At 39.3% G+C, this 132,133-nt stretch overlaps 3 protein-coding genes and 1 pseudogene across 7 annotated transcripts; 1 reads left to right on the forward strand and 3 right to left on the reverse strand.

The window, feature by feature from the left end:
• Nucleotides 1–33,476: 33,476 nt before the first annotated feature.
• On the reverse strand, nucleotides 33,477–58,653 carry F11 (coagulation factor XI). 3 transcript variants are annotated; one of them, XM_070499997.1, is made up of 15 exons: nucleotides 58,341–58,653; nucleotides 57,459–57,514; nucleotides 50,876–51,038; nucleotides 49,319–49,425; nucleotides 48,516–48,675; nucleotides 47,155–47,264; nucleotides 46,288–46,447; nucleotides 43,817–43,926; nucleotides 43,551–43,713; nucleotides 43,358–43,464; nucleotides 39,465–39,633; nucleotides 38,252–38,427; nucleotides 37,557–37,652; nucleotides 36,857–36,996; nucleotides 33,477–36,630 (listed from the first exon to the last, which is right to left on the reverse strand). In XM_070499997.1, exons 2-15 carry the CDS (start codon nucleotides 57,511–57,513, stop codon nucleotides 36,469–36,471), a joined length of 1,878 nt encoding a protein of 625 aa, XP_070356098.1. In that variant the 5' UTR covers nucleotide 57,514; nucleotides 58,341–58,653; the 3' UTR covers nucleotides 33,477–36,468. The 3 variants fall into 3 exon arrangements, with proteins under 3 accessions (XP_070356098.1, XP_070356099.1, XP_014711250.3); XM_070499998.1 differs by having other exon boundaries at nucleotides 50,876–50,999; nucleotides 58,341–58,478; XM_014855764.3 differs by lacking the exon at nucleotides 57,459–57,514.
• Nucleotides 58,654–63,514: 4,861 nt separating this feature from the next.
• Nucleotides 63,515–86,450, reverse strand: KLKB1 (kallikrein B1). 3 transcript variants are annotated; one of them, XM_014855767.3, is made up of 15 exons: nucleotides 86,354–86,450; nucleotides 85,695–85,753; nucleotides 80,961–81,123; nucleotides 79,245–79,351; nucleotides 76,512–76,671; nucleotides 75,966–76,075; nucleotides 72,674–72,833; nucleotides 71,784–71,893; nucleotides 71,464–71,626; nucleotides 71,252–71,364; nucleotides 70,919–71,087; nucleotides 67,514–67,689; nucleotides 66,292–66,387; nucleotides 64,491–64,630; nucleotides 63,515–63,989 (listed from the first exon to the last, which is right to left on the reverse strand). In XM_014855767.3, exons 2-15 carry the CDS (start codon nucleotides 85,750–85,752, stop codon nucleotides 63,801–63,803), a joined length of 1,914 nt encoding a protein of 637 aa, XP_014711253.2. In that variant the 5' UTR covers nucleotide 85,753; nucleotides 86,354–86,450; the 3' UTR covers nucleotides 63,515–63,800. The 3 variants fall into 3 exon arrangements, with proteins under 3 accessions (XP_014711253.2, XP_070356096.1, XP_070356097.1); XM_070499995.1 differs by lacking the exon at nucleotides 85,695–85,753 and having other exon boundaries at nucleotides 86,354–86,431; XM_070499996.1 differs by lacking the exons at nucleotides 79,245–79,351; nucleotides 80,961–81,123 and having other exon boundaries at nucleotides 86,354–86,422.
• A 3,569-nt stretch (nucleotides 86,451–90,019) lies between these two features.
• Nucleotides 90,020–119,384, reverse strand: CYP4V2 (cytochrome P450 family 4 subfamily V member 2). Its single transcript, XM_014855765.3, has 11 exons — nucleotides 118,406–119,384; nucleotides 108,636–108,748; nucleotides 107,164–107,249; nucleotides 106,169–106,359; nucleotides 105,704–105,773; nucleotides 104,073–104,199; nucleotides 101,876–102,064; nucleotides 98,217–98,319; nucleotides 93,706–93,840; nucleotides 93,424–93,603; nucleotides 90,020–92,038 (listed from the first exon to the last, which is right to left on the reverse strand). Exons 1-11 carry the CDS (start codon nucleotides 118,617–118,619, stop codon nucleotides 91,866–91,868), a joined length of 1,581 nt encoding a protein of 526 aa, XP_014711251.1. The 5' UTR covers nucleotides 118,620–119,384; the 3' UTR covers nucleotides 90,020–91,865.
• LOC106840367 (protein SET-like) lies at nucleotides 94,188–95,317 on the forward strand (annotated as a pseudogene).
• Nucleotides 119,385–132,133: the final 12,749 nt, after the last annotated feature.

Genomic DNA, 132,133 nt, shown 5'->3' on the forward strand with positions numbered 1-132,133 from the left:
GACAAAGGATGAAAAGGACCCACACCAAGACATATCAATTTTAGAACACTAAGGACAATTAGAAGACCTGACAAGCTTCCAGAGGCAAAATATAGGTCACATCAAAAATCCAGATGGCTTCTCTTACCTCAATTGCAATACTACAAGGTAGGATACAATAAAACAATACCTTAAAAATTCTGGAAGAAAATTATGTTAAATATAAAATTTTATATTTAGTCAAATATCAATCAAGTGTGTAAAGAGTTAAAGGAGAAGTAAAAATTTTCAGACATGCAAGGTATGACTAAAAGTATTGCAAGGAGATTGAAAAATACAAGTGGAAAGTGTGGGATTAAATCAGGGCAACTACACAGAAAAATAAGTAAAAGAAAAACAAAATTCCTAATTCCAAGAAAACAAACAAAAAATAGTACAGAAAATAAAATGTTATCATGATTTACTCCATAGCTCAATTGTAAATTTCAGTTACATAGTTGTTATTAGGTAAATATTGAATATCAATGTAACCAAAATTACAAAATAACTAAATAACTGTTGGCAAGAACAGGGCATAGAAAGTATACATGCAGATAAGCAGGGTGTAGAAAATACTAAGTTCTCATTTCCTCTAGTGGGAAATTAACATACAACTTCTAGAACTGAAAAAATTAAATATCAACCAGTCAAGTAATTGACTTAGAAATACAAATGTAACTTGAAAGCTATAATTCTGAGGAAGAAGAAATAACAGTTGGGGTGGGTGAAACACAGAGAAAGCAGGAGGTGGGTTTTCTCTCTTTGATTTAACAAAACTTATACAACCATCTTGTTCTTTAAACAAAGTCCATGTATAATTTTGATAAAGATTAAAAATATTTTAAGAGAAAAATAACGATTTTTTTTAAAATTAGAAGAGAAGGCTGCTAATAGTTGTTCTTAACTTTGGGAACATAGAATTAACTGGGGCCACCTAAAATTAGAGAAATATTCAAAAACATATGTATCTGCACCTGCTCCTTGCCAAGATTTAATATGCAGCCAGGTTTAGGGTCTAACATTATATTTCCAAGGGAGACGTCAAGTGGGCAGTTAAAATGAAGGCGAAAGGACAAAGATAACAATATATGTTTTAGACTCATCAATATACAGATAGTATTTAAATTCATGTGATTGGATGCAATCATCTAGAGCTGTACTATCCAATATGGTAGCCAGTGGCCACATGATACTGTTTAAATGTAAATTCATTAAAATTTAATATAATTAGAAATTTAGTCACATCAACTGCATTTCAAGTGCTCAATAGCATTACCAAATTGAATAGCATAGATGTAGAACATTTCTATCATTGTAGAAAGTTCTATTGGACAGCACTGATCAAGAGAGTGGGTATAGAGAAGAAAAGAAGACCAAGATTTGAATAGTGGGCCATTTAAACACTTAGAAGTCTAGAAGGAAGTAAAGATTAAACAGAGGATAAGAGAAGTAGCCAGTGAGGTAGAAAGAAAACCAGGAGAGTGTGGGTTCCCAGAAGCTAAGTGAAAAGAGTGTTTCAAGAAATGGACACTGATCACCTTTGTCAACTACTGCCTAAGAATCAAGTAAGACAAAAACAGAGAACTGACATAGCGGTGAGTTCCCTGGGTTTTCTTTTTGCCTCACATATCCCAGAACTGGAGTAGAAGAAGCTGGCACCCTGGAAATGCACAAACAAACAAAGCCCCAACAAAAACTTGCTGTCACTAGCTGAAGAACCAAAAAAGGAGCAATCTAGCAAGACAAAACTTGTAGACAATAAACCATGGCTGAAGCTAACATCACAGAAAAAATTTGGATCCACCACCACCCATGCCAGCAAAAGCAGAGTGGGGAAATCTAGACGTCCCCTGCTATGAGGCTGTAAGAAGGTGCTCCACCACACCAGGGTGGTATTAGAGAAGGCCAATAGGGAGCTGGGACTTCATGCCCACTGGCCAGTAACAAGAGTGTTATCCTCACTTTATCCCTAGTGTCAGTGGAAATGATGCAAAGAAACTGACTTCACCCATTCTCAACAGTCATGAGGTGCCTCACCCCTTTCCAGTGGGTGGTGTCAGAGGAGGCCTAGTGGACAGTCAGGATTTTCACTATCACTCAGTGATAATGTTTATTGTGGAGAGCATGTGGGGCTCAGCACCCCCACCCCTACTCAGCAGTAACAAGGAGCTCCTTCTCATGTACAAATGGAGGCCAAGTAGGGAACTAGGATTTACATCTCTACCTGGCAGTAACAGGACAGCGCTGTTCCCTCTTCCTCTGCCAGAACAGTGTCAGGAAAAGCCAGTTAAAATAGAAGGTTTAAATAAGATTCAGAGTCTCATAACATGAAACAAAAATGTCCATGTGTCAATTTAAAAATTACCTGTCGTAGAAAGGACTAGGAAGACCTTAAACTGGATGAAAAAAGATAATTGATAGATCCAACGCCAAGATGACAAGCTAACAAAGATTTTAAAGCAGCATGATAGAAATGCTTCAGTAAGAATTAAATACATGTTTGTAACAAATGAAAAAAATAGAATATTCAGTTAAGAAATAGAGCACCTTAGCTGATAAATAAAAGATGTGAAGAAGAATCTAATGGAAATATTAAAACTGAAAAGTACAATAACCAGAATATAAAGGTCAGTGGATGAACTCAACAATAGAATGGAGGGGACAGAGGAAATAATCAGTAAACTGGAAGATAGAGCAATACACATTGCCCAATCTGAACAACAGAGAGAAAGTTGGCTGAAAAGAAATGCACAGAGCCTCAGGGACCCGTGTAACAATAATGAAAGAACTAACATTAGCGTTATTCAGGTCCTGGAAGGAGAGGATAAAGAGAGCAGAGCTGCAAAATGCTTGAAGAATCATGGTTTGAAACTTTCCAAATTTGGCAAAAGACATAAATATGCAGATTTAAGAATGTGAGCCAACCTCCAGACAAATCCACATGAAGTCACATTATAATTAAACTTTGAAAACTAAAGACAAAGAAAAAAAATCTAGAAAGCAGTGAGAGAAAAACAGTATCTTATTTACAGGGGGAAAGTCACATTACAAAGGATTTCTCATCAAAACCCATGAAATCCAGAAGGAAGTGGCACACTGTTTTTCAAATTCTGAAAGAATAAAGCTGTCAACCCAGAATCTTGTATCCAGTGAAAATATCCTTCAGGAATGAACTGGAAATCAAGACATTTTCGGATTAATGAAAATCAAGAGAATTTATTGCCAGGAGACCTACTCTAAAAGAATGGCTAAAGGAAGTTCTCTAAACAGAAAAGAAATGACACAAGAAGGAACTTTAGAACATCCGGAAGAAAGAAGAACAATGGAAGCAAATATATGAGGAAATACGATAGGTTTTCCATGTAATTGATGATAAAATTTTCTGGAAATCATTTCTTTGAAAATGACCATACCGCTAGAGTCTAATGTTATGTATACATAATGTAATACCTAGAGCAACCACTAAATAGGCAATACGATAAAAAACATAATAGACAATCAAAATGGAATTCTAAAAAATCTTTGAGTAATCCCCTGAAATACATTTTTAAAAAAAACAGAAAGAACAAAGAGAAAGCAAAAAATAAAGTGGCAGACCTAAACCCTAACATATCAATTACTATATTAAATATAAATGGTCTAAATCCACCAACTGAAAGAGATTGGCAGTGTGGATTAAAAACATGGTCCAGCTATATGTTTTCTACAAGAAACTCACTTCAAATATAATAGTATAAGCTGGTTGGAAGTGAAAGGATGGAGAAAGGTATATCATTCAAACACTAATCAAAGAAAAAAATAATTTGGAGGATTAATATCAGATGAAGTAGACTTCAGAGCAGAGAAAATTATCAGACACAGAGAGGGACATCTTATAATGATAAATTTTTGTATAATATCTTCCAGCAAGAAGACGGCAATATTAAATGTGTATGCAGCAAACAATAGAGCTGCAAAATACATGATCAAAAACTGATAGAACTGAAAGGAGAAAAGTAGAAATTTACAATTATAGTTGGAGATTTCAACTCCCTTCTCATAACAATTGATAGAACAACTAGACAGAAAATCAGCAGGAATATGGAGGAACTCAACAATACCATCAACTAACAGGATCTAATTGACATTTATAGAGCATCCTACCCAACAATGACAGAATACACATTCTTTTCAAGTGATCATTTACCATATGCCAAGATAGATTGCATCATAGATCATAGGACGAACTAACACATTTAAAATAATTCAAATCATACAGAGAATGTTTTCTGACCATAATGCAATCAAACTAGAAATTAATAACAGAAAGATAACAGGAATTCTCCAAACACTTGAAAATTAAATGACACACTTCTAAATAATCCACAGGTTAAAAAGAAAGTCTCAAATGAAATAAAAAAAATAAATGAATGGAACTGACTGAACTGTAATCTTTTAGGAAAAGAGAAACACAAAAGGAAATCTTCAGAATTTAGGACTAAGCAAAAAGTTCTTAGACTTCACACCGAAAACACAACCCGTAAAAGAAAAAATTGACAAACTAGACTTCATCCAAATTGGACACTTTTGCTTTGCAAAAGACACTATTAAGAGGATAAAATAATTAGTTACAGGATGGGAGAAAATGTTTGCAAATCAATATGTAACAAAGGAATGGCATCTAGAACAAATTAAGAACTCTCAAAACTTAGAAGTGAAAAACCAAAAATCCAATTGGAAAATGGGCAAAAAACGTGAAGAGATATTTTACTGAAGAGAATATTCAGATGGCAAATAGGCTTATGAAAAGAGGCTCCAAAAATTAGGCTTTAGGGAAATGCAAATTAAAATCACAAGGAGATATCAATATAAACATATGGAATGAAAGAAAAAAAAAGATTACCACCAAATGCTAGCAAGGAAATAGAGAAACTGGACCACTCATACATTGCTGTTGGGAATGTAAAGTGATATAGTCACTCTGGAAAACAGTCTGGTAATTTCATTACACACGCACACACATCCCCCTATCCTACAACTAAGCAGCTGTATCCTTAGGTATTCATCCTAGAGAAATGAAGACTCATGTTCACACATTAACCTGTACATGAATGTTTATAGAAACTTTATGTATAACAACCCCAAAATGGAAACTACCCAGATGTCCTTCAATAGGTGAATAGTTAAACAAACTGTGGGACATCCGTATCATAGACTACTACTCAGCAATAAAAAGGAATGAACTATGGAAACACACAACAACCTGGATGAATCTCGAGAGAATTACCATGGATGAAAAAAGCCATCCCAAAAGGTTACATAGAGTATGATTCCATTGTATAACATTGAAATGACAAAATGATAGAAATGGAGAATAGATTGCTGGTTGCGAGCGGTTAATTAGCAGGTGGGGACAGGTGGGCAGTGGGTTGGGCTCTAAAAGGGCAACATGAGGGATCCTTGGGATGGTGGAATGTTCTGTATCTTAACTGTACAATGGCAATATTCAGGTTGTAATATTTGTAGCCGCCCCTGACACAGGAAGGGTTAATAATCACTGGAAAAAGCTTGCCAACTGTGACCCGGAGGTGAGAAGGCCGGTTAGCCAATGACGGGTAAGACCCCCTGGGGGGGCAACCTAAGCCAGGCGGCGGCTGCCCAGGGGCACAGATGGAGAAACAATATCGATATCGGGAGCAAGAGGGACCGTTGCCTAAGAGACCTTGCCTGCTCTGAGATAAAAATATAGGAGCACAGCAACAACATGATAATATCAAAACAGAGGCCAAGGGAGGGCTCCTTGAGAAATCACTAAGAATTCTTGGCATTCGCTAATTACTTCATCCAGAACACCTGTGTATGTTTAACAGATGTAAGCTATGTATATATTGAAACGCTGGTTATAATAAACTCAGAGTGGCCATCAGCCCTCTCCGCATCTATCCTGATGTGTACATTGGATTGCGACACCGACAATATTGTATTACAATTTTGCAAGATGTTACCATTGGAAGAAACTGGGTAAAGAGTACATAGGATCTCTTTGCATCATTTCTTAAAACTGTATGTGAATCTACCACTATCTCAAAGCAAAAAGTTGCATCGAAACAAAACAAAACAAAAAGTAAATTTATGCTGAACATTTTTTCTCTTCACCATTTTCAAAGTCTTCAGTTTATTCAGAGATCTTTTGAGTCACATCAAATAGCAATAGTAAATAAACAATGAGAGGTCTCTGAACACTTTGGACTTCATTGGAAAATATTAAAAAAAAAACTATTGACCTACTCTTCATTTCTTGATCATGATTTATCATGACTTATTTACCTTCGCAAGTTAATGTTACCACTTTTTGACTGATTTTTATGAGCCAATTTGCTGTGCTAAGCACTTTTTAATTTATATCAATCAAACTTAGAACAGCCCTCTGAGATAGATAATTATGCTTAATTTGCAAAGAAGAAATGATTCTTTCTGAGGAAAGTAATTGTCAACCCAAACCCAAGAAGTGATGGGCCAGAATGTGAACTCACGCTTTTCTCATTGCAATATGCTTTACTCATAGCCACTACATCATGATGTTCCCTTTACCTGAAATGCTCCGGTTGTGCTCCTCTTGGAAAACTCCTATGCATTTTTTTTGCCATCTAACACAATATAATTTCTTCTGGGTCTTTCTTGACTGTCAGGCAGAATTCATGGATATTTTGTATATACATCTTTCAAAATACTTTTTGCACTCCTACAATTGCCTATCTGTCTCCTCTTGGAGACTCTGAGATTCTGTAGGACAGGTACCTGGTCTCTTTCATTTCATTGTATTCCTAATATCCAGAATAAATCAGATAGGGATTTTATAATATATAATATTTATAATTCAAATAAATCCAGAATACACTCAATAAAATCACAATAAATATTTGTTATTTAAAAAAGTAGGGGCCAGCCTCATGGCTGAGTGGTTAAGTTCGCAAGCTCCACTTCGGAGGCCCAGGGTTTCGCTGGTTTGGATCCTGGGTGCAGACAAGGTACTGCTCATCAAGCCATGCTGAGGCGGCATCCCACATGCCGCAACTAGAAGGACCCACAACTAAAAATATACAACTATGTACCGGGGGCTTTGGGGAGAAAAAGGAAAAATAAAAATCTTTAAATAAATAAATAAATAAAAATTAAAAAATAAAAATAAAAAGTAAATGGTGAAAACTATTTTACAAACTAGATAGGACTGTATATGCATGAGGTATAAAATCAGAAGCATATGCATAAAGTATAAAATCAGAGAGAACACAGAATCAGTGTTAATTGGGCTGCATTGTTAAAGCAGAGTTCACCTCTCTAATGAAGCTGATGAGTAATTTCTAGCTATGTTTCCAGCATTTAGAATGAAATGCAATTAAATATCTACTTGCCAACTCTATGTATCCTTGTGGGTGATGTTCCCAAAAATATTTCTTGGACACTTCAACTTGGGTGTATTTAGTATGATGGTTTTGAGTGTATATATATATACATATATTAACATAAACCAAATTACTGATTAGTAGATAGAATCATATTATATCTGTATTCAAACATCATTTATAACCAAGACCATGAAGAAAGGGGACAAGTTGTACTCTTTAGTCTCACCTCCTTTGATGAGTCTAATGCAGCAAATGTTTACCAGCCTAGGTGGCTGACATAATAATGAATAGGGCACAGCTCTTCATTTCAAGGGTAGTGGGTGATAGAAACTCTTAGGAAAAAAGTTTGAGAGCAATGCTGAAGTGCTCACATCCACATAAACAAAGGAGAACAGATGACTTGGAAAGGCTGCAGTATGATCACAAATAATATCATAGCTGGTCATTCCAAGGTCATGCCTGTCACATGCAGACCTCTCTGGAATTCAACAACCATTTTCAAGGTTATTCTTTCAGCAAAAGTAAGCATATAAATAAATAAATAAGAAAATATAAGCATCACATGACTTTATATGGTGCTCGCATGTGGTAAGCACTCCCAAAAGGGTTGCTGTTGAATTAAAATATCCTCATTTCACCACTCTCTGACTGGTAGATGTGTGGAAAACTAGAAGGGTAGTGGCAGCCTCAAGAGATGGCTTAATCACTGCTACCTCAAAGAAACATACTCTCTTGATAAAAAAGAATGCTTCCCAGCCACCTTCCATCAGGATCAGCATCCCTAATTTTATTTTTTTTTGGTAGAAATTTGGAGCCATGAATAATGCTAAGTGGCTTCTTAAGAGTGGACCTTGAAACATTTATTTTTGGCAGAATGTCAGACTAGATATTCTGAGGGACCCTTTCACTAGTAAACAAACACCTACATCCTGCATAAAACATCTTTCAGAGCCATAAATTTTACTCATATAAAACCAAAATTTCTCTTAGGACCAGATGCCAGTACAGCAGTCCAGAGCCAGCAGAGCTCACAGAAAGGTGAGTGGGACCCCTAGGACTACAATTCACCACAAAAGAACTGAAGTGGTTCTAGGCCAGAAGTGCTCCCTGGCTCCAAGCAGAACAAAATGCATTTCTACTCTAAAGAAAAACATTTGAACCACTCAGGCTCTTCAACTGTTAAATTAAACCAGATATTTTTCCCATTAAAATGGTTGAATCTATAATCAAAATTCTTTGCACACAGAGATGCTCAGAAATGCATCTAGTGAGAGATATCTAAAAATAATATGGAGAAAACTAAAAAACTGTATTGAAAGACAAGAAACAACACAAAGGAAATGAAGGCATACTATGTTCATGGATAGGAAAACTCAATATCTTAAGCTCCAAGCAGTACACTCAACAGTAGTCACTCTCCAAACTAATCTGGATTCAATCCAATCCAACCCAAATCCTACAGGTTCTATTTTTTCTTTTTTTGAGACACTTGACAATATGATTCTAAAATTAACATGGAGAAGCAAAATGAAAATAGACAAGACGCTGATGAAGGAGAATTAGAGAATCATTCCCTACCAGAGATGAAGATGTATCATAAAGCAATGGTTAATTAAGACAGTGTGGTACTGGCACTAGAATCAACAAACTGAGAAGAGGAACTGACTAAAGAGCCAGAAATAGACTAAGACATATACAAAAATTGAAATAAGAAAGTGATGATGCCATTGCAGATCACTGAGAAAAGAATCAAGTTTTCAAAAGATAATGCTGGGACAATTCACTATCCATGTGGGGAAAAATTTTAACGCTTTTATCTACCTTAAACCAAAATAACAGCCTGATGGATGAAAGACTTAAATGTGAAACGAAAAACAGGTATTTTTGGAAGAAAAATTAGGAAAATCATTTTATAAACAATAGAGAAGGAGGGTTTTCAATATGACCTAAAAATACTAATCATAAAAGAAGAGATTGCTAACTATAATTATATCAAATTACTTACTTAAGTACATCAAAAGAACATTATAAAGAACATGAAAAGACAACACGTTAGCTGAGAGAAGATCCATACAATACATATAACCAACAGAAGACTGATATTCAAAATGGCTACCCATCAAAAAAAAAAGAAAGAAAGAAAAGGAAGGAAAAACCCGATCAAATAGAATAATGGGCAAAAGACATGCAGTTATTTCAAAGAGAAGGAAGCCAAATTGCAAATAACCACAAAAGATTTACCCTTATTTGATTTCAAGGAAATACATCCTGAGATCTCAATGAAGTACCACTTTATAAACATTAGGTTGGAAAAAATAAAGGTCTGATCATTCAAATTATTATAATAACTTTGGAAACCCATCAGGCAATATCTCATAAATTTGAATACTTGCCTAGGAGACAAGCCTAAGAATGCCATGGCATCATCGTTCACAACAGAAAAAAAGTTGTCTACAACATGAATATCACCAATAGAAAAATCATAAATACATTGAGGTATTTTGCATAGTAGAATATGATTTAGCATAAAACGAATTAACTCCTGTTACATGAAATAATTTGAAAGAATCTTGGAAATATAATATTGAATGAAAAGAGCAATTTTCTGAAGACAGCATACAGCCTAGAAAAAAATTTTATGTAACTTAAAACAAAACTAAATGTAATGTTAGACAAACTCATAATTTTGTGACAAATTTTTTTTTAAGTTTCTATAAGAGATAATGGTAAGCATTAAAAAAGAGAAAGTAACACAATGAAAAAAACTCACACAGGTGGATTCAAAGTATTTTGGGGGATATAGTTGACAGGTGCTCATTTTATTATTATACTTCATAATAGGTAACATATAGCTTCTATGTTCTTTTGTCTGTATCGAATATTACACATCTTTAAAGAGGGAGTATTAAGACATTATTTCTTTAGCTAAACAAAGACTTTGAAGCAAGTGTTTTTAATAAGCATTTACTGTAACACATTGTTCCCGATACCGAACCTGAAGTGAGTTTGCTCACCCGTTGCGCAGCAAGCCGATCTCTGATACCGGGAGTGGTGGAAGAAAGTAGGAATTTTATTTTTGCACAGTGCTAAGCAAGGAGAGAGGGCAGCTAACACTGAAATCCAAACTCCCCAAAAAGCTAAAAGGAAGGATTTTTATTTGGCGTTTTAGGTAGGGGAGGGGGAGCATATGGCCTTGCTGGTCGGGGCTTTTGCACCAGCCTGTCTTTGGCCTTGCAGAGAGGAGGGAGCCCATGACCTTGCTGATCAGCAGCTTCCCCACCAGCCTGTATCTCTTTGTGGGGAGGAGATAATCCAGGTGCTTGTCCTTGGCGGTGTCTGTCTTCATGGAGGATAGTGGATTCTGGAACCAGGAAGCCAGAGAGTAAGCAGGGAATGAGTGTTTTGGTTTTAACCCCATATATGCTGAGTTTAATGTGGGGAAACTGACATCAGGGTCAGTATCATTCCCAAGTAACAACAGCAGGTAGAAAAATACCGAGATTAGGAGTCAGGAGGTATGTGTTAAAATCCATTTCATCCACAGACTAGCTCTGTGAATTTGAATGAGTCATAAAATTTCTCTGGGTCCCTGTTTCCTATCTATCTAAAGATTAAAATCCTGTTCTGCCAATTTCATAAGCCTATTAAGAAAAGGTAATATGATAGTGACTTGAAAATTGTTTAGTGTGAGGGAGCTATTATGATGTTAGTAAGTAAATGTCATTGCCCACATATTAGAGTAAAATTTTGATTTACAGTATTGTAAACATAGAGGGAACAGCAAATGGGAGCGACTCCTGCACAGAGGAGCAGCTGGAAATGCTCACCCATAAAAAGATGAGGATTATGGATCTTTGAGGAGACACTTCAAAAAGAAACAAATAATGTGTATAATTTCACGATTCATCAATGACCTCTGTTGATTTCATTAGAGTCAACCTATAATTTCATTTTTATTAAAATGGATCTGAAATAGATATACATATATAGGCATCTATTTTACTAGAATATTTATGAGTTAGTAAAATTTTACCTCTATCACTATGACAATAGTTGTTGAATGACAGCCCACTCAAACTCAGCACAGGAATTCAACAGATAACATTAAACTTCTATCCTTACCAATAAATCCGTTAATAAGACATAATTGGTATTATAGCTTAAAACCCCGCTGCCTCAAAATGAGGTTAAAAAAATAAGCTAAATATCACCAGTTTTGTTGCAGTGAATAAGCTCAAATAACACTTTCCTCTTTCCCATTTTCAGTATTGAAGAAAAGTAAGTAAGAATTACTTCTAAAGTGCCCAGAAACACTTGAGCTTCAGCCCAAGTGCTCAATAACCAGAGGTGACAGAATCCATTTCCAGACTCTTCACTGTGGTAGGCGCAGCATGAAAACCTGACTCCTCCACATTAGATGAAATGAGAAGTGAAAAGAACACCTTGAAAAATGATAGTGGTGCTTACTTTTCAACTTCTAGACTGAAAGCAATGACACCAGCCTTTCCAAATAAATCTGAAGTATTTTTAAAAACAATCTAAGATAAATTGTCAGCGTGGGTGATAAGAGAGAACATGCAATTAGTAGTGTGGCTTGTCTCTTAAAGGCCACCAGCCAGGATAGGCTAGGTGACGCCACATTAACAATCAACCCTCACATCTCCATGGCTTACAACGAAGAGTGAGTACAACATCCCCAGTGAGTCTGGGCAACACTGCAGCCCACTGTCTCCCATGTAATTTCCAGTGTGATTACCAACCCAAGCTTCCATATTTAAACTATCCCAAGTACCCCTCAATGTCCTTTATGACTCATTTTAATCTTCATAGGAACTGAAGCAATTATTATCATCACCATTTCCATTTCATGGAAACTGAGTCACAAAGTGGTTCAGTACCTTGACCAAAATAAGATTAGTAAGTGGTAGAGCTGGGAGCTGAATTCAGCCAGGCTCCCGAGCCCTCACGCTTTATATCCTCTCACACTGATTCTCCAGCAAAATGACTGGCAGTAAGGATTCGAGGAGTGTTTCATGCACTGTGTTTCTTTATTCCAACATAATAATGCCACCTGTGCTTTCCTTCCTTGGCAAATGTCTTCCCAACACTCACCACCTACCCCAGGTTCTCAGAGGGTGCTCCCTCACCCAGCAGCACCAGCAGCACCTGGGAAGCTGTTAGAAATGCAAATTCTTCAACCCCACCCCGGACCTGCCCAGTCAGAAACTCCAGGCACAGGCCCAGTAATCTGGGTTTAACAAACCTTCCAGGAGAGTCTGACCACCGCTGGCATACCCAAGGACAACTCACTTGATCTGTCTGAGACTTGGTGTCTGTGTTAGCAGCACATGTTAAATTAGATATCTCTAAATTCTTTCCACTGCTAACCATTGATTCTATGGCTGGAGTCTATTATTATACGTCTGACAAACAACAGGAATGTATGATGTTGACTATGGTAGATACTGTGTTGCAGGGCTCACATCCTCCTTCAAAACTGAGGCAGTTATGTCCCCCAGCCACTGTGATGACTGAGGATGGCTCAGAGCTAAGTTTCTCTTTGGGAATTGTCCTCAGCAGAGGGATCAGGCCAAGTTGATGCCTCCTTCTTTGGACAGGAGTGGGCAATAGTTTAGATCTGTTGTTTTAATCTGGGACAACTCCGCTGTCCCCAGAGCGCATGACGGGACTGGCTGAGTCTCTGTTGCAAATGCATTCATTGCAGCCTGACTTCTCGTTCATGAGTGTTGATCCCCAAATCTCCCACATGCCAATCTCTATATTAGAATGTTGTACCTAGGGAAACTAGCCCTGTGTCTAAAATTAAATATTATTTTTGTGTAGAACTGATACACTGGGAACTGGGGTGAGATGGGGAACTGGAGCCCATGAAACAGAAGCTTTGTCAAGTCAATCTTCTCCTATAACTATGATAAATAGGATTTGTTTATGAATGGTTTCAATATTTTAACTTCAGATAGATGCACAGTTTCGGATAGTTGCACAGAACATAGCTAAATTATGTACCAAAGTTTTTCTTCCTAGTCTCATCTCTACTCTTTGTCTGTCCCCCGCTCCCAGCCCCCACAGGCTCACACTGTTGAAGCATGATGCTCTGATCCCTGACTCACTTTACCCAGACTTGAAGCTGTGGTTTACGTTGGACAGTGGCCCCCCCAGAAAACTTTTCTTTCCTTCCTCCCAACATCCTAAACTGACTTCTCTGGGGTGCGTTCCTCAGGGTCCTGCTGGGGACTCTCCAGGTTGATCTCAGGGCTGGACCACTGCAATGCTAGAGCCTTGGGTACAGTGGGACGACAGCCACTAGCTGACTCTGAGACCTTCCTAGGTTTGTGTTATTATAAGTATTGAACATTCTTGGTTTGAAACGTATTTCCTAAGTGCCCCAGGGGGGGCTCAGAGGGCCTCTGTTCCAAAGAACATGCACGGGGCTGGAGCTTCCCTCCCTGCCTAACGGTTCCATCTTCATCTCATTTTGATGGCGGGCTTCCATGTGGAATTTTTCTAAAAGAGAGTTTTTGCTGACAAAAGAAATAAATTTGAGAGAATAGCTATGGTTCCAAGAGTTCTGTGATTCTGAGAGATGATAAATGGACGTCTATGCTATCCTTTCTAGAAATAACTTACATTTTAATCAGAAGTTTTGCATCCTCTAACTCCACCTCACCCCACGGAGGTTTTAGATGGGAGTCTTTCCCTATTTCTCCAATCTCACCCCTCAGCTCTACCAGTGTCAGCTTAGCTAGCAGGCCCAAGATCTTTGAGCACTAGCAAAGCAGGGACATTTTTCTTTTTAAAGAATTTTGTATTTGCTGATTTTAAAATGCATTGAAATAGTGACCATGGGAAAAAACTAGAAAATTATAGGACTTTGTTACACTCATAGGACGCTATTAAACTTACTTTACGTTTGTGAGTGTATTACTATGGAATGAATTGTGTCCCCCTAAAATTCATATGCTGAAGCCCTAATGAGGTGGCATTTGGTGATGGGGCCTTTGGGAGATAATTAGGTTTAGATGAGGTCATGAGAGCGGGGTCCCCGTGATGGGACTAGCGTCCTTATAAGGAGAGAAAGAGAGACCAGAGCTTGCTCTCTCTCTGCCACGTGAGGATGCAGCAAGAATGTGGCTGCCTGCAAACCTGGAAGGGAGCGCTCGTCAGAAACCAACCATATTGGCACCTTGATCTTGGCATTCCCAACCTCCAGAACTCCAAGAAATAAATTTCTGTTGTTTTAGCCACTCAGTCTATGGTATTTGGTTATGGTGGCCTGAGCTGACATACACACATATGTGTGTGTGTGTGTGTGTGTGTGTGTGTGTGTGTGTATCTCAAAATTACATACCTATAATTTAATTATATACATTTAATGTATAATTATATACATATAACGTATATTATAGCCCTGGCTACCATGAATGCACTTAATCACATGCTCTCGCTAGGTCAAAAATAGCTTTACTTTGCAAGGCCCAGTTCATTACATTGCAAACATCTGCAGTCAAGGAAGACTAGTGCACATAGATAAGATGGCATAACATTCATTAAGTCTCTAGAGCTGTGCTGTTCAGTACAGTAGCCACTGGACACATGGGGTTTTTTCAACTTAAATTTTAGTTAAACTTTATTAAAATTCAGTTCCTCACTTGCATTAGTCACATTTCAAGTGCTCAATAGCCACATGAGGCCAACAACTGCTGCATCAGACAGCACAGCTAAACACTGTGCTGGAAATATGTCCATCACTGCTGAAAGTTCTATTGACAATGCCACTCTATGATAATTAAAGCGATATTGTCTGAGATAAGAATGGGAGGATAGTCCTGAGAAAGCTTTGGAGGGCATCATGGAGGAGGGGTTAGGTGAGCCAGGCATAAAAGATAAACAGGTGGATATGGCTGTAAGAAAGATTAGAGGTGGAAGGAATGGTAAATGTTGTGTCACAGAGATTGAAGCATTGTGACACTTAAGGAACAAAAGGTTTGACTTGGCTGGGGCATAAACTGGATAAGAGTGGTGAGAGTGGGCACCCTTGTCTGATTCCTGTTCTCAGAGGGATCGCTTTCAGTTTTTCCCTGTTGAGAATGATGTTGGCTGTGGGTTTGTCATATGTGGTCTTTATTATGTTGAGGTACTTTATTTCTCTACCCATTTTATTGAGAGTTTTTTTTAATCATAAATAGATGTTGGATTTTATCAAATGCTTTCTCTGCATCTATTGAGATAATCGTGTGATTTTTATTCCTCATTTCGTGAATGTGGTGTATCATGTCAATTGACCTGTGGATATTGAACCATCCCTGCATCCTTGGAATAAACCCCACTCAATCATGGTGTATGATCTTTTTAATGTACTGTTGTATTTAATTTGCTAATATTTTGTTGAGGATTTTTGCATCTAAGATCATCAGCAATATTGGCCTGTGGTTTTCCTTTTTTGTGTTGTCCTTGTCTAGTTTTGGTATCAGGATAATGTTGGCCTCATAGAATGAGTTAGGAAGCGTCCCATCTTCTTCCATATTTTGGAATACTTTAAGAAGGATAAGTGCTACATCTTCTTTTAATGTTTGGTAGAATTCACCAGAGAAGCCTCTGGTCATGGACTTTTATTTTTTTGGAGGTTTTTGATTATAGTTTCAATGTCTTATTTGAGTCTTCTCTCTTTTTTCCTAGTGAGTCTGACTAAGGGCTTGTCAATTTTGTTTATATTGCCAAAGAATCAGCTCTTAGTTTCATCGAACCTTTCTACTGTTTTTTTAGTCTCTATTTCATTTATTCCTCCTCTGATTTTTATGATTTCCCTCCCTATACTAACTTCAAGCTTTGTTTGTTCTTACTTTTCTAGTTCTTTTAGGTGTAGTTTAAGATTACTTATTTGAGATTTTTCTTGTTTGTTGAGGTGGGCCTGTATTGCTATACATTTCCTTTTTAGTACCACTTTTGCTGAATCCCCTAAGAGTTGGTATGCTGTGTTTTCATTTTCATTTGTCTCCAGGTATTTTTTCATTTCTCCCTAGATTTCTTCATTGATCCAATGGTTTTTCAGTAGCGTGTGATTTAACTCCACATATTTGTGACTTTCACAGTTTTTTTCTTGTAGTTGATTTCTAGTTTCAGAGCATTGTGGTCAGAAAAGTTGCTTGATATGATTTCAATCTTCTTAAATTTATTGAGACTTGCCTTGTTTCCCAACATATGGTGTATCTTTCAGAATATTCCATGTGCACTTGAGAAGAATGTGTATTCTGCTGTTTTAGGATGGAATATTCTATTTATATCTATTAAGTTCATCACGAGACTGGAGGTTTTGACCAGAACAATTAGGCAAGAAAAAGAAATAAAAGGTATCCAAACTGGAAAGGAAGAGGTAAAACTCTCACTGTTTGTGGATGACATGATTCTATATATGGAAAACCTTAGAGAATCCACCAGAAAACTATTAGAAATAATCAACAACTACAGCAAAATTTCAGGGTACAAAAATCAACATACAAAAGTGAGTTGCATTTCTATACTCTAATATGGAACTGGCAGACAGAGAAGTCAAGAATACAATCCCACTTACAATTGCAACAAAAGGAATAAAATATCTAGGAATAAATTTAACCAAGGAAGCGAAAGACTTATACACTGAAAACTATAAGATATTATTGAAAGAAATCAAAGAAGATATAAAAAAATGGAAAGATATTCCATGCTCATGGATTGGAAAAATAAGCATAGTTAAAATGTCCATATTACCTAAAGCAATCTACAGATTCAATGCAAACCCAATCAGAATCCCAATGACATTCTTCACAGAAATAGAACAAGGAATCTTATAATTTATATGGAAAAACAAAAGACTTTGAATAGCCAAAGCAATCTTGATGGAAAAAAAACAAAGCTAGAGATATCACAATCCCCGTCTTCAAAATATACCACAAAGCTATAGTAATCAAAACAGCATGGTATTGGCAAAAAACAGACGTACACGTCAATGGAACAGAAGTAAAAGCCCAGAAATAAAACCACACATCTATGGGGAGCTAATCTTCAACAAAGGTGCCAAAAACATACAATAGAGAAAGGAAAGCCTCTTCAATAAATGTTGTTGGGAAAACTGGACAGTCACATGCAAAAGAATGAAAGCAGACCGTCATCTTACACCATACACAAAAATTAACTCAAAATAGATTAAAGACTTGAATGTGAGACCTGAAACCACAAAAATTCTAGAAGAAAATAGAGGCAGTACATTCTTTGACATTGATATTAGCAGCATCTTTTCAAATACCATGTCTACTCAGGCCAGGGAAACAAAAGAAAAAATAAACAAATGGCAGTACATCAGACAAAAGAGCTTCTGCAAGGCAAAGGAAACCATGAACAAGATGAAAAGACAACCCACCAACTGGGAAAAAATATTTACAAATCATATATCTGACATGGGGTTAATTTCCAAAATATGTAAAGAATTCATACAACTCAACAACAACAACAAAAACCTGATCAAAAAATGAGCAGAAGATACGAACAGACATTTTTCCAAAGATATACAGATGGCCAACAAGTACATTGAAATATCTTCAACATCGCTAATTATTAGGGAAATGCAAATCAAAACTACAGTGAAAGGTCACCTTACACCCATTAGAACGGCAAAAATAACCAAATTAACAAATGTTGGAAAGGTTGAGGAGAAAAAGGAACACTCATCCACTGCTGGTGGGAATGCCAAGTGGTGCAGCCACTATGGAAAACAGTATGGAGATTTCTCAAAAAATTAAAAATAGAAATATCAGGGGCTGGTCTTGTAGCTGAGCGATTCAAGTTCTGCATGCTCTGCTTCAGTAGCCCAGGTTTGTAGGCTCAGATCACAGGCGCAGACATACTCCAATCATCAGCCATGCTGTGGAGACATCCCACATACAAAGTGGAGGAAGACTGGCACAGATGTTAGCTCAGGGCTAATCTTCCTCAAGCCAAAAACAAACAAACAAAAAAAGGAGGAGGATTAGCAATCGATGTTAGCCCAGGGCAAATCTTCCTCACCAAAAAAAGAAAAGAAAAGAAAAGAAATACCATATCATCTAGCTATCCCACTACTCGGTATTTATCTAAAAGACATGAAATCAACAATTCAGAAATTTATGCACCCCTTATGTTCATCACAGCATTATTCATAACAGCCAAGACATGGAAGCAGCCCAAGTACTCATCAACTGATGAATGGATAAAGAAGATATGGTATATATATGCAATGAAATACTACTCAGGTGTAAAAAAGACAAAACTGTGCCATTTGCGACAACCTGGATGGACATTGAGGGCATTAGCTAAGTGAAATAAGCCAGACAAAGACAAACATGATATGATTTCACTCATATGTGGAAGATAAACAAACACATGGATAAAGAGAACATATTAGCGGTTGCCAGAGCGGGGGAACGGTGAGGGCAAAAGGGATAAAGGGACACATATGTATGGTGATGGATAAAAAACAGGCTATTGGTGGTAAAGATGATACAGTCTATATAGAAACTGATATATAGTAACATACACCTGAAATTTACACAATGTTATAAGCCAATATGACCTCAATAAAATAATTTTTAAAAAAGAAAATTCTAAATCTGTAGTTCAAGATCAGTGCATAAAGTTGCTTTTCTGATTTAAGGGGAAAAAAGATGTTACTGGAGGGGATAGTGGGAGCAGGGGCTAAAGAGATGAGCAGAGAAGGAACTGTGAACACCTTATATGCCATGCCAAGATATTTGGAAATGATCCTGAAGACCCATGGAGAATTATAATAAGAGGAAAAATAAATCTGCATTTTGATGACAAAGGCAAAATGTGAAAAATGTGATAGAGACATGGTATTAGAAACCCAGAAACCGGTTGTGAGGCTGTTGCAATTTTCTAGGAGGGAGATAACAGTCCTTGTGTGATGGCTGGAGCAGTATTTAAGAAGATGGGGAAATGATTTGAAGAGATTTAGGGACACAGAAGTAATAAAAATTTATAAAGAATAAGATGTAAGGTTGAGGGAGAGAGAGGAGTTTTACTGACTGAGAACATATTTTCTCATTTCTCATTATGCTAATGGTGCTCAAAAGGCCTGATTATTTTCTGGACGCCATAAACAGACTGTAAAAGATCTTTGCATTTAATACTAAGGAGTTTGGAAATTATCCTGAAAGTCCATGAGGGTTTGCATTTTAAGTGATTTCTTTTTTTTTTTTAAGATTTTAATTTTTCTTTTTGAAAGATTGGCCCTGAGCTAACATCTATTGCCAATCTTCCTCTTTTTTTTTTCGTCCCCAAAGCCCTGCAGTACCTAGTTGTATATTCTAGTTGTAGGTCCTTCTAGTTGTACTCTGTGGGATGCCGCCTCAGCCTGGTCTGATGAGCAGAGTGTAGGTCCGTGCCCAGGACCCAAACTGGGGAAACCCTGGCCCACCGAAGTGGAACGCATGAACTTAACCACTTGGCCATGGGGCTGGCCCCTATTAAATGATTTCCACAGAAAATCTAAAATATCTGTTGACACAGCTTCCTAGTTGATGTTATAAACTCATCTAAAGAAAACAGGCAAGAAACTCATAAAACAGAAACTAGAATGGGGGTCCCCAGGAACTGGGGTGTGGGGGATTTGGGGAGATGTTGGTCAAAGGGTACAAACCTGTAGTTAGAAGATGAATAAGTTCTGGGGATCTAATGCACAGCATTGTGATTATAGTCAGCAATACTGTATTATAAACTTCAAAGTTGCTAAGAAACTAGATCTTAAATGTTCTCAGCACAAACAAGAAGTGATAATTGTGGTACATGATGGAGGTGTTAGCTAGTGCTTTGGTAATAAGCACGTCACAATATATATCAAATCAACTTGTTGTACACCTTAAACTTACACAACGATGTATGTCAATTATATCTAGATAAAAAGAAAAAGAAAAAAATAAAGGAGGCAAGTATTTACTGAAAAGTACACCAATGTTTACAACAGTTAGTATAAAATACGCACTGATGTAGTCCAGGTACCTAGAACAGCCACACTAGAGGGGATCAATAAATATTTGTTGAATGAGTGATGAGAGAATGAATGGCGCACCTATATTCTAGTATCATCCTACAACCAAGCTAGATGCCCCTGGAAACACCAGGTAAACTTTCAGCGGATGCGGAGGGAAGCAACGTGATTCCACTTCGTCTTATAATTATTTGTGATTTTTTTCATTCTCTTAGCCACTTTCTTACTAGATAATAATCTTTCTTAGGAATGGGAATTGTGCTTTCCTTCATTATCGTTTTCCTCCCAGAACTCAGCATTATGCTTTGCACATAATAGGTATCATGTACGAGGAAAAATACATTGAAAATGAAAGAACAGACTAACAAATAGGGTAATTAAATATTGAAATACTTTATTTTTACTTCTGCATTGGACCAGTTATGGAGAAGAGGATGTGACTGATGACCCCCAAGGACTCCAGGCCATCTGGAGAGAGACCTGTGTGATTGCAGCCCCTGCCGGACCCACCAGCAACACTGGAGCATGAAAGGCACTGCCCCATACAGGGCAGGGCAGGGTGGGACAGGAGTGGCTAAATGGGAGAACCTGGAGAATACTCCATGAAGGAAATCAAATGGGAAGGTATTACCCGTGCAAAGAAAGTCCCTCCTGTGCTCCTCCTACAGATCATAAACAGTATTGATAATGTTCTGTTTTGATGAATCAAAAATGAGGGAGTGGGAAGAGGATCTTTGCCTCCACAGATCAGCTCCTCTGCACCAGCAGGTGAGCTCGGGGGGTGGGGGGTGGGGGGAGATCCGCGAGGGCTGGCAGTTTCCTGGGGTGGCCAGGTGGAGGCTGGAAGCAAGGAGAGTGTAAGCAGCTGAGATCACCAGGCTCTTGCCAGCCCAGAGTGAATGTCCCACACATTCCCTCCAGCTCTGAATAAAAGTTTGAATTATTTAGCTCAATATCATGTTGTATTTTGCAGCAAAATCTAGTCAACACTGGCTTTAAATTGGATTTTCTCACTCCTTTGTTGGGATGGGAATTCACAGCACAATCTCATCCTGATCGGGTCACTGGCACTGCCAAAAAACAGAGTCCCAGTCTCTGGAAATTGGCCTCTCCTTTCATCTCCTCGAGGTGTGGGTCATTATATCATCCTGTGCAAGCAAAGGAATACAGCCTCTTTTCTATGATAAACATCCATTTCTGCTACAGACATTTATCGTAAGTTAGAGTGATGGAAAAGAGGTGAATGGTACTCAAATGAGGCCCAAAATGAGAAAGGAAAGCAGACTAATGGGTATGACCTAATCTCTAAAATCAAAGTAAAGAAATAATTGAGGATACAATTAATTAGTGGTAGACTGCTAAGAAAAAGAACTTATTTTTAGTTTATGATGTCACTCTGCAAAATAATAATACTTGTAACCATTTATTTTAATCATTTAGGTTATTTACTTTTCATGGTAGCCACAAGGTGAGTATTATTAGGAGGAGAGTCAGTATAGTATAGTGTAGGGATCAGCAAACTTTTCCAGTGAAGCTCTAGATCTAAATATTTTAGGCCTTGTGAGCCATAGCGCTCATAGGTCAACTCTGCCATTGTAGTGAAAGCAGCCATAGGCAATATGTAAATGAACGGTATGGTTGTATTCCAATAAAACTTTATTTACAAAACAGGAGGCAGGTGAGAACTGGCCCAGAAGACATCACATGATGACTCCTTGTGTAGTGGGAAAAAAAGCACAGATTCATGGGGCAGAGACTATAGATTTGATTTTTCTAGTCTACCTTTTACTAACTCTTCTCATTCTTAACCTCTATTTGCCTCAGTTTTCTCATTTATAAAATTAATATAATAATAGTACTTACCTCATACAGTAAGTGCCTAGTATATTGTTAGTACCATATCAGTACTTGATATTCTATTTTCAATTAGAAATGGACATACTGAGATTCAGAGAAGTTAATACAAATCTAATGAAATCTCTTTGTAATGTTGCTCCAGAATCTTAATTATCATATAGAACAGAATTTCCCCTAAAGATAATAAGTATATTGAAAGGAAAATAAACACACCATTTTTAAAACACTAGATGGTAACGTGTTGGAAATCCTTCTTCATATGCCATTGGAATTGGTAGCTGGGTAGTCAAAAGGTCTATTAAAATGGAAACCAACTGAAATGTTCCTTGCACATCACAAACATTTTAGAGAACAAACTAAACAAAAGAAGCAACTTTATTATTATTACTAAAAATTATTAAATAAAAACTAGAGCAGAAATAAATGAAAGAGAGAATACAGAAACAAAAATAATCAATGGAAACATACATCATTTCTTTGAAAATATTAATAAAATCAACAAAACTTTAGTGAGACTCAGAAGAAAAAAAAGAAAAAGAGGACTCAAATTACTAAAGTCACATGAAAGAGGGGCCATCACTACTGACTTAAAGACAAAGAAAAGATTGTAATGGAACACTATGAACAATTGTACACCAACAGACCGAGTAACTTAGAAGAAAAGGACGAACTCCTGGAAAGATTTAAAGTACTGAAATTGACTCGAGAAATGGATAATCTAAATAGACCTATCACAAATTAAGACATTGAATTAGTAGTTTTAAAACTTTGACAAAACCCAAAGCAATCTACATATTTAACGCAATCCTTTTCAAAATCCCAATGGCACTTTTCACAGAAATACAATAAACAAACAAAATTCATTTGGAACCACAGAAGACCGCGAATAGACAAAGCAACCTTGAGAAAGAAGAACAAAGCTGGAGGCGTCACACTTCCTAATTCAAACTATATTACAAAGCTATAATCAAAACAGTATGGTATTGGCATAAAAACAGACACATAGATCAGTGGAACAGAATAGAGAGCCCAGAAATAAACTCACATATATGGTTAATTAATTTTTGACAAAGGAGTCAAGAATATACAATGGAGATAGGACACAGTCTTCAATAAATGATGTTGGGAAAACTGGACAACCACATGCAAAAGAATGAAACTGGACACCTATCTTACACCATACAAAAAAAAACTCAACATGGGTTAAAGACTTAAACATGAAACCTAAACCCATAAAACAGGGGCGATAAGCTCTTTGACAACAATCTTGACAATGATCTTTTGGATTTGACATCAAAAGCAAAGGCAACAAAAGCAAAAATAAACAAATGGAACCATGTCAAACTAAAAAGCTCGGCACAGCAAAGGAAACCATCCACAAAATGAAAAGACAATCTACTGAATGGAAGAAAATATTTTCAAATCGTATACCTGATAAAGGGGGGGTTAATATCCAAAACATAAAGAACTCATACAACTCAATAGAAAAAAAACAAGTAATCCAATTAGAAAATGGACAAAGGATCGGAATAGACATTTTTCCACAGAAAACATACAAATGGCCAACAGGTACAAGAAAAGCTGCTCAATATCACTAATAATCAGGGAAACACAAATGAAAACCATAATGAGATATCACCTCACACCTGTTAGAATGGCTATTATCAAAAAGACAAGAAAGAACAAGTTGGTGAGGATGTGGAGAAAAGGGAACACTTATGCATTGTTGGCAGGAATGTAAATTGGTGCAGCCATTATGGCAAACATTATGGTGGTTCCTCAAGAAATTAAAAATAGGACTACTTTATAATCCAGCAATTCCACTTATGGATATTTATCCACAGGAATGAAGACACTAATTGAAAAAGATACCTGCACCCACATATTCATTGCAGCATTATTTACGGTAGCCAAGACATGGAAACAACCTAAATGTTCATTGATAAATGAATAGATAAAGAAAATGTGGAATTTTATTCAGCCATAAAAAAAGAAGATAATCCTGCCATTTGCGACAACATGGATTGACTTCAAGGGCATTACACTAAATAAAATATCAGACAGAGAAAGATAAATATTATATGATCTCACTTATATGTGGATTCTAAAAAAAGACCAAAAACACCCAAGAAAACCCCACTAAACTCATATAGAGAACAGACTGGTGGTTGCCAGAGGCAGGGGTGGGAGCATGGGTCAAATGGGTGAAGGTGATCAAAAGGTACACACTTCCAGTTATAAAATAAATAGATCGTAGGGGTGTAATGTACAGCATGGAGACCGTAGTTCATAACACTGTATTGTATATTTGAAAGTTGCTAAGAGAATAGATCTTAAAAATTCTCATTACAAGAAAAAACTTGTAACTATAAGTAGTAATGGATGTTAACTAGACCCATTGTGGTGATCATTTCACAATACATACATTTATCAAATCACTATGTTGTACACCTGAAACTAATATAATATTATATGTCAATTTTGTCTCAATTAAAAACTACCAGTTTGATGGTTCCTCAAAATTTCAAACATAGTGTTACCATATGATCCATCAATTTCACTACCAGCTATACACCCAAGAGAAAGAAAAACATATGTCCACACAAAAACTTGTACATGAATATTCATAGCAGCATTTTTCATAATAGCCAGAAAGTGGAAATAATCCAAAAGTCCACCTACTGATGAATGGATAAATCAAATGTATATCTATGTATTGAAATACTATTTAGCCATAAAAAAAGAATGAAGTGCTGATACGTACCACAACACGGATAAAACTTGAAAACATTATGCTAAGTGCATGAAGCCAGACACAAAAGATTACATATTGCATGATTCTATTTATATGAAATGTACAGAATAAACAAACCTCTAGGCATTAAAAGCAGGTTAGTGATTTAGCAATAGACGAGGAGGAGGGCAGAGGCGGGATGGTAGATGATTGCTAATAGGTATGAGCTTTCTTTTTGGGAATGATGAAAATGTTCTAAAATTAGATTGACGGTTGCACTACTCTGTGAATATACAAATATACTGAACTGTACATTTTGATTGAGTGTATTTTGGAGCATATGAATTATATCTCAATAAGTGTGCTCTTTTTTTTAAAGGAGTGCATACTAGCACCGATGATTTATCAACATGTCTGTCCACTGATGTTAACTTGCATCACCTTGCTGGTTCTGACACAGTACAATTACCTTTCCATGAGAGGACGAATATCTCCATAAGTTACCTGGAATTCCTCTGTAAGGGAGATTTTTGTATTCACTCAATAATTTATCAGTCTGAACTCATGGATATTCATATTTTTTACTTTAGGATGTAATCCAATACTACATTATTCATTTTGTTGCTCAAATTGTTCCAGCTTTAGTCATGAGAATTCTTTCAGATTGAGGCACACATAATTGTGAGTAAATTACTTCTTTATAATAACAGGTGAAACTGACCTGAAGATGGAAAAAAACAGAGCCTATTTCAGAAGCTTCCATTCAACTGAAGAGGACAGAACCTCATGTGTGCACTAGAAAGTGGCCTTTAAGCCATGAGCATTTTGTGGGTGGCGGAATCAGCCAGCGTGTTTTTGTAGTAGCTGTAGATTTCACCAGTCATGGACCTTAACCCACTTCTCTTGTCCTGCCTAAACTCTAACCTTTGTGTTTGACCTAATTCTCTTGTTTTCTCGAAAGGTGCAGGTGTTCCTTTGTCTAACACCTTGGGGCCTTGAGCTTACATGGTTTTCAGCTATGTTCCAGGAATAAGCTCTAAGCAACAACTGCCTTGGACCCAGTAGCTCTGACATGGACCTGACCGGTCCAGATCACAACCACAAGACACACTTGCATAGGTAGGCAGAGAGCTATACCAAAGTAACCTGCCCTCATAAACATCATAAATCCCCCTTCTCTGGGAGGGGAGAGGCAGCCATTTTTAGGTCATGTGATGTATGTAGAAGCATGATTTCAAACCACACAAGTGCAAGCTTATGCTCACCTCTACCTGCAATGATGGAACTTCCCCTTTGAACATTCATCCCCTACCCCAAATAAAGATACCCACCTCCCTGTGCTCGGGGGGCCATAGCTTTGTGAAATTGTTCCCTATGGTCTCCATTTTTCTATGCTGCATGCTGCAAATAAAAATTCTACTTTGTGAAACAACTACTTCTGGTGCAGTTTGATTTAACTCCCAAGAAGGGACCCACATTTGCTCCGGTAACATGGGGAGTGTGGGCAGTGAATCTGAACTTCAGTTAAGAGCTTCAACTCAAATGTTAGCTCATACAGCTAAGTCTACCATGTATATGACAGGTGTGAATGGCCCCAAATGCAATTGTCTGATTTTTCCAGAGCCATTTTGTTAACACCCAGGCACAGAATCTTATGCTTTCAGACACCTACCCGCCTCCCTTTTTTTCTCTCTCTACTCTACAGGAGATGACTCAGCACTAAAATAATCTAAAAAATCTAATGAGGGATCCAAACTGGGTCAAACCTCTTTCTAGAGCTATAGAGACTGTTGCAGATGATGAGCACAGCCTGGGCTGCTCGGAGGGCATTGTTCCATTCTACTTTGTTTCAAAGTACATTTCAGACCCACCCCAAGCTTTACAGCAACTTTTTAAAGAACTAACTAAATGTCAACCTTTGGTTGACCTTTAATAGAATCTCTTTTGGAGACTAGAAGAATCTGTTCAGCTGTTTGTTTACCATATTAACAGCAGTGCTTTCATTTATGACAGATGTCTGTTCCCAGGGAGATGTTTCAGGGCAATTATCTTCTATTGCGGAAAATTACACAGAAACTTGAATTTTCAGTAACAAGCATGGGAAAACAGAAAAACATTGTGAATTAAAACGTTATGTTGCTCTGGTTTTATAAATAGATGTTTATGATAAATCAATAAGAAGCAATGGGCTTTCTGCTGATTCATTTGCCCATTCATGTTTGCATTCATTCAACAAATAGATATTGAAAATCAACTATATTTTACAAGCAGGAGAATATGATAGAGATGGCTGACAGCAGGGTTTAACTTAGTGAGGATGGACGAGAAAGGCCTCTCAATAGACACAGCATTTGAGCTGAGACTTATGAAAATGAGAAAGATCTATTCAGTGAAGAGCTGAGAATGGCACCATCTAGGCAGAGAAAAAAGTGTAAAATGCCTAAGAAACTTGCATTGGTGGAGAATGTTGAATGAGTGTGATTAGTAATGAGGTTAGTGAGAGACACGGGAGCAGATAACTTACGGCGTGAAGAGTCTGAGGGTTAAGAGTCTGAATTTAGATAAAAATCAGAGACCTAGAAGGGTTTAATCTAGAAGTCTATAATCTGCTTTCCGTATTGAAAAGTTTGGCTTACTTGCAGAAAATGAATTGTAAGAAAGCAAAAAGAGACAGCAAGGACATCTTCGAGGAGACGCTCACGTTAGTTCAGTCAGGATGGAGGTGATGGCGGCTTGGCATTACTTGGCAGCAGCGAGGACGAGAAGTGGGCATATGTAATGTGTATTGAGTAAATCGGCAGTTAGGGCCTCATTTTGCCCCCAAAGTATGTGGCACTTAAATGACTGCCCAACAGGCACCTCTTACCAGAAGGGCATCATCTGGCCTCACTTTCTCAAGGCACCTATTTTTTTTATTCCATAGAAGGTGATTCTAGCTTAACGGTGTACTGGCTGAACTGGAAAGGCATTTCAAGCCCATTCTCGCAATGTTCAGGCAGAGCAGAGGTCTCTAAGCAGGCTTTATGGGAGCCAGACAAAGACGGATAGTATCTGCAGATTTTCGGGGGCTCTGCACAGCTTGATCTCCCACAACACCTGTATCTCTCTGGTTAGCAGGGTTGAATTATAATTTTGTTGTGGGGTGCTCAAACTAAGACTGGACTCCAGTAACTTCTGAAAACTTGAGGGGTACACCTTGAAAACAGGCTACGGGGAGGCTGAGAAGGGAATGACATTTCAAGACTTCAAGAATTTCTCTTCTCTAGAGTTAGTCTTCAGTTCACAGAATGACTGCGCCCTCTGATGGGCACATGTGGGAGCCATGACGATTCATACTGAGCCCTTTCAAGAGTGGCACCTAGACCTCTCTTCCCCAGACTTTCTTTCCACCAGTTTTACTTCGTTTTTTTCAAGTCCCTAGCCAGCCGGCCAACTTATTAGACACTATCCACAGGTCAAGGCAGATTTGTACCTCAGGGCTTTCGTCTGTCCACAAGAAGTGGACAAACCAAATACTGATGGAAGTTCTGCCCCTAAGAGGCTTTCTATGTCATAGTCACAAAATAGCATAAGCTTCAGACCCCCAAAACATGGTTGCCCCTGTGATTGGAAAATGCTTCAGCCGGTACCTGCACAATAGGGGCCAGGGAAACACTCAGCCAGCAGGGAAATTTCTACGGAGGAACTTGATCCATGGAGTCTTGGAGTGTTTGTATCTATATTCACCTGCCTCTGTGTGTGTGTGTGTATGTGTGTGTTTTGGGATAGGTGTATTTTTCTTTCCTTTTTTTTTCCTGTTATCCCCAAGCCTTCAGAATTCAAAGGTTTTTGCTTGTTTGCTTGTTTTAAATATTGCAACATGATCTTAAGAATATTCTGAGTAATCCGAGAAGGGATTCTGTTCACATGTCCAGCAAAGCAGGTGTGGAGGAGGGGCAGAGAGTGACTGGAAGGTTGGGGGGGTGTCGAAAAGTTCAGGAGAGTGGGCAGCGACAGTTTAAAGGAAACCACAAAGACATGGCCAGAAGTAGCCCTGCGCCATGTGACTCAGCAAGATGGCAAGTGACAATAGGGATGCTTTGGGAACGCAGGGAAGCACTCCCTCTGCAGCCCCAGAGGTGTCTGGGAGTGCACCGTGGTGCGCACTGACACACTGCGCACACTGTTGGGGGCTTGCAGTGGTTAGTCACTAAAGGCAAGTGAAGACCCCAAAGCTGGGGGACTCTGGAGCATACGGTTTAAAGGAGAAACTACTATCCAGGGACTAGATATTTACAACAATTATATTTGAAAAAGCAAAGGAATCTGAATTAAAGCCATTGATCTGGTTGGATGTTTCCAGATATTATATATACATAGAATTTGTTTAAACACATTACAAATTAAGCGCATTCTGTGCAGATGCTATGGTTTAAGATGTAGCAAAAAGAGGTTTCATGGTGCCATCTAGTGGAAAAATGGAGAATTGTTGAAAATATTTACAAACTGATTCCTTCCTTGTTTTTCCTGTAAAAACAGTAACATTATACTGTTATAATGGGAATAAAAATACCTTATCCTACCTGGTAGTAATGAGGAGTTTGAGGTGTGACAAGGAATAAAGCTAATGGAGCACACAGCACGCACTCCGTAACATGTAGATATGGCCATGGTCTTACTTGTATTCTTTTTCTAATTCTTGTTAATCAGAATGATATTGCTATTATTATGAACGATACTAATCGCTGAGTGTTGGCCTACTTTAATTTTACGTCTGTGATATCCACTCAACAAACTGTTCACTTAACTCTAGAGTGTCCACTTTAAGTCTTTTTGGGTAGAAGTAAATGATAATGACATGAATGGCATCCTTAGGGTCATGCCCTCCGTGGAGTCATTTCAAAGGCTGCTCAAGAAGCCCCTCATTCATTTCAACATCTGCTCTTCCCCAACATTGTACTGGAAGCTGCTGGAGTTGAGAGGAAATAAGGAGGAGAACATATGGATCCTGACTCTAAGAACTGTGGTTTACCTTCAATGTCAATGCCATGCATGCGGACCGACTAACAACTGGATGGGAAATGCCTTTAAGTAATAAGTGTGGTGTCTTGGAAACTTGTTTCTTTCCAATACGGCTCTGGACTTCATTTCTGTGGATATGATCCCTAAAGTCTCTTTCTCCTCTAAGAGTTTGTGGGCCCCCAATAATGCATGTGCCAAATATCACCTTTCACGGGTCTCATCAAGGTGCAATAGCACTTTGGTCAAGGCCAAAAGTCAAAAGGAGTAGGCTGGTTAGAACCAGAGCAACTTTGAACTTGCCATTCTGATCCTCCAGAGTAACAGAGATCGCTCTCTTTACATGCGTTTTAATGCGCTGAGTAGCAGGAGGGAAAAGCCTGGAACCATAGATATAAATGTATAAGGCCTGCAGTTCAGCTAAATTACAAGGATGAGCGGATTCAGCACCTGAGCCTCTAATTTAGCTGTACACTACTTCTTTTTTAAAAGATTGGTACCCGAGCTGTTGCCAATCTTTTTTCTTTCCTTCTTTCTGCTTTTTCTCCCCAAATCCCCCCAGTACATAGTTGTGTATTTTAGTTGTGGGCCCTTCTAGTTGTGGGACGTGGGAGGCCACCTCAGCATGGCCTGACGAGCGGTGCCATGTCCGCGCCCAGGATCTGAACCTGCGAAACTCTGGGCCACCGAAGCAGAGCACAGGAACATAACCAGTCGGCCATGGGCCGGCCCCAGCTGCACACTATTTTTATAGACTCCGGCACAGCCGTCCATATGCTGCTAAACCCATATATTGACTGTCGGATGGACTGTTAAAGGCCACCCGTCATATCTCAGATTTCTCATTTCATTTTTCCTTTACAAATTAGAATCTGAATAAGGAAAAATTAACTTTCAGGTCTGAAAAATAGTCTCATCTTGAGAGCTGCCATTTCACAAACACTTTGAAATACATAGGATGCAGAAAAATCATTGTAAAATATCTTTATTAATCCTTCCCTCGACCCAGTGAAGTAATGATTTGAGGAATACATCCAGATCCACCGCTAGCCAGATATCGATTTGTTCAATTATATAGATACTTCTGAGCAAGGAATTTTTGTCTTGATTTCTCTCGCGTGCTTCCCCATTCTCACAATGAGGATAATTGTTTTAAGCAGTGGCAGCAGAGACTTAACTGAAAAACCCTACACTTCCGGTTGATCCTGTTCTCCATGTAATGACAATGGCTTGGTATTCTGTACACTTTGTTACGGTGTCTCCCAGCCAAGGCCATGAGTGTCGCCCCGAGTGTTCCTTTGACAATGTCCCAGCATTGGTATCATCCATAAATCCTCACAGGACATGGAAATTCCTGCCTCTGCACAGCACAGGGTCCTTTGAAAGCTTCTTGTGATTACAAAGCATGCACACATTCCTGGGGGTGTCAAGTGCAGTGGGACAAAAGATAAATGTTGACCCCTCTTTAGACAGAGCAAGTAAAACAAACGCAGACACACACGACTGTAATCTTCATCTGGGAATCCCACCGGGTACTATTACATTTGTAATAAAATTACCTGATGCCGAGGACAAAAAGGAAGGAGCTAACTTATTGAAATTTATTTGGTGCCAGTCACTGTACAAGGCATTTTGAATAAAATCCCTCCTCTACAATTTTGAATTCAATGGATAATGACAGTAAATGATATTCTATATGAAGTATACACTTTACACAATAGGTTGGCTCTTAACCCAGTAAGACTGGCGCCCTTGTAAGAAGAGGGGACGAGACACAGGGGACGGGGCGTGTGCAGATGGAGGCAGCGGTCAGAGTGAGGCTGCCACAAGCCAGGGACTCCTGAGGCCACTGGAAGCTGGCAGGGGCAGGGAAGGAGCCTCCAGTAGAAGCCTGCGAGAGACTGTGGCCCTTCTGACACCTTGATTTTAGGCTTCTAGCCTTCAGAACGGTGAGGGAATAAATTTCTGTTGTTTCAAAACGCTCAGTTTGGGGTAATTTGCTATGGAAGCTCCAGAAAACCAAAACTGAATCTGAAGATGAGGAAGGATTGAAACCAGAGAGGCAGTGAAGTTGAAGGGAGTCATCAGTGTTTCAGCTATCAGAAATATTCATTTTGGGGACCAGCCGGTGGCGGAGTGATTAAGTTCATGTGCTCCACTTCAATGGCCCAAGGTTTCACTGGTTCGGATCCCTGGCAAGGACCTAAGCACTGCTCATCAAGCCATGCTGTGGCAGGCATCCCACATACAAAATAGAAGAAGATGGGCACAGATGTTAGCTCAGGGCCAATCTTCCTCAGGAAAAAAAAAAAAATATATATATATATATATGTGTGTATATTCATTTTCATTCTCTCTTTCTCTCTCTCTCTCTCTCACACACACACACACCCGTAGACAGAGGCACATTTCTAATTAAAAAATTGCTCTGAAGAGTTATCTTTAGTTTGTGAATGGCCTTGGAAATGGCAGAGATTTTCTCCCAAGAAGGAAAAAGAGAAGCTTGCACCACTCTATTTAATGAGTACTGTACACACAATGCGAGGGAAATGAGTGGGGTGTCGGGATAGAGCCCGTGGACCGTAGCCAGGAAGCAGGCCCTGTGGCCCCCACCTCTTCCTGGCACCCAGAGAAACCCTCCCCTAACAGGTGGCTTCATGGACATCTTGTGAAAAGGCAAGCAGATAGAGGAAACTACTGAAACAATATACGACCGCCATTAACTGCTGCTGGAGCATCAGTGCCGTCGACAAATTCTCTAAAAGTGACCTTTGGGACTTTAACCAGAATGTTGCAAATTTTCTCACACCAGGATAGGGAAAGGCCCATTCAGTCCCACACTGGTGTGGGATGAGGAAAAGTACATACCACAGGAATATTAGAAGACAATGTAGAAGCCAGAGGATGAAGGGAGAAGAAGGTCTGAACAGGACCAGATGAGGACATGCCTCTTCATCAAAATGGATCAGTTTCCCTGACTCTTTAATGGGGTAAGACAGTAGCTAAGGCCATAAGTGGATCAAATATAATATAAAATGTATTATTTGTAAAGTCTTTCTTAAATAAATGCCTTAGTCATATATGACTCTCATTTCAAAGTTTGGGTTCACTCTTTAAAGTCTACGTTTATGGCAACCTACTGGTGCCCAAGGTGCCAGCCGTGAAAACCGCATTATGTGTGACCTCATTGCCGGCTGTTCAGAAAGAGACAGCTCTGTGGTGACTCATAAACAACCTTTCCTTGAATATTTAAAATCAAAATTATTCAAGAAAATACAGCTTTTCAAATTAGAATAAAAAAATAAGCTATGTTCCATAGAACAGTACAGTAGTAGGCGCCCAATAAAGGCAGGTTAAATTTAATTGAATCAGGGTATTAATAATACTTTGGGTCACTAAGTCCCAGTGCATCCCGAAGTTTCCATGGCAAGCAATAGAAGACCCAATTCGAACTGGTTTAAACACAAAAGGAGATTTATTGCTATGAAACAGAGTTTGTTCAGGCCTCAGGTACTCTGTCTCCACGTCTCTGGGGGCCCTGGGCTGGCTTCTCAAGATTGCTGCCACCGCAACCAAGGTCAGTGCTTCCCCGCCACCCCCCCAGTGGAGGGGGAAGAGAAAGCTATTCTCTTGACAATCAATCCAAAGTCTTAAACATGGTTCAGATTGACAGCTGAGCCAATCGCTGTGGCTGGGGCATGCCATGTGCCAGCTGCCTATACCTGCTCACCCGTGATCTCATTCCCAGGGAAAGGAAGATAAGATTATGTCATTGGATGCACACAAATCAGGACCCACCCCTGGAACTGGAGATGAGGTCACTTCCACCCCAAATTTACGTCTATAACACACAGGGAGAAAGGTAGGCACCCAGTAAGTTCAGCACACTGAGCTGCTATCCAGTTTGCACAATGTAAGTTCTAGAACTTTTTTCACAAGAATTCTTACTATATTTTTAAGACTGCAAGGATCATACTCTATTTTTGTCTACATGGTAACTGCCAAATTACTATTTAATTAAAAATTAAGCAGTTAATAATTTGGTGACCTTACACATGTGATGTTTAATGTCACTTATATTAAGAGAACTGCAAAATAAAACTACATTGAGATACCCTTTTCCACCTATTGGGCTGTCAAAAAATTCCTAAGTTTGATGTCATAATGTTACCCAAAGTGTGACCCTCTCTTACATTGCTAATGGGAGAGAATTGCTACAAATTTTTGAAGAGAAATTTGACAATATTTATCAAAATTATGAAAGCATTGATCCTTGTTTTGTTTTCAGCAATTCTACTTCTGGAATATATCCTACAAGTTTACCTGCATACATAAGAAAGAGTGAAAAACTGGAAACAACCTAAGTGTCCATCAGTAGGGGACTGGTTAAATACAACGTGGAATCTCTGTGATGGAATACCATCCTTCTGTAAAAACAGATCAAGGAAGCCCTCTCAATACCAATCAGAAATACTTTCAAGACAGAGCACTAAGTGAAAAAGAGAAAAATGCTGAAGGGTGTGTAGAGTGCGCCATCTTTTGGCATGGAGAATGGAATCTTATTGTATATTTTGTATCTTCTTATGGTGTTTTCATTTTTGAACCATGGGCATATATTAGCTATTCAAAAATTAAACATTATACAAAGCTAAATATTACAAAACTAAAATATGTGTTTTTCTCAAAAATTTCTTGGGAAAGACTTTATAGAAAGATTTTTTTTAAAAGGAATAACAAACGTTTATTCAGAAATAGATTAGTAACACATAGCCTCCTCTATCCCTTAATGCCTCTTCCTCTCCTTTTGAACAAAAGAGACACAGATGAGGAATGTAGAGGAAAGATCTTTTCTTATCAGGAATTACATCCTAATCTTTTTTTACGTGAAGTGTTGCATCCAGACTACTACGGTAATGAACAGACAATAAGACAAGAAAAATTATCATTGTTTGGTAATCTTAGCGGCACTCTACTTTTCAATTCCAGTGTTGTTTGAATCTACAAGCATTTTGGATCTGGCCCTTTTATGCCATTCCAGTCTTTTTTATTTTGGGAGTTTTTTGCTTGCTTTTGTTTTTGTTTTGTCTTCCTCAGAACAAATTCCTTTTGTCCCAATCTTTGAACCTGCCCCAAATGCTATTCTTCCTCTCCCTTTTCATAGAACCCTGTGCATCCCTCTCTTTTCCATTTTAAATGATATACTTTATACTTGTGTAATTATTTGATTTTTGCTGTTCATGCTGACTAGACTGGAAGCTTCATGAAGGAAGGGACATATCTATTTGCTCACATTGAAGCTGCACAGCTCAGTGTGCTCAAAAAATATTTTTCATCTTTGGTAAATTATATAGGTGTTGACACAAATTGAAAACTGGTGGAGACGATGCAAATTCTAAGTTATTACACTACACCAGAAACAACAACCAGGTAAATATTTGCACTGTAGGGAAAAGGAAAACTCCAGGACTTCAGAAACAGGGAGCTGCCTTGAAGATGCTTAAGACTCTACTATAATCATCCATTTGTTCCCAAATTGTTTTCCTCTGTAGCATGGATGTACTTTATGTTGATTTCTGTCCAACACATTTATCTATAAATGTAGATTTTCAAACCCACACTCGCAGTGGCAGACTGTCCTAGAAAGGCTTTACCTTGCTCTTTTCATCTCCATCAGCCTCCTCTACCCCAAAACCATGCCAAATAAACATACAATCTTTGCACAAATAGTTTTCTAGGCAAGTACATCTTTGAGATTCTAGTTCCCTGAAGGACCACTTCCAGATGAGTTGCTGCCTTTAATCTTCTCCCATATAGAAATTCTGGAGTCCACATTCACACTCAGAGCTTGTATCTACTCAAACTAATTTGAAAAAAAATATTCAAAGTCGAAATGACAAGAATTCCTGATTATTCTGAAAACCTGTCATTGAATGCAGTCCCGTTCTTCCTTTACTAGGAGATGTGTTCATACAGGCAGAGAGCAGATTCTCGCAAATTGGTGGTGACCGTCCTTGTCTCCGTTTTCTCCAGCTCCCATTTTTCATTTAACAAATCTTTTTACGGTGGTTTCTTTCAGCAGTTCAACCTGATCCTTTGGTGCCACTGCTCAATTCTTCTCTGATGTATTTGGCTATATTTTAATCTTCAGAAGTATCACCTTATTGTGTTTCTTTGGCTCAGTAAAGGTGTGATCAAAAAGCAAGAGACTGGATGCTGAAAGCAAACTATAAGGATCATGGAACAGCAGTTTTGAAAACAGTGGCTTGTTTTCTTTTGGCGTCTTCTTGCAAATGCCAAGCGCCTTCAACTTGGGTCTGTCTCAGTATTGTAACCTGTAGAGGAAAATGGTGGCACAGTTGTCTTCTGCGGTGAAATCAAAACCCTCTCCCAGAGTAATCTGGTTGGTCCTTCAGGGAGTCCGCTGACATCCGGGAACTCTTTCACGGTGCTTGGGTTTTCTCCAAAATCCAGTCCACATACTTGACCACGTTGGTGTAGACACCTGGTCGTTCCCTCTGAGCGCAGCCTTCACCCCAACTCGTGATGCCCACCAAGTGCCAGACCTCGTTGTGTTTACAGGACAGGGGGCCCCCTGAATCTCCCTAAGACGAGAGGAGAAAAGAAAAGGCACACAGATCAGTTCATATGCTTCTCATCTTAAATACATTTTCCTCTGAGTGGTTTTGCTAAAATTCCGTCTTGGCCCTTTCATAAACTTCAGTTTGAAAACTAACACACTGTGTTCCTGTTCCTTGGCAGAAGACTGCTTTTTCAAATGCATTAAACATTCTAATTTAAATATATTCCGTTGGTTGAGAACACTCATACCTTACAAGCATCCTTCCCTCCTTCTTTATAGCCTGCGCAGATCATCTTATCAGTAATTTTATGACTTCTGTATCTTCTCTGGCATTCTTCATTTGTCACCAAGGGTATCTCGGCTTTCTGGAGAGTATTTTGTATCTTGTCTGAAAAATTTTTTAGTTTGTTAATGGAATAACCATATATATAATAGAAATAGAAATAGATATTTAAATAGAAATATATGTATTTAAAATTAAAATCACACCTATATAAAAATCCAGGAAGAAAAAGTATTAGGTTTACCTCAGACCTTTTATAATTACAGAGTATAAAGAAGACATTATGCCCATTATTGTGAATACCATTTTGTTAATGTTATTTAAGTTCAAAATTAATTATAGCTCTAACTGGAATGGCTTCCTAGAGAAAATAATTGAATAACAGGCTAGGGCATTGACTGAAAAGTTCTAGGTTTCACATTAAACTTCATTAAAAATAATTAATCTTTAAAGAGATCGTCACATTTAAAATTTCCAATCAAACAGACACAATATTATCCTCATCTGGGTAATTTTTTCTTTCCATCTTTATCAATACACTTTCTGCAATTGAATAATGTTATTATTTTACTTACATTTTAGATGTATGACTTGACATAGCAAAAAAGGTTATGGTTAAACTGTGTTCTTTAGGATGAAGCATATAAAGAAACATCATCTTTTACCTCTTAATTTCCTGTACCCCCATCCAGTCACCCAGCAATCACTATATATTACGTTTGTATCTCCTTTGGAAGGTAGGCATATGGGTCGTTGAGAATCTAAGTTGTAAAAACCATAATTTAGTTATCAGAAACGAAACATGTCTTCTTTCCGAGGAGACTCTCTTCTTTCACTTTGCATTATTTACTGTATTCTCTATTTATATTCGGTTTTGCCTCATTGTCAAACATTTTCATCCCTGATGTTCAGCATTATATGTTCAACATATATACGTTCAACACATTCCCGGATGAGGGCACAAGAGCGAGACCAGCCGCAGCCTTTCCCACTAACTCCATCTCTCTAGCCAGGTCTGGGACCGTGTAAGAGTTGCTTAATTGCTCTGACCTGCAATCCTTTTGTCCCTAAAAGGGAGGTATAAATCCTCTTTAATATTCCAATGTGTTACAAAAATTATGTCATCCTGTTCATCTGATGAAGCCTGGAGAAAACTTGTCATTTCATCCAGAGCCCAAAATAGGGTTCAATAATCAGCAAAGAAAGTCAGTCTTAGATTGAAAGACTAGCTTTGCAAACTCTCCCCTTCCATGATATCAACCATGGAGCGATGGCCAGGGTCAGGCCGTGAATCTGGCAGTGTTAAACATTACGTCTAGGTCATCACTGTAGAAAACTTTCCGTTTAAAATTCTACATACCCGTGTAATTCATTGTTGTTCCCAGTTTCAACAAGGCGATATCATACCCACTTTCTGCTATTTCATATTGATCGTGAATTATTATTTCTTGAACCGCAAAGAAAGATGTATCCTCTTTTATTTCTGATTGATTTAAAATGCCACTATAGACACGCAAAATTTTAGGTGACTCTACCCTAAGGAGTAAACAATAGAAGAAAAGAAATTTCCTTTACCAAATAATTCCCAAACATTAGAGCTAGACTGTTATTGAACTGGCTATACTAGCTAATATTTTCTGCCAGTGCTGGACTTTTAGGTGGAAGAAGGTGATTTCATGCCAAGATTTTTCAGTCATATATTTCTCCTAAATAGAAGAGCCTGGGCTAGCGTTTACCTTATAGTTAAACACAAAAATGAATAAATGCTCTATCCACTCTCCAACACATACACACACACTCACACACACACGAAGAGTTCTGGGTTTTAGTCTCAACTCTGCCATTGATTGGCCGTGACCCTGAGACATTCACCTAGACTTTCTGGTACTCCATTTTCCCATATGTAAAAGGCAAAGGAGACTATTGACTTCAAATGTATCTTCGAGTTATAATGTGAGTATGCTGCATACTGATAAAAAATGTATATACACACAACAAAACTGTATCTGGAAACAACTCAGAGGATACTGAAGTGCAAAGAGGAAGTTTGGCCAACTAAAATTCCCTAGGGTACATATACTCTCCCCATGGAGCTTTGATGTTTGGCCAATATTAAAGTTGACCTAAGTAGGGAATACAATTTGAGGATGCGTAATGAACTCTTCCTTCTGTGTGTGGAAACGGTGAAAGAGAGAGAGAGAAAGGGAGAGACAGAATGGGAAATTAGATTCAGGGACTGAAAAATTCTCTTTGAGTTTAGTTCTGGACCCAATGCCTAGGACAATGCACAGAAGACGGTGTTCTCTCATAGGAAATAACAAGAACTCCCCTGGGGATCTATATACATTTAAATAAGAAAGTGGAATTTTATGCAGTCAGCCATGTTCCTGCATCCGTTCGGATGCTAGTAGACCACGAGCGGCTCTTCCCTTTTTGCTTTTTATTCATTAAAGATAGAAAATTAATTTAGCTAATAGAATAATGTACATTTAAAAAATGTTACCAAAATACTAGTGATAGATTTAATCTATATGTGAGCATGGTGAACGAGCAAAAACAGTACTAGTACTGACTCGTCGAAACAATGAGCAGCTGTTAATATCCACTGGTTTCCAATGATGGAGCCTCCACACAGGTGTTTCTGGGTGGGTGAGATGATGTGCAAAGTTATCTGCCATGGCCACTCACCAGGAACAGACGCCCTTCCTCCAACAACTCTGGGCTTGATTTTGGTTGTACAAGCTGCAACAAAAGGATTGCAATGAGTAGCTTCCTAAATCTTCTTTTGCAATCAGTAGTTATGTTCCTTCAGGCACAACGGGAAGAAAACCTTCCCTTGACTCAATCATTTCCCATGACCTTGATTGGAAGAAACTTTATAATCAAGTTGACAAAGCAAAACATGTACATGAGAATTGAATGAGTAAGTCACCTTGAAATCACATGCCCCCAAATAATGCCTCATCTGGTCCTAGGAGGCAGTCTTATCCCCCCTGGAACAATAACCCTGATGGTCCTTTTAAAGCAGGGGTTGTCAAGTGTGGCCCTCAGACCAACAGCAACAAGTGGAAATTGGTTAGAAATACAAACTGTTGAGCCCTTCCTCAGACCCAGTGAATGGGAACCTCTGGCTGTAGAGTCTAGCGATTTCAGTTGTAATCAGCCCTTCTAAAGCTTGAGAACTACTGTTAGAAAAGTTAAGCGTCTTCCACTCAGTTTGTAGCCGTTGTCCAATTCTCCTCTATCCCCTCCCACTCAGACCAACCTTTGGTCCCAGTCCCTCCTGCTCCACCAGCATCCAAACCTGGCCTGCTCTTCTGTTTGTGAACTGCTTTTGCCCTTTGGTCTTGTTGACAGTGTGGGGTTCTTTGGCTCAAAGCTTGATGCTTTCCAAGGACTTTGATGCAGACTTACCCCTTTGTTTCTTTCTGTCTTGGCTGACCTGATGGGATAGTCCATTCTATCTCTACTTCCTGGAATGGCAAACACAAGAACCCACCCTCCTGGTTGGAAGCCTTGGCCAAATTTGCCCAAGTAGCCTAGCTAGAATGGGAGTGAGGTGTTCATAGACAATAGTATTCCAGAGAAGTGCTTCTCATATTTTAATGTGCATATGGATCACCTGGTTATTTTTTAAAATGCAGATTTTGATTCAGTCTGGGGCAGGGCCTGAAATTCTTTCTAGCAAACTCAGTGTAAGTGACCAAAAGTGAGGCCATCTTGTTACACTAAACGGGCGCAGTCCCTCCTCTGCGTGACTACTCGCTGCTCTGCACATACTCTACAAAATTCACATGCTCTCCTGATTTATGGCCTCTGCTTATGTATGTACTCCCTGATAGCTTGATAAATTAAAACTTTGTTCTGTGAGTTTCTCTCCAGAAACAGGCTGACCATAGGTGGGAAACACATCTACAAGGTATCCATCGCAGCTGACACAAGAACCGAACAATAGAAGACCTTGAAGTCCGTCATGCCTGGAGGAAACGCCCTCCTAACTGTCCATTTTCCCTATATAACTACCTTAAGATTCTGTAATCTTCAGAAGATGGGGGTTTTTTGAGACATTAGTCTCATCTTCCCAATTATGCCGGCTAATCAAATTAAAACCTCCTTTCTTGATCTCTAATTTGTTGTGATTAATTGGCTCAGAGCATGGCAAGCAGAGTATTGCTTGGTATCACCAGGTGATGCCAATGTGCTATACCCAGATCACACTTAGGATAGCAATGCTCAGGGGATCAAGGAAGCTTCAGGTCCTTTGCTAGAGGAGGAGTGTGAAGTTACCAGAAGATTCACTGCTCAAAAGCCACGTCCTAGAGTCATTCACTAGTTTTGTAGATGTCAACAACCTCTCTAAGTCTTTCCTCAACGGGAAATGACTGTGTAACACTGAGGCAGATTCAAATAGAAGGAAAGGACAGGGAAAGGAGATTTGAAGGAAACACCAGCTGGTGGAAAGCTGAGGTAGGAACAAGCATGATGTATTTATGAAAACCTAGATATGCTGAGAAGAGAGCTCTTACTTTAGAGTGGATCAGATGGAGATTAGTTTTAGAGGACCCTTTTGAAGATTTTGACTCTTTTCTGGAATTACTGGGAAGCTCTTGTAATTGCAAGCTTGGAAGTGGCATAATGGCAAAGTTTAGGAAAATTAATAGGGAAGCAATAACTAAAATATGTTATGAACAACTCAATAATGAGTCATTGGTCTGGATGTTCATTTTATTTGGTTTCCCAGTTCAAACAAAATATTGAAAATATGTACGTCTAGCACTACGTTTTGTGTTAAGGCATGTTTCTTTTGACGGCAATTGCTCTGTATCTTAAGAAACTTAAATTATATTGTAGACCAACGACAGTGCAAGACATGATAAACATCTCAGTTAGATGTTTCCTTTCCTAGTAGGGTATTATTTCATCTAATATAGTACAGCCAAACCTAATTATCTAGTTTCATTTAATTCAGAAGCTTCACTAAAAAGGTAGAAGATTTTATTTTCCCTTATATTTTCTGCCTCAACTATCAATCTATACCTGATGTATTCTGCAATCTTTATAGAGTCTATAAATTCAACAGAGAAGAGCATAACGAAGGAAGGAGAGTGGAGAATGGATTCTGCAATTTAAGGCCTAAGTGCTGGTTCTTATTTTTTAAACTATGTCAACATAGTTAACAACAAAACTTGCTGTGTCCCTCTAATGCTTAGTAGAACTAAGACAGCAGAATTAGTGTAAACACTCGTTCTTGCCTAGGTAAATTTATTGTGAGAAAAACATAGAATGTATGAGACACAATTTAATTGATTGACGTTTTAAAGAAGATTGAACCACCCAAAGATTTCCATCAGAGCCCCCTCTAAACTCTAGGAAGGCGTAGTTTCCTAGTTAGGATATTAGTATTGAACACAATATAATATTATAAGTTCTACAAAACAAGTTTTCACAAATTAAGGATTTCTTCAACTTCCCAGCAGAGCAAATAATTCTGACACAAAAAATTTTCATACTTCTAAACTATTACAAAGCATAATTATCACTTCTATTTTATTCATCAAATCTCAGTTGCATCTTAATTTATATTGCATTATAATATCAGACATTAAGCAATAAAAGTCTAAAAATGTGCAGTTTTATGTAAATCAAGAAATACTAAAGTCATAACAGGGCATGATGGTAATTTAGGGAGGAGGGTGTGGAAAGTTCTTTCCTGTTGGGGATGCCATCCCTTAGACGATTCCACTCACCTGCAAACCATTTCTGGCTACTAAGCCCAGAAACTGGCCAGAGATGAAAACACTACTGATCTGATTTTTATTGTAATTTTTAAGTTATTACAGGTCTTGTTTAATCTGGACAATCTACTTATTTCCACTGTACCACACTCATTGTTACAAAGTAATAAGGTTTTACCGTAATTTTTGTGGTATTCATAAGTATGTAGAACACTTGCAGGGAATCTGAAAGAATGAAGACCCCTGAGAAGTAGCTACTTGAGTATTTCTTGAATAGAGACATAATTGTCAAACACATGATGATTATTTATGTTTCAACTAAAGATCAAGTAATGGCCGATGGAAAGGAAATGAATAATTTGATTAACTAAGATGCTGGTTGATATTTCAGTTATAAAGGATGATAAGAAAGACAGTTGGCCTTGAAAGCAAGACATAAAAGTGTTGGCTGAGCCTGAGTCTCACCATGAAATACCAGATGTATGAATGTGTAAAATTAAAATACATCTTCAGTTAATACTAGGCAATGCAGAGTTTAGTCAAGGCCCAATATTTACCTTTAAAACCTGATCATCCTGGGTGATAGGAGTGAAAATAACAGAAAATTGCATCAAAGTTCATTATTTCACTAATTTTGTCCCCTCTGTGGCTATTATTGGCTTTCTTGTTGTGACGTATTCAGCATAGAATAACTCCTTCAGATGTATTTTTTCAAGTAACATTAAACTCACCGTTATCCATTTTACACAACCGTAATGTATATCCAGAGATGCCTCCTCTCCCATAAAGAATTTTAGTTGGAGATCCATTTGAAGAAAGTTTTAAGTAACATTTACCCCTGCAGGTTGGAAACAAAATGGTATAAACATAATGCCCTTCAAAAGAGATGGGACAGGAGCATCTGTATAACCCTGTATGTCTTACTTCCCTCCGTTGCAAGATTCATGAGGCGGAGAATAGGTAAAAAATTGGCAGCGGATGGTGTCGGTACACATTTTCTGGCAGGCTTCGTGCCCTTTCATATCAACAATGTCCAGTTCTTCTCCCAAGAAATCAGTGTCATGATAAAATGAAGGATGACAGAACACTACACAGCAAATCACATATCGGATATGAGACACAACACCTTAGAACTCATCAATCTCCTTGATCTCTTGATATTAATCAGAAGAAATGCTCTCATTGCTTACCTGGGACACTGTGCCTGCAGCTCTGTAGGCTGAACCCAGACAGAGCTTTGTTCTTTTTAATGCGTGTACTTGGTAATCCACTCACAGATGTTTTAAGGAGACAAAGATTTCTAACAGTAAAAAAAGGGCAACATAAATATATCATATAAAACATATCAAAGAAAAACAACATTTTTTACAGCACATACAGAAGTCAGCTCATGTTGGCATTTAATAGTGAAGATTTTCTCATTTTGAAAGTTCTCTTCATAAATCAGAGTCAGACCCAACGATCCATAGGTGGTAGACAAATTTTCAAAACTAAAGCACCTACCTCCATAAAAATTTTCTGAACTTGCTCTGTTGTCAGTGTTCCTAGCATCTTCCTTCTTTATTTCCTTCCTTTCAACACTCTCAGCCTATCTCAAAGATTCTAGAATTTTCATGCTACCTAAAAATCTGCTTTCCAGAATTGCAGCAGGCTTAGACAGGGACAAGTGAAACCCATCGCACGCCCCACACCCGGGCAGCATTGTCCTGGCAGGAAGTAGTTTTTCCCAATGAGCACCAAATCACAGTCTAGAGTAGTGCAGTCCAACAGAATTTTCTGCAGTGATGGAAACGTTCCATTGCCTATGCCTTCCAACACAATAGCCGCTAGCCACCTGCAGCTGTTCAGCACTTGAAATGTGGCCGATACAGCTGAGGAAATGAATATTCAGTTTTATTTAATTTTAATTAATTTAAATTTAAAAAGCCAAGTCTTTGCTTTTAGAATTTATGTTCTTCTCTCACTCTATATTGAGGATAAAATGTGTTACCCCTCCTATAGGTAGGGATTGGGAATCTTATAAAAGGAATAAAAAAGAAAAAGAGCAGTCCTTAACACAAAATAACACATCACAAAGGCATCTTTATAACTTTTCCAATTTATAATGCCTCAAGTCTCAATCTTTGAACTTTCTTTCTTCTCTGACTGCATTCAAACTTGTGATGATCTCACCAATTTCAGTGCCTTTAATGACCAGCTGCATGCTGGTGACACCCAGGCATAGATATGGTATGTAAATCTCTTCTTAATTCGAGACTTTTCTTTTCAATTGCCAATTCAACATTTCTCTCTGGATGTCTACTAGGCATCTCTTCCCTTATGAAATCTTCCACATCTCAGTCACTGGCATTTCCTTCCTTTCAATTCCTTGGGCCAAAAATCTTGGTACTATCCCCGACTCTTTCCTTCACAGCTGGTATCCAGTGGATCCGCAAATCTTATTGGCTCTACACTGACAATATATCCCAATCTGATTGCATCTCTATCACTTCCACTCTGGTCCAAGTAAGGCAGGGTTTTTATCTATTTAGTTCACTAATGATACCCCCAGTGTTTAGAACAGTGCCTCATTAGTAGGCACCAAATAAGTTATATTAAATTTGTTGAGTAAATGAAAGTAACAGATATATTTTCATGCGACAGACCTAGTGCTTCTGAAATTACAGCCTCAGTCGATGGAAAATCAGGCTTGCTGATGGACAAGGAGCTCAGGGCTTCCCTTGGCTGGATTGTTCTGGGGGACATTCTCCCAATAATGGGCAGCCAAGTCAAGCAAATGCCAAGGGCCTTGAGAATTCTGATTCAGATAATATATACCATCCAGATTTCGAAGGAGACTGAATCTTAAGATTTTTTTTCCTAGTGAACCTTGTCAATGAGGGGCAGCAGCCCCAGCAAATGTCCCTTTTATGATCAGAGAAATTTCCCACACTTTATTAAGGTTTCCTGAGTTAATATCCATCCGTAGGGAAACAGGGTCTCAATTCTCAAACCTCACTCCACTATCACCCACAATTCTATTGATGTGGGTCTTCAGTTCAACTTCTTTCCACTTTGGATTTCATATGTCACTGGTATTTCCAGCTCTTTCTGTTCCAGGTTCAATTATCATTTTTTTTGTTCAGGTTGTTTGGTTGGTTATTTTTTTTTTGGTAAGGAAGACTGGCCCTGAGCTAACATCTGTTGCCTATCTTCCTCTATTTTTTATGTAGGACACTGCCACAGCATGGCTGGATGAACCATGTGTAAATCTGCGCCCGGGATCTGAACCTGCAAACCCCAGGCCACCAAAGCGGAACATGTGAACTTTACCACTAGGCCACTGGGCAAGCCCCTAGGTTCAATTATCTTAAACCAGGCATTACACTAAGTTGCCTCTCAAAGACCATCTCTTTTCTTCCTTCCATTCAGAACCAGGCAACTCTCCCTTTGCTGAAGGGAGAGACCTCCTTAAGCAAAAGAAAACCAGGAGTCCTTGGTAACTTTGCATTTGTGGTCTGTAGGTGGGGAATGGAAAGAGAGAAGGGGGGAATTCTTCGCAACTTTTATCTATCCTATACAGACATTTAGATTAAACTTGTAGTTGCTCGGAAGTTTTAATGATGGATTTTGATCAGCTGTTTTAAAAGATAACACATTACTCTTAATCTTAACTCCTTACCTTTCGGACTCTTTAGGCCACTCTTGAGAAAAGAAGGTAAAAAACAAACAGTTGGGATGGTGAGTACAAATGCGGCGACAGACAAAGACATCTGGAGCCACGACACTGTCAATGTTACTGTCTGCAAACACCGTACTAGGGAAAATGTCCCTAATACAAGCTGGACAACAGAAGAAACAATGTTTAGGAAATCAATTCACAAACAGTAAGATCCCAGTCATGGTATTTGTAAATTCCATACAAAGAAGTTTATTGGGGGGTGAAGGAGGGATGAATAGGCAGGGCAAACAGGACTTTTAAGGCAATGAAAATACTCTGTATGGTATTACAATGACAGACACATGTCATTACACATTTGCCCAAACCCATAGAGCGTGCAACCCAAGAGTGAATTATAACGTAAACTACAGACTTTGGGTGATTACGATGTATCAACGTAAGTTCATCAGTTGTAACAAATGTCCCACTCTGGTGGGGGAGGTTGATAATGGGGGATGCTATGCATGTGTGGGGGCAGGGGGCATATGGGAAATCTCTGTACCTTCCCTTCAGTCTTGCTATGAACCTAAAACTACTCTCAAGAAATAAAGTCCTAATAATAAAAAATAAAAAGTTTGCTTACTCCAAGATCTTAAAAAAATTTTTTTGTAATTTAGAAAAACAGAAGTGATTATTTTAAACTTTTAATTCAAATACAAGCTCTAATTATGCAGGACACAATGGAATTTTTCACGTGAAGACGGTAAAAGACTGTTGGGTTCATTTCATCAGTGAGCATAATTGGTATGCTAAGGTAGGCCCATCGTACATATCATCAGCACCTATTATTTAATGGTTAAACTACCTCCTTAAGAAAATAATAGTTACCTAGATTAGAAAGGGCACAGGATTTCAGTGAAAAGCCAGACACCACTTCGCTGAGCTTCGTTATTCTGGTTGGTGTCCCTGTTTGGGTATACTTCAGTAGACAAATGTTACTGAATAAAAATGAAAATGGAAAAATACATTATTCTTCCAAAGACAAGTAGGAAAAAGCATAAGTTGATGAGAAATACCCATTGAGAGACTGCTTGGGCATGATAGCTAAGGAATTACTCTGACAAGAGTTGATCTGAGAGGCTAGATAGCTGGATTTGACTCTGCCAGGACCTCATGGTCCTGTGAATTTTGTAAGTTTATTTTTCATCAGTAAAATGACAGTTTAAGAGGGATGGTGACATGAGGAGTAGGGGTGCAGGAATTAATGACTTCTCAAGCCCCTCTCAATTTTAGCATTCTAACTTTTTTGTATTGCATAACAACGCCCAATCTCCTGGCTTCTTGTGCACATCGCATTAAGTCTTAGACATAAAATATATAAAAAGATGTGGTTTGAGCTGAGCTAAAGACAAAAAAGCTTGAAAACTAAGCATAAAATTTTAATTATTGATTTGAGAGTTTGTTTTATCACGGTTGTTTTTGAAATAAATATTTGATGCTTTATTTTCTTTCCACTCATCTCCTTTCTGTGACTGTGGAGAGCAGAACATTAAAATCCAAAGTGAAAATCCAAATACTAGTCGTTTGAACTTATTTCTCTTTTTTCATTCCAGATAACTGTAGTTTACCATACAAATCTAGAATATCTCTATTTCTAAATATAAAAGTTAATGATATTTTTCCCTAAAAAAATTTTTTTAAAGAGAACATGTTAACCATTGTAGATCAGATCATTTTTTAATTCTTATACAATAGATTTACCCCTGGAATATTTCAAAATCTGGTATGGGAGAGACTAAAACACTTCACATAAACTTCCGTTATTTTGTCTTAGGTAAGGAAAAATTTGGGGGAGATATCTGAGCAGGTTTTTCTTTTTGATCTAAAGAGTCAGATTGTAACATCATTTAGGCTGGGAACGGCACAGTCAGACCAATTGCATGTGTCTCAAAATAGCCAATTTAAAAATTTGGCACTTTTTAAATTAGCTAGGAGATGGGTTAAGCATATACATATTTTTTTATAACTGTCATTAAAAGACAAACTCCTTACCATAAATGATATGCATCCAAATTGGGCTTTAAATGCAATTTCCATCAAGAAAACTGTAAATATTTATTACAGAAATGTCTTGTAGGGGTTAAAAATAAACTTTGGCATCAAGTTGCTGAAAAAGACTTTAATGAACCTCCATTTTGTTCTCCATCAGATAGTCTAATGTCTTCGGGCTCAGTCTACAGCTCACTTACCGATGCTCTACACTTGGAAACCACCTCGTTGCGTATGTAAAAAAGTGACAGTGCATGTCATTCGTGCATCTCTCCTGGCATTCCTGAGCATTCTTGGCAATAGAGCTATTATAGTTCAAGCCCTTCATGTCTACATCCACATAAATATTTTTGTTGCAAGCTGGAAATAAAAGTGGAAAATTTGGTTATCTTCCAGACTCCATGAGCAACTGCAAGAGTCCTACCTTAGCAACCATCCCTCCTGACTTACTTTTCCACTCTTTCACACGCTTTCCCTTGGAAGCCTTTTATTTTTATTTTAATCTGCTTAATTCCTACTCTCACGTGTAAGGAGTAAGAGAATGTCAATGTCTTTCGTATACTGCAACAATAGTAGACCTGTAAATTCCTGTTTCAATTTCCTGGCCTGGCCTCTCTTGTCTCCTTACCTCCCCCGATTGATCGATTCATTAATTAACCTACTCAAGTGCCTCTTTCACTATTAAGACAAGCATCATCTCAACTTTTAGAGATGCTTCCTTTGAGTTAATATGTTCAAGGACTTTCATATAAAACTTTAAGCTGAGAAAGAGAAAGGAAATAAATAAATGATGAGAAGTGATGTAGTAAGATATGTCCTTCTATGAGATAAATTTTAATGAACTACATGAAAAATGCTACTTCTGACTGTAAACTGAAAGAACTTCATTGAGACGATTTCCATATAGCAGGATTTTGTTTTATAACCATAAAACTATATCTGATGTAACTATATGTATACATCACAATAACTAGTATCTATTAACTCTAGCAAGACATCTTACCACTTATTTGGTGCGAACATTGCTTGAAAGAATATCCAGAAATTGCTCCTGTCATATTCACCATTGGCAGTGTTTCTGTAACACTGTCTTTCAGGATACAAGTAAACCTGTTTTTGAAAAAATAACATTACTGGGTGGGAATTTATGTTTTAAAATTACAGGTCTTAAAAGTCAGAACACAGAAAATCAAAAAGAATGAAATGAACTACCATATCTTACGCCAAAACAAATATTTTCTTGGCAAGACTGTGAGTTTGTTTTTCATTCCAACATCCCTATCTTTAAAAGATCACATATAATACTCCTTCCTAAAGGGAAATAGGACTGGGCAAACTATGGCTTATTGCTCACATGCAGCCCTCTGCCTGTTTTTGGTTAGCTCATGAGCTAAGAATTGTTTCTATATTTTTAAATGGTTACATAAGTACTCATATAACATCCTTGATTTTACCTTTGGACTCATAAATCCTAAAATATTTACTCTCTTCCTTGTTAAGAAAAAGTTTGCCAATCTCTGTTGTAGATTCTAGAGTAGTAAATTTTATAAGTTCAAGGTACTATGTAAATATCTATAAATGCAGCAATAATACACAAAGATGTTGATAGCTTAATTGTATAGTAAAGCTTTATTATTAAATTTTCAAGCTTTTTATGGAAACAAAAGTGGTGGGTGGAATGTTCTTGAATTTTTTTAAAAATATGACTATAGAGACAAAACCACTACAGGCAATTTGTGAATCTTCACAAGATTCTGCTTAGTAGCTATAAATTACATTTGGGGACAATTGAGATGATCTAAAGGGATTCTTCAAAAATTTTGAATGTCTCTTGTGTAGGATAACGTATGTTGAAATATGCAGGGGTGGAGCATTATGACTTTTTCAAATTTTCAAATGGTTAAACACATACACATACAGTCATGCGCCACATAACGACGTTTTGGTCAACGACAGACCACATATAGGATGGTGGTCCCATAAGATTAGCATCATTGGCCTACGTGTTTCGTAGGCTAAACCAGCTAGGTTTGTGTAAGTGCACACTATGATGTTCAAACAACGACGAAATCGTCTCACAACACATTTCTTAGAAGGTATCCCTGTCATTAAGCGACGTGTGACTGTATATAGATAAGCAAGGTACAAATGGCAGAAGTTCTTGGGGTTGACAGGGGATCATTGTATTATTCTTTCAAATTATCTTTAAAAACATTTAGATTTGTCTAATAAAATAGTTGAGGGGAAAACACCAGTGTAAATAATATCAATAATCAACCAAAAAGCAAAGATTAAGAGGCATAAAAGTAGCAAGAAATAAGAGATAAGTGTACAATTAATAACAAGACCACAAGAGAGGAAGTCCTCACTGAGAGGCATGTCTGTTTCTCCCTGACCTGCCTACATACCATCTTTTTTCTGTAATATTTAATATTTCAATTGAAGGACAATATATTTTCTAATTGTTAACATTACATTTTATAAAACAGAGATGGAAATTGATTAGTAGGTAATTGTCACAGAGCATCTATTTCTTTTATGTAGAAATGCGAATATTTACCATTTGGTAGGATCTTCAGGTGATGATTCTGCTATAAAAGTGAAGAGCAAACACCTTGGGTGGTGAGTGCAAACAACTTGGCAGTGCTTGGCGCTTGGCGTGAAAACAGTAGTAATGTCTCCTCCTTGAAAGTAGATATCTTTGAACAGCTTAGTCACACATTCTGTGATGCAATGCACAGCACGCATTATTTTGGATTTTAGCAGGCATGTCTAACTAGGTAATAATCTCACAAAAGCGAGAGAAGTAGGTCTGCTTAACAGAAAATACGCGTGAACTTGCAAATCAGAGCAATCCGTACTTCACTATTAGTTTATTGGATAAGCAGCCTCAAAGAGAAAAGAAAATCACAAAATGGCGCATGTACCTCGATGGCACTGCTTATGAGTGATTCTCTTGGAAATCACTGCTCTTGGAAAAACACTGCTTTGTGGGGAATTGAATCATTCCTCAGATCTTTATTGGCAAAAGATGCTCTTTACGATCCCATCCAAGTCCAGAACAGACTTCCTGCTTTTCCTTTTCGCCTTTGCTCCTTTGTCCAGACTCTATGTTCACATGAAACAAAGGCTTCACAGTGATCATTTTCCAGTAGCATTCAGTGGCCCTGGATGTGGTAATGTACATCACCTCATTATTTAAAATGGGCGGTTTAGTCACAGAAACTTTAGGCTCTCAGAAAAATAACTGAATCTCCTTCACCTGAAACCATATATAAGTTAAAACTAAAAGCATAAAATCTTTTCTGTTTCTAGAAAGAGATATCTAATATTCCAGATTTGGCCATTATTTGGGTCATTATTATTTAGTCATTGAATAAAAGGCTGTAGTTTTCATCTTGGTGTATTCTCATTGAGAAGTACTACTATATAGCCTTTGATCCTCTTAATATTAAATATACATATATACAACAAAAAATACATATGCTTGTATATATATAAATATGTATATATAACATAAATGAAAATACTTTGGGCAGAATAAAATACAACTCAAATATTTATTGTAGTAACCACCAGCATACCAATAAATGGGTGGGAACATATGTAGGTACAAAGCAGTCAAAACTGTCAGTAGAGGCTTATAGGATTTAGGTAGTCCGTGGACTGGACGGTGGAAAATTTCACCTTTATTTTCACTAACCTCTAACTGAAATATGGCATTACCTTCTATTGTTAATGTAAGCAACCAACCACATTCACGTTTATAGTATCTGTGACGTGGTCTTTAAAAAATCACAGATTTAAAAAGAAAACTCAACAGGTGCAGATATCTCAAAATATCATTATCCCTCATTACTGGTTTGGTGGCAATTATTACTATTTAGTTTTAGGCCCACCACTAAATCTTGTTGCATAGTATGTTAATAAGAAGTGCACCTATTTTTATATCACTTTTTTCCACATTTTAACTAACTATATTTCAATATGATTGATTTCCTTGGTAATTCCACGTATTTTTACATTATGCCTTTAAAAATATTATTCATCAGTTGGAGTCCAGAGTATTCACTAAACTGCCAAAGGGATTCATGGGAGAAGAGAGAGTCAAGGATCTTGCCAAAGACTAGCCTCAAAAATTCACCATATATGCCTACTAAGCTACCCAACTATCACCTCCATATGTCATGGGATTTTCTCCCAAATTGGCAGCTAACCGCCAAGAATGACTAAGAACATAAAAAACTGCCTCATCTCCCCAAGTTCTGTGTTGCTTCCAACAGACCACATGGCAGCCTCCCATTGATGGAGAGTCTGTTCTCACCTCAAAATATTCCCTTTGAGAGGCAACGAAAGACCCTGAATAGCTAAAGCAATCCTGAGAAAAAAGAACAAAGCTGGAGGCATCACAATCTCTGACTTCAAAACATACTACAAAGCTATAGTAATCAAAACAGCACGATACTGGTACAAAAAAAAAAGACACACAGATCAATGGAACAGAAGTGAAAGCCTAGAAATAAATCCACACAGCTACAGACAGTTAATCTTCAACAAAGGAGCCAAGAACATATACAATGGAGAAGGGAAAGTCTCTTCAATAAATGGTTTTGGGAAAACTGGACAGCCACATGCAAGAAAATGAAATTAGAAAATTATGTTACACCATGCACAAAAATTAACTCAAAGTGGATCAAAGACTTGAAGGTAATACCTGAAACCATAAAACTCCTAAATGAAAATCCAGGCAGTACACTCTTTGACATCAGTCTTAGAAGGATCTTTTCAAATACTATGTCTACTAGGTCAAGGAAAACAAAATAAAAAATAAAAAAGTGGGACTTTATCAGACAAAGAGCTTCTGCAAGGCAAAGGAAACCAGGAACAAAATGAAAAGAGAACACACCAACTGGGAGAAAATATTTGCAAATCATGTATCTGACAAGGGGTTAATCTCCAAAATATATAAAGAACTTACACAACTGAACGACAACAACAAAAAATGGGCGGAGTACATGAACAGACGTTTTTCCAAAGAAGATATACAGATAGCCAATAGGCACATGAAAAGATGTTCAGCATCACTAATCATCAAGAAATGCAAATCAAAACTACAATGAGATATCACCTTATGCTCATTAGAATGGCTATAACCACCAAGACAAAAGATAACACTTGTTGGAGAGGGTGTGGAGAAAAGGGAGCCCTCATACGCTGCTAGTGGGAATGCAAACTGGTGCAGCTACTATGGAAAACAGCATGGAGATGTCTCAAAAAATTAAAAGTAGAAATACCATACGACCCAGCTATCCCACTACAGAGTATCTATCTAGAGAACTTGAAATCAACAATTCAAGGAGACTTATGCACCCCTATGTTCATTGCAGCATTATTCACAATAGCCAAGATGTGGAAGCAACCCAAGTGCCCATGGACTGATGATTGGATAAAGAAGATGTGGTATATATACACAATGGAATACTACTCAGCCATAAAAAAGACACAATGACCCCATTTGCAAAAACATGGATGGACCTTCAGGGTATTATGTTAAGCGAAATAAGCCACGCAGAGAAAGATAAACACCGTATATGTGCAAAATATATGTGCACTGTATGTGCAAAATAAACAAACACATGGACAAAGAGAACAGAGGGGAAGGGGATTAAGGAACGGGCATAAGGGGTTAAAGGGACACATTTATATGGTGATGGGCAAATAATAATGTACAACTGATGGGGCCACCCCATGGCTGGGTGGTTAAGTTCACGCACTCCGCTCCAGCAGTCCAGGGTTTCGGCGGTTCGGATCCTGGACACGGACATGGCACCACTCATTAGGCCACGCTGAGGCAGCATCCCACATAGCACAACCAGAAGGACCCACAATTAGAATATACAACTATGTACTAGGGACTTTGGGGAGAAGAAGAAGAAAGAAAGTAAAAAAAGAGAAGATTGGCAACAGATGTTAGCTCAGGTGCCAATCTTTAAAAAAAAGAAAAAAGACCCCTAATTAAAAAAAAAAAATCCAAATACAGCTTCTTAGCACCAGTAAAAACTGATTAATCTGTTTTCTGTAAACTAACAAATGCTTGTTTTTGTATTTGACTTTGTATTCCAGACTTCTTGCTAACGTAATCTATTGGCTCAAATAACTTACGTGTTGGTTATTTTGGATTTTTCTAGGTACACAATCATATCATCTATGAACCATAAAAGTTATTAAGGTATTTCCTTCTAGTCTTTTACTTTTTATTTCTTTTTCTTTCTTTACCTCACTGACTAGGACCTCCAATATCATGTTTAATGGTAACAATGGTGGGAATTCTTGTCTTATTCTCAATATCTAGAGAAAACTTCCAATAATACTTCGCTATTGAGTATTAGGTCTCTTGAAGATTTTTGGTTTGGATTTTTGTTTGTCTGTTTATTTTAAGATATTCTTTAACAGATGAGGAAAGTTCCCTTCCATTTCCAGTTTGCTAAGAGTTTTCATCATGAATGAAATTTTCATCAAAAATTTTTTCTGCATTATTAATTTTTAAAATTATTTTATTTTTTATTGAAGTACATATACATCTCCAGAACTTTTTCATCTTCCCCAACCAAGTCTCTACCCATTAAACATAACTCCTGGCCCCCAACCAGTGGCAACCACCATCCTACTTTCTATCTATGATATTGACTACTCTACGTACTTATATAAGGGAAATCATACAGTATTTGTTCTGTTGTGACTGGTTTATTTCGCTTAGCTTGATATCTTCAAAGTTAGTCCATGTCATAGTATGTGTCAGCATTTCCTTCCTTTCTAAGGCTAATACTTCACCTTATGTATATTCACATTTTGTTTATCCGTTCATCTGTTGATGGGCACTTGGGTTGCTTCCACCTTTTGGCTATTGCAAATAATGCTCTCATGAATATACCTGTTAGAGTCTTTTCTTTCATTTCTTTTGGGTGCATCTATTGATTTGTGAATGTTAAACTAACTTTTCACTCCTGGAAACCCAGTTTTGTGGCAATGTAATCATCTTTATTATTTTTATTTTTTCTAACATACTGCTGGATTGTTTGCTAATATTTTATTTATGATGTTTGCATCTATGTTTATGAAGAAAAAAGGCCTGTGGCTTGTCATAATGTCATAATGTCAGGTTTTGGTATCAAGCTTACACTGACCCTATAAAATGGGTTGGAGAGTGTGACTGTGTTGAACTTGTCTAGTATATATTTGTTTTACATTAAATTAACTTCTGTAATTTTCTTTATCTTCCTTCTAGTTTATTTTTCATTTAATTTGCTATTCTCTTTCTGTCTTCTTGATCTGGATTCTTATACCATTAATTTTTACCTTTTCTGTATCCTGATGTATGCCTGTAAGTCTATATATTTTATCTCAGCACTGATTCGGCTACATACAAAAGCTTTGATATGTTGTATTTTCTTTTTTCTTTCGAGGAAGATTAGCCCTGAGCTAACTACTGCCAGTCCCCCTCTTTTTGCTGAGGAAGCCTGGCTCTGGGCTAACATCTGTGCCCATCTTCCTCTACTTTATATGTGGGATGCCTACCATAGCACGGTATGACAAGCAGTGCCATGTCCACACCCAGGATCCGAACCAGCGAACCCCAGGCCACCGAGAAGTGGAACATGCGAACTTAACTGCTGCGCCACCAGGCCAACCCCAATATGCTGTATTTTCATTATCATTCAGTTCAATATATTTTCTGGCTTTCATTGTGATCTCTTTTTGACTTATATTTATTTAAAAGGATGTTACTTAATTTTCAAACATTTGAGCATTTTCCAGTGGTCTTACTGTTATTTTTCAGCTTAATTCCACCGTGACTGGATAACATGCTTTGTATAATTTCAATCTTTTAAAATTTGTTGAGACTTGCTTAGGGCCTTGAATGTGCTCAATTTTTGTAAATGTTCCATATATACATGTAAAGATTATATATTCGGTCCTGGGTACAGTGTTTAAAATATGTCCATTGAGGGGCTGGCCTGGTGGCATAGTGGTTAAGTTTGTGCACTCCGCTTCAGCAGCCCAGGGTTCAGAGGTTCGGATCCTGGAAGCAGACCTACACACCACTCATCAAGCCATGCTGTGGCAGTGTCCCACATACAAAATAGAGGAAGATTGGCACAGATGTTAGCTCAGTTACAATCTTCCTCGAGCAAAAAGAGGAAGATTGGCAACAGATAATAGCTCAAGGCTAATCTTCTTCACCAAAAAAAAGAGAGAAAAGTCTGCTGAGTTATCACTGATCTTTTTTATCAAGAAAATAACAATACTATTTCAAAATGATGACAATGGAGGAATACAATGAGCTGGATAACAGCCTTGTTACAAAGAAAAAAGAAATTATGAACTGTATAGTTTAACACATTAACTGGAATTTATTTTATTTTAAATCTCTTTACCTAGATTTGTCATTCTTCACATTTGCCAGAAAAATTTTACTGTGTATAAAACACTAGCAACAGTAGCAGAAATTAAATGTAATACATCTAAGTTACTTTTTAAAGGAATGCTTAAGCTCTCATTTTAAATAAAAAACAAGCATAGGGGCTAAAAATACTTGTACTGATGTGTTCTTCTGAATATCAGTTAAGTAAGTTATAAACAAATGTGGTGGATGTGATGTAGAATGAAGAATTAAAATTAAATTATTGAAATGCATAAACTATGTGTGAATATTCACGTAACATTTTTCAGTCCAAAGTTGCTAGTGTCTGTGTGTGTCTGTGTGTGTTGCATTAAACTGACTGCTTTACAGAAAAGGGACTCTGTGAAGGGAGTCAAGACTTCTGCTTTTAAATATCATTTAAATATGTGATGAAGATATAGATACAAACAAATAGGGATATACATATAGACATAGATTCCCATTATTAAGAATAATGCCTTCACCTCAATTTCCTTTTCTGCTCTGAAAACACCTGGAGCCTTAAGCAAAAAATAAAACCATTTTATTTCCCTCCCTGGAGTGGATGGCGTGGGAATCGTTCTCCCACATGGGGGACTGTAACGTGATTTCTCTCTCTGGGCTTATGCTCTCTTTTTTTCTAAAGTACAAGTGAGAGAACCAAGCTATTTCCAGTCCATACTGAAGATAAAGCTCTACTTACCACCAGAAACTGAGGCAAATAAAATGAAATGTACCATTTGATATAATAAAATCATCCTACAAAAAGAAAAATGTGCATTTGTTTAGAACATAAAATGTGAATTTATAATTAGTTTACTGACAGCAGGGTTTACAAGAAATAAGGAGGGAGAGAAGTAGTTAATTCAATAGTGTTCACAGAGCTCCTATCCTAATGCTGGATTTTATCTTCCCCAAATCCTAGAACATTCCTCAGCGCGACTGTGTGTGTGGTGTCCAACACCTTCATAGTTCTGAAGAACCCAGGACTGACAGGAGAGAGTTTTCTTCCTCCCCTTCCTCTCCTCTGGCTCCAGCTTACTATTAATCAGGTATTTCTCATCTGACCCCTCCCACTCCCAGTATTTTTCCATTTTTGTCTTCTCTTGCAATTTATTTCCTTTCTTTCCATTTTTGAAGTCTCTGTATATCTATCAAAGAGCACTAAATGATTTTCTACTCGTGAAGTTTTCACTTTTTAAAATTCTTCTGAAAATATATTACTTGGTTGTCCTGGTTACCTGTAAATATACTTATCTCCATGAAGTATTAAACTGCTCTATGAAAAACCAACTATCAATGAGACAAACCAAGACTTCTGATTTTTTAATATTGCTCTTGAATATCTTTTTAATTTGCAAAATCCTTGTTATTGAGCACAAACTATTACGCTTCTTTCATTCTGCATCTCCTCTCAAATTGGCTACGGATATTAACTAAAAACTGTTAAAATGTTCACTAAGACAAATTTTAAAAACTAATCATTCTCTTTGTAAAACTTTTTTAAAACCCCCCCATGATGGAAAAGGCACTTCGAGGAATATTGCCTGAGAGAAATCTTAAATAATAATTTTTGAAATCATACCTGAAAACACCTTGTTTGCTGAAATTCTTAGTAAGAGTGTTTTTCTTCTTCCAAAATGGTCTTCATCCTCTAAGCGAGCTTGTGCAGGTAATGTTCCCTTAACTTTAATATTTACTTTTACTGGTTCCCAATGTTGTGTAACCTTGCCTCTTTGTACAGCATGTCTGTGAAAGTCCTTAAAACCTTTGCATGTCAAAAATATACCCTGGTAGAGTAGATTGCTTTGTCAATACATTAAATTTTTTCCTCTTATTTTACTGTATATTCAAACAAGTGACAGAGAGACAGCTAGAGAACTTGAACCTGCCTGTGCACCTTAGCGCTTGGGCAAAGTCACATTTAGCGTGCTGTGAGTCAGAGCTGCTCTTAACCACACTCTCAAACATCAGCTGTTAACCATTAATTCCAGCCTAACTTCAGTCTCACAGTCTAAAAAGAAAACAAGGGACGTCTGATGAACTTACTGACGCGCGGGATGACGGGAGGATGGAACTTTGGCCATTTGGGGCTGGGGTGGTGAGTGGAAAGTAAAGGGCGGACCGTAGGCGCTCTGCTGTGCTAGATTCACCGCTTCCCTTTGTACGGTGTTCCCTCTTCAGAGGCTCATGCCGATGCAGCTAGTTCTAAGGAGCCAAGCTCCTTTTCATCCCACTTGAACACTGAAAGTCTAAATTAAATTTTCGAAAAATTATAGGTCTTCCATAGCTTTCTTTAGATTTCGGTGAAACTGAGACACAAATGAGTTAGGAAGTGACACGTCCAGCTGTGGGATGGATGACAAGCAATCGTAAAACAACAGGTTAATTTCCTTTGTCCTGGAGGGCGCCCCCTACTGTTGCAGTTCATACAGAGGAAAGCTTGTGAAATATTTTTCTGGATCTCACCTAATTAAATTGCTGTTATGAGCCTCCCCGTTGACCTTGAAGGGCTAAAAGTTCTAGGGAACGCATGATGATGGGTGTCCTCCGTTACCAGATCTATTCATTGGTTTACTAGTCCTGTAACTTGAGCAGAAACTAGCCTCCTACACTATAAACGGCTACCTGTGAGTCCTTGGCCAACTTGCTTTATCTCTCTGGGCATCAGGTTCCTCATTGATACCGTTAGACACTAACTAGCCCTAAGGATTTCTTCGTGGTCCCCTGGAAACCTAAAAGAAAGAAAAACTAAAAGAACACGCCGTATGTTTTAATGTGTCTAATTTAAATAAATTTTAGAGAAAGATAATTTTATGGTTCAGAGAAGGACCCTAATTTTCCATAGAAAAGAAAAAATAAGATCTTCGTTTAAAAATGGAATCATAAGTTTAAAAAATATTCTGAAGACAAAGGAGGAATAAAATTGCATTTGTCCCGCCACGAGATCTTGCTGAAGCTAGAGCTCCCAAGGGAAAGATTGTACTTGGTGGAGGGAGAATGTGCTAACATGAGTGTCATCATCCAAACCTAGAAAATGTCCCCAGTTTACTTGAGGATTTCACTATTTGGAGACAGTGGTGATAATCTTAATGTCTATCCTAATAATGTTGCCATTATCTGAATAGTTTCTGAAGGTGTGGAATACTCAGTCTCTGGTGGCCAGATGCCTATGGAGAAAGATGATGGAAGATTAGGAACGCTGGACAGCCCTTTCAAATCTCACACAGAAAGGGAAATATGGGGAAAAAGAGAGACCTTACTGAAGGAGGCAGTGCATAAAAGTAAATTTGAGGCTTAGCCCGCTATAAACTAATTGAAGAATTTTTGAGAAGAGAGAAGCCAGCTTTTTGTTCCACAGAACAGAAAAGCAAGGGGGCTTTGAACTTAGAAAAGGTCTTTATGCAAAGTGCTAAGGAACTATTGTGACATTCTATCTGGAAGGCAGCTATTCAAATATTTTTATTTAATCTATTGCCAGTATCATAACCTATTTGGCATAAAGAGTCTTTAGTTGCTTTCTTGAGTTTTCCCATTAAAATCAAGCACATTCCAGTACACACAAAGCACATATTTATGATGAACTCCTTTTTATGAAGCTCAAAGGTAGAAGGGCAAATTTATGCCAAGACAGGGTTTCATGGAAAACTGATATGTGAAATTATATAAGGTCTTTACATCCCTGTATTGTTTCTCCATGAAACCCCATCTCTATCCTAAAGCCCCAATAAAAAGACTATAATGACAACTCTTTAACCCTATTGACAGAAACAGAAAGACTCCAACGAGAGAAATACTTTCTTGGGAAACCAAATAATATTTTCCCAAGTTTGGTTTAGCTAGCTAATGAAATCTCTAAAGCCTTTGAAATAATATGAGGATTCCAAAACATTGTTGTCTATTCAAATACAAGTAGAATAAGAGTCTTAACGGCATAGAAACTCTTTGAGATTAAACAGACCTTCCTTTCAAACTGATGGCATTCTAAAAACGCTTTTCAACTAATGCCATCACAGTTTAGAATTCTGATGTCAACTACTTCTGTCTTAAAGGTAAAGTTTTTTTTTTCCCCAGTGAAATAAAATGCTTTTGAAACCTAATAAAAATGGAAAATTACTAGCCAAAAATCTCAGGAAGAATCCAGAATTTAGTCTACAGAGACCCAAGTGCAAGCCAGTAATTAGGAGCATTGGTGACCCAAAATCTTTCTGGGACAGGGAAAACCACATAGGCGTACTGGTGGTGGAGACCCCTTTCTCAGTCACAGCCACAGTCCACTGTCTCTTGGAAACTTCTCTCTCATCAAGGCTTGCTTTGAAAACGTGCACAGCCTCCCACGTCCTACAACCCCTTTCTTGCTGTTCCTGAAATATCTCCCTTTTCACAGTAAGGTGTTAATGCTGGCTTTAGATGAGAGTCTTTCGACCCTGGCATTATTTAGGCCAGATAATTCTTTGTTGTGGGGGCTGTCCTGTGCACTGTAGGATGTTTAACATCCCTGCTGTCTCCCCAGTAGATGGACGGCAGCACTCCTTCACCAAGGTACAACAACCCAAAATGTCTCTAGATGTTGCAAATGTCCCCTGGATGGGGATCAAGGGTAAAATTGTCTCCAGTTGAGAACCAGTGCCTTAGATGTCATCTTTTCTCCTTCTCATAATATGAGGCAACATGATATAGGCTATAATCTGGGCTATGAGTGCTAAGTTTAGTCCAGGCTCTATCCTTGCCAGTGACCTCAAGCTAATCTTTTACCTCTTTGAACCTCCATTGCCTCCACTTAAGAATAAAGATGTAGTCAGTATCAGGCATTTACTGAATGCCCATTTATAAGCCATATGAATAAAAGAGAGTCTCCTTTGTGGGCTGGCCCCGTGGCCAAGTTGTTAAGTTTGTGCGTTCTGCTTTGGCGGCCTGGAGTTCACCTGTTCAGATCCTGGGCGCAGACCTACACACTGCTCATCAAGCCATGCTGTGGCAGCATCCCACATAGAAGAACTAGGATGACTTTCAACTGGGATGCACAACTATGTACTGGGGCTTTGGCAGTGGGGTGAGGGGAGGAAGAATATTGGCAACAGATGTTAGCTTAGGGCCAATCTTCCTCACCAAAAAATAAAGAGAGAGCGAGAGAAAGAGAGTCTCCACAGTTTAGTGAGCAGAAAGAGATAAATAATAATTAAAGTAAAACGTTTAATTGATATTAGGGGTTTCCCACACCTTGGCAATAAATGAGACAGATGTTGGAGCCCTTGGCTAACTCGAATCAGATGTGTAGACGTGCTGTGCATGCCACAGGAACATGAGCTGTGGTCATAGGGAAGAGCAGTGCCAGCTTCCAAGCTTGGTACTGCCACCAGCCTGTCTTGGATGCCACTACGGGAGACCCCTGCCTCTTCCTCGTGACGGTGAAGTCATTCCAGCTCTTTCCTTATTAGCCTCTTACATGGTCCTCAGTCCTACGAGGCTCTCCCTGTGTGAAGGGCCCCTCAGTTCATCCCTCTACCCGAAGACATGGAGAGTAATAAAGAGACCATTCCAGTACCACTAGCTCCAGTTGGCGACTTTAAAATGACCATTCCATACCCCAGGGGAATTCCACATTTCAAAACTCTCTTCTCGGTTTTGCCCAAACCAGGTCATTTCCCGATCAACGAAAGCCCGAGGGTTACCCTGCAAACACTCCAAAGTCCTGTTCAAACACCCTTTCAAATTATCAACACTAAAAGCTGGAGATAAAAGATTTTCACTGCAAAACACTTTTTTCCTTTTAAATATAAAACAACACCCACACAGAACAAAGACCAATATCTTTATTGCATGCAAAAGTAAAAGTTGAAATTGTGTTTACTTTTAATCATTTCATGGAATCCAGCCAGATTTTACAAAATCTGGAGAATTTACTTCTGGAATAAACTCTTAACTCTTCAGTTTCCTATTGTGTGGTCTGTGAATAACCCAGGCCTCATGGTCTTCCTTCAGCTCACTCCATCTTTAGCCCCTTCTGCCACTCAGTGTGTCTTTGAATAAGGAAGGAAAAACTCAATCTCTTTTAGAAACTTTTCTGTTTTTCTACTTAATTTACACAATATTTTGTAAATGGTCACTTCTGTGTAAATGTTAAGTCAGCTTGACCGAACCAAATCCAACCACCGGGTATCAGTTGTGAAAATCACCATCAAGTTTGGAATTTGTGTGGTATAAGGATTTATATCATTCATTTCAGGGCTTCGTCCTACTGCCATGAATTTACAAGACTGAATTTTAGGAACTACTTTACACCTACCAACGCTCCTTGAATTACTACTGCAGAGCCCACCATGCACTGAAGCCCCTTGTCCCCCCAAGAAGGCTGTGGGATGAGCCGCAATCAGACGACCTCAGCCCCAGAGGCCTCCTCTGCATGGCCAGCCTGGAGCCCTGCAGCTCCGCCAGGGCAACCGAGGTGGGAGGCCAAAATGAAAAGTCACACTGCTATTCCTCCAGGTTCAGGTAAGCCGTCTCTTTCTTGGAAATGTGAATGTTACATAGGTGTCTTCCCTTCCACTTGGCAGAACAAAACCCAAGCGTATTGGCTCTTCCCCCCAAGTGAGGCAGGCAGTAGGAAGTTTTAATGAGCATGCAAGTAAGGCACAGAGAAGAAATTATTCTCTCTGAGATATACCAAGTTCCAGAGGAAGAAGTAAGATTAGAATGATCCCATGCACAGGATCTGGAGTCACTTATCTTCCATCCTGTTTTACAATCAGAAGAAAACACTTTTTAATCACACTCTTTATTTCACAACAAACAATTGTGAAGATGTGCAGTTGCTATCTCCCATGATTAGCATCGTTACCGAAGGCTGACAGCATGCCTTTGCAAGACGTTGCCCTCAGCAGCTTTGGATGCACGATCTCACTCTATCCTTATGACAAGGATGCGAGGGACATACCACTCTCCACGTTTTTACAGATGAGGATCCCAAGGTTCAGTATTTGAATTGAACCCAGTTTGCAAAACTTAGGCTACCAACTGAGCTCTTCCCCACGTCTATACAGCTTCTTCATGCTCGTGACTTCAAAGACTGTCCATCCTGGCTCTGTGTTTTCTCTAAAATCCAGTCCCTGTATTCAGCAACTTTAGTGTAGACCCCTGGTTGTTCTCTGCGGGCACAGCCTTCACCCCAACTCGTGACGCCCACCAGGTGCCATATGCCGTTGTGTTTACAGACTAAAGGACCACCTGAATCCCCCTGTGTCAGAGCGGGTGGAAAAACAAAATGATAGAAAGTTACAACAGATATGCCTTTAAAATTCTATAGTCACGCTACACACGCCATGCACACCACACACATACAATTTCTTATAGTTCTTCAGGTGTCTTGTGTTTAATTAGCTGTTGGATATGGTGAAACCGATTTAATTCAATAGCGTACGGTTGTATTTTCTGTTTATTCCAACAAAAAAATTTTGACATCATCATCCCCATGTCAAATAAATCTAATGCTCTTATATTTTAGTACAATTATTGTATGTACAATTGTCCCCCCTTAAATGTAGCATACCCCTGCACAGATTGTGACATATGTATCTAATATATATTCAATTTGTTAAAGGTTACTTGTAAAATTATCAGATCATTTGGCTTAAATTTTTTTTAAAACTATAATGAAATATACAATGGAAAATACGTTTTGAAATTAATTTTCTCAAGTAGCTAATTGTGTAGGTTTTTTCATAATTGAGTGCGTTACCTTACAGGCATCCTTTCCTCCTTCTTTATAGCCAGCACAGATCATCTGCTTGGTTATTTCATGATCTCTATACCTTTTTTGACATTCTTCATTTGTTACCAAAGGAATATTTGCCTTTTGCAGGGTATTTTGAATTTCACCTATGAGGTAACCAATATATAACTTCAGAAATAGGAAATACAATAAATATGGAAATAAGATTAAAGTCTTAAAGTAAATCAGAATGATGAACTTTTCAATAAGGTCAATTATTTGGATAAAAATAATAACAGTGAGAAGATAGAGATATACACACAAACACAGAGAAAGAGAGAGAGAGCCCTGTGTTGGCCCCTGGTGTGCTGTTAGGACAGCCCCAGCACCCCAGGCTAACCCAAGGTTTTACTTCCATACTCTCTGCCATCCTCTCATCTCAATAGAAGTCTCTGAAAATCCCTCTTACTACCTGCAATCCAAAAGCCGGGAAGTTCTTACCTTTCAGTTTTTGTTTAATATATTTAAAATGATAATTTAAAAAAATACGAGTTTTTGAGGGAAAAACCCCCAAACCTCTGGCAACAGAGGAGTATTTTGTCCTTTGAGTGCATGCAAGTGGGTTTTTTCCATAAAGAACAATTTATTTACAAATAGTTTAACTTCCACCAGTGTCCAGGTTCCCCTTGGATAGAGGTTAGGAGCTTTTTTTTATTTAGTTAAGGTTACTTTTAGTTTCTTCCTGCCTCAAGGTGCTAGGCCAAAATTCAAAAATTTTGAATTAGTTGAATAAAGGACTGAAACAGGCAAGATGGAGAGAGCTTGCAAGCTATCTCCTTTTGCAAAGAATTATGCAAATATGATTTCCTATAGTGTCAATAAAGAACGTAATTTTGGAAAGAATAGTCTATTTCCTGAAAATCTCAAGGGCACCTGAAATAGCTCAAGTATACATAAACAGGGGCTCTTCACAGAAAGAATTCACATGGTCTATAAACTTGGATAGGAGAAAAATGCATTTTTATTTTCACCAACCTCCAACTCAAGTCCAAGACTTCCTTTAATTGTGAATGTAGGCAAACACAGGACTATTAGCCATACCTATGACTCTGCCATCAATATAAGTCACAGATATTTTCCAATCACCCTACAGTTGTGGCAGGTCACTGAAAATATCATTTGTGCTCATCACAAGTTCAAATTTATGGTACTTATTAGAACAACTTGCTACTTAATATATTAATAAAGAGCACATGGATTACTATATCATATCTTTTTAAAAGTGTTTTGATAACTGTACTGCAATTTCATTGGTTTCATTTATAATTCTATGTGTTTCATTTAAACATTTAAAAGCATCTTTAGAGAAGTGCTTCACAGGCTTTATCAGACTGCAGGAAGGATGCATGAAAAAAAAAAAGATTAAAAGCCTGCCATAAAGAGAAATGGTGTACTGGCTTGTATTCCTGGTCATTAATACCAGGCAAGAACAATGGCATTGAGGGATGGGAACACTATTAATACTGAGGACACGAGGGGCTTGAGTGGGCCTGTTAGCCCTAGATGAGACCAATCCTTTATGTGAAGTCAAACGAATGACCTTTATTATAAAGTAAGATGCTTAAAAATTTACCTTACAAATTTTTCAAAGCCCAAGCAAAAATACATCTTCTCAAGAATCACTGAATAAAATATTTGAAAATGAATAGATTGGAAAGATCGGGAGTTTGGATATAATTTTAGACAGAGGCAAATTCAACTGATCCTCTCCACGTACTTTAACATATAAGACTTGCTTTAGGAATAATATTTAAAATGTCGTCTCTACCTTTTTCCTTTGTGTAGCCCCATCCAGTTACCCAACAGTTGGTATAAATTGTATTTGCATCATCTTTGAAAGGTAGGCAGATTGGTTTTTGGGATTCTGAAAGGTAATTTTTACATTAGAGTTTAGTTAGATAAAGGTGTGGATCTTGACTTTAAAAATCCATACTTTCCTTTTCCCATATTCTCTTTCTATAGAATAGCACCAAGAGGAATAACCCTTTTGCATTCTGCTCAACTTCTGAGGTCAATGATTCAACGAAATTCTTCACCATCAGAGTCATTTTCACTTGACATTTTTGGCGTTAAATTTTCTGGATTAAATTTTAATTTAATAGTAATAGCAGAGTATCTACACTGTTCCAGGCACTATTTTAAATGCTTTAACCTATTGACTTACTTAATTATTATAAGAAACCAATGAGCTGATTACTATACCCATTTTACAGATGAGAAAATTAAAGGTGCAAAGAGGTAAAAACTTTCTCGAGGTCACAGAATTGTTAATGGACACAGCAGGCATTCAGCAACTGTGCAGCATTGTCCTTCCAAAGGCACCACCTCCAACCACAGTTTGCTGTCTTCCCAGATCCTCCTTCTGATCAACGTCTTCTCTACTCAAGTCAGACTTGGAAATTTATTTCTGGCCCCACTTGACCTCATGCATTCCTAACACAGTCTTGCATCACTTAATGACGGGGATACGTTCTGATAAATGCATCGTTAGGCAATTTCGTCTTTGTACGAGCATCATAGAGTGTATGGACACAAACCTAGATGGTAGAACCTCCTACACATCTAGGCTGTATGGTACTAATCTTATGGGACCAGCGTGATATATGCAGTCCATCGTTGACCGAAATGTCATTATGTGGCGCATGACTGTATGCCAATGCCCAAAACAATGGTAATTCTGCTACTCTTGTCAAAAGAAGCCATGCTTTCCCGATGGCAAAGACATTTCCCATGTCTATTATTTCAATAATGTATATGCACTTGTATTCCTACCCAGAGGAACTAATTAACATTTCTTGGCCCTTAAGTAGAAGAGATTTTATGTCGAGTCACGGGTTTTATCTTCCCCGGCAATCCTCGCCTTTAGCCCAACCCCACCAACCAGAAAATAAAGACAATCTGCCCAGATTCTGCCCTCTCATTCAAGTTGATGTGAAAGCTTAAATGAATGCAATTCAGCTGTACAGCTTCTCCTTAAATATGCTACGTACCAGTATAATTCAGAGGAAACTTAAGTTTTATTAAGGCAATATCATGACCATTTTCTGAGATTTTATAATTTGGGTGAATAATAATCTCTTTTATTTGTGAGAAAGGCGTTTCTTTTGTTATCTCTGACAGATGTAAAATGCCACCATAAATGCGCCAAACAGCCGAGAAGCGGAGCCTAGGAGGGAAAAATAAATATCTATTTGAAACCAGAAAGGGTGGCCTTTGATATTGGTCCTTTTTCCTTTCACTTTACCTTTCACAAAAGAACTGGGAAGAAAATACTACATGTGACATATTTTTGCTTACCTAATTTCTCCTGGCAATTTGTCATCACCAGCAGCAGCAGCACTGAATCTCTGAAGATTTAGTTAAAAACATTGAAAAGGTACATTTATGTAATTATTTGATGTTTACTGTAAGTAAAAATACAAGAATGTTACTGTCCCATTCTGAGAGAAACTGCGGGCAGGAAAGACTCTAGTAGTTTATCACGGGAAAATCTTGCTCATTTCACCAAACCTGAAAGCAATTACTTCCATGAAATTCAGAACTGTTGAGAAGTTAGAGTGATTTTACACAAGTCTCTCTAATGGGGCAAATTAGAGGGACTTCAGTGTTATTTAAAATACGTCTATATTTTGGGAAGTATGAAAATTTAAATTAACTCCTTAACATATGAATATACACAAAGTAAATACAAAATTATAAGCTAAAATAAAGCCTCATTTTGTGTAAAGATCCAGAAATTTTTATCATCATTAAGTGAATGATGAGCAAGACAGACTTGCTCAGAAAAAACTCTAGTGGAAATAATGGAAATATCAGGTACAAAGTGGCTTTCTTTCAATTAGATCACAGTATTTCCAAGTATATTGTCTCTTGTAAACTCATAACACGGAGCCTTCAAGAATTAAAATTCTTGGGGCCAGCCCTGTGGCCGAGTGGTTAACTTTGCGTGCTCAGGGTTTGGTGGCCCAGAGTTTCTCCAGTTCGGATCCTGGGCGCAGACCGAGCACTGCTCATCAAGCCATGCTGAGGCGGCGTCCCACATAGCACAACCAGAGGCACTCACAACTAGAATATACAACTATGTACTGGGGGGCTTTGGGGAGAAGAAGAAGGGGGAGGAGGAGGAGGAGGAGATGGAGAAGCAGAAGAAGCAGAAGGAGAAGAAGAAGAAAAAAAGAAGACTGGCAACAGATGTTAGCTCAGGTACTAATCTTTAAAAAAAAAAAAAGAATGAAAATTCTTAACACAAATTGGTGCAGCCACTATGGAAAACAGCATGGAGGTTCTTCAAAAAATTAAAAATATAACTACCATATGATACAACAATCCCACTCTGGGTGTATATCTGAAAGAAACAAAATCACTATCTCAAAGAGATGTCCGCACTTCCATGTTCACAGCAGCATTTTTTATAATAGCCAACACGTGGAAACTTAGGTTGTGTCAAGTGACAGATGACTGGAATAAAGAAGTTGTGGTATATGTGCGCAATGGAATATTATTAAACCATAAAAAAAGAAGGAAATCCTGCCATTTCTGACAACATGGATGGACCTCGAGGGTATTACACTAAGTGAAATAAGTCAGAAAAAAGCAAATACTGTATGATCTCATTTATGTGTGGACTCTAAAAAACCAAACTCAGAGAAACAGAACAGATTGGGGGTCATCCCCCAGGGTGGAGGTGATGGGGTGAGAAATGGATGAAGGTGGTCAAAGGGTACACACTTCTAGTTGTAAGACGAGTAAGTTCTGGCGATTTAATGTACAGCCTGGTGACTACAGTTAATACTGTGTTGTATATTTGAAAGTTGCTAAGAGAGTACATCTTAAAAGTTCTTACCACACTCACACAAAAAAATTGCAAATATGTGAGGTGATGGATATATTAACTAACCTTACTGTGGCAATCATTTCAGAATGTATACATATATCACATCATTACATTGTACACTTTAAACCTATACAATGTTGTATGTCAATTACATCTCAATGATGCTGGGGGAAAAAAAAGAAGAAAATTCTTGGTTCCAAATTGGGGTGCATTTAGTAAAAAGGGGATCTACTATTTCCCTTCACAGAGTCTTTCCTTCCAGATCAACAGCCTTCTCTTTAACAATGTCATCTGCAGCACAGCCTCTAACTGGAGCCCAGGCTGCCATGTGGCAACCAGGGAGGAGCCCTGCCCTGTCCAACTGTGCCACTGACTCTGTTATATTTCGAAAGCAGCATCCTCAGTCCTGGAACACAGTAGCCCAGGCTCTGCCCTTTCAGACAGGGGAGGAGGGGAATTTTAGGGAAAAAAGAATATTTTTTGGAAGTGATCAAGAGTCTTTTATGTTAGGGCTCTTAGTATCTCTTTTCCCTATTGACATGCTTTCTGCATTTTTACATTTCTTATTTAATCATAGCTTATATTTTTTGAGTAATTTTTTTTTCCCAAGGAAGATTAGCCCTGAGCTAACATCTGCTGCCAATCCTCCTCTTTTTTCTGAGGAAGCCTGGCCCTGAGCTAACATCTGTGCCCATCTTCCTCTGCCTTATATGTAGGACGCCTGCCACAGCATGGCGTGCCAAGCAGTGCCATGTCCGCACCTGGGATCCGAACCAGTGAACCCTGGGCTGCAGAAGGGGAATATGCGTGCTTAGCCTCTGCGCCACTGGGTGGGCCCTTTTTTGAGTAATTTTTATGTTCCAGATATAGTGCTAAGCATTTTAAGCATGTCACTTAATCCTTCCAATAACCTTACAAATTAGATACTATGATTATTCACATTTTCCAGATAGGGAGATAAGGCTAAAAGAGATTTACAAATCGCCCAAGGCCATTCATTCCTTTAATAAGTGGGAGAGCTGTGCCTCAAACCCCTTTCTGCCTAACTACAAATTCTAAGTTTTCTAAAACCCTGCCATATGTACTATTTGCCTGATAAAGTAGAAATATTATATCAGATTATATTTATTGAAATATACATGGTAATTAACTATCACATTTCTGTTTTACTATTAATATTATCAGTGCATGTGTGAATCAAAAAGCTGCAGGTAAAATTTCTATGGGCCTGAAAGAGAAGTCTTTAAAGAATACTTTTGAGGAGTGCTGGATGGAGGTGGCAACAATTGGGAACAATTTTTTAGTTATTCTTTAAAGCAAGAGTGATATCCCCACAGAGCATCAGTCCTGTCAACACAGCACACTCTGCTCTGACGGATCAGATCATTCAGTGCTCAGACCCTAGTTCAACATTCAGAATACCATCCCTGCTTTAAAATATCTTTTATTAAAAAAAAAACTTTCTATCAATAAACTGACTTGATGATTGAGAAATTGACTATAGATTCTTCAAAACAACAAGGTAAGATAAGACTCTGCCTAAGACATGTCCAAAACTTACCCATCAAAGCAATGGGCAGCAGTTAGGACCCACTGGTGTCCAATGATTGACCCTCCACACAGGTGGTTCTGAGTTGTCAGCATTGTTTGCAGGCTCACCTGCCAGGGCCACTCCCCCCAAGTAGAGTTGGTTCCTCCAACCACACGTAGGTTTGTTTTTGTTCCACAGACTAGAAAGAGAGTGTTGAAGGGAACGGTTGGAATTAGAGGTGAATCAGAGGCCTCTTCAGCCGAGAAAAACAAAATCCATAATTCCACTATCTGAGACAAAGCAAGCTATCAGAACAACACAGACATCTTTCTACAGTTTTATAGGAAAGTAAAGTGTACTCACCAGAGTTGTCCTCATTTTTACACAACCTCAAGGAGTAACCAGAGCTCGCTTGTCTCCCGTGTGTAATTCTAGTTGGGGAGCCATCCAAGGACAGTCGTGAGGAACACTTACACCTAGACAAAATAACCAGTGTAAAGATGAAACCTTCACAGAGGAGCAAAGTTCATGAAATTGTCTTGCTAACTGTCTTGGAAAAATAAATGTGCACTAACTTCTCTCCTCTACAGTCTTCCGGGAGTAAAGAATACGTAAAAAACTGACAGCGAACCATCTTTGTACAAGTCTCCTGGCAGGCATTCGCTCCTTTAACGAAGGTCACGTTCAATTCTTCCCCTTGGAAATCAACTCCTGAGTAAATTTTGGAATGGCAAGGCTCTGTGCCAATTATAAACATAAAAAAATATAAAATGAAAACAGCAATACACCACGTTTACATCAGCTTCTGGTACATTGAGGATTATTTCATCACTATGGCTCGTTAGAAGACCATAAAATTTATATTTTAGGTAATATTACTATCAAATCACATTACCAGGCAAAGTTCGTTTGCAGGTTAAAAGACTGTATCCAGATATGGTGTTTTCCCGAGGGGTAGGGGAACTCGGTGTCCCACTTTGGGAAGTCTTAAGGAAACAAACATTTCTATTAAAAAAAGGGGAGAGAGAGAAAGAAAACTGCATTAAAGGCAAATATGAAAATACCACACAAAAAAAGTATCCCGAAAATTTTATTCTCCTGAGAAGTACATCAGACTAAGAAGTAAATCCCAGACTACAGGACTCTCATAAATTACAGAGATTAAATGTAAATCAAGCCACATCTCCCTCTGAAGAAAATTGATAGGCACAGATAACCTGAAAAGAGGAGAATGGTCAAGTTCCCCGTTGTAAGTGAAAAAAGAAAAAAGAGCAAAGAACAAATTCTGGGGATTTATGCGGCTGATGCTATTTTGTAACCATATACCCTTCTCTTAGCTCCAGCTTGTTTATAAAGGAAAGGGTGAGTTATCTGAGGGTGAGGAGGTCCAATCAGAGCCTTGATCAGGAAAAACAGGGCTCCAGTTTCTGAGACAGAGGAATTAGAACCAACGAGCTTAAAGGATGTGCTGCCAGAGAGCGGTTCATACTTCAAGCTAACACAAAACACTAAGATCAGTAAGAAAGGCATCAGATCCTTCCTTTTCTATGGCTGTTGTTTCATGAGTTCGGTGGTAGGTTTAAGTAAGAGAAGGTAGGTAGAAAAATCTGCTAATCTCTTAACTAATCTGTACCTGGCAGAAAAGTACCCACTTAATCTGTGGGTTCAAGTGTTTTGACAGGAATGCACTAAACTTTTAAAAAACTCAAACGATAAAATTAAAGTCTGGACGATAAAATTAAAGTCTTGACAGGACAGCAGCACACTTTACACATTTGTACTGACCTTTGTGATTCTATATTCCACGCGTTTGTATAGAACGTGAAGAAGAGGCAGTTGGGATTATAGGTGCAAATGGTTTGACACACAAAAGCATCCGGAGTGGCAACTCTGGCCACATCCACGTCTGAGAATGCGAGATGCTGGAACATGTCCATGTGGCAACCTGTGAACTCACAGAGCGAAGTTGTTCCTCAGTAAATGACATGATGTGAAATGTGCCTGTAATTTGTCATCATAACTAATAATAATAAGAAATTATGACTATTTTTCATAACACTCAACATCCTAGGTGAAAAAACTGTCTGTTAAAATATCCCCAAACTTGTTGTTGGCCATTTAGAAGAGGGAAAAATTGATCTAACTTTGATAAAAGACAGGTTTATATGTCAGAGAAATAAAATAGGTCAATCTATGCCCCTACCTCCCCTTGCCAATGAGTGCAAAATGTTTAGGTTCTCCAGCATGTGTTCATATTCTGTTTACATTACCTTGACCCTGAATGCCAGGTCTGAGGAACACGAAGTTTTGTGTTAACTTTTTTCTGAATATTATGAAAAAGATTTTAATGAAAAGAATTTTAAAAAGTATCAGGTAGCTGACAAAAATGCCATGTGCCCACTGAAATTAGAATAGGAGAAAATCCACGTTCATCCTCCTTATATAATCATGTTTCATAATTCCATTTTTATTTGTGTTTATATTGTTTCCTGAGGTTACTCAATTTGATAACACATGAATTCTATTAAAATTATGGAAGCTTAAGGAATAGCGATAGCAATTATGGGAAGGACAAAAAGAATCCTAACTTAAATGAGCGTCGCTGGACCAAGAGAGAGGACCCACTATAACATAATATTTCATATGGGCAGTCTAGGAAATTAGGACACAAATAATTAAACCTTTTTTAAAAAACATAGACTCTTGAAACTGGAAGAGAACTTATGGGTCATCCATGCCAACCTACAACTACATCCTCTCAAGGACATCCCTGACAAGTTGCTCAACTTCTACTTAGACATTTACAGTGATAAAGAGCTTGCTACCTCATGACAAGGCCTAATTCTTTTCTGGACCATTCTAGGCATTAGGAATTTTTTTCTTATTTTCTTCATAGTAGCCTCTACCTAGATCTGCCTTATGGAACCACACAGATTAGTCAAATCCCTTTCCCAACGACAGCCCTTCAAAAACCAAAAAGGAAGAGAGTCCTCCTGACTCTTTTTCAGGTTAAACGTCTTTAACTTGCCCCTTTAACCATTTTTTATTTTACGTTAAGTCTACGTATCTTTCCATCCTGGTTACCATCTTTTGCAATAAATGTTCCAACTCTCCATTGCTCCATTCAAAATGTGGAATGCAACGTTTCAGCCACAGTGTGACCTGTCCAGATGACAAAAGGACAGGAGCCACCTTGTTCTGAGACCATTTTCTTTTTTAAAGCTAGTTTGTTTGTTTTGTTTATGAAAAGCACGACAGGATGTTTGTAGGAATGGCAGAAGCCCCGAAAATCCTTTCCTCCGTAAAAGAAATGAGAGCACTGGCAAAATTGCCAAATTCAACATTTTCAGAACTCTAGAAATTAACCAGAGGTTAATTACAGTCCAGGAAATGTTAATTCAAGAAAAACAACTGAATCTCAGTAAGAATAGTGAGTTTCGTGGCATTTTACCTTGCCCTATTCCCATCCCCCTCTCCCAGCTCCAGGAAAGCATGGAAAACAGCCCCGCAATCATGGTGACAACCAGCAGTCTTTGAGGAGCAGCCACTAGAGGGGGCAGAATGGGGTTGAGCTACACCAAAGCCCCATCCCCAGTTAGTGGTCATTATTTGATCTGTCTGGAAGTTCTCAGGAAAATCCCACTCACAAGGACTGAGTTTACCTGACATGACTCAGAACTTTCTCAATGTTAACGGCCTTTTCCTTGGAAGTGTTTGTCAAAAAAAAAAAAATTGTGGCAATTGTGTAACATGGCAGCTGCCTAAGGCAGCAATAACAGTGGGGGAAAGAGCAAACCAATAAAAATCTTACATGGAAAGCCAAGAGAAAGAGATTTCCATGGTGGGGGCAGGGGGAAGGTGTGAATCTCTGAATTCCTGGGAATCTAGAAGGTCATGTGCATGTATGGGTTGTGTATGCGACCAGGGCTGCGTACGTGCCCATGAAAGATCTGAGAAAGCCCTAAGCTCTCACTGCTGGCTGACACCAAGCTCTGTGAGTTCTGTGTCAGCAGAAAGTAAAGGTCAAGGCGAAGTTGTAAGATGCCTACCGAAACACTGAAAGCATGCCCTAACACTCACAAAAAAACCCCTTGTCAAAGGCTGGGAGAGTTATTGGTTCCAGGCATTGAAGGAGATTTCTGTCCAGTCATTGGCTAACTACTAAGAAAACCACACAGAGACATCAGTGGCCACATACAACATAGCCTAAATGCGTTACAGAACGAGCTCAGGAAAGCCACCAAACAAACAGCAACAGTGACAAAAAGCAGTAACAAGAGCAAAGTCTGGGGAAGGAGGGCATCTGATTTCCAGAATTGCCACGTGCTATTATTTCAGAGGTCTAATTTTCTTTTTGCTTAAAATTATAAGCCATGCAAAGAAACAACAAAGTATGACTCATACACAGAAAAAAGGCAGTCAGTATAAACCACTGCTGAGGAAGCACTAACGTTGGATTTGCTAGCCAAAAAAGACTTGAAGTCAGCTATTCTAAATATGTTCAAAGAACTAAAGGAAACCATGTCTACAGAACTGAAGAGAAGTACGGAAATGATGTCTTGCCAAATGGAGAACGTGAAGAAAGAGAGAGAAAATATATTTAAAAAACAAGTATGAATATGAAAAATTAAATAATCAGTAAATTTGAACCAATAAATCTGGTACACACCATGGGGAGTGTGCTGGGAGAGAGAGGGAACAAATAGGAAAAGAGATGCACTGCTGCCACTCTCCAGTCATCCACAGAGGGGTCCTAGCCCAGCTTCTAGAAGCCACCTGCAAGGACCTTTTCTCCATCTCCAAAGCCAGCAGTGTAACATCTTCAAATCTCGCTCGCTCTCTGACTAACGCTTCTGTCTTCCTTTTTCTTTTAAGGACGCTTGTGGCTACACTGAGACCATTCACATAATCCAGAATAATCTCCCATCTCGAAATCCTTAAGAATCACATCTACAAAGCCCCTTTTGCTGTGTAAGGTAAGGTGTTCACAGGTTCCAGAAATTATGATGTGGAGATCATTGGAGATTCTTATTCTGCCTACTACCCTCACATAGTGAAATAGGAGCCATGTAATTACCAATTTGTGAGAGTGCACAGGGCTTCAGTGAGAATCCAGATGCCACATTAGCCAGCACCTTTATACTGGTGGGTGTTCCTCCTGGACTGTGTTTTAATAGACAGTTGTTCCTGAATGTGAAGAAAAGAGGTTACTTTGCTTCCTAAACTGCAAGGTGCATGCAGCTGTCCATTTCCCATTGAAATGATCCATGGTCAGTGGAAAATAAACAAAGCAATCAGAACAATAACTTTCACAATGAGTGGTTAGGAGTTTGTATTATTAACCAAATAGACATCTTTCCCCTCTGCAGAGGGATGGTTAGGGCAAGAATGAGGTGGGAGACATTATTCTACTAAGCCCTCAATTCACAAGCATAGCCTGCCTGTGGTCCAAATGGAAATTATTCTCTTCAAGAAAAATGACACCAAAATTGAGTAAGTAAGGAGAGATGTTAGGTTTAAATGCCCTGATTGGTTTTCAGTACGACAAAAAGGAAAAGAGATCATGAAGAACACAATTAAATCCTAAAAGTACCATCAGAAAGAACACATAAATTTTACTCACCGGTGCTCCGCACTGGCGAATGTTTGCGTGGCGTATGTGAAAAATTGGCAGTGAATGCTATCAGTGCACCTTTTTTGGCATTCTTCAACACTATTAACCTTAGATACATTAAAATTGACTCCTCTCATATCAATTCCTTTATAAATGTCTTGGTGGCAAGCTGTACAAATAAAACAGTAGGACAAATTCAGTCAGTTTCCCTTCCAGAAGTACATCATCAATTTGAGCAGGACAGTTTTGAAGGACAATATTTTGATTGGGGCAACTTCCCTGTTTATTAGGGGATATAGAAGTTTTATTACATTACTAAATTATCAAACTCTGCTTGAAATAAATACATTCCAATATGTTTCAGGGCACTAGCATGGAAAAGGGATTATTTTGTTTCCAAAACTGCAAGGCGCCTGGGGCCCGCCCAGTGTCATAGTGGTTAGGTTTGCACACAGTTTTGCCAGCCAAGGTTCATGGGTTTGGATCCCTGGTATGGACCTACGCACTGCTCATCAAGCCATGCTGCGGCGGCATCCCACATACAAGAAATGGAAGATTGGCACAGATGTTAGCTCAGTGACAATCTTCTTCAAGCAAAAAAGAGGAAGATTGGCAACAGATGTAGCTCAGGGACAGTATTCCTCACCAAAAGAAAAAAAACTCTGCAAGGTGTGTGCAGCAGTACAGGTAATATTTCACACTGAAATTATCAATGAGCCATGGAAGATAAGGCATTAATGAGGACCCTGATGGTGAGCGCTAGGGATTTGCATTATTAAACAAGCTGACGCCCTTTCAACCTCTTGTCTTGACTGAAGGAGCTTCTCATCTCCTTGCTTATTTCTCAGCTGTCAACTACACCTGTCTGATTGCGAATTGCATCTGTAAGACTAGTCATTGACAACTGTGTGTCAAATCATTACCATAAAATGTAGAGTTTTTGTGGAGGAAGCCATTTCCACTCTTGCTTTAAATTTTTATTAAATTCCACTTAAGCACCATTTTAATTGAAATTTATCTTATATTAAAAAAATATAGATAATTCTTCTAACAGACAGTGAACCAAATTTATGAGTTAGGCTCTTTTTCTTAAAGACTCCAGTTTGTTAGTTAGTCCCTTGGCTAAGGAAACCAGCAGTATAAACCATAATCTATTGTATGTAATTTTCCACTCCTAAGAGGTATAGTTGAAGGAGTTGTAAAACTAAATTTAATGATGAGGATGACAGAAAATATACCAACTAGTAGGAAAACAATATATTGAGATGGGCAGGGCAGTGGATTATTCACTGTGGTTCATGCTCACAGGAGTTTGCAGATCATAGAAATGGAATCTCTTTCCCATTCTGCAACACGTGAGAAAAAGAAACAGACTGAAAATCAGGCTGGGATACTTACAAACTAAAACTTTTCTTTCTGGTTAGTTAAAAGCTATAAACCTACCTCTAAATGTTTTAAACCAAAATTTGTCCTGAGTCAAGAGACTTTACGTGCCTCGGAGCAATATTTCACTTTAATGTAAGATATTTGGGGAAAGTTGGAAGAGAACATTAAAGCAAGCTCTGTGAGTAGACCAAGTTTTGGGGGGAAAAATAACTAGGCATATTGAGAAAGGCACAATATTATTTTTTCTTTAAATTTTACTATGATGCCACAATTGAAAACAATGCTTAATTGAGTAATTTACACTAAATTGTATTAAGATATAAATTTGATCTTATAAAATAGGAAATATACTCCTTCCCTAGTAAACTACATGTCAGCTAAGCCAGGCCCCCATGTTTATAACCAAGGACCAGTTGCTATACAAACTGCAGGCACAAAGTGTGTGTGTATTGTGGGGTGGTGTTAATGGGAAAGGAAAGGATGAAAAATTTTAAAAACACCTGAAATTTGAACCTACAAAATTAACTGTATATAGTAAAGGTAAAATAGCCAAGATGTACAGTCACAACACAGTTATTTGAAGGTTCCGACAACCCATCAGTTGAGAGAATCTTTTCAGTACTTTTTGCTTTCCTATCAGTCATGTTAGAGAAATAGTTCATTCGCCTTAAATTTATTAGGATAAGGTTGGAAATTGTTTCCCAAGACATTAATACCAATAAGCATCAGAATTAAGTTTCCTGACCTCCTAGTCCTCACATTTTTTCTAAGTATTATTGTTAGTAAGATTTACAGAGCCCAGTCCTTCGATATGGCGGGTTAACAGGGTTTCTGAACCTCGGACTACTGACATTTGGGACTAGGAAATCTTTGTCGTGGGGACTTCCCTGTGCCTTGTGGAACGTTTAGCAGCGTCTCTGACCTCTATCCACTCGATGCCAGTAGCATCCCCCCAAGTTGTGACAATCAAAAATGTCTCCAGACAACGCCAAATGCCCCCTAGTGGAAGGACAAAACCACCCCTGTTTGAGAACCACTGAGAAAGAACCACTCGTGTACAAATTACCTTCATGTGAAACAGAGAGAGAGAGCTCTGTGTGCTCTTTAAGATTCGTGTCTGGAATCAAGGGGACACTACTGTTTAGATGTGTATTCCCCTGCTGAAAATCTTACCTGTAGTGCTAACCTCATAAATCAAAGGCTCGTTAAGCATGTGTTGACTGAATGTTGCCCCATCTCTGCTATCTTTCTGAACACTCCCTTCCAAAAGTCCACCGCAGTACAGACTTTGAGCAGAAGCTTTTCTAAGGTGGACCCATCATTCATTCAAATTTAGCTAAGAAATCCACACCTTACCGCTTATTTGATGACCACATTGCTTTAAGGAATGTCCAGAAATTGCACTTCTCCGTGACACTCTCGGCAGCGTTCCTGTAACACTGTCTTTCAAAAAGCAACCAAACCTGCATTCGAAAGTAGCTTCACTTAGGAAGTCAAATAATAAACACACATGGAGAAAATGTATAGTGTTTTTTATATACTAATGACTGTAGGCAGGAATAAGGAAAATAGTACAGCTTCCCTGACACTTGCTGGAAAGAACGTTCTTAGAGTCTATTCCATAAATATCTAACAGTCTTTGTGATACCTAACTTCAGCACTGTTTTCCTTTACATTCACATTTTTAAGTACAGGAGGTCAACCACATTAAAGAGTTAGTGATTTCTCTTGTGTTCCTAAACTTTTGGGGAAACTACGTTCCTACCTGGTGATTGTTTTTATAAATACTTTCATTTACTTGAGAAATTAAATCAGTCATGAGAGTTGGATCTATATATGATGTCCATCTCTTTCACTAACTCTTTCTAGTCCACACCTAATGGAAGACTTCTTTCTGTCTTTCATGTCAACTTTAATCGCAATTTCATTATTCACAAGGATCCTAGAACCTGACTCAACTCTTTATTTTAAAAGTTGGTGCCCCTCTTGGGGCTGGCCCCGTGGCCGAGTGGTTAAGTTCGTGCACTCCGCAGCAGGCGGCCCAGTGTTTTGTTAGTTCGAATCCTGGGCGCGGACATGGCACTGCTCATCAGACCACGCTGAGGCAGCATCCCACATGCCACAACTAGAAGAACCCACAACGAAGAATACACAACTATGTACCGGGGGTCTTTGGGGAGAAAAAGGAAAAAATAAAATCTTAAAAAAAAAAAAAAAAGTTGGTGCCTCTCACATACAGTCTGGGTTTTCTGTACAAGTTTATCATGTAATCGTCTAACTCCTAGTTTTTAAATTCAAATAGAGTGAGGATAAGACTAAAGAATTACGGATATAGAAATGGAACAATGAAGAAACATTCATTCTGGATATTGATCAAAATTAAAGAAAATGAATCTATGGCTGTACTTAGGCAACTTTATGAGCTAATAAGATTTTTAATTGCCAACTCTTTTCCCAGTGCTCCTACTTTTCCAAATTACCAGTTACTAACATATATTCACAGACACACAAACACACACACACACACCATGCAAATCATAGGTGCTCCAATTGGCTCCCTCTGGGCACCATTCACACCTGCCTTCTTCCAAGGTCATAAGCTCTGGATCTTACTCGATTACATTCTCAACAAAATGCTTGCCTTCTGCTATACTTTCTTAGGACTGTGCTGTCCACAAATGTGATCATGAGTCAGACAGCAAGTATGTTTCCTTGTTCAGGTGAAATATTCACCCGTTTTTAGACTCTTTCTTGAGACAATCTCTTAACCCAATGATTCTCAAGTGTTTTCCTTGAGGCCTTGGATAGAAAATAACTAGCTTCTACTACTTTAAGTGAATGCAGCAATTGTTTAAAATGCAGATTTCCAGGCCCAAGAGTCATTGGTTCAGCAGGTCTTGGCTTCAGCCTAAGAATCTGCTTATGTTAAGAACCACTCCAGGCGATTCCAATGAAGCTGGTCCTTAAACCCCATTTGCAAAACAAGCCTGTGATATGCTACACTTTTTTGCACACGACTAATTCCAGTTTGAAAAAGATTAATTGCTCCAATAACAAAATGTCAACTTTTACCTTTTGTCTACGTCATTGGCTGAATTTTCAGGAAGAAAACTAAACAGCAAACACCTAGGATGGAACGTGCACATCATCTGACAGTGTTGGGCGCTTGGGGTGTACATGGCGGTTACATCCCCACCTCTGAAGAAGGTATTTTTATACAGTTGAGTCAGGCATCCTGTGATGTCATTGTTGAAAAAAAACACATTAATTTGGAATGAATGTAAATAATAATTGTAATAGAAATATATGTGTTCTGAACCTTTTTGTTTCCTCCAAGGAATATCCAAAGATCTTTATCACATGACTTTAATTGTAGAGGCAGAATGACACATATTAAGGTGACTATTTGAAGAATATATGATATTAAAGTCATCTTATGGGTACTTCTATATAAAAAACCTTGGTTGGGCCAGCCCCAGTGGCCTAGTGGTTAAGTTCAGTGCCTTCCACTTGGGCAGCCTGGGTTCTGTTCCTGGGTTGGGACCTACACCACTCGTCTCTTGCAGCCTTGCTGTGGTGGCGGTTCACATATGAAAAAAGAGGAACATTGGCAGTGGATGTTGGCTCAGGGCAAATCTTCCTCAGCAAAACACAAACAAGAAAGACTTGGTTGATTTTTATTAAATCACACAATAATTTGTACATAAATTATTCCCCCCCAAATGCAATCCTAGCTTGGTTTCTCCTTGTCACCTAACATGCAATGAAAATATCATGCCTTAAAAATAATGATGTATGGGGACTGGCCTGGTGGCACAGAGGTTAAGTTCACACATCTCTCTTCAGCAGCCCAGGGTCCACTGGTTCAGAGCCTGGGTGTGGACATGGCACCACTTGGCACACTATGCTGTGGTAGGCATCTCACATTTAAAGTAGAGGAAAATGGGCATGGATGTTAGCTCAGGGCCAGTCTTCCTCAGCAAAAAGAGGAGGATTGGCAGCAGATGTTAGCTCAGGGTTGATCTTCCTCAAAAAGAAAATAATAATAATGATGTATGATCTCTTTTTCATAATGAACACCCCCACTGGATTCTCACAACAGCTCTGTAAGGGAAGCTAGAGACAGTCTTTATCATAAGCATCTGACTTTTTTTTATTTTAGGAAACAAGTTAAGTAACTGAGTCCCAGGGCAATACAGACTTGCCCAAGACCCACATGGCTAATGAATGTCCTGGAACATAAACCCAGCTCTTCTGACTCCCCTTCTTGTTCCCTTTTCTAGCGTGCAACGTTAAATGTTGTTCCTCATCTCAGTTTAATTCAAGCAAACTAACAGTTATTGGCATGTATTACTTTAGGAATGAGTGCAGAGAAGAAAGTATTTGCTCAATTTCTACAAGCTCATCTTTTAGACAGCTTAAGCAAATGCACGCATGTGCCATATTGAAGATACATTTTCAATTATGTATTTGCTGTTTGGAATTGTTCACAGCTCTAAAGTACCCTGCATCCCACACATTATTAGAGTATTACATGTTACCTTTACTCTTATACTGAATTTGAGTTTACCTTGAAAGATCCACTCCAAAGTGTGCTTAATAAGCTTTTCCAACTCAGGTAACATATTCGCTTTAGTCGGCCATCTGTCCATTAACCACAGGATATTCCAGTGACAACCTTGTCCATCCCCTAGGGCAGCAGCCACCCTTCAATTTTAATAACATCTATTTCTGTATTGCCTTTAAGGAGATGGGCTGCGTAGCCGCATGTATTTCATTAAGCACTGAAGATTAAAATTTCCTCTGCACCATCCCACCCCCTGAGGATTCTGGCTCTTAGCCCTATTATGAGGACTCAGTCCAGCAAGTTCAGCTCTCCTCCACTCAGACGTGTGGCTAAGATGACTAGCCCTTGGGTAAGGTTTATATTTGGAAAGAGCAGAGATCTCTTCATGTGGAAGCTTCTGGGAATACAAGTTGCCAAGTGTACAGGTCTACATTTCGTAAACACACATAACACTGAGTAACTGACCCCATGATGAGGCTAGCTGCAAAATGCCCTGTGTTTTAGACATTTGGTGTTTATGGCTGATTCATAATTATCAAGCAACTATCCTTCCCATCCCAACACACAAACTAGGGCACAAACAATGGCTGGTGCTAGTCTGGGAGTTCCCATTCTGCAGGAGAAACTTTGTGAATTGCTGTGTGACTCAGCCAATGAAAGAGAGCAACTAAAAGTACACCAACTTTGGAGAAGACTGGAAAGAAAGTTCTAACAGGTGTTCTTGCTTATTCTCATAAGTTGGTGATGATGATGATGATGATGATGATAGGCTTGTTTGTATTGTATTCTAGAGTATATGGAAAACACTGTAACATAAGTTATTCCATAACATGAAATATTATGTTATATTATGTCACACCGACCCCTGCGTCCATGGACCTTGGGCAAGTTATTCAGGCTTGTTAAAAAAATCATATAATCAATAAGGAGAAGAAAATGACTCTCATTTTTTTAAATTGGCAAAGGATATGAAAAGGTAATTTCCAAAAGAAATATAAGCAACCAATAAATATACGAAAAATGATAAGAATCATAAATATAGGCAAGTTAAAATTTAAAATTATTTAAGTTACCAGTGTTGATGTACTGATTTTGGTTGAAAATGATAAAAAAAGACCTAGTTCAAAGTGACTTGAGTACAAATGACATGTATTGGTTCACAGCCAAAGAGCCTTTGTTGGATCCGACTTCAGGAATAACTGGACACAGCACTCAGCTGATCCCATCAAGACACAAACGTTTTCTTCAAACATTTGCTCTGTTCCTGGTGTTGCCTTTGCTCTTCAGTTCCACATAGTGGGAAGATAGTGCCAGAAACTCAGGTCTCAGCATTCTGTCATAGTTCAAATCCAAGTGAAAAAAAAACCGAGTCTTATTTCTGGAAGTGTAAGCAAAAGTCTTATTGCAAAGCTTTGGCTTTGATCAGGGCAATGGAGCCAGCAGGATGTGTGCCTCACCTACTGGTTCAGGTCTGACTGGGTCACAACCGCATGGACCAAAACTGGGAGGCAGCGGTTTCCCAGAAATAAATTGAGACATTGTTTCCAGAAAGGTCAATATATGCCAGGCCACAAAACAATACCTGATGGTTAGAGTTGGCCTAAGTCGGGTAAATGATCACTCTCACCCACTGGTAGAAAAAGTCAACTTGAGAATAACCTTTCTGGCAGATAATGGTCATGATGCATTTCATAAAACCTTCAAAAATATTCACATCTTTGTATCTAATATTTTTATTTCCAATATTTATTCCACAGAAATAATTGAATATGTGTGTAAGAATGTGCAAGCAAAAATACCATGAACAGAGGAGAATACTAAGCTCCAAAAAATATGATATATATTTATTTGCATGAAGAGATTGCTTTAAATAGAAAATATGTTAAAAAAGTATTTGTAATTAATAACATCTTTGTTAAATGTGTAAATGTGTGTAGAAAAATATCAGAATTACTAAATGAAAGATTTTTAACAGTGGCCATTTCTGTACTATAGGACTACAGAAAATATGTAGTTTCTCATTTTCCACTTATTTGTACCTCTAATTTTTCTAGCATGATCATGAATTTTTTTTTTTTTTTTGGCCAAAAAATAAAATTGAAATGGCTATGGTCCACAGCGTCTCTGGCTTGTACTCCTCAGTATTCAGTGGATTTGTAAATGGTAATGATTATGGCTCAGAAGAGCAATTAAGAATGAGGGGCCACATGGAAGGGAGTTGTGGATTAGGGAAAAAAAAGGCTTCTTCCTGAAGAAATTATATCTGTTTCAAATGTAACCCTTACCCAAGAAGTGTTTCTCCTAGCCATACATCTGAGAGGTAGGTAAGCAATATTAAGCCAACATGGACTCAGAACCCACTCATAATGATGACACAGAGAAAACTCCACTCTACAAAGATTAATGAAAAAAAGTGTCCAGGATCATCCTTATTCTCTGAAAATTTGATGGAAAAGATAGAGAGAGAAATAAGGTCAAAACTTGGTGTTGAAACAAGAACTGTTCAAAGAGATGGTTTACTAAATTAAATTGAAACCTGATACTTTCATTTCTGAAATGGTTCCCTGTGGCCTAAAAGAATAAAAATATGTACCCTGTACTTCTTACAATACTTGGGTTAGACCCAGACAATATAAAATGCCTAGCACTCTTTTACATATTCAGATAAAGCTGATTTTTAAAACATGTTTATAGGGGGCCAGCCCAGTGGTGCAGTGGTTGAGTTCGCACATTCCACTTCGGCTGCCCGGGGTTCACCGTTCAGATCCCAGGTGTGGACCTATGCACTGCTTGGCAAGCCATGCTGTGGCAGGCGTCCCACATATAAAGCAGAGGAAGATGCGGACGGATGTTAGCTCAGGGCCAGTGTTCCTCAGCAAAAAGAGGAGGATTGACAGCAGATGTTAGCTCAGGGCTAATCTCCCCCCCCCCCCAAAAAAAAAAAGTTTATGAAAAAAATGAGTGCTGATTGTTTCAGGATCTGCCTTGTAGATAGTCATTTCCAAACACAAGTTTCTGTTGACACATGCCGGAAGGCATTCTCCCCTCCCACGATGTGTCTTAGAGCGATACATCTGAGAAGTGGTAGTTGCCTCCCAACATTAAAAGGATGTGTAACTTATTAGGGCCTGCCTCCTTCCCAATGCTGTGTGTTCGATAGCCTTCTCCAGGGGTAGTATGTCTTGCTTAATTCTCTCCCACACACCCTTAACTTTATGTTTTGTAGATAAGCCACTCACCGCAGGAAACTGTAGCAAATAAGCAAATGAAATAAGCTGCTTGCCTGAATGAAATCATCCTAAAAGAGAAAGCAATGCATGCAAAACTCTGACGGTTATAGATCATATTTAGCACGAACTTTAATTTAAGGTGATAGAGATTTTCTTGTAAAAGTCTGACTTGAAAAATCTAAGCACACAATTAGCAATACAAAGAACAAGGGTTTCCTATACATTTTGTGCCCAGGGACTTGACACAAGCTGTAAATTGAGATCTCTAAAGTACTATCATGTTTATTGTTCATTTGCCACCTGTGCTGTTGGTAATTATGGAAACAGCATTGGTCGAGAGGAATTAAACAGTTGGGAAACCTCTAGATTTGAGCAAAAGAAAATTATTGTAAATAATGCCAGTGACATCGGTCCAGAATCCCTAAGTAAAAAAAAAGCTTTGAAAATATTCAAGCCTATTTTTCATTTTTAAATCAGTCAACATTCTCTTTGCTTTGAAAATATCTTACACTTAAATATTTCCACATATAAGAACATCAGTTTTTTCTATACTCTCTCAATATGCAAGCAATTAGAACATAAACTAATAGCTTCTTTGTAAAGTAAAAACTATAATTTTTTAAAAAATACGTTATTTGGAATCAATCAGAATAATAGAAATTGTCTACCTGAGAGCACAATTGTTTCCGTGGTTCTGGTTAAGTCTCTGGTCACTTAAAAATGGACGGTCTTCAAGCTTTCCCAATGCAGCCCCGCAGGCAGCGTTTGTTTGACTCTGATATTGACTTTGGTTTTCTGCCAACAGTTTCAACTTTTTGTCCTGTCAACATATTCTATGAACATCCCATCCCTGTATTCAGCTATTTAATATATTAACTATTTCATGTTAGGGCCACACAAGTCATGCACAGGTTTCCCTCTTTTTAAAGGTTCATAATATTCCCGGTTATTTAGGGTCATGCAGCTTAAATCTCATCTCACTGGACTTTTTCCATTATAATCACCTAGATGCACAACTGAATAAAGGGTGGGTGTGGATAGCTTGTCTTGGCAGCATCTTCTGGTGAATGGTATCTATGCCCTCCTATACCATAGGCAAAGAATCTTGTAACATTGAAATTTTAAGTATGGAAGGGAGTTGATTGATGTTTAGGTCCTCCTCCCACCCAATTCAGGAAATATGATACAGCAGGGGTTGACAAGCACAGTTCACAGACAAAATCTGGCCCAGCGCCTGTTTTTGTAAAGTTTTATCAGAATACAGCCATGCCCATTCATTCATGTATTATCTATGCTTGTTTTCACCTACAACTACAGACATTAAGTAGTTGTGAAAGAGACACTATGGCCTGCAAAGCTGAGAAGATTTACCATCCGGCCCTTTTCAGACACAGTAGGCTGAAATCTGCTATATAGCGCTCCTGGCACAGATACTTCAACTGGAAAGAAACATGCTGATTTTCCCGGGAGCGTGTTCCGGTTGAGGGTATTCCATTTTATTTTTAAGAAAAAGCCTTCCTATATGTTGAAATATACCTCCTTGCAACTTCTATCCTTCAATCCTAGATTAATTTACTAGATCCACACAAAATAATTTATTCTCTTTTGAGCTCTTTCAAATATTTAGAGACCATAATCACTTGCCCACTAAATCTCCTTTGTTTTCTCACTATTCTTCAAAATGGCAGTACACTGTTCTGGCTAGGGAATTAGATTTTTAGGGAGTTGATTTTTAAATAAAGATTTAATGCATATTACTGCACTGCAGAACCGTGTTTATTAAAAATGTAGGATAACGTCAATAAAATATTTTCTGGCTGTAATGAAGTAACATATTTCAAATACGCATGCTGTACTGCCTTTTAGATTCAGAGCATCAACTGGCACCCCAGCAATCAATAAAAGGCAGTCCTGTGCCCTGTGAGGTACATGAAATCTTAAATTTTGGATCTCATCTGCTACCAGCCTCAACAGCAGAAAAGATGGCTGGGATGAAACGATCCTGCCTCCAAATCATGGCAGAAACCCTCAGAGATTGTTTCCCTAAAAGATGAGATTACAGATTTTAACCTATTTAAATATACTTCTGTGTTTTGTTTGGATTTTTCTTACAGCGAAACCATAAGTTACGTTTCAGTAAGACAATAAAGCTAAAAATTTCCTTGTGGATTCAGAAGAACTAACTCAGAATGAAACTGAAAAGAGGCGGTAATAGGCAGATTTCTAAAGTGTTCCCCAAGATTTCCCACTCTAATCCAGGGGACTGAACAAAATGAGATACCCTGTCTTTCTGTGACTAGGTTATGTTACCTGACAAAGCAGTTTTGCAGGTGTCATTAAGGTTACTAAGTCAACTTTGAGCTAATCAAAATGGAGATTATCCGGGTGGATCTGGTTTCATCACACGGGCCCCTTAAAAACAGTTTTCTTCTGCTGTTACATAAGAAATCAGAGATATTCAAAGTGTGAGAGAGATTTCACAGGAGGCTCTCCATTGCTGGCTTTGAGATGGATGGGGCCTGGGACAAGGACCTGACAGTGGTCTCTGGGGCAGAGAGAAGTCTCTGGCCAGAAGCCAGAAAGAAAATGGAGAATTCAGTCCTACAGCCACAAGGAACCAACAACTTCCAACCAATTGAATGTACTTAGAAGAGGATTCTTCCCCAGAACCTCCACACCTTGATTTTGGGCTTGTGAGATACTAGACAGAGAACCTAGCTCAGCCCACCTACTGACCTACAGAACAATAAATTAGTGTTGTTTTAAACTGCTAAGATTGTAGTAATTTGTTAGGCAGCAAAAAAACGCTAATATGGAAGGTTATCTTTACCTGAAGTTACAGCGTCCTGGAGAGAGGGGGTTTGGTGCTGGACTGTTTTGAGGTGAGGGAATGAAGAATAGTTCTCTAATGGAGCTTGAGAGCTTGGATGGGAGGAGGTGCCAGAGGCAGAGAGGTGATCTGCCTTGGGAGCTTTAAGAGAACCTGTGGTTTTCAAAAAAAGAAAAAGGCCCTGATTCTCTGGTGAAGCTGCTGTGTGGCCAGGACATGGGCCCACAGGAAAGAAACAGATGAGCAAAAGCTTTATTGTGCTGCCCATGAAGAAAAGAATGTCATGGCTATTGTCACGACTTGGAAGCAACCTAGGTGTCTATCAAGGTGATACTGACCCTGATATCAGTTTCCCTACGTTAAACCCAGTATATGTGGGGTTAAAACGAAAACACTCATTCCCTGCTTGCTCTCTGGCTTCCTGGCTCCAGAATCCACTATCCTCCATGGAGACAGACACTGCCAAGGACAAGCACCTGGATTTATTATCTCCTCCCTGCAAAGAGATACAGGCTGGTAGGAAAGCTGCTGACCAGCAAGGTCACGGGCTCCCTCCTCTCTGCAAGTGTCTCAAGGCCAAAGACAGGCTGGTGGGAAAGCTCCAACCAGCAAGGCCATATGCTCCCCCTCCCCTACCTAAAACTCCAAGTAAAAAACCCTTCTTTTTAGCTTTTTGGGGAGTTTGGGATTTCAGCGTTAGCTGCCCTCTCTCCTTGCTCAGTGCTGTGTAATAATAAAATTCCTACTTTCTTCCACTACACCTGGTGTCAGAGATTGGCTTGCTGTGCAACGGGTGAGTGAACTCACTTCAGGTTCAATATCAAAGGGACAAATGGCTAAAGAAGATGTGGTATATATACACAATGGAATACTACCCAGCCATAAGAAATGATGAAATCCGGCCATTTGTGACAACATGGATAGACCTTGACGGTATTATGCTAAGTGAAATAAGTCAGAGGGAGAAGGTCAAATACCATATGATCTCACTCATAAGTAGAAGATAAAAACAACGACAAGCAAACACATGGCAACAGAGATTGGATTGGTGGTTACCATAGGGGAAGTGGGGGGGGTGGGGAAGGAGGGCAAAAGGGGTGATAAGGCAGATGTGTGTGGAGATGGATTAGTTTTTGGGTGGTGAACATGATGAAATCTACACAGAAATTGAAATATACTATGATGCACACCTGAAAGTTACATAATGTTATAAGCCAATGTTGCTGCAATAAAAAAATTAATTCATTAAAATTAATTTTAAAAAGAGAAAATAATGTCAGTTCACTGAGAAAGGTCTTTGGTGGTGCCTTTTTGACTCATGAATGATTTCTGTTGTTTGTGTCTCTAGATCATTAAATGTCCCTAAGAAGGGTAACACTTTAGGCTGTGCTCTTCCCAATGCACCTCAGTGAGAATCACAGAATTATATCTATAATCCCACTAAAATTAGGTTACCTATATTTTTTCAAACTGATATGCATTCTTAGAATAAAAGTAGCACCCATATTGAAAATATAATTTATTTTTCTTCAGATACCTCTTTCAAGCAGGTGTAGGACAGGTAATAGACACAAACAGGTACTTGATCATCCTCTTATTTAAAAAAAAAATCAACATTTGCCTTTTGTTACTACAGATCATGATATAATTTCTCAATTCCAACTCTTGACATGGTTGAAGTGAACTTCCAATTAAACCATGAATAACCAATGATTCTGGTGCTAAGTGAAAATCTTAGGCCAAAAGGTAACATTAAGCAATGTTTTGTTTTAAATTTAATTTCAAATTTAGTGTAGGGTCACTTAAAAAAAAACAGGCACAGTTTAAATGTAAGTGCATAAAATTGAGAAATAATACTGATTTCCATGAATAAAACGTTAATTGTCCAAAGTCATCTGAGAACAAGATTTTCTACATATCTCCACTTTCTAGATAACAAGATTATCCACGTGACAGGAATTTTTTCAGTTGTATCATACGCTTCTTTGACTTTTTCTTCTCAACTTAGGGCCTGGGTTGTCTACACTGGGGCTCTTTGGGACAGTAAAGTGGGTTACCTACTGACCCTGCCCTAAATGCCTCAGCCTGTAGTGTTTTCCAAATGGCTTTGGTTTTGTAACCTCTTCCTTTGATAGCCACTGAAGAATATATATTCCATCCTCTTCATTTGTTGCTTCTATCTGTTATTGCCTTGGGAAAATTGAAGGAACAATCTTATTAAAATTATCAAAAGAATTTTTTAACATCACTGAGTGAGGGAGTAGAGAAATTGTGGATGGAATTAAAATTCAGGACAGTGTGTCAGTTATCAACTTGGTAGGTATGCTCTAGAGGATTAAATTTACTGGGTTACTGAGTATAAATGAACGACTTCTCTTTTCCTTTAATGATGGAATAATTCTAGAAGAAATACACCAAAGTCAGAGGCAGAGCATCTGTGTTCTAATGACACAGCTAGTGATAGACCTGAGCTCCATAAAGCAATAGCATACTATAACAGAAGTCTATCATATTGGGAGGGGAGACATTTAGAGTATAGACCACTAATTATTTCCAGCCCTGTCACCCGCTAGTGGCACGACTTTGGACAGAAATTTACCTTCTCATTGATCTCATTCCCTTACTTCTAATAAAAGGGAGTATAACTAGATAAGCTCCAGGGTCTCTCCAGCTCCAAAAGTTTATGAGGCACCGTGAGGGACTGGACATTGCCAAGAGGAATCTCGCCCCATAATTCATGACATATAAAGGTAACTGTGATGCTGTGAAGAATAAAATGAAGACCACAAGTACACAGTCAAAAGGGAAACAGAAACAGAACCTGAGTCAACTCATAAGTGATCCACTCTAGGGGATAAAATCTGAAAAGCACCATAATAATTACTCTCATAACTGATGGAACTGATGTAATTTTAAAAACTTAACCTCCTTAAGTCTAAGTCCTTAATTACACTCTTCAGATTAGGTCTATATGGATATATGCATATATATGTTCCTGAGTCAACAAGAATTCCTTACAAAAATTCTGGAACCTCAATTAAATCATATCCATCCGGTTTGTTGATTGACATTGAATTGGCCTGTGGATTCCACTTTTGAGAACTTGTTAGACGTTTATTTGGATGCTGTCATCAGTTAACTGTACTTTTGGGACAAGGGGTAAGATCTATGGTGGTGATGAAAATATAAAAACTCTCTCCTTGGTAGACTTGATCCCAAGGTAAGTGGTGACAAGAGAAAATTAGGTCTAAGGATTAAGAGTGTTGAACTCATGATCTCTAAATTACAAATTCAAAGTTTCCCTTAAAGAAAGACCTCCTTCATGAGAAGGGCACAGTCCAATAATACAGTTAGGATTCCTCTGTGTTTCTCCTCTTCAACTTGATCCAGATGCCATTACTTGGACGAAGAATCAGCTCTCCTGCCAGGCCAAGTTCTTCTCTTTTCTGGTTGGATTCTACCCAAAAATGCCTCAGGATGCAGGAAAGAATGATCTTTTCTTCCATCACAGCAAATTTCTGACCTTCAAATTAATGCAAATACCATCAATTTAATTATAGATGTATCTCAAAAGTGAGAAAGAACAGGTTCTATTAGAGGAAGCAAGCAATTTTGTATTTTTACAGTAGGTCCTGGAAGAATCAGAACCACTTGGGATGCTTGTTAAAAATGAAGATTCTTGGAGCCAGGCCCTGTGGCCTAGTGGTTAAGTTCTGCATGCTCCACTTCGGTGGCCTGGGTTTGGTTCCTGGGACCAGACCTATACCACCTGTTGGTGGCCATGCTGTGGCAGCAACATACAAAATAGAGGGAGATTGGCACAGATGTTAGTTCAAGGTGAATCTTCCTCAGCAAAAAAAAGAAGAAGAAGAAGATTCTAGAGTGCACTTCCCCACTCCCACGCAATGCATCTGAACGGCTAGGGTGGGCCAAGAATCTGTATTTTATCCGTACTCTAGATGAATCCTGGGCTCCTTGAAGCATGAGAATCACTACTCTGGATTGCTTTCTTACTGGGCCTTTAATTTAATGCACTATAGAGTCACTAAATACGCTTCAGATTCATTCATTTAAATGTGACCTCATTTTACTAATGCCTGCATTTACCTAAATCATAAAATGCTAAAGATTCTAAAGTCAAAAGTGTTTATAATGCATGGTGGTGTGCATTCATTTTGTTTGAGTACTTCAGCTGGCCACATGGTAAGCACGCTTTGTTTTAGTTTTGCACAGAAATTAGGTTAAATATAACTAATCATTATAAATAAGTTTTCTACTATATAAAATATATTCTACTTTAATCCAAAATCTATAACATTTTTAAACTCTACCAGAAACTGATTATGCTTTATGCGATGGGTTCAGCTGTGTGTCCCAAAATTCATATGTCAAATCCTAAACTCCGGTACCTCAGAACGTGACTGTATTTGGAGACAGAGCCTCTAAAGAGGTGATTAAATTAAAATGTGCTCATACGGATGGGCCCTAATCTAATCTGACTGGTGTTCTCATAAAAAGAAGAGATTAGGACACAGAGACACACGGAGGAAAGACCATGTGAGATACAGGGAGAAGATGACCATCCAGAAGCCAAGGAGAGAGGCCCCAGGAGAAACCAACTCTGCCAACACCTTGATCTCGGACTTCCAGCCTCCAGAACTGTGAGAAAACAAATTTCTGGTGTTTAAGCCGCCCAGTCTGTCATACTTTGTTAACACACTTTGTGACGGTCATATTTGAAACAAAAATGTATAGTGGAGGAAATTATATAATAGAGAGTAGAGTAAAACGGAAACCAGTTTTTCAAATGACGGTTGCGTATGGGACACTGTATCTTAAAGAAATTATTGTGAGAAACCCACTCCCATTTGACCCTGAAAGGTCAAACCAATTCTGATGGATACAAACCTATACAGTTTCTGGGTCCAGCAGAGAAGGGCACGTAGGCGTATGGATGGCGTCCTTGCGAATTCTCGGGAAAGAACCGTTCTGGCTTGAATTCCTCAGGATTTGGGAAGTATCTTGAATCTCTATGCAGAGCATAGGAAACGATGATGGCTTGGGATCCTTTCACAATTTTGTAACCCGCTGTCAGGAAGGAGTCAAGATGCCATGTGAACGGAGCAAGACAGACACTCAAAAATCCATTCTCTCTATTCTTCTTAATATGGAATTTTATAGAATTCTTACCGACTTCACAATCTTCATTAAGATTACGGGCAAATAAGGGAACAGAAGGAAAAAGGCGAAGGGTCTCCTTCATAACACATTCCAGATATTTAAGTTTCTTCAGGTCTTCCAAGGTGGCAGGACGATCAGATTTCCCTGATTAAAGTAAATGTGTGAGGTGATAATGAAGGAACCATTTGGGCTTGGGGAGTGGGACATCAAAGAGGAATACACTAATCAAAACACTGAATGTTAAATACCTAAGCTAAAGTAGAATTTCTAATATTATACACCATCAAAATAAAATGAGACCATACGCTAAGGAAAAGAAAGCAGCTACAAAAGGTCACAGAGTGTATGCTTCCATTTATAGGAAGTACTCAGAACAGATAAATCCCTAGAGACAGAAAGTAAATTAGGGGTTGCCAGGGGCTGGGGAAAGAGGGAATGGGGAGTGGTTGCTTAATGGTACAAGGTTTCTTTTTGGAGTGAAAATATTTTGGAATTGGATAGAGGTAACAGTGGCACAATGTTGTGAATGCACTAAATTGTATAATTTGAAGTGGTGAATTTTGAATTCCTAGAGCTTCTTCCAGACGTGCAAGATACTCTTGGGTCAGATTCTTGGGCTTTCCCCACAGCATGGCCCCCCAATGCCCTTCGCTCCCACCTCAAGCAAAGAAACCAACGCCGCCTCTTGCCTGCAGGCCGGAGGGGACATCCACCTCTCTGGACTTGCCAAAGGGAGAAAAAGAACGGCAAGAAGTAGCAGGAAACAATGATGAAATACAAAATGAAACAGACAGACTTACTGAACAGACCAGTGAGGAGATTTTGAAAGTAGAACAGAAATATAACAAACTCCATCAACCATTTTTTCACAAGAGGTCAGAATTAATTGCCAAAATCCCATATTATGGCATAACAACCTTTGTCAGCCACCCGCAAGTCTGCACTGCTTGGGGAGGAGGATGAAGAGGTAGTGCATTATTCGACCACAGTTGAAGCGACAGAATTTGAAGGTGTAAAATCGGGTTACAGAATAGATTTTCATCTTGATGAAAATGTTTACTTCAAAAAATAAAGTTCTCTCCCAAGAATTTTATCTGAATGAGAGTGATGGTCCATCTTCAAAGTCCACTGAAATCAAAAGGAAATCTGGAAAGGATCTGATGGAATATTCAAGTCAAATGCAGAATAAAGCCAACAGGAAGTAGCAGCAGGGGGCACCAGAGAGCTTCTCTCCCGGTTTACTGACCCTTCTGATGTAGATGCAGATGCTTTAGGAGAGGTCATCAAAGACGGTATTTGGCCAAATTCACTACGGTACTACTTGGTTCCTGACATGTAGAGAAGGAATAAAGGCAAGGCTAAGATAATGGTGATGAGGCTGAAGAAGAAAAATTGGAAGACGTTGATGACAAGGGGGAGGAGGATGAAGAGGAAGAAGAGGATGAGGGGAGGGAAGAGAGCAGCATGAAGGAGAAAATGACTAATGTCTTCCAGGCTTTGGGAGCAAGTTGTAGTCTTTTTTTTCCCCCTCTTGTGCTCAGTTACCCTGTCCTTGAAGTCTCTTTTCTCTGCTTTACACCACAGTTCTCAACTTATTTGGGGGGGAAATACCTTCAGCAGAATACAGTGGGAAACAGATCTCTGCCTCTTTCTGTTCCAAACTCATTTTTATCCCTTCCTGTCTCAACAAAAATTTTATAGGATGAACACCACCATGCTCCCCGGGAAGAAAGAAAAATCTTCTGATCCCTTAGCTCTGCTGGAGGCTGGGAGGTGCTTGGTCCCTGAGTAGTAGCACTGAGAATTCTAGTTTTTTTCTTCTTTCCCTCAATACTGGGCTCAGAGATTACACTGTGTCTCTATGTGAATATGGACGGTTAGCATTCACCAATATACATTTGTCTACTTTCTTTTGTTAAAAAAATTTTTTTTAGTTAAAAAAAAGTTTTATAGAAGGTCAGCGAAAGGTGGGTTTGAGATGTTTGGGTGGGTTAAGTGGGCATTTTGACAACATGGCTTGTCCTACGGAATATTTAATTGTCATGTTTAATGGACATCTTGCAGTTTAAGCAACACTTTTAAAATAAAATTCTCTCCTAATGATGACTTGAGCCCAGCCACTCAATATTGGGAGGTAGAAAAAAAAAGTGAGGCACAATTAGCAGAAAACAGGAGAAGCAATAAAATAAAAATTCCAGTAATAATTACTAATTATGCGAGATCAAAAAGCATTTGTGAGACCAGCAACGAACTAGAAATGGTAGAGGATACGAAAATGTGGATGCATTCCAGAGCAACCTGTGAGCTTTTAGAAGACCAAATTTACCCACCAGAGGCAATGTGCCATTAAAATTGATACAGAAAAAATAAAAAGACTATAGAAACGGAGCCAAGAAGTTCCTTCTAGGGCTGGCCCCGTGGCCGAGTGGTTAAGTTCGCGCGCTCCGCTGCAGGCGGCCCAGTGTTTCGTTAGTTCGAATCCTGGGCGCGGACATGGCACTGCTCATCAGACCACGCTGAGGCAGCGTCCCACATGCCACAACTAGAAGAACCCACAACGAAGAATACACAACTATGTACTGGGGGGCTTTGGGGAGAAAAAGGAAAAAATAAAATCTTTAAAAAAAAAAAAAAGAAGTTCCTTCTAAAAATAGTCTTCCCTCTTGATATGAAATTTAAGTTCTCATACAATATGGACACGAAACTTCTTTTCCAATGTCATCTCTTAATACATTCTACCAAATGTTCTGATTTCTAGCTGTCCCTCATTATTCACTATTGCCCTCCAAACTTTTCCACTTCTGTGCCATTGTTCATCCGCTTCCATCCTTGTAGAATGCTCTTCCTCTCCTCCTTTTTTCCTTTATTTTTCCTTCCCCACTTCTTTACTCTCTGAAATGGCATCAGATACCACTTCATTGGTTGGCTGACCCAACCTTTCTCCTTTTCTCCTTCCAGCTTTAGGGAGCCATGTGACATGTGATTAAACAAAGGGTGGCACAATGCATAGCCCCTTTGTGGTAGGCTGATAATAGCCCCCAAATATATCAGGTCCTAATTCCTGGAAACTGTGAATGTTACCTTTTTTGGAAAAAAGATATCTTTGCAGATTTGATTAAGTTAGTGGTCTTAAAATGGGGAGATTATCCTGAATTATCCAGGAAGGTTCTGAATGCCATCACAAATGTCTTCATAAGAGAGAGGCAGAGGGAGATCTGACACACACACAGGAGGTGGTGTGAAGACAGAGGCAGAGACTTGAGTGATGTGGCCATAAGCCAAGGAATGCTGGTAGCCACCATAAGTGGCCAGAAACAAATTCTCCCCTAGGGCTTCCAGAAGGAGTACAGCCCTGCCAACACATTGATTTAGCTCAGTGATATGATTTTGGACTTCTGGTTTCCAGAGCTGTAAGAGAATAAATTTATGTTGGTTTAGACCACCCAGTTTGTAGAATTTATTGCAGCAGCCACAGAAAACTAATGCATCTTTCATTGCACCACCCCCCCCCCCCTTTCTCCTTGCCTTAAAGATAAACATGAGACTTGGAAGAACAATCAAGAAAACAAAGGCCATGCTGGTAAAGATGACAGAGAGGAAAAAGAGCAAGCCTGGGACTCTGATGGCATCCCTATTGGCATCAGCCTAGGACTCCTTACCTGCCAATTGCTGGTTGTATGATAGAAATTTGCATCCTATCAGCTTAACCCATCTTTTCTCTCATTTGTGGCCAGATGCAATCCTAAATTAAAAGCTTTCTTTGACCTCTCTAACTAGCATCATCTGCTCCTCTCTGCTCCCAACTATCTTCTCCATAGCACTCAAGCACACAGCCCCAATGACTCACTGCTTTACATACAATGTCTGTTCCATCTATTAACCGGGAAAATCCTTGAGGACAGTAACATTCATCTGTGCATCCCCGGCATCTAGCCCAGCGCGGTCCATGCCAGGCGATTAGCAAACACTTGTAAGTGAACAGATGAGGTCTTGTGTAATGGAAAGGAGACCAGTACTGGAAGGGAGCCAATTTGGGAGACTTTCTGCTTATTACAGTATATATATATATTTTTTTAGAAGTGGTAATCAATTTATTAAAATTGTTGATTTAAGCCTCTGCAATGGTGACTTCAACCTTGACTCCTGGCTCAGTACTGATGGAAGTGACCTGTTTAACAATCTCAGAAGGACTGTGCAAGTCAACTACCATCCAACACCGTACACATATGCCCTGTCACCTCTTTTGCCCTCCTCCCACCCTCTTTCCCTCTGGGAACCACCAATCTAATCTCTGTCTCTATGTGTTTGTTCGTTGTTCTTGTTGTAGTTTTTATCTTTTGTTTATCAGTGAGATCATACCATATTTGACTTTCTCCATCAGGCTTATTTCACTTAGCATAATACTCTCAAGATTACAGTATCTTTAGAACAGTCCTATACACATCCTTAAGGAGCAAGAATGACATCTGCTTCTATGGACTTGGGACCCACAGTGTAACTAGCAAGGGGCCCAAACATACCAAACACTTCCTCCAGCTCACTGTCCACTTTTTTCTGGACTTCTGGATAGCAGCCCAATAGATATAAGGACCAGTTTATTGCAGCTGCTGTGGTGTCATGGCCCTGCAAATGTAAGAACAACAATAGCTTAGAAAGCACGTCTTTACAAAGATTAGTAATGGTAACTCTATTATGAATTATTCCTGGATTTGACAGCTGCAATGTAACTCAGGAACATAACAAATTAATTCCGTACAGCATCTCATCTTGGTGAGAAACAAACAAACAAGCAAAACAACCCTTCAAAGTGGAGGTTCATGTTTAGAGAGACGATTCAATGCCATATGGAGCTGCACACTTGGGGAGAAGTGGCTGGGCTGTGCTCATGAGAGGGCATGCCAAGGGAACAAGGCGTGCTGGACCACTTCTAAGGGAAAGAGTCTGACTTTTGAGAGCCAATGACCAGATCTGTACTTCTCTACCTTGTAAGGCAGCCTTTGCCTGTCAATACTGGACACCACGGGTATACGTGTGGTTCTGAGTAATATTCTCCACAACAAGAAGTTGACAAATAGCCTCACTGAATACTTGCTGAGTTTTCAGCAAAATACTAAGTACTTTGCAGCAACCAATGATCTCCTCTATGGAAGATCTTACTTTTTCCTATGTGACACAAAAGATTATTGTCATTTTTCATTCTTGGAGCAGAAATCTCCCAGCTGTTTTGTAAAACAGTGCCTAAGTTGAACTGTTTGAGGCTTACTTTGCAATTTTTTAAAATATCGATTTTACGAGTCTCTGATATTGGTGTGTCATTGCACTTTCTCGCACTTGCAATTCCTTTACAGAGACTCCTCTGAACTCCGGACAAGGTCTGCTCCATTTCACTCAGCTGTTTACTAAAGTCACAGAAGGAAGTGCTCTTGGTCAATAATTGTTAATAGCTTTTCTTGAATTTATGGGTGGAAACCCGATTCAAATGTGTAAAAAAAGTCTGCTGAACTTCCTGTTTCATTTTGTCTGCTACCCGAAGAAAGCAGGATGAAGCAAAACGTGAAGCAGAGTTGACAGAAGTTCACTAGTGGAATAGGGCACAAGCAAAAACGTTAATATCTAACGGCTGCCATGGGGGACATGAAAGGCATGGCGGTAATACCCTGCATCCACCTTAGGGAGGAGGTCATGATACTGTAATTATACGTGGCACACCTCCTATTTGATGCGAAGCAGAAAAAAAATAGAATTTCAAAGAATGTTGGAGCTGGAAGAAAGAGATCACTAGTCTGATCGTTTTCCTGAAAGTGAGAGGTTACTGGTGGGAGATGGATGTGTGTGTGCGTGTCCACATGTATGTGTATGCAGGAGAGTGCATACATGTGTGTGTGCGTATGGGTGCATGTGTGTCTTTGTGTGTATGGCCACATGTATGTGTGGGTGTATGTAGGAGGGTGCATGCAAGTGTGTGTGCATGTGTGTGCATGGATGCATGTACGTATGTGTGTAGCTGTATGTATGAGAGTGCATATATGTATATGCGTGTTTGTGTGTGTGCAGGGGTGTGCAGGGGTGCATGTACGTATGTGTGTAGCTGTATGTATGAGAGTGCATATATGTATATGCATGTTTGTGTGTGTGCAGGGGTGTGCATGGATGCATGTACGTATGTGTGTAGGTGTATGTATGAGAGTGCATATATGTATATGCGTGTTTGTGTGTGTGTGCAGGGGTGTGCATGGATGCATGTACGTATGTGTGTAGCTGCATGTATGAGAGTGCATATATGTATATGCGTGTTTGTGTGTGTGCAGGGGTGTGCATGGATGCATGTACGTATGTGTGTAGCTGTATGTATGAGAGTGCATATATGTATATGCGTGTTTGTGTGTGTGCAGGGGTGTGCAGGGGTGCATGTACGTATGTGTGTAGCTGTATGTATGAGAGTGCATATATGTATATGCATGTTTGTGTGTGTGCAGGGGTGTGCATGGATGCATGTACGTATGTGTGTAGGTGTATGTATGAGAGTGCATATATGTATATGCGTGTTTGTGTGTGTGTGCAGGGGTGTGCATGGATGCATGTACGTATGTGTGTAGCTGCATGTATGAGAGTGCATATATGTATATGCGTGTTTGTGTGTGTGTGCACGGGTGTGTGCAGGGGTGCATGCAAAGTGGAGCTGTGAGACGGTCTCTCCACTTCAATATCAAATAAAAATAGCCAATATCTGCTGCATGCTTCTTATATGCCAGGTACAATTCACCGTGCACTTTAAAAAATCATTAATCTAATCCTCATAACTATTCTTGCTATGCCGTGAGGACACTGAAGCTCAGAAAGGCTAGTGAGGTCCCTGAGGTCACACTTCTGGCATAGGTTAGAGCCGGGATTGGGCCTCAGAGCCCACACACTTAACACCTCTCCACTTTTTAGCTAATTAGGTGTCCATTTTCTGCATAAAATTTCTTTTCAATATGGTACTCTGCTTATAAAAGAACTTTAAAACCACTGATCTCGTCCACCTCTCTATTTGACACGTACGGAAATTGTGATCGGGATCTGGGGTGACTGGAAGCATCTCACGTGGCTAGTCAGCACAGAGGAAAACGGGAACTCAGGTCTACAGCCCCTGAACACACCTTGCTGTCTGCTGGGGTGCAGAGGCCTCCTGCCCGGGAGGACGCACGGGCACTGGCGCTGTATCCACAGGGCTGTGGGCAGGGCAGCAAAACCAAGGTCGAGCCTGCAGGGAGCCATCGAAAACAACTGATGCCTTGCCCCTTCCTCCACTTCCAAAATATGGCCACATGATGCTTTTTAAAACCACTTCTTTATCTTTATTTGGCAATCTGCATATTGAGATATTTCCTCTTTGTAATATTTAATATAGTTAGAATCATCTTTGTAAAAACTGCATCTTTTTTATTATTGTTTGAAGACCAGAAATCTCCTTAGCATCACAAACTGGTTAAGCTCTCTACCAAAAGGCTCTTATTAACTTCTTTAGCTTAAAGCAGCCCACAGCAGTAGCTGAGCGCTCATTTGCTAAGAGTGAATGCAGGAGGAGGCGGTAAAGCAACAGACTTGTGGGTTTCAGAGATTAAAAGGAAGTGTGAAGCAATACGAGAACTGAGAGCTATTTCTGGCTGCTTTTCTGTTTGGAAAAGTCTGATGGGCTTTAGGCTTTCTAGAGAACAAAATGTGTCTACTGCTCTACCCACCAAAAGCTTTTTCAGAAGAAGGAAGTTGATCTGGTACTTTATCAGGTTCTTAAATTTTGTAATTTCCAATGACAATATAACGACTCTTCCTCAGTTATACTAAGCGACTTTAAAATTTGGTTAAACTTTTAAAAATCTTTAAAATGCTAAAGATTCTAAAAACTAGCAGCCAGCCCCATGACTTGGTTGTTAAGTTCGGCTCACTCTGCTTCAGTGGCCTGGGTTTGGTTCCTGGGGGTGGAGGGGACCTACATCACTTGTCCGCAGCCCACAAACAAAAGAGAGGAAGACTGGCACAGACATTAACTCAGGGACCTCAAGCAAAAAGAGGAAGATTGGCAACAGATGTTAGCTCTGGGCCAATCTTCCTCAGCAAAAAAAAGAAAAAGAAAAATTAGATAAAAACTGACTAGATTTTGTTGGACAATACCTGAAACTAACATGACAATATAAAATACCTCAAACATGAAGGTGTCAACTTCTTGTCGAATATCTTCATGACTTAGCTTGTTCCCTTCATCATCAGTCACATTTAACAGCAAGTCAAGAAAAGCCCTGCGTTTATTTTTGGAGGGGGCAGAACCCCCATCATCACTTCTACTACGTTCTTCATCTTTCTTCATTTCACTGGCCCGCTCAACAATGACCTGTATGATTTAAACAATCACGTGCTTTTGTTTAGAATTTGATATAGCCTAATAATACATTTTCCTAGAACAATATACTGGCTTCTTTAACTTATTTTTTCTAAACCTTTCCTGTTCTTACTGTCTCAACAATAACTTGGGCTCTTGTGAAAATACAGTAAAGCTTTCTGTTAACATTTTATGGCAATTTTTTGCTAAGACTTGGGAAAACAAATTTAATGTCGGACAAATTTAGAATTTTCAAGTACTATTTTTGCAGTCTCTCCAACATGGGAATAGAGTAATCTACTAGCTAGTACTCCAGAGACTGAATGGGCTAATGAGAAAGTTTAGATGGTGAAGCAAGCGCAATCATTATATAATAGACTAATTATACATGGCTCTAATACATGCTGTGTTGGAGAAAAGAAATAGCAAGCTGATTAGTCAGTTTACCCTGTATGTTCCTTCTACCTAGAATGTTCTTTCTTCAGGTGCCAGCAAAGCTGCCTCCCTCCATTCTTTCGGGTCTCTGCTAATTGTCACACTATTAGAAAGACCTTCCTGGATCACTGCCACCCTAGTCCCTAGCCCTCACTACCTTCCTAACCCCACTTTATTTTCTCCCATTTCACTTACTACCTGATACTATAGTATACTTGCTATTTAGTGTCTTTCTCCTCCAACTCGAAGGTACCATCCATGTGCAGCAAATTTGTCTTCATTCATTGATATATTTCCAACCTCTAGGACAATGCCTTGCATTTTGAGAATGCTCATTAGGTATGTGTTGAATGAGCAAAAGAATTAAAGCCTATAAACCTGATTTGGTTACACATTTCAACTTTCTTCCCCTATCAGGCAGTTGGCCAAAGCTGCTACTACATGGTTTGAACGAACAGATCCCAAGTTATTTCGGGCCAAATACCATGTCTTCTGTTATTCTTGGTGGAACCCCTGGTGCCTGACACTGAGTATACAATTTGCAATATTTATTAAGTGAATAATATTCTCTATCCAGTTTGGAATTCATTAATTATTGATATTGACATTAACACATGAAGTTTGAGGAAAAATGTAATTATATCCATAAAATACAAACTATTGGCCATTCTCCTACTGACAGCTGGTTAACCATTCCACAGCGGCCAACTCAGTCCAACATCTCAGTCATCTAACTTCACTGACGTGTCAAATGCTTCATCTGCTGGTGGTAGGATGGACCTCAGGGTAAGGAGCTAATTCCCACATATTTTAAACCAAAATTTACAGCAAAGAGAGAATATATTTAAATAGGCACGTTTATCAGTACATTTAAATGTATATTTCAATTAAATCCTGCTTTTTCATAAACACATCTTTAACACACAATGACATCCTATACCCAAAACAACATCATCTCTTTGCTCTTTTTGAATTGGAAATAAAATGGTAATATCTAGTTATTTTAATCTTTTCCGAGTTGAGATATTGCTATAAATGCCCTTTGCTTTTGAAAACTACTACCTAATCCATACATTTTCCAGAAGATTCTTATAACACAGATCCTTGCCCATTTATTCTTTTAACATAGCACTCTGCTTGTTAATAAACGTTCATAATTCATATTACATTTTGTAATTTTTTTACAGACAACTTCTCCTAGTAGCCTTACTTCTTTTAGGTTAAGGAACATGCATGTCTTACTCATTTCTATATTTCTAACACTTGGTACAGTATACCTCTCACAAGTGTTTAATAAATATTTGGTGAATACATAATTTAAATGTAATCATGCTATCTACTTTTTCCCATTATTCAATTCAACTTTTATTTTATGAGACATAAACTCTATGGTCCTACACTGGGTATGTTAAGAAAATATGAAAACCATGGACTTATAAAAGTTCTGGAAATGGATAGTGGTGATGGTTGCACAACATTCTGAATGCACTTAATGTCACCAAATTGTACACTTAAAGTGGCTATAGTGGCAAATTTCATGTTATATATATTTCACCACAATAGAAAAAAAAAATCAAGGACTCACATTGTTGGTAAAATTATGTAGGATCTTCAGGAGCCTTCTGTGTTCCCGTCCTTCTTTAAACATAAGGAAGAAAATGTCAAGCCAGAGCCAGGGCATCTTCATTCTTCGATGTATCATATCACTCATCCTATAAATAGGATAAAAACGCATCCGCTGATTTCTTGGAAATGTGTGTTTCTCGAGCACCTGTTTGGTGCCTGGTCTCAGTGAGGGTAATTTGTGGGAAGGTCGATGATTCATCCTACAGGCTACAAAGAGTTCCATGCTTTATGCTAACAAGGAATGTGTGGGCTATTACACCTCCAACGAAGCTTAACAACGTCATGGGCTCTTTAGAAGAAGGAAGGATCTGTTATAAATCATCCTTACTAGATGGCCATCTGCTGTCTGCTTCTGTTTCTCCAAGGAGAGCCGAAATCTACCTCTTGTCAGTGCCCACTCATTTGCTCGATCACTCCTCTGGAGTGACAGAGAACAAGGGCTGCCGTCTTCTAAAGAAAAGCGCTCATTAAAAGCCCATCTGTCACACAGCTGTGCTGAGCACCTCTCTCATCATTTCCGGTGATGGAGCAGAAAGACATTCAGATAATCTCCCCCTTCATGATGCTTAGATGCCAGTTCTTCAGAGGCCTTACCTGGCCGCTCAATCTGTAGGGCATATTCCTGTTTTCCTCTCTCATATCAACTTGGTCTTCTCTTTCTAAGCAATTATTATAATTTATAAGTTGATATTGATTTGTTTCAATGCCTATTTCCCATGCTATTCTGGCTATCCTGTCTGTTTTGTGTCCTACTACATAATAAATCAGAACCTTGTACAACTGTGGCAGATTATAGATGTTCAATAAATACTTACTAAAATGAAGTGAAATGAGCCGTGGACTTAAAGATAGCTATATCAAATCAAATCCTGGCTCTGCTTCTTAATAGCTGAACAATCACAAGCAATTTTTTATTTTTTTGAGGAAGACTAACCATGAGCTAACATCCACCACCAGTCTTCCTCTCTTTGCTGAGGAAGATTGGCCCTGAACTAACATCTGTGCTCATCTTCCTCTATTTTACATGTGGGAGGCCTGCCACAGCATAGCTTGATAAGTAGTGGGTAGGTTTGCTGGCCCCTGAACAACCACAAGCAATTTTTAAAGTAAAATTGATTATTTCAATTAAAAAACAATACATACTCAGTGCAGAAAATGGGAAAGGAGAATGACTAACAACCAAAACAAAACACGGTAACAAAGAGAAGCACAGACACAAAACAATAATAACCACAGCTAATATTTTGGTATACTATCTTCTAGTTTTTTCTTTCTATGAATAATTTTTTATATCTGGTGGTTATACTAAAAAAATTGTTTTTAATTTTCTTTTATCACTTATCACAACATAATCTCTCGATATATTATAAAATAATCATTATAAATTCTGCATAATCTGGGTGTGCCATTATTTACACAACCATTCCTCTACTGTTAAAATAAAATACGCTAAATGATTGGGTTAATTTTTAGTATAATGTTTCATTTTGAAACAATGAAAAGATACAACACAGACAGAAATTATTAGCAATAATTTTTTAAAGTCCTAATCAATAACAATTTAAAAATAATTGAAAGGACTCTGTTTACCTGTAGACTGCACGGACATACTCAGAATCATTATTTCTCTGAGCACCAATATTCTTCCCCATAGCTGTTTCTGTAAAATATGGGTGAGAAGCGGCCATTCAATTCATGCATGTATCTTGTCTTTATTTTCCAGTGGCAGACAATTGAAAAAAGACATAAGTTTCTATATATTTTAGAATTGTTCTTTCCCCCTTTTCCTTCTTCTCTAGTACCTTCCGCTTCCTACTCCCTATTCCTGCTCTTTCTTCCTTCTGACCTTCCTTGCATTGTTGACTCTGTGACTGCTCTATTCAAAGCCCTAAGAGTGGCTGCTACTTCTCAGGTGGCTAATTTAGCACTAGGATCACCCTGAAGAATCCAATATCTTTTCCATTCCCTCATTTGCCTTCTCAGGGGAATGCTATTTTCTACTCGGGCCATTGAATCTTTACACCACAACTTTAGAAACAAATCAAGGAGACTTACCACAGATTATATCTAAGGCACAAAGAGTGATGTACAAAAAGCAGTTAAATGCTTCTTGGTTAACATGTTTTTCAAGCTTATTAACCAATATATTTGCTTGTTCATTCATGACATCTAAGAAATCTTCCAGATTTGTAAAATGGAAAGTGGGTGTTAACATTTTTCTCCTAGAGCGCCATTTGTTTCCAGTACTAGAAATACAATACATGGTTACAAATGAAAAACAAGCAGCATCCAAAACAAATAAGGTATAAATATAGTCAAGTCAACAAAACTCTCCTGAAATAGCTTAATCTATAGATTCTCAAAGCTTAGACCAGAATGACAAAGAAAGGTCCAAATACAGTTACAGAATGTGGATATTTCAGATATTGCTTTATGTTACTGATGCTTAAAAGAATATTCATAAAAATTGAAAAAATTAAAAATTTTTCTGAATTTCTGAGTTTCTAGGAACAAGAATTTTTTTCTCTCCCCTCTATCAATGTCTTAGTCCTCAAATGATCCACACGCTCTGTGATCCTACTTTGATCTCTGCTCTCTTTGAATTCTCCGAAGTCCCCACAAGGGTCCTCCCATTCTCTTGCTAGGCCCTCTCTTAGAGGATGGAGTCATAGTTCTGGATGCCAGCTCAGGGGTTGAGGTTACTGCGCTCCACATACTTCTCTGGAGCTGACTGCCTTTTTCACTGGATTTTCAATTTCCCTGCTCCAAACTCTCTGCTGCTTTATTTCATTCAACCCTCAGGATCTCCTAATTCTTCTTGGAACACTGGTGACCCTTGTTATTGAGTACGGTGGCTGGAGATTAAACTCTGCACTCCCGTCTGTCTGAGGCCCACTGTTCACCCAACCTTTCCATCCAGCTTCTCTCCTGCATCTTGATGGCTCACTCTTGCTACAGGAAGACTACCTGGTGTCAATTCCTGACGTACCAAGTTAACTACAGAAGCAAGTGTTTCTATGAGACAGCTTTACCAATTTATACCAACATACCTTGTAAGAAGTCCTAGGCCAAGCCAGGGTTTTAGGAACTTGTACATATAGGATTTGTCAATTTGCCTTGAACTAGTTAAAATTACCTTAGAAAGAGAAAAAAATATTTGAGAGATAGACATCAAAATAATCTCAATTATGAGACTACCTGGCTAGAACACAACTACCTTCTAAAGTAACATTTCATAACCATTACTTCTCTGCGATTCATTCCTGTGCCTCAAAGAAATTCCATTAGACTTTAGAATATATAACTGTCATTCAATCTTGGGAACTAAATGGAGTTGAGAGAAAGGAAGATGTCTAAGACGATTCTGTGGTTCCTGCCATGAACTAGAAACAAAGTGGAGGCATTTATTGAGGGCAGGGGGAGGGGAGAGAGGAGGCAGGTGAATCCAAGGATGACCACGTCTAGGGAGATGAAAATCACAAGTTTATTATGTTTTCTTGGACGGATTCAAGTTGCTATGGTCTGAAAGCAGGTGGAAAGCTCAGGATAAAGGCTTAAGCTAGAGGTACACATTTGAGTGGCTCCAGCATATAAGCAACATTGGAAGCCATGGGTGGGATCCGGTCACCTGGAGTCAAAATGAAGGAGAAAGGATGAGCACTTAGGACTGAGCACAAAATGCTCCCCAGGAGTCTTGCTTGAGTACCCTACTCTGGATGGATCTCTACCCACATAGACCAAACCCACTTATCCGAAGACAGCCGTGGCTGAAATCCTACGCCTAGTCCCCTCACTACTACCCTGAACCAGGTTTCTAGAGTGTGTTACATGAGAAACTCCAACATTTTCACCATAGTAACTAAAAGACATATCCCAGCGCTATGCCCTGGGAACTGTTTTAATTTTGTTCCATGAAGTGAAACTATGTTTATCCCATTTTCACGCCCTGATGCAAATCCTTTTCTCACCAAACCACAAGATAATTTCGCCAGTGTCACAATAATAAGTAAAAAGTATGCAATCCTTCTGAGGAGTAATTTCAATAGCATGGATTAACATTAGCTGCCCTATCAATATCAGATGAGTATTCTCTTTCAGGAAAACTAACTTGGAATAATAAGTATATAATGGATAAAGCACCTTGAGGGAAACACTCATATTTTATTGGTCTTATATTTTTGGAATCTTAGTGCCTGGTAGACAGCATGTGCTCACCTTGTGGAATAATCTATTGATGGTTGTAGAAAACAATATCCTTTTACAGACTTTCCAAATAATGGAATAAATATATTGGGACCTGATAACAAATGCGTACAGACATCCGGAGACTGCTCCTCTCCCAGGATTTGAACAACACCTGGAAAGCACTAAAGGGCACCTACACAGCCTAAAATATTTAATGGAACGCTCAACATACTGAATTCAATTAAACACAAGGACGCATTTACGATATTTACTCTGATGTGATTCTCACCCCACCAAACATACAGTGCAATATTGATCGTGCTTGCCACACACTCACCTCCACATTTTCTGCATTATAAAAGATCACGACCGGCACAGGGCCAAGCCAGAGTTTCAGCAGCGGCAGGTGTCGGTTTTCCTCAGTGTAATAAATTAGCTGCTGAAAAAAATCTGAGAGAGAATATTTAATTTTAAATTCAATCAAGACAAACATTTCATAGTAAGTTTCTTGCTGTGTCTTGGGGGTTTTATTTATTTGTTTCTTAACTTTTTGGGCAAGTCACTTAATACCTCCTGGGTCTCCCATATCTTGAAGGTAAACCACATGGTCACTATGAAATGATTTAATGACTGAATTACAAGGATAATTTAAAATCATTGTGAGTGAGAGAACATATACGAAAACAACCTGGTTAAGTGTGAAATGCCAAACTTCCAGGACGCTTGTGAGAGGGGATGCATGCGGCCAGCCTTATCATGTGCATTTTCCAAGAACCCTGAGGCTGCTACGCTTCTCCAGGCCTTGCCTCAGGCTGCCTCTCCAGCCCTGGGAAACGCTTCCCTTCCTCTCTCTATAAACTCTCCTGTCCTTCACCTTGTGAAAGCTCGCAGAGCCTTTCCAGAACCTCTTCTCTTTCCAGGAAACTCTCTTCCTACTGCTTTTTGTCTACTAACACTTACTTGTTCTTCAACTGTCATCTTAAATGGGATTTCCCTGAGAAGTCTTCTCTGATACTCCGAACCAGATTTCTGCTAATATGACCTCTCAGGTCGGCCCCCTGTCCTTGGCTGTCCTTGGCACCCAAATCCCACTTTCTAAATGCTGTTCTCCAATAAAATGAACCAATGACCCTCGGAGAAGGGACTGATATCAGGGCTGAGGCAGGAAAAATACAAGATGAGTGGAATATATGGAGGTGCCAGAAAATAAGGAAGTGCTCAAAAAACGATGGGGTCATGTTGAAAAGTCAAAAGGTAACTTGAAAGAGCTCCTAATAGCCCAAACTGGAACAATTTGAGCAACAGAATAAATAATGATAGTATTGGATTGTGACACATGGAATAAAATTAAATGCACATGAGTTTGTGCTAATATACATACATAAATGCTAAGGGACCACTCTTCTTTTTTTTTTTTTTTTTGAGGAAGATTAGCCCTGAGCTAACATCTGCCGCCAATCCTCCTCTTTTTGCAGAGGAAGACTGGCCCTGAGCTAACATTCGTGCCCATCTTCCTCTATTTCATATGTGAGATGCCTGCCACAGCATGGCTTGCCAAGTGGTGCATGGGTCTACACCAGGATCTGAACTGGCGAACCCCTGGTCACATAAGCTGAACGTGTGAACTTAACCGCTACACCACCAGGCGGGCCCCGGGACAATTCTTTTTCATAGAAGAATTCTAAGTAACGTATGTGGAAGAAATGAAGGAAATACAAAATTCCCATTAGGTAAACATAGTAACAATTGTTGCAGGCAAGATACACCAATGGATGTAAAAATCAGTGGGTGCTGAAAGTTTGAGGAGAAACAGGGTATTTGCATAGTCACAAAGTATCACTAATTATTTACATTTATAATATTTATCTATAATATTTATAAATTACAAAGGGAAAAATAGTAACTTTAGAGTGAAATAACCTGGCATACACCACTTTAACCAAGCAATCAAGGTTAACAACACCAATAACAACATATTGTCATCATGTACACCGTGATATGATGAACTCTGAAGGACGCGACATCATTTCTTTGATATTCTTTTTTTTAATCGAGAAATAATTGTCGTATAATATTCTATTAGCTTCAGGTGTACAGCACAATGATTAGACATTTGTATATACTGTGAAATGATCGCCACAGTTTAAGTCTATTTAATATCCATCACCACACAAAGTTACAAATTTTTTTTTCCTTGGGATAAGAACTTTTAAGATCTACTCTCTAAGTGACTTTCAAGTATAAAGTTCAACATTATTAACCACGGTCACCATGCTGTACATTACATCCCCAGGACTTATTTGTTTTATAACTGGAAGTTTGTATCTTTTGATCTTCTTCGCCCATTTTGTCCACCTTCCACCCCCTGCCTCTGGCAACCACCGATCTGTTCTCTCTATCTATGAGTTTGGGTTTTTGTTTTTGCTGTTGTTTTAGATTACACATATAAGGGAGCTATCCAGTATTGGTCTATCTCTGACTTATTTCACTTAGCATGGTGCCCTCAAGGTAATCCACGTTGCAGCAAATGGCAGGATTTCCTTCTTTTTTATGGCCAAATAAGATTCCATTATGTATATACACACCACAACGTCTTTACCCATTCACCCATCAGTGGACACTTAGGTTGCTTCCATGTCTGGTCTATTATAAATAATGCTACAATGAACATGGGAGTACATATATATATATATCTTTTTGAGTTAGTGTTTTCATTTCCTTACAATAGATAACCAGAAGGGGAATTGTTGGTTTTTTTTTTATTGAGGTCATAGTAGTTTACAACATTGTGAAATTTCAGTTGTACATTATTATTTGTCAGTCACCATATAAATGTGCCCCTTTACCCCTTATGCCCACCCCCAACCCCCTTCCCCTCTGGTAACCACTAAACTGTTCTCTTTGTCTACATGTTTGTTTATCTTCCATATATGACTGAAATCATACCATGTTTGTCTTTCTCTGTCCGGCTTATTTAGTTTAACATAATACCCTCAAGGTCCATCCATGTTGTTGCAAATGGGATGATTTTGTCTTTTTTATAGCTGAGTAGTATTCCATTGTATATATATATACCACATCTTCTTTATCCAATCATCAGTTGATGAGCACTTGGGTTGCTTCCATGTCTTGGCTATCATGAATAATGCCGCAATGAACAAAGGGATGTGTAAGTCTCTTTGAATTATTGATTATGGATAAATACCCAGTAGTGGGATAGCTGGGTCATATGGTAGCTCTATTTTTAATTTTTTTTAGGAACTTCCAAACTGTTTGCCATAGTGGCTGCACCAATTTTCATTACCACCAACAGTATACAAGGGTTCTGTTTTCTCCACATCCTCACCAACATTTGTTATCTCTTGTCTCTTTCATAATAGCCATTCTAACAGATGTGAGGTGATATCTCACCGTGGGCTTGATTTGCATTTCCCTGATGATTAGTAATGTGGAGCATCTTTTGATCTGTCTGTTAGCCATCTGTATGGCTTGTTTGGAGAAATGTCTATTCAGATTCTCTGCCCATTTTTTAATCAGATTATTTGCTTTCTGTTATTGAGTTGTATGAGTTCTTCACACATTTTGGATATTAATCCCTTATCAGATATATGATTTGCAAATATTTTCTCCCATTCAGTAGGTTGCCTTTTCATTTTGTTGATGTTTTCCTTTGCTGTGCAGAAGCTTTTTAGTTTGACGTAGTCCCATTTGTTTATTTTTGCTTTTGTTGTCTTTGCTTATGGTGTCAAATCCAAAAAATTATCATGTAGACCAATGTCAAGGAGCTTACCAGCTATATGTTTTCTTCTTGGAGTTTTATGGTTTCAAGTGTTATATTCAAGTTTTTAGTCCATTTTGAGTTAATTTTTGTGTACAGTGTGAGATAGTGGTCCAGTTTTCCCAACACCATTTATTGAACACTCTATCCTTTCCCCATTATATATTCTTGACTCTTTAGTGGTAAATTAATTGACCATATTTGCATGGGTTTATTTCTGGGCTCTCTATTCTGTTCCATTGATCTATGTGTCTTTTTTAATGCTAATACCATATTGTTTTCATTATTATAACTCTGTAAGAGAGTTCGAAATCAGGAAGTGTGATGCCTCCAGCTTTGTTCTTCTTTCTCAAGATTCCTTTAGCTATTTGGGGTCTTTTGTGGTTCTATACAAATTTTAGGATTGTTTGTTCTATTTTTGTGAAAATGCCATTGGAAATTTGGTAGAGATTGCATTAAATCTGTAGACTTCTTCAGGTAGTTTGGACATTTTAACAATATCAATTCCCCCAATCCATGAGCATGGAGTATCTTTCCATTTATTTGTGTCTTCTTCAGTTTATTTCATCAATGTCTTATAGTTTTCAGTGTACAAGTCTTTAACCACCTTGGTTAAATTTATTCCTAGGTATTTCATTCTTTTTGATGCAATTGTAAATGGGATTATTTTCTTAATTTCTCTTTATGATAGTTCATTATTAATGTATAGAAATGCAACTGATTTTTGTATATTGATTTTGTATCTTGCAACTTTACTGAATGTTTTTTGGTTCTAACAGTTTTTGGGTTGAGTCTAAAAGGTTTTCTATATGTAATATCCTGGCATCTGCAAATGCTGACAGTTTTGCTTCTTTCTTTTTTCTGAGGAAGATTCACCCTGAGCTAACATCTGTTGCCAAACTTCCTCTTTTTGCTTGAGGAAGATTTGCCCTGAGCTGAAAACTGTACCAATCTTCCTCTACTTTGTATAGGGGTCACCGCCATAGCACAGCTGCCAACAAGTGGTATAGGTCCACGCCCAGGAACTGAACCCAGGTTCCCAAAGTGGAGTGTGCTGAACTTAACAAGTAAGCCATGGGGTCAACCTTTACTTCTTCCTTTCTGATAATGGATGCCTTTTATTTCTTTTTCTTGCCTAAATGCTCTGGCTAAGACTTCCAATATTATGTTGACTAAAAGTAGTGAGAGTAGGCACCCTTGTCTTGTTCCTGATCTTAGTGGAAAAGCTTTCAACATCACTTCTATGGTACTCTTCCCAAAATTCATAACGTCAACCTAATTATGAGAAAACAATAGGCAAATCCAAACTGAGAGACATTCTACAAAATACCTGACCAGGACGCAGCAAAAGTGTCAAGGTCACGGATTAGGAAAGTCTAATGTCAGAGAACACAACACAGGAAACCTAGCAACTAAACGCCCTGTGAGATCTTGGGCTGAGTCCTGGAACAGAAAAAGGACATTACTGGGAAGAGTCATGAAATTCAAATAAAGGCTGCAGTTTCGTTAATAATGTTGTACAAATGCTAATTTTCTAGTTTTGATAATTCTACTAATTGTCTAAGATGTCACCATTAGAGGAAGCTGGGTAGAGAGCATATGTGAGCTCTCTGTACTATCTCCACAACTTTCCTGAAGGTCTCAAATTATTTCAAAATAAACAAAATTTTAAAACGAAAAGGGGAGGGGCTGGCCCCGTGGCCGAGTGGTCAAGTTCACGCGCTCCGCTGCAGGTGGCCCAGTGTTTCGTTGGTTTGAATCCTGGGCGCGGACATGGCACTGCTCATCAAACCACGCTGGGCGCGGACATGGCACTGCTCATCAAACCACGCTGAGGCAGCATCCCACATGCCACAACTAGAAGGACCCACAACGAAAAATATACAACTATGTACTGGGGAGCTTTGGGGAGAAAAAGGAAAAAAATAAAATCTTCAAAAAAAAAGAAAAGGGGAGTTTTATTTTTCTGAAGTGGAGAATAAGAAGTAAGCTGGAGGAAGATTGAAAAAAGTTTTCTTAGTGGGAGAGGAACATATACACACAAATATACAAATGATTGGCTTGTGTCTCTATTTTCTTTAATATCTGGAAGAAGTTTATACATTAAGAGTCCAGGTGGGAGACCTGGGCTTGGAAATGCGACAAAAATGTGGAAGAGCTGTCATAACAAATTTAAGAAAGCATCATTGAGCTAAAAAGAATTACTGAGCAGCATTGAAAACAATGTAAGGAATAGACAATCCCTACATTGGGAATTTTGTAGTCAATCAAATCAGTTTCCTACTATATGTCTAGTAATGAGAATGAATATGACAGAAGTACCTTAATTCTCCCTGGAAATACAACACGCTCACACATGCATTCCGCATGCAAGGAGTGTGCGCCTCCAAAGGACCCACCCCTACGCTCAAGGAACTTCTAATCCTGGGAGATAGTCACTACTATAGTAATCACAATACCAGAGAGAATGAAATGGGCACTAAAATCAAAGTTGAAATCTGAGGAGTTATTGATTCTCATTGAGAGGACTGGAGAAATTTCATGAAAGAGATGGCATTTGAGCATCAAAGAATGAGTTGGATTTTTAATGGCGGGAAAAGGGAAGTGGGTTGGGAGAAGAGTATGTAAAGCAAGCATAGAAACAGCAGAGCAGAAGCAGGGAGGTCTGAAAGTTCCCTGCAGGTTCATCCAAAGCCAAGGATGGGGGGTGATAACATTGGGAGATGAGACTGGACCATTGGAGAGCCATGGAAGTTTGACTTTCTTTTATAGGCTCTAGGGAGTAACTGAAAGCTTCTAAAGAGGACTAGCATGACTGGAGTTGTATTTTGGGACAATGACACTAATGTGTGCGAGATTTGTGAATAACTTGAGTACGCTGGGACCACAAGAAGCTTTGGGGGTGGGACAAAAGGCTGGGATTTGATGCAGCCAGAGTTAGGGGCAACAACCTTGCCTTCTGGCTGACCCTTTTGTTGGGCGCAGGAAAATGGTGACCATCAATCCCAACTATAGCAGCAAAGTACTGAGGAAAACTTGGGAGTCAACACTTTCTGCCCTGATACTCATGAGACCTGACTTGACAATTCCAACCCCACTGCGAGGCGACTAATATGGTATTTGAGATTTTGACCGGTCTGTTTTGACAGGGGAATTTGGGCACCAGGGACAAATTGACATGGCACACACACAAAAAAACTTAAATCTTTCAGCTCTTTCTCAATGCCAATAAATGTGCACATGCTCAGCTCATCCCTGCTCCTCATCCATCCCTAACCTTCACCCACCCCTGGGCTTCAGGGCAAGCTGCTCAAAGGGCAGTGGGAAAAGGGGCCAAGGCTCAGGGATGTTCATTGCATATAATACTAAATAAACAGCAATGATTTTTTAAAAAGTGTTTGCACATGTGGACCCATCACAACCTAATAATAATTATCCGTAAAGAGCTAACGTTCATTATGTCATATGTGTTTGCTGTGGCAGGTTATTATGTGTCAGATCTAGTGCTCAGGGTTTTAAATGCATCATATCTTCTATCATTGGTTAGATCAGAAGCATTCTTATTACTGCCATTAAACAGTTGAGGAAATTGTCCACAATTAAGTAACTTGCCCAATATCACAGAGCTAGTAAATGGTGGAAACCGGCTTTGTACCCAAGGCAGTAAGACCCCGGAATGTGCCATCTTAACCATTACACCATCCTGCTTCACAAGGTCTCCCAGTCAAAACCGTTGTCAAAATTGCTGGGAAAAGACCTAAGTCAAATCAACAGTGTCAAACTATTGTTCTTACTGCTAATATATTGCTGGCCTTGGTCTGGTCTGGCAGAGGAGACAGGGAAGTCTAAATCTGTGGTTTGAACGTACCAGGTCCAATATCAGGGAGCAGCTGGGGACAGCGAGTGTTGACATAATGGACTGGAAAAGCAAGAGATTAGAGTTCCAGAGGCTAGTCGGAAGTCAACTGCAATACTCCAGTGAGATTACTGAGGCCAGAATTTGGACAGTAGCTGCAAAATGAAAGGCACAGTCTCTTATGTAACAGATAAGGTCACTGAGAACAGGGAATGTATCTTAGAATATCCCCAGTTTTGCTAAGCTCAATGCTGGGCACAAAGCAGGCCTCCACTAAATGCTTCACTGACAAAGAATTTATTCTAACCAAATTCAAGACAATGATCTACAAACAGCATGCGTTAAATTTAATCTACTCTATGATATAGTTACTTTTACAAGTAAAGGGTAAAAACCTCTAACTTAGAGAGTTTTAAACACCTTCTCAAAGTGAAACAACTTGGATGCAAAGCTGGAAATTGAGCAAGGGTTTGCCCGATGCCAAAATCCAGTACTTGTTGATGCATTAAAAAGTCCCCTTGTAGGGCCAGCCAGGTGGCCCAGCGGTTAAATTCACATGTTCCACTTCTCAGTGGCCCGCGGTTCCGCTTGGCAAAAGCCATGCTGTTGCAGGCATCCCATGTATAAAGTTAAGGAAGATGGGCATGGATGTTAGCTCAGGGCCAGTCTTCCTCAGTAAAAAGAGGAGGTTTGGCAGTAGTTAGCTCAGGGCTAATCTTCCTCAAAAAAAAAAAGTCCCCTTGTAAAAGACAGTATAGTCATTCTCTTCACTCAAAAAATAACTCAGGGGCTGGCCAGGTGGCACAGGAGTTAAGTGCTTCGGCGGCCCGGGGTTCGCTGGTTCAGATCCTGGGTGTGGACATGGCACTACTTGGCAAGCCATGCTGTGGTAGGCGTCCCATGTATAAAGTAGAGGAAGATGGGCACGGATGTTAGCTCAGGGCCAGTCTTCCTCAGCAAAAAGAGGAGGATTGGCAGTAGTTAGCTCAGGGCTAATTTTCTTCTTCTTCAAAAAAGTAACTCAAAGAGGAATTACTTTAAATACTTCAATCAACTCACAGTTTGTTTTAAAACAGGTCTTACTCTAAGATTTTAATTCTTAGAAAAACTCCCCAAGAGAATATGAGATTTCTTAAGTATACTGTTTCTTGTTGGGGAGTGAGGGGGTCTGTATTTCTCCACAATCATTTTCTTTAATATTTATAAAGCTTAGGGTAGAAGGGGGAGGTTAGCTCTGCTTTTAATATTAACCAAGATGATTTTTACAAATGTGGTTTTCGTATATCTAAATGTGTTGTTGGATCACTTGTAACAGTCACATTAATGTTTAGTTGGTGAAAAGTTTACTTGAATTTCTTCTGCCAGAAAACATTTTCAATATTGTGGTAAATGCTCTCCCAAGAGACCTCACTGTATTCCTGTGAAGTTGAAACGATATTATTTTTATTTGGGGAAACAGAAGTGGGAAAGAAACAACCCTTCGAGTTTTGTAGTTAGTGTTCAGCCTATAAGACTACTATTAACAATTAATCTCAGGGGTATTGGGTTCTCGTCCTGGGCTCATCTTAAAATATGTCATTTTGGTCGAATCTTTTCAGCTTTGGGTATCACAACTTATACAGCCATGAAAATGAAATGCTAAAATCTAATTCAACCTCCCTTGTCCCGGACTGTAAATATCAGGTACTTTTGAGAGCTTTCTAACCTAAAGAGATGTTTGGGGTATTTTTCCCATCAACGAAACACAATACAAATCTATCTCTTCAAAAAGCTCATTTCAATAAAAAGCATTCACTCTAATGACTTTTGAAACTTGCAGTATGAATTTGCTGAAGGCTCTGCCATCATAGTTTACTGTATTTATGTAACCTCCTTAAAAGGGCTAAAATATGAAGGTCAAGGAGCGAAGTTGTGGACAAGTCTCCTGATGTCTGGGGCGGGGAGGGACTTCAAATGAACCTCTGGTCCCTTATTTTCCAGAGAGAGAGAGAGAGAGACAGAGGAGGGTGATTCTAAGTTTTAACATATTTACCCTGTTCCAGGGAAGTTTCTGCCTGTAAAGCTTTCACAGACAAGACCCAAGAAAAGACGGGCAGTGTTTTGAGATGGAGCAGCTACAAGGTGGGAAAAGGAGAAAAAGCAAAAAGACAGGAGTTTAGAAATACTGCATGCCATGCTCTACATAAGGAAAAAGCTCCTATGGAACGGAGGGCACTAGCAATTTTGTCAGGGGTCCTAGGGAAAACTGGATAGACTTGGGAATCCATTCTCCAGCGGTGATAGAGGCTTCTCTCTCCTAACAGCCAGCGCCTAAGTGACTGTGTTCCCTGCCGATAAGAAGGCGGGCTGTGCGGGCCGGACCCCGGGCTCAGGCTCCGGGGCAGCTCCTGCGCGCTCGCGCCTCCTGCCAGGCGGGCCGCGCGGGCCACCAGCCCTTGGTGGGGATGCCGCCGGCCCAGGTGCGGTCCCTTACCTCTCGCGTCCGGCTTCAGCTTCAGCGCGTGGCCCACGAAAGGGTAGGCGCCGGGTAACGTCGGGACGGCCCTCATCTGCTGCCATGTCCACGCGTAGCTCGCCACCATCCGCAGGACGTTCAGGATTAGGGTGGCGCCGGCCAGGGAGACGGCGCTCAACGCGCCCCAGAGTAGCAGCTCCTGCCCGATGTGCACCGGCCACAGCGCCATCATCGCGCCAGCGGTCCGCTCCGCACAGGGACTGAGGCTGCCAGGACTGGGGGCGGGGTGCTTGGGACCGCCGGCCTGCTGCAGTTCCTGGAGTTCAAGTGCGCTGCGCCCGGGAGGAGTTCCGGCCCGCAGGGATGCGGGCGCGTCCGCGGGTGGGAAAGGTGGCGCCGGGCCCGATCACTTCTTTCTCCTCCGGCCAGGGGTAGGCACAGGCCTGGCCGCGGTGAAGCGGGGACCCCAAGATGGGGACTTCCGGCTGCAGGGGCCGCCCGAGCCCTCGGGACTAGGTTGGAGCCTCCCAGGCTGGGAGGAAAACACCAAGGAGGGGTTGTCACTGTGCAGAGCAAAAGCCTACGTCATGCACACGGGCCTCTTTGTTTGGTTCAAGCAGAAAACGAAAGACAGAAAACAGCTTCAGGGCTCCACAGAGTGTGCGGAATGTAAATGAAGGCACTTGAGTGGGCAGGAAAAAGGAGGTGAAATTTAAGCTTCGCGCTGGAGAGGCTCCCTGGGGCCAGGGTGGGCTGAGCTTGGGGTTATGGGACCCCACTGCTGGGCATGGGAGAATTCCAGCTAGAGTCAGCGGTATGTTTTAAATTGAAATAAAGAGGCATCTAGTTTGAAATTCAACCTTTGGAGCTTACATTTTCTCAGCTGGGCATCTAACCTCGTTTCCTTGCGCAACCGGCAGTGTTCCAAGCTGCTAGGACCGGCTGCCTCCCGGGAGGTAGGTTGCATCCCGGCTTCTGCATCAGGATCCTTCTGAGCAGCTGCCTGCTTTGATCTAGGGTAGCCTTGGGAGCACCACTTAACAGTTTGCATCGGGTGACTGAGACACGGGAGAGCTGAGTTAGGTGGTGGTGATCCAAATGTTTTCCAAAATGTCCTCAGGACCTGGAAAAGCCAGCACCTAAGAGAAAAAGATAGGGGCGCGTAGGAGAGGATGAAGGCCAAGGTTTCTGCAAGCGGAGGAGGTGAGGGATGCTGGGAGACGGGTTTGTTAAGGAGACAGTGGTTATGGAGCACTTTCAGAAGGGAAGGAAGACAAACCACTGAGCCCGTGGAAGGACAACGGAAGGACAGTTCTCAGCAAGGGCTGTGTTCCCGGACTACCAGTTTCTCTCTTTTCTCCAGGCAGCCGGTACCCCAATCCTGACTCAGATTCCCCTCTCTACACTTGATCCTTCTTACAAAGGGTCTTGGCTAGGAGTGTCCTTCTAGCAACAGTTTTCTAAGCTATAGGAAAAGTGCCCAGGAAGATGACATATTGAGAAATGCCCTTGATTCCTACTTTGCTTAATGAGATTAGTTTTACTTGCAAGTATCGTAGAGGTTTCCCACAGCCACTTGCTGGACCTCTTTGGGACATGCAATGCCATTTTTGAAAGAAAAAGTTTCTCTCCAGCTAGGCTAGTGTCTGGGAAAAAAATAGTGATCAACTCTATGGAGTGTGAATGGAGAGGAAGAACTTACACTTTTTATTTTATTTACTTCTTGTTGATGCAAAATAACTAATAACCATTCCACAGAGAACAGAAATAAGGTGGGTTTTACTTGAGTCAGAGTGAGGATTATAACCTGGGAAGGTCTTTTCCAGAAAGGAAGACAGTGCTCTGGAGAAGTGCGTGGTTTTCGGTACAGTCTTGGATCTTTTTAGAACAAAGAACATACATTAAACACACCCAGGATACATACTCATCAAGGTTTCAAATAGGCATTCAGTTGCAAATTAGCAGGTCAACATGATCTTGATATCGGGAAAGGGATTAATCCAGGCTTTACCAGTAGGGCATAGGAGAGGAAGGGTGCATTCTTAGTTTAAGAGAGTGCATTCTTTACTTTAATGGTTAATTAAAGCAGATGTACACTGTCTGTTTGATAGGCCAAAGTCAGGCTTTTTTTAGTTCAAGCCGAGTCAGTTTTGAATCAGAATAGTTACCCGATATATTCCAAACTGTGAAAATCTCTTGTCATGCTACAGTGTTTCATCAATTTAAGACTTTCAAAAAATGTATTTATTTCCTATCTTTACATATGTCTCATGGGCTTTAATTTGCTTCTCTCTAAAGGCTAGAGGGTGAACCATGAGGTCAATTGCTGCTGTAAAAGCACAGGACTTGTCTATAGTATCTGACTCTGCTAATCTCTGTGGACAAAACAAGGAATATAACAGACAACTGCTGCCCTCAAGAAGCCGAGAGGGCGCGGAGGGGGGAGCGGGGGTCGGGTAGGGAAAGAGGGGTGGGGGGGAGGTGCTCCAGGCAGTAAACTCGAGCATAGACATACTCCAAAGCAGAGAAGGATATGATGAGTTCAAGACGCAGTGTAGGGGGCCGTGCCTGGAACACAGGTGGCTCCTGGTGACCAGAGCAAGATAATGTTGATAGGTAGCTTGGAGCAAGCTTAAATAGACCTTGACTGCCAGGCTTAGAAATTTTATCTTCATTTCAAAGGCAATTTGTGGATGCGGAAGAGGGCACTGAAGACTTTTTGAAAAGGGACAACAAAATAAAAGCCCTGTCTCTTTGCTTCGTCGTCTCTCCCATGTTTTCCTGTTGGCAGATGGGACCCTTTCTCATATGCCTTGGAAGCCTGAAATTGCAGTCTAAACCAGTCAGATGGCCAGGCATCCAAGCCATACATGGCAACATCTTTCTCTCCTGACAGCAGAGCACACAGTGTTTCACCCTAGAATGTCCACTGTGAGGTGTAATGATGCTCTGTGTGGGAAACATTGCATTGCCCATGTGAGGATAGTCTATTTACATTTGAAACCACGTTGATTGTCAGCTTCATGGAACTAATCCAACTCGGTAGGCAAGTGTCTCCATACTCTCTCTCCTGAAGAGTCATTCTACATGAAAGGATGAGTCTCTTCCCACATGGAAGATCTTTGCTTGCTCCTCTCCCCTCCTTGAAATAAGTGCTTTTGAAAATTAAAGTCATGGGACAGAATATGTTGTAAACTACAGAATGGCTTTGTCAGTGTTAACACTTTGATTTCCTTAAATTTCCTGTCACTTGGAATGATTCCCAATAAGAAAAAGGTATTTAACTTAGATTATAAAAATAAATTATGGGGGCTGGGTTGGTGGCATAGTGGTTGATTCTGTGCTCTCAGCTTTGGCAGCCCAGGGTTCGTGGGTTCAGATCTTGGGCTCAGACCTACACCACTCATTAGCCATGCTGTGGCAGAGTCCCACATACAAAATGGAGGAAGATTGGCACAGATATTACCTCAGGGCCAATCTTCCTCACCTAAATAAATAAACAAACAAATAAATAAATAAAAAAATGCTGGCTGGATATAGAACTATATCATCTACATATTTACACACATCAAATCATCAGGGTAACAGGAAACTTTGTCATGAGTTTTGAATCACAGACACCAAGATCAGATCAAGTGCACATTAGTGAAATGTAGTTTTATGAGTAAATATCATCACTTCTATGTAACCACCATCCAGATCATACAAAAGAACATGGAATCATAGTTTGTGTTCTCTTTTGCATCTGTCTTCTTAAACTCAACATTTATCTGTGAGATGAATCTATATTTCTGTGCATTTTTCACAGCTATATGTTATTCCATTGTTTACCACAATTTATATATTTTTATGAATATATATATATGTCCATTCTGCCTCTATGGAGAACTCTGACTAATATACCCATTTAATTAAATTGATTCCTATGCATTTGATGTTTTTTGTCGCATTTTTATATTTTATTATCTAATTGTTGTTAGTAATAGAAAGGCAAATGCGTTTTACGTTGACCCTGTATTCAAATCTTAGTTTCCTCTCCTCCTCCACCTGACTCATTTCTAGGGGACCTGGGAACCCGCAGACTCAAGGAAGTGTGCAGCCCCCGCTGCTGGTGGAGCTGGTACTGGGGAGGCCACCACTGGGGGCTGGGTCACCAGTTCTGCTGTGGTTCCTGAAGCCTCGGGTCTCAGGTTTCACCTGCCATGCTAGCGGGGAGCAGGGGCTAAGCAGGTCGAGGTTTTTCTTGTTGCTTGCTCTGCAGCCTCTGGTCTCTAGTGCTAGCCAGCGTGTGTTTTTAAAACTCAGGTCAGAGCGCCCCACCTCAGCCGGGAAAATCGGAGTTTTGTATACTATCCTCATGGAGGGAAGGACCTGGCTACTGAAGAGGCAGGTAGAGGAGGCGCGCACGCTGGATCTACTGTACAGGGGGAGGGAGCAATCTTATTCGCACTATTCCGTTCCCATGGGGACTGCTTGCAGGCACACAGGCTAAGTCTTCTGGGAGAGGGCCGGAGAGCTGTCACATCCGCCCTCTCCACCCCTGCGAGGCCGCTGGAGCAAGCCGCCCTGTCTTCTCGCAGGTGTGCAGGCCAGCGTGGGCATCCGCGCGCTGCATCGCTGCTGCCTAGGGGCCTGCACCCCCAGTTCCACTACCTCCCAGGTGTCCAGTCTACCCACCTCCAGCTGTATAGATGCCTAGATCTCTTAAGCGTCCTGTTGCGCTGTGTCGGGAGTTCTCTGCTGGTCAATGGATGTTCGACCCGTTGTAATTTACAGGGGAGACACAAAGAGAACTCACTCCACTGTGATGCTGATGTCACTCCTGTTGACCCTGTATTCAATGAACTTGCTGGAATCGTATATTAATTAAGCATGTCCGTAGACTATATTGGATTTTCTACCCACGTAATCATGTTTTTTGTGAAGAATGAAATTTTTTTCTTTCTTCCCAATTCTTAAGATCTTTTAATATTCTAATCTTGCCCTATAAGACTGGCTAGGGCATCCTGTAGGATGATGAATAACCTTGGTGGTAGCAGAAATTTCTTGTACTGTTGTCTGATCTCAGGGGGTAAAGTTCCATATTTTACCATTAAGTATGAAGTTTGCTGTGGGTTTTTTTCCCCTAAATGCCTATTATCAGATAATCGTTGTTTTCTTCTCTTCCTTGTTTACTAATAAAATTTGTTACGCGCGGATTTTTTTCAAAGAGTTTTTCCGCTGTCTGTTGGGAAAATAGTACGGTTGTTTTCCTTGACGTCACTTGTTGCATTGATTACTTTTCACATAGTAAACCAAACTTGCATTTCTGAAATAAATCTGATTTGGACAGTGTGTATTATCCATTTCGTGTGTAACTGATTTGATTTGCTAATGTTTTGCTTAAGAGTGTTTCATCATCATATAGGTTGGCCTATAATTTTCCTTTTGAAAATACCCTTATCGGGTTTTGTATCAAAGTTATGCTAGCCTCACAAAATGACTCTCTATTATTGTTTAAAACAATTTTTATATTGATGTGTAGGGACCTGAAATTGGCCACCCCAAGACATGTCTCTTGGGCATCAGGATTATTTGAAGCTCATTGCTTTTGATAAACTGGGACAGGGAAGAAGGCTCTGAGGAATGGAACTTGCCCTTTGTTAGGACACGTTTACATCTGTAAGGTAATAAATCTCTATCTGTAAAGGTGCCTCCCTCTCTGTACCAGGAAGAAGAAAGGAGATGACCTTCTCTCTAGAAACTCTTAATCAATACCAAAGGCAAGGATTTAAATCTGCATTGTATTGTGCTAGTCTGGTAACCTCCTGTAACTGACTTCCCTCCCCCTCCCAACGTTGGCATTTCTTAAGGATTAAGCATCTTTCCTTAGGCTAGGAACTGATTGCTGTGCTCACCTGTGATGCCCAGCTCCAGACAATAGACTTGCCTCCTGCTACACCCACCGAGATAGCAGACCACTACCTGCTGTGTCCATCAAGCGCTGTGCTGACAGGGCAATCTTGTGACTACTGTGAGAGGGACATTTCAATCACATGTGAAACACCCTGTTTGGGGGTATATAACCACTCTGTGCACCCCACTTCTTCGGTGCCCTTCCTTCGGGAAGAAATGCCCCAGGCCATGGTTCCTCATAAAGCTTTGTTTAATTTTCTCTTGCTATTCTGTCTCATGTGAATTTAATTCGTTCTCCGGCCAGACGAACCCCCATTTGGGGAGAGGAAATGTCTTCCTCCCCTACAGTTTTGGCTCAGTCGGCAGGATGAAATTTCACTGGCTGGACACTGCTTGCTCCTGGACTGCTGCGGCCGAGAGATCCCAGACCCCTGACAAGAGCCGGCAAGAGGTTAAGAGTTCTTACCACGTCAGTCTCCCGGATCTCTGCCTGCAGGCTCCAATGGAAGCAAGAGTGGTGAGTTTTTTGCTCTTCTAAATTTAGATAAGGAGGAGAAAATGCTGGTGTGGCTAGCTTCTTGTATTCAGCGACTCTAGGATTTGAGTACTCACTGGCTGTAGATTCTTTTCCTCTCAGAGATAGACTTTTCCTTGTCTCTGTCTTTTTGTTTGTCATAAGACACAGGCATCTCTATAAGCCTGTTGTCTGGGCTTTTTGTCTTGTTCTGTATCTTGAGAGCTTGGCTTTGTGACCTTTCTGGTCTCCGCCATCGGAGGATGCATGTACCAGCATGCATCTTGACGGCCAGTCGAGTAGACTGGGGTTCCGGGACAGACTCTTTGGCCGGCTGTTTCAGCTCTCTGGGGAGTTTGTCATAAGAGGTCCCAATTGCTTTCATAAGGGGCCTTTGTCGTCTCAACCTTTGTTGCTTGCCTTTACTTTCTTAGGCTATTTTTGGGAGTGAATTTTCTGGATCTCTTTTGGGGACGCCTCTTTGTCCTTGGTTAAGCTTTGGTTGAGTTGCTGTTAAGATCCTACTCGTCAATTCTGGCCAGACGATGGATCATTTAAATTCGGAAAACTTCTAAATAGGGGAAACAAATTGTGAGAGCTCTCATCATAATTTTTATTGGTATCTATGAAAAAAGCCAAATTAAAAAGGAAACACAAGAAAATGATGACTAGGTTTAAACCCTGACTCAGGTTATAATTGAATTGGTGAAATATAAAGGTCTAAGTGTTCATAATGACAAATAAAAATGGCAAGCAATAGGATATATTGGAGTATATGAGGAAGCCATTTGGTATAAACCTAATTCGGCCTGACTGTTTTTTCCAAAAGGGCCTGACTGTGGCTATTGAGCACACGTTGTATATCTGCTTAGACATTTCCTATGGCCAGAACAAAGGCCCTTGAGATAAAGGTGCAACTTCCCCCCACATTAGCATTCCCTTAGGGATAAGCATTTTTCCTTAGGCTAGGAACTGATTGCTGCACTCACCTTTGACCACCCAGCTCACCTGTGACCACTCAGCTGGAGACAACAGACTGCCACCCTGCTGTGTTCACTGAGACAGCAGACCTACCTGCTGTTTCCATCAATTGCGGTGCCCACAGAGCAGTCTCGCGACTATTGTAAAAGGGACATTTCAATCCTATGTGAAACATCCTCTCTGGGGGTATATAACCACTCTGTGCACCCCACTTCTTCGGTGCCCTTTCTTCCTTGGGGAAGAGGGGCCCGGGTTATAATCTTCAGATTTAAGCTCAGAATAAACTCACCCAAATTTTCATTTATAGATTAGTGATGGATTATTTTTGTCGACAATAAGATTATAAAGGTTGGAATGCTTGAGCTGATTTTCTTTTTATAAAGAGGTTATATCAACTTTGCTTAAGTATGTTTTAAAATTGTCTGACTGGGAATGCTTCCTTATGCAATATTATAAGACTAAGACCTGTTGAGTCCTGGCCATGGGTCCTGTCCCCATGCTGCAGCTCTTCACTGCCCATAGGCCCTGTCCCCATGCTATTTGAATAGAGGAGCACTACTTCCAGGCCTTGAGCCCAGGAAGTCTTTCTTTTGACTCCTTGGCTTGCTGAGCCCGCTTGCTTCACCAGCTTGTGAGCTAAAGTTCTAGTTTTCCTTGTGCCTTTCTCTTTTTCAAGGATGGATCTAAATTCACTGCTCCATTGGGAACCTTCTCGGACAGCTGTATGAATCCACGTTTGCTGCCCATGGCTACTCTATGGGGCAAATTGTGGCATTCAGCCTGAAGAGAATCAGTACCTTAAGTCTGAGGGTGATGGAGAATGAATTAATCCATTCCTTCCTGACTCTATCTCTAATAGACAAATTTTACATGGGCGCGGGTTGGCCACTTAAGTCATTAGGACGGCCGCCAATCTCCAAGACTCCCGTGACAGGTTTCTTTTCCTAAGGCTGGATTGGGATCCCTCCCATGGCTCCTGACCACTAGAACTGTGGGAAAGTCCCAATCGGGACTCCAGTTCAAGGCAAGTACCAAACTCTAACCTTTGGTTGAGTATGGGAACCCCTTCTTGGGAGAATGGCTCCAGGACGCAATTGGGTAGAATGTGCCCCAGACCGGCGGAAAAATTCTTCACTGTTTTTCTCTGCTCTTTTATCTTTGGGACAATTCACCTGGCACTTATGACTGCCAGCATAATGGGGAAGGTGTACAAGGGATGCAATGCAGAGGGACGCCCCCATCGCCCCCTGCTATAGGAACCCCACAGGCACAACAAGTAGGACGCTGCCCTAGGTTCGGGAGATTTTCAAGGTAATGGACCCTTTTCTTTCCTCTCTCTTAAAGTGACAGTGACAATTTTGGGCTCCTTTTGAGCTTTGCAATTGAGAAACAAAGAAATCTTTAAAGTGTCAAAGGCTCCACCTCTGGGAACCCCCACTCTTGTTTCCGGGCCTGATCACCCTGGCGACCAAGTGGGGTGCCCTCTCTTGGCGATTGACTTGTTAAGCATTTTAGGTGCCTACTGAGTTGATTATGACAATGGGAGACCTGTGATTTATTCTGTGAACTGTCCTGATGGTGTTGTGTGCCCCGGCACGGGAACTGCTGTGTGACCTCTATCTTGATACCCCTTGGGGAAAAGGCCATGAGGATGAGGCCTGATCTCTTTTCCTTTCTGTTTGTCACCTCCTCTCTTGTCACCAAGTCGAGGTTAAGTTCAGGGTGGACCTAACCAGAACCTGGACCTTCTGTACTTAACTCTCAGCCCCAGACACAGGGAGCCCCAGCCCCCAGCCAGCTCCAGGCCTTTGCCTCCTGCTTCCCTGCCTGGCTCACCTGTGCTGGCTCAGGGACTAAGCGCCCTGGGCTAAGTGGGATTTGACTAGATCTTATAACTATGTTGATGCCTGCACTCAGGCACCTTTGCACCCTTTCTCTGGCCTTGTCAGTCAGACACCAGCTTTACCACCATGAGGAATGCCTCAACCCAGAGACTCACCCCCTGGGCACATTTTAACTAGTCGGAAACGCTTTCAGTTGGATGGGTTATGCCCCAGAAACTCCAGCTCGGAGAAAACTTGAGGAGTTTCTCTGTGCCTTTGTGATGTAGTTGGACAGGTAGGTCAATCTAGAATATCATTAAGTTAAACCCAGTAAGTAACTTCCAACTGTCCTTGGAAAATCCTTACAAGACTGGAAATACAGCTCTAGAGGCAGTTCAAATTCCACCCAGTTCCTTTATCTCAAAAAGGATTATCATCTTCCCTCTCTAGGAACTACTATCTAGCCCATCACTAATTCCTAAGACTGAAAAAAAAAAAAGAGGGGAAAGGTCATAAGCGTGCCCTTGCCGAGAAAAAAATCTAGCATCTTGAGTGTCTTCTCCACAAATATTAGTAAAACAGCTCAAAACAATTTGGATTCATACCTAGGGAGCTTTCTATTGTACCTGATTCATGGCAGTGATTTTTAAAACAATAGGTGTGAAGGCTCTGTGTCTGTGTGTGTCTATATATGTGTGACTTTACTTCCGGATGGTATGGCCAAAACTAAGAGCTCTGTTTAATTGGCTTAAAGTGAGCGCTTACATAAATTCTAAATGTAGTAGAAATTAATCCAATGTCTTTCAAGTTAACGTGATGTGAATTAATCTTTGGTTAATGAAAGTTTAAGTTTGTTGGTTTGATTAAAATGTTTGGACATGTCCTCCAGAGTTAGCACTGCATATGCAAATATGCAGCCTGGGTTTACCAGTCAAATAAGTTCATGTTGTCTGTTAGAAATTTGTCAGCATAATAGCTTTAAATGATAGCTAAAGTTTGTCTAATGTCTCAAAGTTTTTGTGGGTAATCTAAACATCATTATTGGGAACAAATGGTTTAGATATAAATGAAATAAGAGTTTATAGATAAACTTTTACATAATTATCATTTGTGGCATGTGTATTTAAAATAACTTCCAAAATCTTTTTGGTAACTTGAAACTTTGAAGTTTTGCTAGGTTAATTTAAGTGAATGATAAAATTCGTTGAGTACCTAGATAATTTCCAAATAAGATATTAGACATTAATTATTAAATGTAAGTTTATCTACTTTTGGCTTCTTATTGTAAAGAGGCTAAAGGCGTTTGGGTCTATTGGAAAGTATGCCTCGTGTTTTATTGTAAAGTGGCATGTTTCTAGAAATTATGAAAAGTGTTTAGAATGTTCATATAAAAGGCAATTTGTAATAGCTTAGTTTTTAGCTTTTTACTAGGGTCTGTTAAGGGTTAAAAGTTCTAATTAACATGTAATTAAAGCTACTGGAAATTAATAAGGAAAATGGTCTGCATTCAAGGAAAGTTAAAATGTATGTTTTCAGTAAAGACAGTATAAAGAATGGAAATATTTTGTTTGATTGGTTAAGAAAGATAAATTTGTCCTAAAGTACTAGAAAGTAAGCATGAAGGCATGGAACAAATTCTGAATGCAAAAGAAAGTTATAGAGATTCTGAAAAGAGTTTTGTACCTGGTCAACCTGGTTAAGATTGAAATGAATCTAATTAAGTAAATGGGTTTTAATATGAAAAAGTAAACTGGTACAAAAATTAGAATTTGGTTTTCTCTCTCAAAAGGATGATTACCTTGAACTTTTCGGCCTGCTCTAAGTCTGCCTAAAAGACAAATCTGTTTTGTTAAAATAATGACTGAGGTCACTCTTAAGATTTTTGACTGTTTCTGTTGGATGGATACCTGAGCATTGTTTCACAGTGAACGTTGTTTCCTATTTGAACAAGTATTTTAAAATCTTTTGATATTTTTGACAAGCTTCTCCCTCAAAAATATTCAAGTCCTGAATAAAGGCTTTCTTTTGACCTGGATGAAGGAAGAGGATTTCTCTGGGGATTTTCAGAGGGCCACTGGGACTTCACAGAGAAATTTGCTCTCTTCCTATAAGGTGGAAAATTCTAAACTAATTAGTTTTATTTGGTCTGTTAAATTACATTGGAAGCATTGTCAGATAAGTGATGATAATCTTAGTTGGTATTACGTGGGTAAATGTTACTGATATAAATTTTCTGAAATTATATAACATTGCTAAAATTCTGATCTGTCCTGGCTATCAGCCATAATTCTAATTATTATTTTAAGGTGTTGTATATCACAGAAATAACCAAGTTTCTCTGTCAATTGTCATTTTTAAGTCTTTTGTTGTTTACAGTCAGTTGTTTTACTCTGCCTTTTGCTTTTGCAAATATGTCTCAATCTTCAGAGGGATTCATGGAAAGGACTCTGACACTTACTCTGGAACAGTTTTCTGATAAACTTTCAGATCATAGAACTGAGCTCTGGGTAAGAAATTACAGAAATCTAATGGAGAAACTGATGACCCCATAAAACTGCTGACAAATAAAAATGGCAAGTGTGGGGACCTGGAATTGGCCACCCCAAGATATGTCTTTTTGACGTCAGGATTATTTGAGGCTGATTGCTTTTGATAAACTGGGACAGGGAAGGAGGCTCTGAGGAGTGGAACTTGCCCTTTGTTAGGACACGTTTACATTTGTAAGGGAAATCTCTATCTGTAAAAGGTGCCTCCCTCTCTGTACCAGGAAGAAGAAAGGAGATGACCTTCTCTCTAGAAACTCTTAATCAATACCAAAGGCAAGGACTTAAATCTGCATTTTATTGTGCTTGTCTGGTAACCTCCTGTAACTGACTTCCCTCCCCCCTCCCAATGTTGGCATTTCTTTAAGGATTAAGCATCTGTCCTTAGGCTAGGAACTGATTGCTGCACTCACCTGTGACCACCCAGCTCCAGACAATCGACTTGCCTCCTGCTATGCCCATTGAGACAGCAGACCATTACCTGCTGTATCCATCAAGCCCTGTGCTGATAGGGCAATCTTGTGACTATTGTGGGAGGGACATTTCAATCACATGTGAAACATCCTGTTTGGGGGTATATAACCACTGTGTGCACCCCACTTCTTCGGTGCCCTTTCTTCCTTTGAGAAGAAAGGCTCTGGGCCATGGTTCCTCATAAAGCTTTGTTTAATTTTCTCTTGCTATTCTGTCTCATGTGAATTTAATTCATTCTCCGGCCAGATGAACCCCCATTTGGGAAGAGGAAATGTCTTCCTCCCCTACACAAGCAATAGGATATATTGGAGTATATGAGGAAGCCATTTGGTGTAAACCTAATTCGGCCTGACCTTGTCTTTCCAAAAGGGCCTGACCGAGGCCATTGAGCATGCATTGTATATCTGCTTTAGAGATTCCCTATGGCAAGAGCAAAGGCCCTTGAGATAAAGGTGCAACTTCTCTCCCCCTCCCAATGTTGGCATCTCCTTAAGGATTAATTATCTTTCCTTAGGATAGAAGCTGATTGCTGTGCTCACCTGTGACCGCCCAGCTTGAGACAATAGACTTGCCTCCTGCTAAACCCACCGAGATAGCAGACCCACTACCTGCTGTGTCCATCAAGTGCTGTGCCCACCGGGCAATCTTGTGACTATTGTGGGAGGGACATTTCAATCATATGTGAAACACCCTCTTTGAGGGTACATAACCACCCTGTGTACCCCACTCTTTGGAGTGCTCTGTTCCTTTGTGGAAAGACTCTCCTGGGTTATAATACTAAGATTTAAGCTCAGAATAAACTCACCCAAATTTTCATTTATAGATTGGTTATGGATTATTTTCGTTGACAGTGCTAACAGAAGATTAAGATCAAGAACTGATTATATAGGACTGAATGAACAGAGGATGATAATTTTTATGACTTTTATTTGAAATGTTGATTTTTTTGATGTTTTGCTTTGTTTTTTCAGATTCAAGAAAATCTTTTTCTTTTCTCTTGTGCTATGACTTATAGCAATTTGGTGAAATTATACCTTTGTGAGCAAACTGAAACATTTATCTTTTTCTCCCTACCTGATCCCTCCAGAATTTGGAAACTCTTTGTGAGTGAGTATGGTTATTTCTTGGGAATATAGTTATTTGCATCAGTTCAATAAGAATCTGTTCTCCTTATAACAGGACACATTTGGAAACATTTGTTATCTTGCCAAAGCTTTGACTGGAATGTCATATTTGAGAGGAACATACAGACTCGGATATGACAATACTGCCTTTGAGGAATAAGGTTGACTTTCTGAAATAAGCCACTTGGAAATATGGGCCTGGTACCTTGTTTACAGAGATTCTGGCAATCTTACCTGGTAAGTAAGGAAGCTTGCTTATCTGGCAGGTGCCATGAACCTCGAAATATTCTGGGGGACTTCAAGAAGAGAGGAGTCCACCCAAATCTGTAGGTACTGCAGGCAAAATCTGATGGCAAGTCCTTGGCTTGGCTTTTCTGGCCTCGAGAGGCCTT

The sequence above is a fragment of the Equus asinus genome, chromosome 27 (genome assembly GCF_041296235.1).
Source record: "Equus asinus isolate D_3611 breed Donkey chromosome 27, EquAss-T2T_v2, whole genome shotgun sequence".
Taxonomy (NCBI): domain Eukaryota; kingdom Metazoa; phylum Chordata; class Mammalia; order Perissodactyla; family Equidae; genus Equus; species Equus asinus.

Bases quoted from the DNA above. Each gene is read 5' to 3' on its own strand.
- F11 (XM_070499997.1), bottom strand. From the start codon at position 57,513: ATGATTTTATTATATCAAATGGTACATTTCATTTTATTTGCCTCAGTT. The intron at 48,676-49,318 runs GTAAGATGTCTT...TTTTATTTCCAG, and splicing joins ATGTTCGCACCAAATAAGTG to CTTGCAACAAAAATATTTAT. The intron at 38,428-39,464 runs GTCAGTACTAGT...TTTACTCCTTAG, and splicing joins GCTGCTCATTGTTTCGACGA to GGTAGAGTCACCTAAAATTT.
- KLKB1 (XM_014855767.3), bottom strand. From the start codon at position 85,752: ATGATTTCATTCAGGCAAGCAGCTTATTTCATTTGCTTATTTGCTACA. The intron at 79,352-80,960 runs GTAAAAGTTGAC...TTTCGAATGCAG, and splicing joins GCCAATGACGTAGACAAAAG to GTTTGGTTGCTTTTTGAAAG. The intron at 71,627-71,783 runs GTAATGTGATTT...TAATTGGCACAG, and splicing joins CTGCAAACGAACTTTGCCTG to AGCCTTGCCATTCCAAAATT.
- CYP4V2 (XM_014855765.3), bottom strand. From the start codon at position 118,619: ATGATGGCGCTGTGGCCGGTGCACATCGGGCAGGAGCTGCTACTCTGG. The intron at 107,250-108,635 runs GTGAGTGTGTGG...TCTCTTTCTAAG, and splicing joins ATAATGCAGAAAATGTGGAG to GTAATTTTAACTAGTTCAAG. The intron at 106,360-107,163 runs GTATGTTGGTAT...TTGTATTTCTAG, and splicing joins GGCCTAGGACTTCTTACAAG to TACTGGAAACAAATGGCGCT.